Here is a 143,017-nt window from a genome sequence, read left to right on the forward strand (position 1 = left end):
ACGATGTAGGACAAGATATCTTTGACTCAATAAACTGCCTTTTTGATACACCTGATTCCACTCTGTCCAGCGTCGTTGTTTTGCATTCCCTCTCCAGTATGTAAACACCAACAATATACAAAACAACAATGTAATTTAATCTATTGACTGGCCAGAGATCAGGGCATTCATCAGCAAAGACGCAGTGCAAGCTGATAGTATTTTGGACAACCAAATTGAACTCAAAATGATTGATGAAATCGGTGTGTCAGCTGTATGGTGATTTGTGATTCATAATTTACATTTTACCGGTACTACCAGTAGTAGTAGGCCAACCGATAACACCACAACGGAATGCATTTGATGTGATGATGCGCCGCCAAGAACAGCTAGCATGTCCAACAAAGTACATCGCCAGGGGCACGCATACACTTCATGCAGATCGGCAGGTGGGGGCTTTTCGTGGCAGCCAGACGAGAGAATCGAAGGAGGATGCAATGTGCATCCAAGTTACTGGGCTCGAATTTAGTCACTCTTGATCTATATAGATTGATGCTTCTAATTGTGCATGTTATAAACTAAATACTTTTGGGGATGATTAAAAGTTATACTCTATGGCTGGATTTTTTTCCAATGCTACATTCATTTGGCAGATGTGATTGACCCTCTTTCTACAAGGCCTAGTCTATGAGAGGCCTAATCATATTTGTATGAATATTTTGTTAATGCCTAGGCTATAGAGATGCATTCAGGTAATTAACTCCTTATTATGCATCAACATTTTAATTTGATAACAATTATTTATTTTCTATCATTCTTGAATTTGTTAGGCTATACAATTAAGTAGATCAAATGAACTGATAATACATTCATACATAACTTTTTTATTTTTGTATAATTTTTGAATATGGTAGAATATTGCATTCTATTATACATCCTATGTCAATAATGTTAATGACTGTTAATTTGTGTATTCATAATAATAATCTGAAAAATTGAATATATCTCCTATTGTTCATAGGGGGGGGGGGGGGGGGGCAACATCCAGTGAAAATGCAGAGCACCAAATTCAAATAAATTACTATAAATAATTAAACTTTGATGAAATCACACATTCAATATACCAAATTAAAGCTACACTTGTTGTGAATCCAGCCAACGTGTCAGATTTAAAAAATGTTTTACAGCGAAAGCAAACGATGCTATTATCTGAGGATAGCACTCCAGTAAACAAAGAGAGAAAAGCATATTTCAACCCTGCAGGCGCGACCCAAAATGCAGAAATACAAATATAATTCATGCCTTACCTTTGACGAGCTTCTTCTGTTGGCACTCCATTATGTCCCATAAACATCACAAATGGTCCTTTTGTTCGATTAATTCCGTCGATATATATCCAAAATGTTCATTTATTTGGCGCATTTGATCCAGAAAAGCACCGGTTCCAACTTGCCCAACGTGACTACAAAATATCTCAAAAGTTACCTGTAAGCATTGTCCAAACATTTCAAACTACTTTTGTAATACAACTTTAGGTATTTTTTAATGTAAATAATCAATAAAATTGAAGACGGGATATACTGTGTTCAATGCCGGAGGAAAACAAAGTGGAGCGTGCTTTCAGGTCATGCGCCTCTAACAAAGAGTACACTTCCGTCGAGCCTCATTCTGAACAGTGTTACTTCTTCATTTCTCAAAGGAAAAACCTCAACCAATTGAACCCATTGAAAAGAGAGTGACCTCAAAAAAAACAATCGGAACGCTTTGTCCTCAGGGTTTCGCCTGACAAATAAGTTCTGTTATACTCACAGACATGATTCAAACAGTTTTCGAAACTTCAGAGTGATTTCCATCCAAATCTACTAATAATATGCATATATTAGCTTCTGGGTCTGAGTAGCAGGCTGTTTACTTTGGACACGCTTTTCATCCGGACATGAAAATACTGCCCCCTGTCCCAAAGAAGTTAATGATAAGGGAATTATATGCTTAAAGGTAATGATTAGAATATTCCACCCTGAACCCATATAATTGTATGACATTTATTAGAATCATGAAACTACACTGCTCAAAACAATAAAGGGAACACTTTACACCACACAATGTAACTCCAAGTCAATCACACTTCTGTGAAATCAAACTGTCCACTTAGGAGGCAACACTGATTGACAATACATTTCACATGCTGTTGTGCAAATGGAATAGACAACAGGTGGAAATTATAGGCAATTAGCAAGACACCCCCAATAAAGGAGTAGTTCTGCAGGTGGTGACCAGACCACTTCTCAGTTCCTATGCTTCCTGGCTGATGTTTTGGTCACTTTTGAATGCTGGCGGTGCTTTCACTCTAGTGGTAGCATGAGACGGAGTCTACAACCCACACAAGTGGCTCAGGTAGTGCAGCTCATCCAGGATGGCACATCAATGTGAGCTGTGGCAAGAAGGTTTGCTGTGTCTGTCAGCGTAGTGTCCAGAGCATGGAGGCGCTACCAGGAGACAGGCCAGTACATCAGGAGACGTGGAGGAGGCCGTAGGAGGGCAACAATCCAGCAGCAGGACCGCTACCTCCGCCTTTGTGCAAGGAGGAGCAGCCCAACACCGTGCAGGACGTTTGGCATTTGCCAGAGAACACCAAGATTGGCAAATTCGCCACTGGCGTCCTGTGCTCTTCACAGATGAAAGCAGGTTCACACTTAGCACATGTGACAAACGTGACAGAGTCTGGAGACGCCGTGGAGAACGTTCTGCTGCCTGCAACATCCTCCAGCATGACCGGTTTGGCGGTGGGTCAGTTATGGTGTGTGGTGGCATTTCTTTGTTGGACCGCACAGCCCTCCATGTGGTCGCCAGAGGTAGCCTGACTGCCATTAGGAACCGAGATGAGATGCTCAGACCCCTTGTGAGACCATATGCTGGTGCGGTTGGCCCTGGGTTCCTCCTAATGCAAGACAATGCTAGACCTCATGTGGCTGGAGTGGGTCAGCAGTTCCTGCAAGAGGAAGACATTGATGCTATAGATTGGCCCGCCCGTTCCCCAGACCTGAATCCAATTGAGCACATCTGGGACATCATGTCTCGCTCCATCCACCAACGCCACGTTGCACTACAGACTGTCCAGGAGTTGGCGGATGCTTTAGTCCAGGTCTGGGAGGATATCCCTCAGGAGACCACCCTCCACCTCATCAGGAGCATGCCCAGGCGTTGTAGGGAGGTCATACAGGCACGTGGAGGCCACACACACTACTGAGCCTCATTTTGACTTGTTTTAAGGACATTACATAAAAGTTGGATCAGCCTGTAGTGTGGTTTTCCACTTTAATTTTGAGTTTGACTCCAAATCCAGACCTCCATGGGTTGATACATTTGATTTCCATTGATAATTTTTGTGTGATTTTGTTGTCAGCACATTCAACTATGTAAAGAAAAAAGTATTTAATAAGAATATTTCATTCATTCAGATCTAGGATGTGTTATTTTAGTGTTCCCTTTATTTTTTTTGAGCAGTGTATAATCTGATGATGTGTGTAGTTTTAGTCCGGATTAGAACAAGGACCTTTTGTTCCTTTTTAGTACGTAAGCAGGGTGCACATGGGAAACAGATGATAAGAGGAGCTATCGACAGACAAGTTGTATTACTGTGTTCCTTACAGGACATTCTGTCTCCACCTGTGGAGGGGAGAAACTGTTAGGCTTGCAGAAAATGATGAAACATGTTGCAGATTAAAGAAACAATGTATCTGTGTAGTGGAAAAACACAGACTGTCTGAGCAAGGCGTAGTTTACGATTTGAACTTGTTTGTGTGTTATAAAGACTGGGTTTGTATTGTGGACTTCAGAACGTTCTCGTGAATAAACTGTACTAGCCTTTTGCATAAGCTGAGTCTTTGCCTAATTATTATTAAACCCATGGTTTTACAAACCCCGGGGATTGGTCAAAGCTATTGATTGTTAGTGATTATCATTGTGATTCAAAATTCTCATGACAGGATAAACAGTGAATCAATTTTGTCTGGCCTAAGGCTGTAATTTAACAAAATGTGGAAGAGGGAAGGGGTCTGAATAATTTCAGAATGCACTGTAGCGAACATAATATTCTGGGCTGTCTAACTTGACTAACTAACTTAGCCTGTTTTCTCTCCTCAGATATAGAGAGATGTTGAACCCTGTCTGCAGATGAAGAGGTCCCAATGAATGTCTCGAGATTAAAGGTACATCCTTGTACACCATGGATAATGCAAATTATGTGAATAAAAAAACAGTTTAAAAGTCACACAATGTATAAACCTATTACAATTGGGTGTGCAGGCTTCTGTTCCAGCACAGTACTAACACACCTGATTCAATGTATCAAACTTAATTAGTTAATAATCCAGTGTTGTTGTACTGGAACAGAAGCATGTTCACCCAGTAAATCAGAGATCAATGGAGCGAGGTTAACCACATCTGGTATTGACTGTTTTTTAGTTTTTTTACCTAAAATTATGTTTTAGTAATAATAGCCTACTTGTTACTAAAATGTCTAACCTTTACATATGAGTTACTTGTAGACTTTGAAATATGAAAGTGTTGATTCTTTGAAGTTAAGTGTTTAAACTTGTTTTAATTGTTAACTTAACTATTATTCAAGATTGACTAGTGTTGATGTTGATTAATCACAGATCACAATCCTACAATAAGAAGGGAAGGGAATCTGTCTCTAATTTGTCTGTGTTTTTGTGTTGTATTCTCAAATTAATATTACATTTTTGTTCAGTCATAAGCTCTCAATAAGTTTTATTTGGTTGTCATAATTTTTCTGGATATCAGCCATGTGAACCCATTATGCAGCTGATAATGGCATGCCACGCCAATGTAGCCATAGGCCTATAGCAGTGGTTCCCAACTCCAGCCCTCCAGTTCCCCCAACAGCACACGTTTGTTGTAGCCCTGGACAAACATACCTGATTCAACTCAGAGGGCCTGATGATTAGTTGACAAGTAGAATCAGGTGTGTTTGTCCACAGCTACAATAAAACTGTACTGTTGGGGGGTACTCGAGGACCGGAGTTGGGAACCACAGGCCTACATTATGATGACATTAGCCTTATGGGCATTTGCAATGCAACTCTTGACATTGTGCATCTGAAACAGAGAATAGCTCACACACTGTTAATATCTTGTTCAGCTATATGTTCTCAATTTAAAAACCATACCAGTAGACAATGTATATGAGCCTAATCATATTACTCGATTTTGTACATGCCTTGTGCTGACATGACATTTTGTTGGTGCAAATCCATCCCTTGTAATCTATGTGGTGAAATGTTTGAAAGCAGGAGATGGGATCCATAGCTTAAAACAAACACAGCTACTGAGTTCACTGCCAGATACTTTTATCCAAGAAGGTCTAAGTGGCACTTGGAGATGCCACTGTGATAATGAAGAGAGTTTGCCTAAGACTACCACAACAATTACTTTGTCTATGCTAAATGTGTTTAAAATAGTTTTTTTTTTTTTTTAAGAGTTGAGCTATAAGAAATAAGTTTTATTCAAAGGGCCTTGGCAAAGCAGCAATAACAAAATACTTTTAATTTCACCTGTACAACAATATAGCCCTGTTAAAGTACAGTATATTTATAATATCATAAACAGTCTTTTATATGTTCCCAATTACATTTTAAATATTCATATGGTTTAAGGAGGCACTGTTGTCATGACAACAAGGCAAAGGCGCGCTACTCAAATGGCACAACAGAATCGTTCAGATTTACCAAAGCACAGCATATGACAACCATCCCCTATAATTGAGGGATGTCTCCTTTTCATATCTGGAAAATGACAAAGTGGTAGAAACTGATGCTGTTGCAGCATTGCTCATCTTCACAGTGGGAATCCAGTCGACATGGCTGTCTTGACAGAGGTCAGCTGGTGAACCTACAGTACATTAACATCAGGTGTGCTTTTCATTTGTTTGAATATCACTTCTTCAGGTCACCTATACAATCAGGGCTCTTAATTGTTTGGTTGTGTTGAATTCATTCAGGTGTTTTAGTGTCATATAAAGATTACATCTATTGTTAGGCTTGAACAACTAATAGTCAACATAGCAGGTTGTTCTATCCCATTGAGGCCTTTGTCCTATGCTGTAATGTCCATACATTGTCCCTCCTCTTATGAATGAAGTTCTCAACAAATGATCATTGGGTTATCATATGAATATATATGATAACCACTGGAATGAATGTTCTCCAGGCTATATGGACGTCATATTGCACCATTTGCTTCTCCCCGTTTTATTTTAATGGTTAGAAGGGATCCAGCTTTTGTCAAATGAACGTCTATCGTGGAAAATTACATAATTAGTCATGCTATACCATGTTTTACTGTTTAAAGAATTGTCTCGTTATATGCTAGTGTTTTTTCTAACCTGATACAAACTTGTCTTTCTGGGATTTAGGCTGCGTTTCAAACTTCCTAAAAGACCTCCACTTACCCTCGCTTTATGTCCTTGGGGGAATCCTCATCACTATCATGACACAAGGCGAGACCCAGATGCAAACACAGGAGGCAGATGGTTGGAGTCTTATGTTTATTAATTAAAAAGGTGTAGGCAAAAGAATGGTCGTGGACAGGCAAAAGGTCAAAACCAGATCAGAGTCCAGGAGGTACAGAGTGGCAGACAGGCTTGTGGTCAAGGTAGGCAGAATGGTAAGGCAGGCGTGTACAAAGTCCAGAAACAGGCAAGGGTCAAAACCGGGAGGACTACAAAAATGAGAAATGCAAAAAGCAGGAGAACAGGAAAGACGCTGGTTGACTTGGAAACATGCAAGACGAACTGGCACAGAGAGACAAGAAATACAGTGATAAATACACTGGGGGAAACGAGCGGCACCTGGAGAGTATGGAGACAATCACAAGGACAGGTGAAACAGATCAGGGTGTGACAGTCACCATTGGTCTAAACTATTAGCCAAACAAGGGAAATTCGCAACGTATGCTCCTCAACCCTTTTTTTTGATCGAGTTTGCGAGTGTACAGTTATGTTCACTTCGGGGTTCTGAAACGCCCCATAATTCAATTCGCGATGATTGTACTTCCACTAAGAAAAGTCAGCCAAAACGTAAAACCTAAACATCAATATGGAGAAGTCAACATACAAGTGTAAGTAAAAACAAATGTAAATAAGTTAGAAATTGTGCTACTAATGCACATGACGGCACAAACACGTCTCGTAAAAGTAATGATGTTTTTGTTTGGTTATCTTTTGGAAATTGTATAAATAAAACATTTTCCTGGTTTACGGTCGGATATACAGTGGGGCAAAAAAATATTTAGTCAGCCACCAATTGTGCAAGTTCTTCCACTTAAAAAGATGAGAGAGGCCTGTAATTTTCATCATAGGTACACTTCAACTATGACAGACAAAATTAGAAAAAAAAATCCAGAAAATCACATTGTAGGATTTTTTAATGAATTTATTAGCAAATTATGGTGGAAAATAAGTATTTGGTCACCTACAAACAAGCAAGATTTCTGGCTCTCACAGACCTGTAACTTCTTCTTTAGGAGGCTCCTCTGTCCTCCACTCGTTACCTGTATTAATGGCACCTGTTTGAACTTGTTATCAGTATAAAAGACACCTGTCCACAACCTCAAACAGTCACACTCCAAACTCCACTATGGCCAAGACCAAAGAGCTGTCAAAGGACACCAGAAACAAAATTGTAGACCTGCACCAGGCTGGGAAGACTGAACCTGCAATAGGTAAGCAGCTTGGTTTGAAGAAATCAACTGTGGGAGCAATTATTAGGAAATGGAAGACATACAAGACCACTGATAATCTCCCTCGATCTGGGGCTCCATACAAGATCTCACCCCGTGGGGTCAAAATGATCACAAGAACGGTGAGCAAAAATCCCAGAACCACACGGGGGGACCTAGTGAATGACCTGCAGAGAGCTGGGACCAAAGTAACAAAGCCTACCATCAGTAACACACTACGCCCCCAGGGACTCAAATCCTGCAGTACCAGACGTGTCCCCCTGCTTAAGCCAGTACATGTCCAGGCCCGTCTGAAGTTTGCTAGAGAGCATTTGGATGATCCAGAAGAAGATTGGGAGAATGTCATATGGTCAGATGAATCCAAAATATAACTTTTTGGTAAAAACTCAACTCGTCTTGTTTGGAGGACAAAGAATGCTGAGTTGCATCCAAAGAACACCATACCTACTGTGAAGCATGTGGGTGGAAACATCATGTGGGTGGAAACACGACAGATCCGTGTAAAGGAAAGAATGAATGGGGCCATGTATCGTGAGATTTTGAGTGAAAACCTCCTTCCATCAGCAAGGGCATTGAAGATGAAATGTGGCTGGGTCTTTCAGCATGACAATGATCCCAAACACACCGCCCGGGCAACGAAGGAGTGGCTTCGTAAGAAGCATTTCAAGGTCCTGGAGTGGCCTAGCCAGTCTCCAGATCTCAACCCCATAGAAAATCTTTGGAGGGAGTTGAAAGTCCATGTTGCCCATCAACAGCCCCAAAACATCACTGCTGTAGAGGAGATCTGCATGGAGGAATGGGCCAAAATACCAGCAACAGTGTGTGAAAACCTTGTGAAGACATAATTGACTGTAGCGCATATAAAGCACCCACAAGCTACCGGTGGCTGAAAACACACAAACGGGTGATGAATTTCCAGGCAAGGGCGGTCCATTTAAAATGAATTCCTTCCTCCCTCACCCTGCAAGTGTAAACTCGTCAGACGTCATGATGCATCATCAGAAGTGTCCACTTAATTTGAAGGCTGAAGGGAGAGGGTGTGTCTTTGCAGTGCTTGTAATGCAGCTATAGTGTTTGTTGTGAATGCAGTTAGACGGTTGAGCCCTCAGGCTGTCAACCTTGTGCTATCTTAAGTCTACACCGTGTGTAAAAGGTAATTCGTTGTGTATCTGCTGACTGCCACGTATACAGAAAGGGGTTGTATTTTCTCAATAAAAGCAGAGACCCGGCTATGTTTGTTAAGCTTTCAACTCTGAGCCATTCTTGGTGATGGTTGATACGCTTCATTTTTGCAAATCGTATAATAAAGTGTTGTTTGAAAGAATCTGCAGTCTCTCTTCCCTTTTGATTAGATATTCCACAACACGTCTTATTTTACATTTTCGTAGCATGTTAGGAGAATTAGGTTAAGGTTATGAAAAGGGTTAGGGTTAGTTAAAATGAACAAAAATAACTTTTGACAATTTGACCAAAGCTGGATTCCTTTTAGCCAGGACCCCTTTTTCAGAGACGTTTCCTTTGCACAGGAAAAATGTGGCCTTTGATAACATTTCATGGAATTCTACTACACATTATATGACTGGAGAAATTAGCTGAATCTCTTTTAATACGATGGTAGACTATGCCACTAAATTAAGCGCTTAGTGATAATTTAGGCTATTAATATCTAATCTATTCATAACATTAGGAATAGTAGGCTTACAATTGTCTGCAAATGCAATGATAGAGGCATGCAATCCATTCTTATAAAGGTGCATTTTTTATGGTGAAAAATAGCTTCCCCAAAACTTTAAACTCACACGACACATGCTAATTGCTAAACTACAAGCTATCTTGCTAATTTTGGCTAACCTGGTGTACAAAAGGCTGTGAAGTATTTGTAGGTAATCATATCAGTAATGTTAATTCATCATATGAGAGTTGTAGCTCCACCCACCGGTCAAGTGGAGCAGAGCATGCTGGGCGATCTCCAGCTCAGAGAAGAAGATTAGCTCGAGAGAAGTCCAGTGAGACAAAGTTCTAGCCATCCTTGTGTTTTCCCATCAGTTATCTTTCATTTTGTTAGCCAAGGTCAGTGTGCGTCCTTGTTGATATTTAAGTACATATTTCATATCTTTCAGGTGTTTATGTCTGAAAATGCACTGCGACATTAATGTCATATTTATGGTTATGCTAATTGTAGTTTCTACTGCTAGCTATTGTGAGCTGGCTAGCTCTGTAATGGCTATCTTATAATTTCGGACATTTAATCCAGTATTTGTTTAGGATAATGTCCCCCGGTGCGTCGTTTATATGCCCTGTAATTGTATATGTGTATGCTACATCATTATATGGCTATTACATTGTATTTCACTGTTTAGAGGTATTCAAGTTCATTGTGCAGTTGTAGCCCTGTACTGAAGATGATGGTACTATGCTTTGTAGTACACGTGCAGCAGCACCCCTTAGATCTAAAATTAGTAGAGTCTCGTTGTATTGCGCTGTATGGTCCTGTATAACATTGTCATCATAGTCATGTACTAGCCATGCATATTGTTTATAAGAGATGTGGAAATTATATTCTGTCATTCACTATTGTATCTTTATTTCTCTCTTGCAGACCACACACACACACTTTGGTTGAAGCAAGTTGCAAGACCACTAAGTGCCTTAGCCCACCCATACTACATACACTGTGCGGTGCTGTGTTGTGCATGTGCATCTTCAGCGTTATTAAACCACCTCAACTGGAATCCTACCTGTCTATCATCTGTGCCCTTACCAGCACATGGGAGCGAACACATGAAGTAAAACCTAACCTAAAGAATACACAGTCCATCAAGTCCTCACTTACACCTGGTTAGCATAACAGCTTAACTAAACTCGAAATCGATCAGACTTGACTTACCAGTGATGACATGATCGTAGCAGACCTGTTATTGACAGCTGTCTGGGTTCAGGTCTTGACGGGCAAATACGTTTCTTCACTTTTCTGACCATTCTTGAGTCTTATCTTGGTTTCACCAATGGTGTTTCATGATTGCGGGGAATCTGTAAGCATATTTTTTCCGTTGTCTGTCCTTCCCTGTTAGAGCAGCCAAATACTTTACAGAAAATTACCGTGGTGACGAATCAACTAGTTTTAGGCACTGTTATCATGCAGTTTGGGGTAGCCACTTGGCTGTTATTTTCAGAAATATTAATGCGGGGGCCTTCCAACATGGCCGCCAGGAGGCGTCGTACGTCAACTGCAAGCCCTCTAATGTCACTCTAGTAGCTAAAGATCCTAAAAGCACATTATCAGAGTGGTGTGTGGGGAGGGGATGGGGAGCCCGGGAGGAGGATGGTACCACAGATAGAACAATGAAACAGCTGTATCACTGGATGTATACATCTAAAGCACCCTGTTGGCATTTCCACTCACCACCAGATATGGTGATGAGAGAGAGCTCAGTGCCAAGCAGTGTGAGAAGATGGAGCGAGATGGCACATTTTATCATCGATAGAACGCTTGAATTTAGTTATTGCACATGCGCACATAGTAGACATTCCCTAACGGAAATATGCAAATAATGCTCGAACGCGCCAATAGGATCTTGCTAACTCGTGCATGGCTCTGCCCACTTCCTTGCCTCTTCTACCCACTATGATTTATTTGCTCCGCTGTGATCTATCATCAGATAATTATAAAACATATTTTTTCAATTAACCTCATTGTTCTATCTGTGGTGGTACCAACGATCTTTATAACTAAAAGAGCATTTAGAACTGGCCTCATCTGCATATTTCCGTTAGGGAACGCCTACTGAAATGTGCGTAATAACTCAATTCACCTTTGCACTCCTGAACAACGCGGTTTTTTAAAACTTGCAAAATGTAAAGTCTACAAATTTTAGTCCACTCTTTACATAACATATTTTAGTTTTGGAAATAGAAAACTATTGACATCAAATGTTTGATCGAATTTGCAGAATGTCAGCCAAAATCCATTTCGTTCCATCATTTTTTGGCGGCAGCGGTACAGTACGACATACCGGAAGTACTGCCAAGCCCTCATCCAGTGAAGGTTGCCAGTTCGAGTGAAGAGAGTAGAGCACGTGGATCGGCGGAGAGAGGTGAGAATATGACTGTATAGTTTTATTCAACAGTCACTTTTATTGCATTGTTTTTATCTACCTGATAAGCTGTAGATAGCTGAGCTGACTTAGCTATAAATTAGCTTCGATGCAACCAAGAGGGTTTTTACATTGTGCTGGACTGTAAAAACGATTGGTTGCATCGAGGTTAGCTACTGTGTCTGTCTGCAACGTTAGCTAGTTAAAGTTAACTATAGCTAGCTAGCATTTTATCGATAAATCCATTTCAAGTTGTCATAATGACATGCATGAACATAATAATGTAGCTAGCTGTCTATGCTTATTATTAGCCAGGGTAAGTTAGCCATAAAAGCAACATGGTCGCTTTAGCCAGGCCTGCCAGTCAATACGATTTCCTTGCCATAGACGTCTTAAATGGTCTCAGCTTCTAATCAAACTAGGTACGTATTTTAGCTAACTCCTAATATTTCAATCTGCACTGTTAAATTGTAGTTTGGTCGTAAATTGATGTAGAAATCATTATCAGACATCTGGCAGATTAATTTTATAGCAATGGCTTCCTCTATGTGCACAGTCATTGACGACCAGGAAGTGCCAGCTCTGACCTTGATGGTATAGTTAGGGCTGTCAAAGCCATACTATAAATGATCTCTGCTGACGTGTAGTGTTGGCAACCATAGGAAATATCATGCATAATGTAGTCCTGAGAGAGACATCTCAGTACAATTATTATTAGCTAACATAAACTGATTTACCTGGACATGATGAAGAAGATGGGGATTACTGTGTTTTAACTCCTCATGATTCCAAAAAGCGTGTCTGTATATTTGGTATAGGGGTCCTGGTTCTCTGAAGCCTCTAATCCCCAAGCCGACTAGGTGAAAAATGTGTAGATGTACCCTTGAGCAAGGCACTTTTTAAAATATTTTTTTATTTTTTTTTATTTAACGTGTAAGTTGCTTTGCATAATAATGACTAAAATGTCTTAAGTGTGCTATACTTGTGACACTCATGGTGGGTGGGTGTATTGGGGTGTAAAACTGTTTCTGATGGGTGTGTGTATTGGGGTGTAGAACTGTTTCTGATGGGTGTGTTCTCTCTTGCCAACCACAAGGAAACGGTGGGAGAAATGTATGTATAGTTAACTGGTTCTGACTTGGCTATGCCCCACTCAGAGGCAGATTAAAAATGAATAATTCTCAGTTGATGCCGTGAGTTTCTTAGCCTTGCCCCAGATCTGTTTGTGCTGTATGGACTTTGATGCTGTGACTATCAGTTTGTCAGGTTTGGTTATTTGTGTGTGTGTGTGTGTTTTGTCTCCAGTGTGAGAGAAGGCCAAGGTCTAGTGTTGAGTCTTAGCAAGGTTAGGGAGAGAGGGGAAGAGATAGAAAAGTTCTGCCTGCTGTCTGTGTGTGATCATTTCTTGTGTTGCGTCACCTCATGTTGGTTGGTAGCAGAAGTATCTCTGTGTCAGTTTGTGGCTTTGATTGTAACTTCCTGCCTGAAGCAACCTGCGCTGCTTGACACAACTAAACTCTGTATTTACACAACAAATATTCCTGGGCCTGACGCGTATCACTGGTTCAGTGAATGACTGATCTGTTTTGTGTCTACAGTACAGCCCTATTCTCCATGAAGGGTTTATTCATTCCCTCCATCTTAACGTGTTAAATGATGGAAATTCTGTATTGCCTATTGCTTACACCAATCCAATGATTTTAAACCATGAGAGGGAGTGAAGAGGTACAGACTAGAATTCTTCATGGATCCACCTGTACTCGAATACCCAGACCCAATACAGGACTCGGGTGGCTCTGGATCCAGAATTCTAAAGAATGTTGTGGTTCTGGGTTGCATCTGATATGATTGTCATAGATCTAGGTTATATGTCATTTTAGCTGACTTGTCCGGAAGGGCCTTTGCAGATCTGGGAATACTGCAGTAGAGAGAGAGATTAATTAATTTAATAATTTATGCAATTGCTCTTGCTTTACGCGAGAGTGGAGCATGGTAGCTTGTTGTTGGCCAATCATGAATTATCAAATTGGAAATTGGCGCCATAGAGCCTCGTTCCATGTGTGGCAAAAGTAAGGAGATATCTAATCAACGGAAAATGGAATTAAAATTACAGAATTAAAAGGCGAAGGACAGTCATTGTAGCCTAAGAGCCAACAGGCAGGCTACTTAATGTTCAGAATGGAGTTATTTGTAACTGTAGGATCAGAAAGTGCAGGCACTGCAGCCTCAGTTAGCCCAGCTAGCTAACGTTAGCTACTTTAACTTCTTAGGGCTGCAATCCCGTTAATTAACGGGGTCGATATGACAACAGCCAGTGAAAGTGCAGGGCGCCAAATTCAGGTCACCACCAACTCACAGAAAAACAGCAATTTTTCCAGCCAAAGAGAAGCCACAAAAAGTGCAAATGGAGATAAAATGAATCACTAACCTTTGACAATCTTCATCAGATGACACTCATAGGACTTCATGTTACACAATACATGTATGTTTTGTTTGATAAAGTTCATATTTATATAAAACAAAATCTCAGTATACATTGGCGCGTTACGTTCACTAGTTCCAAAAACATCCGGTGGTATTGCAGAGCCACGTCATTTTACAGAAATACTCATAGTATTCGATGAAAATACAATTGTTAGACATGGAAATATACATATACCTCTCCTTAATGCAACCGCTGTGTCAGATTTTTATTTTTTTTTACTTTACGGAAAAAGCAAACCATGCAATAATCTGAGACGGCGCTCAGAAAAGAAAAAAATTGTCCGCCATGTTGGAGTCAACAGAAATCAGAAATAACATTATAAATATTCCTTTACCTTTGATGATCTTCATCAGAATGCGCTCCCAGGAATCCTAGTTCCACAATAAATGTTTGTTTTGTTCGATAATGTCCATTATTTATGTCCAAGTAGCTACTTTTGTTAGCGCGTTTAGTACACAAATCCAAACGCTCGTGCAGGTCCAGCCGAACGTCGGACAAAAAGTTATATTACAGGTCTTAGAAATATATCAAACTAAGTATAGAATCAATCTTTAGGATGTTATCATAAATCTTAAATAACGTTCCAACCGGAGAATTCCATTATCTGTAGAAAAGCCATGGAACGCAGGTCGCTATCATGTGAAATGCGCATGACCAGGACCTGGCTCTCTGCCAGACCACTGACTCAAACAGCTCCCATCCGGCCCCACATCACAGTGGAAGCCTCGTTCAAGTTTCTAAAGACTGTTGACATCTAGTGGAAGTCTTGAAGTGCAACAACCAATATCCCACTGTGTATTCAATAGGGACTGGGTTGAAAATCAACCAACCTCAGATTTCCCACTTCCTGTTTGGATTTCTTCTCAGGTTTTTGCCTGTTATACTCACAGACATCATTCAAACAGTTTTAGAAACTTCGGAATGGTCTAGCTGTCCTCAGGTCTGTTTGGAATGGGTCTTTTTTTAATATATATATATATTTTGATTTTATTTATACATATCGGGTCCGGGTGAGAAAGCCCCGGGTCCTTATTGGAACGGCTCCAACTTTCTTTTTGGACCCGTGACCACCTCTAATGCAAACTTCAGGGAGAAGGGAGAGGAACGGAATGAGGATATAGGCTCAAATGACTTTAGACTAACCTTCCCTGTTTCTTTCAGTGCCCTTCTCACCCTCTGTCTTCTACCTCCCTCTCATTGCCTCTTTCCTCCAGATTTACCATGGCAGCAACTATTAATCAAGTGAGGTCGTCGCTTTCCAAAATGGTGAGCATCTCTCAAGTACACGCACCCAATATTGGCCTCAGACCCCAACAAACACATCATTTCTCTATTTTCTCTCCCCCACTTTCTTTTGTGTGTGTAGTTTAAGAGTGAGCGGTACAGCCCCTTCACTCTCCAGTCAGACGGAGAGAGCCACGTGGAGGTGAAGCTGTCTGATGACATAGTTGACCACGCCCCCTCTGAGCAGGCAGGCCAACCAGGGGGCTCACCCTCCTACAGGCCCCGCCCCAAGCGGAACTACCACATGTGTTACCTGGCCCTTGGAATCCTCTTTATCTTCATCATCGGTGCATAGTCTTCTTCACTCTCTCTTTTGTCTTTGTCACACTCGCCCTCGCTCCCTGGGCGAATTCGTCTTGCATTGCCCGGTGGGCAGAGTTTGTGTGTTTTAGACCATTCCATTGGTCCTAAAGTAAAATCTACACCCACCCAGAGAACTGGGTGAAGCAAAACAAACCTCTCTTTAACCAATACCTGCCTCGTCTCTGTTTCAGGTTATCTAATTGGCTATGTGAGCCACCGTTCTCCCCTCCAGGAGCCAATCCCTTGTGATTCTGAACAGGAAGAGGGTGTGGCTAAGAAGGCTATCGTAGAATACTCTCTATCCTGGACCAACATCACCAGCCTGCTGGCACGGAGACTGACTCCTGACGCCTTCAACAGCAGACTGAGGTAGACACACGCCTGAAAAGACTAATTAACTAAACTGTCCTGCCTCTCTCTCTGTTTGTCTTTCTGTCGGTTTCTGTCTTTCTGTCGGTTTCTGTCTCTCTCTGACTTTCTCTCTCTCTCTTTCTGTCTCTGTGCAGTGATGTTGAACAGACGAATCACACAGCAGGGAGCACTGGAGACAACATTCTGGGAAATCATGTGTTGGACAGCTTTAAGAGTCTGGAGATGGAGCCCTGGACTGACACACACTATGTCCAACTACAGATGCCCAACAGGTACTCGTACACACACATACTCTGTCTTGCACACGCAAAATTCCACTTAGCTTCTAACGATCTCCCCTCCAATCCCCTTTCCCCACAGTGAGAAGCCAAACCGTGTACTGATTGGCCAAGATGAGGTGTGCCAGCCTAAGGGCTATCTGGCCTATAGCGCCACAGGAAAAGCAAAGGTCAGCCAATCAATGTCCACATTGACTGATGATATTTTGGCCCAATATAATAAGGTTAAATGCTTTTAAAGGGACATGTTGTAACATATTTTCTGCCACTTAATGTTCACAATCACAGTTGTTGCCTGAATCTCACAAGGGGTAATTGTTTTGTGTGTCTGCAGGGCAAGGCAGTGAATGGTAACTATGGGAGTCAGGAGGACTTGGCACTGCTACAGACTCTGAAGGTTGAGCTGAACGGCACCGTGATTCTACTGAGAGCTTCAGGACAGATCAGCCTGGCACAGCAGGTATGGTGTGTGTGCGTGTGCGCGATACAATATGTAACAGTGGATTTTGGTGTTCTTACCTGCGTTTGTGTTTCAGGTGGCTAATGTAGCTGCATTGGGGGTATCTGCTGTGTTGATTTACCCTGAACACAAGACTGAAACTACTGAACTATATGGGCATGTGAGTACACACACACACACCACTCCAGGGTGAATCTTATTGATGATTACTGAGCCTGATCCAGAGGTGCCCTTTAGTTCTGATGTTGTAGCTCTGATTATGTGACGTTTTCCTGTAGGTCCATCTAGGTTCTGGAGACCCCTATACTCCAGGGTTCCCCTCCTTCAACCACACCCAGTTCCCTCCCACCCAGTCCTCTGGTCTGCCCAATGTACTGGCCCAAAGCATTACTGCTCAGACTGCTGTCAAGATACTAAAGTAAGACCTCTCTTTCTCTCTCTCTCTGTCTCTCTCAACTGTGTGTCTGTCTCTCTCTCTGTCTCTCTCAACTGTGTGTCTGTCTCAACTGTGTGTCTGTCTCTCTCAACTGTGTGTCTGTCTCTCTCAACTGTGTGTCTGTCTCTCTCAACTGTGTGTCTGTCTCTCTCAACTGTGTGTCTGTCTCTCCCCAGACGTATAGGTGGGCCTGATGCTCCTCCCAGTTTTAAAGGAAAACTGGACAATGTGAAGTACACCCTGGGAGGGGCCAGTAGTGAGGATGTCACAGTGGAGGTGAACAACGTGCTGCAGGACACCGAGATACACAACGTCTTTGGAGTCATCAAGGGCTTCATTGAGCCAGGTACGTGTGTGACCCCAGCAGGAATCGAGCCTAGGACCATGGTGTGGTTAACACGATGATCTTTCCAACCGAGGCACACAGTCTTTTTGAGTGGTCTATCTATGAACACTATAGTTTTAGGAGCAATGTTTCATCTCTATGCACTAGTGACAGGGTTTTGTGTTAATTTTCTTGTGTGTAGATCGGTACGTGGTACTGGGGGCTCAGAGGGATGCGTGGGGTCCAGGCTACGCTAAAGCCACTGTCGGGACCACACTGCTACTGGAGCTGGCTAGAGCTGTGTCTGAGATGGTGCACACAGGTAACACACACACACACCAATCAATGCATTTTAACACACACACACACCAATCAATGCATTTTAACACACATACACACACACACACCAATCAATGCATTTTAACACACACACACACCAATCAATGCATTTTAACACACACACACATACACACACACACACACACACACCAATCAATGCATTTTAACACACACACACCAATCAATGCATTTTAACACACACACACCAATCAATGCATTTTAACACACACACACCAATCAATGCATTTTAACACACACACACCAATCAATGCATTTTAACACACACACACCAATCAATGCATTTTAACACACACACACCAATCAATGCATTTTAACACACACACACACACACCAATCAATGTATTTTAACGCACGCACGCACACACACACACCAATCAATGCATTTTAACGCACACACACCAATCAATGCATTTTAACACACACGCACACACACACACACACACCAATCGATGCATTTTAACACACACGCACACACACACACCAATCAATGCATTTTAACACACACGCACACACACACACCAATCGATGCATTTTAACACACACGCACACACACACACCAATCAATGCATTTGAACACACACACGCACACACACACACCAATCAATGCATTTGAACACACACACGCACACACACACACACCAATCAATGCATTTTAACACACACGCACACACACACACACCAATCGATGCATTTTAACACACACGCACACACACACCAATCGATGCATTTTAACACACACGCACACACACACACCAATCAATGCATTTGAACACACACACGCACACACACACACCAATCAATGCATTTGAACACACACACGCACACACACACACCAATCAATGCATTTTAACACACGCACACACACACACCAATCAATGCATTTTAACACACGCACACACACACACCAATCAATGCATTTGAACACACGCACACACACACACACCAATCAATGCATTTTAACACACACACACACGCACACACACACACACCAATCAATGCATTTTAACACACGCACACACACACACCAATCAATGCATTTTAACACACGCACACACACACACCAATCAATGCATTTTAACACACACGCGCACACACACACCAATCAATGCATTTTAACACACACGCGCACACACACACCAATCAATGCATTTTAACACACACGCGCACACACACACCAATCAATGCATTTTAACACACACGCGCACGCACACACCAATCAATGCATTTTAACACACACGCGCACGCACACACCAATCAATGCATTTTAACACACACGCACACACCAATCAATGCATTTTAACACACACGCGCACGCACACACCAATCAATGCATTTTAACACACACGCGCACGCACACACCAATCAATGCATTTTAACACACACGCGCACGCACACACCAATCAATGCATTTTAACACACACGCGCACGCACACACCAATCAATGCATTTTAACACACACGCACACACCAATCAATGCATTTTAACACACACGCGCACGCACACACCAATCAATGCATTTTAACACACACGCGCACGCACACACCAATCAATGCATTTTAACACACACGCGCACACACACACCAATCAATGCATTTTAACACACACGCGCACACACACACCAATCAATGCATTTTAACACACACACACATTCTGACATCTGTGTGTAGATGGTTTCCGTCCCAGGAGGAGTCTGGTGTTTGCCAGTTGGAGTGCAGGAGAGTACGGCAGTGTTGGAGCTACAGAGTGGCTGGAGGTGAGAACTGCACAAACGCACTATGTGTAGAAAGTTCCTCAGGATAAAGTAGTGTTTCCGCTAACGGCATTTGATGAGAAAAATATGTCGCTGGACGGCACTGATTGGACCAGCCTCTAAAGTAGCAGTGTATGATATTTAGCCGTGTGTGTTCCTCTCCAGGGATACCTCTCCTCTCTGGACAGAAAAGTTGTCACCTACATCAGCCTGGACGGAGTAGTCACGGGTGAGTGTATACACACACACACACACACACCACCAAAATACTTCATAAAGTATTTTTTTAATATACGTGTGTGGATGTGATCCTCAGGAAATTATGCTGTGAACGCATCTGCCAGTCCCCTGCTCCACAGCCTTCTGGAAAGAACCATGAAGGAGGTGAAGAATCCCATTGGTTTTGGAGAGTCTGGGAAGTCTCTGTATGATCATGTGGCTGGAGTCAACTTTGAGAAGGCAGTGTGAGTACACCTCACCTATCACTCCAATGATATATCACACCAAACATGTGTACAGTAGGTCTAATGTGTGGTATGTGTGATATCAGGTTTAAGCCCATGCAGATGGAAGACTCTGCGTATCCGTTCCTGGCCTTCTCTGGAATCCCCTCTCTCTCCTTCCGCTTCGTCTCTCAGGAGGTGAGAGGCACATTGTCAGGGTTGGGTGTGTCTACAGATGGTTTGATAACCATCTCTAATACAGGGGTGGGTAACCTAGATAGATCTAACATTGTGTGTCTATGTTGTAGGTCTACCCTCACTACGGCACCTCTTTTGACAACAAGGAATACCTTGGTTTCGCCACCGCCCATCACCTTGGTTCCATAGCCACTGGGGCGGGATTGGTCGCAGGTCAGCTGGCGTTACGACTGGTCCACGATCACGTGCTGTATCTGGACGTGCTACGCTACAGGAAGGTTCTCAGTCAATCGGTGGTCAACATCAACCAGCGCCTCAAACAAGTCACCCGGGTTTGTTTTCATGGTTGATTTTGTTGACATTGTAGTTGTTGTTTTTTAGCACAGCCCTAATTATGTTGTGTTACAGGATGGTTCTGCCGAGGGTCTGTCAGCTCGTTGGCTCACCATGGCCCTCGGCTCCTACAGTAGAGCTGCTACTGACCTCAACACCGAACTACTCAACACCGACCTCACGGACACACTGGCCTGCCACAACATCAACGACCGCATCATGAGGGTGAGATATACATATACACACAAGCAACCCCGTGTCATCTAAACCGATCAAGGCCATACGGCTCCCGTTTTATAGTGAACAGAAGTCAATTAGTGGTTCTGTCTTGATTCATAAACTAACATTGGATTCTCCTCTCTCTCTGCCCAGGTGGAACACAACCTCCTCTCACCGTTTGTCTCCCCCAAGGAGGTTCCGTTCCGCCACCTGCTGTTTGGCCATGGTTCCCACACCATGGCAGCCATGTTGGAGGGGGAGGACAGGGAGGCACTGCGGACCCAGCTGGCCCTGGCCACCTGGACGCTACAGGGCTGTGCCAACGCTCTCTCTGGAGACGTCTGGGACAGCGACAACCAGATCTAACGCGGTCTAACTGTGTGTGTGTGTGTCAGGGGCTTCAGCCTCATCCTTGTTCACTTTAAAACCCAGGATTAGATAACGAGGGATTTGTCAGGGGTGATTATGTCATAACGGTGACCCGGAAGTACTGTTTTCAAGTTGGTCCTTCCAGTGTCAGTCACTGGGTTGTCACTATTTATCACAGCCACAAAGTCATTTGTCTTGTAAAAATTCATGAAAAGAACATTTGCTTTTTAGTCTTAATTTTAAGGTTAGGATTAGGCATAATGTTAGCAATGTGGTTAGGTTTAATATCAGATGTTAAGAAGAGAAATTATAGAAATAGGTGGGGTTTACCCGTTTACCCTTTGTGACCGTTGTAACGAGTGAAGACCCAGTCACTAGACTTCCTGAAGAATGTTGACACTGGTGACATCACTGTCTGATCCCTCTTCCCCCCCCCCAAAAAAACTAAAGCCTTGCTCACTACTACAGAGACGACGACCTCTAACCCCTTGGAGCCTATTTATATTTTATTTATCAGTGGCAGAGATCACTATAAATGTTATCAGTTTGATAAAGATATTGTTTATATTTATGAAGTTATCGGAAGCAGTGCCTTCCAGATTTATGGCAGTTTCATGTCGTTAATTTGGGTTAAGAGTTTTATTTATTTATCAGTGCCAGTGCTCACTATAAATGTTTAAATGTCGTTTCGTTTTTTATAGAAGTTATCGGGAGCTATGCCTTCCAGACTTATGACTGGTAGGCGTTCGTTTGGCTTTTGATAAAGTTATCGTTTAATTTGATAAAGTTATCGGGAGCTGTGCCTTCCAGACTTATGACTGGTAGGCGTTCGTTTGGCTTTTGATAAAGTTATCGTTTAATTTGATAAAGTTATCGGGAGCTGTGCCTTCCAGACTTATGACGGGTAGGCCTTCGTTTGGCTTTTGATAAAGTTATCGGGAGCTGTGCCTTCCAGACTTATGACGGGTAGGCCTTCGTTTGGCTTTTGATAAAGTTATCGTTTAATTTGATAAAGTTATCGGGAGCTGTGCCTTCCAGACTTATGGCGGTTATACTGTCTCCTACTACGGCAGCATCTGCTGAAGCAACAGAGTCACGTAAACAGACAGTCTGACCACCCAAGGTCCCATGACAGTTTAAATATTCAGTTTGCCTTGCCGTTTAATATTGAGGCCGACACGGAAGCGCTTTAATACGGATGAAACATTCTGAAAACCTGTCCAGCTACAGATGGTCAGACTTTCTCTGTATACACAACTCTGTTAACAGAAATACACCACCTCCTGCTACCACGCTACTATGGAAACAGAAACCCGCAGCAACAGGGTATCGCGTCAGAAACGTTGGGTCCCGACAGCGGCGGTTGTCATGACTGTCACATTTCATTTTGATTGGCTGAAATGCATGCACTTAAATTCCGAGTGTTCAATTTGGCATGTTTTAAACATGTCAGAACTAGCTACTTGGGCCACATCTGAGATTTCATCCTGTTTTAGAAAGCCTTAAAAGACTGGTTCAAAGTAGTAAACTGAATAGGGTGTCATTTCAGATGCAACATCAAGGAAAACAGGCTCAAATCTCTTTGAGCTGAACTTATTAAACAAGCTTTATATGGTTTATATAGAGTTGTATATCCTGAAATAATATCATTCAGGCAGCAAAAGAGCCATTTCTGTTAACCAGTTATTTTGGAGCAGTTTATATTTCTGATCTGAACCATTATCGGGAGCAGTGTCTTTCATAATGACAAGCATTGATGGTAGTTTTTGCCTACCAGTGTGTGTTTGTATGTATCGGGGGCAGTGACTCCCATATTTCACTGAAGGGTGGAGTAACTTATCGGGAACAGTGTTTCCCAGAGTTTTATAACTATATTTTTCTTTGTGTTCACAGTCTAGTATGTGTGTCCTTTCTGTGTGTGACCTGCTATTGGTCTTGTTCCCCTCTGAACTACTTGTAATGGATAAGTCCTACCTACTGGTGGAGGTTGCTGAGGGGGGGCCGGCTCATAATAATGGCTGGAGCGACTGGAATGGCATCAAACACATAGAAACCATGTGTTTGATACCATTCCGCTTCAGCCATTACCACAAGCCCGTCCTCCCCAATTAAAGTCCCACCAACCTCCTGTGCGTCCTATGGCATGTTACTGTATTTTCCCTTAGAAATGCAATCCCTACAACAGGTATTCCCATTCAGGCCAATACGATTCTATTCCTGTGTATTTTCCCATGCAGTGAATTATCAGACACTGAAACTCCTGTTGTAGCTGTCTGCTAAATATTCTTGTTCTTTTGATTATTGATCACGCTGTCAATCAGGTAACTAGTAACATTTATGTTAGACTTGTCAGTGCTAGTCTGTACTCATACATGTTCATCTGACAGAGTATGGGTGCTTTTTAGAGGTTTTTGTACTATTGAGTTCTAATTTTCTGTTGCGCTTCAATAAACCTTTTGGCTTAGCAATACTGGACTGTGTGTGTGGTTATTGATAATTAATTGTGGTTGTTAGCTAACTATCAAATCACGAATTGCCTAGCTGCTTTTAGCAACGCTAGTATTTACACACTAGTGTTGCTTGGAATTGGCAACAACAAAAATGTATCGCCCGCCTGTAGTTAAATAAAATTATATTTCAATTTAGCCTGTCGATTGTGTGTAAACTTGGTCCTCATGCAGTAGGGAATTTGAGAAGAAAAAAGGCATCTAATGGAACATAAAATATTTCTAAACCTGGGTATGTTGTAGACCCATGCAGTTATTTTCTGTTTACCTCGTCAAAAAAATCCCGACAAATTCTTGTTTTTTTGTGCAGATAGGGCGCACATGCAGGTATTTTCTTTTGACGAAGTAAACGGAGAGGAAGTGGGTCTACAACAGACCCACATTTGGAAAGGAATTTACATTCTGTTAGATTTTTTTTTTTTTTAAATCTATTTACCCCCTGCAAAAGGACCAACTTTACAGACAATCAGCAGAGTAAAATGAAATATTTCATTTCTGGCTATGTTCAAACGAATTCCTAGCAATACTAGTATGTTCATCATGGCAACGCGTAAATACTAGCGTTGCTAAAAGCAGCTAATCTACCCGATCGATCATTTGTGCGGCGCGCTGGCCGCTGCAATGTTTGTGGCCTGGAACGTACCGTCGCTGACGCGGTGACGCAACGCCAGTAATCCCAGCAACACGCTACCAGGAATTAACGGAGAGAAGAGAGAACCGACAGGAATCAACTGGGTGTTTCTGTTACCAAGGTGAAAACAACCGATTAAGGCGAGTTTTGGCAATGTTGAGAACATAGGGATACTCTTTCTCCATCTCTCTCTGAGCGCCGCCATTAACTATACCTTTATCTTGATTCAGATCTTTGTCACTAATTAGGGTACCTTTAATAGGCTAATCAGTGTCTGTATGGTCCACTGATGCGACATTATGTTTAACATTTCAATCGATTAGTTGAAAAGCCGAAGTGTACATGTTAGATTCGATGCGCATCTCTGTTATTTAGCCCAGGGTCATTTATGGTATTTAACAAGAGAGAAGGTAGAGTACTGTATTTTCCCTATAGCAACAGAAGTCTGCACTGCAGTGCTGTTTGATAAGAGGAATACAGGCTATATTTAGCTTTCGATATTCAGAGTGCCCTCAATAAGACAGAGACAGAGAGTAAGCACTATTTCTCCACTCATTTAGTGTGTGGGTGCTTGTGGTGGTTTGTTGTGTGTGTTCACACCTCACAGGTGTTGAGCTGAATGAGTCCAAGAAGGGAGAATAATTGGCACCATCTTCAATTTCTCAGTCTCCCTCTTACCCTCTGATATGCACAGTATCCACTTGTCACTCACTGGTCCTGTCAGCTGCCATCACTCAGGATGGTAATAGCTCACTGAGTTGTCATGGTTACCTGGTCTCTGCATCAACTGCATCTCCTCTCTCCTCTCTCTCCAGGAATGTTGTCTTATTCAACAGTACACATAGGATGTTAAGAGTCAGAGGGAGAGTAGTAGGGAGGAGTAGAAAAGATAGAGGGTAAGGAGGTGTCGAGAGGAGAGAGGGTAGGGAGGAGGAGAGAGGGTAGGGAGAAGGAGAGAGGAGAGAGCGTAGGGAGGAGGAGAGAGGGTAGGGAGGAGGAGAGAGGGTAGGGAGGTGTAGAGAGGAGAGAGCGTAGGGAGGAGGAGAGAGGGTAGGGAGGTGTAGAGAGGAGAGAGGGTAGGGAGGTGTCGAGAGGAGAGAGGGTAGGGAGGAGGAGAGAGGGTAGGGAGGTGTAGAAAGGAGAGAGCGTAGGGAGGTGTAGAGGTGTGCTGTGCAGGGGTGAGTCAGTATAGAGGGAGAAAGGGAGAGTATATAGATAGATAGTTTAGCTTGGCTGTTAGAAACGGATGAGAGTGGAGTCTCCTGGTGTGTGTGAGGGGCGATCAACACTGGGCAGACTTGGAGCAGAGTGACGCAGAGAGGAACTTAGACTTAACACTGCTCTAATACACACACATACACACACACGGCTGAAGCCAGGAGAAAATCATAGAGGACCGGGAGAGAGGGAGAGATTGTAGGACGAGTGTGGGGTGAGCAGCAGCCATGGCAGAGAACTCTATGTACCAGCGTCTGTCCTACGAGAGAGAAGAGGAGGAAGAGGAAAAGAAGGAAGAGAGGAAGGAGGGATTAATGAAGGAGAGAGGGGAAGAAGAGATGGTAAAGTATTTTATATACTGTGTTAGAGACTGGTTGATTTAGTTGTTAGTTTATTGACTGTGTGTGTGTGTGCGTGTGTGCGTGTGTGTGTGTGTGTAGATGACGGAGGAGGGGACAGAGTGGTTGGTAGATCTGTTAACAGACGTTCAGCTGCAGCAGTACTTCCTGCGTATTCGTGATGAGCTGAACGTGACGCGGCTGTCACACTTTGACTACGTCAAGAATGAAGACCTGGAGAAGATCGGCATGGGGCGCCCAGGTATGTAAAGTATATCCTATTTTAAAATTCAAGGAAAGTTCAAAGTCTATTCCTCCAGAAATGGTAATAACAGTCACAACGAGGTCATAACACGGTCACAACGAGGTCATAGCACGGTCACAATGAGGTCATAACACAGTCACAACGAGGTCATAACACGGTCGCAGCAATGTCATAACATGGTCACAACGAGGTCATAATATGCCTTATCGCATCTCCTCTACACCCTGTTCTGTTCTCTGTCCTTTAGCCAGGGGATGGGGTGGCAGTTTGTAATGTATTCTCTGTGTGTTGCAGGACAGAGGAGGCTGACGGTGTGTAATGTATTCTCTGTGTGTTGCAGGACAGAGGAGGCTGACGGTGTGTAATGTATTCTCTGTGTGTTGCAGGACAGAGGAGGCTGACGGTGTGTAATGTATTCTCTGTGTGTTGCAGGACAGAGGAGGCTGACGGTGTGTAATGTATTCTCTGTGTGTTGCAGGACAGAGGAGGCTGACGGTGTGTAATGTATTCTCTGTGTGTTGCAGGACAGAGGAGGCTGACGGTGTGTAATGTATACTCTGTGTGTTGCAGGACAGAGGAGGCTGACGGTGTGTAATGTATTCTCTGTGTGTTGCAGGACAGAGGAGGCTTTGGGAGGCAGTCAAGAGAAGGAGAGCTCTCTATAAACGCAAGTCCTGGATGAGCAAGGTACAGCACACAGTGAGTTTGAATCCCTCTTAGCTGTACTGTGTATGTATGTACAGTGGGGCAAAAAAGTATTTAGTCAGCCACCAATTGTGCAAGTTCTCCCACTTAAAAAGATGAGAGAGGCCTGTAATTTTCATCATAGGTACACTTCAACTATGACAGACACAATGAGGAAAAAAAATCCAGAAAATCACATTGTAGGATTTTAATGAATTTATTTGCAAATTATGGTGGAAAATAAGTATTTGGTCAATAACAAAAGTTTATCTCAATACTTTGTTATATACCCTTTGTTGGCAATGACAGAGGTCAAACGTTTTCTGTAAGTCTTCACAAGGTTTTCACACACTGTTGCTGGTATTTTGGCCCATTCCTCCATGCAGATCTCCTCTAGAGCAGTGATGTTTTGGGGCTGTTGCTGGGAAACACGGACTTTCAACTCCCTTCAAAGATGTTCTATGTGGTTGAGATCTGGAGACTGGCTAGGCCACTCCAGGACCTTGAAATGCTTCTTACGAAGCCACTCCTTCGTTGCCCAGGCAGTGTGTTTGGGATCATTGTCATGCTGAAAGACTCAGCCACGTTTCATCTTCAATGCCCTTGCTGATGGAAGGAGGTTTTCACTCAAAATCTCACGATACATGGCCCCATTCTTTCTTTTACACGGATCAGTCGTCCTGGTCCCTTTGCAGAAAAACAGCCCCAAAGCATGATGTTTCCACCCCTATGCTTCACAGTAGGTATGGTGTTCTTTGGATGCAACTCAGCATTCTTTGTCCTCCAAACACTACGAGTTGAGTTTTTACCAAAAAGTTATATTTTGGTTTCATCTGACCATATGACATTTTCACAATCTTCTTCTGGATCATCCAAATGCTCTCTAGCAAACTTCAGACGGGCCTGGACATGTACTGGCTTAAGCAGGGGGACACGTCTGGCACTGTAGGATTTGAGTCCCTGGCGGCGTAGTGTGTTACTGATGGTAGGCTTTGTTACTTTGGTCCCAGCTCTCTGCAGGTCATTCACTAGGTCCCCCCGTGTGGTTCTGGGATTTTTGCTCACCGTTCTTGTGATCATTTTGACCCCATGGGGTGAGATCTTGCGTGGAGCCCCAGATCGAGGGAGATTATCAGTGGTCTTGTATGTCTTCCATTTCCTAATAATTGCTCCCACAGTTGATTTCTTCAAACCAAGCTGCTTACCTATTGCAGATTCAGTCTTCCCAGCCTGGTGCAGGTCTACAATTTTGTTTCTGGAGTACTTTGACAGCTCTTTGGTCTTGGCCATAGTGGAGTTTGGAGTGTGACTGTTTGAGGTTATGGACAGGTGTCTTTTATACTGATACTGATAACAAGTTCAAACAGGTGCCATTAATACAGGTAACGAGTGGAGGACAGAGGAGCCCCCTAAAGAAGAAGTTACAGGTCTGTGAGAGCCAGAAATATTGCTTGTTTGTAGGTGACCAAATACTTATTTTCCACCATAATTTGCAAATAAATTCATAAAAAATCCTACAATGTGATTTTCTGGATTTTTTTTCTCATTTTGTCTGTCAGAGTTTAAGTGTACCTATGATGAAAATTACATCATCTTTTTAAGTGGGAGAACTTGCACAATTGGTGGCTGACTAAATACTTTTTTGCCCCACTGTATGTATGTATGTATGTACGTACGTACAGTGGGGTATTTAGTCAGCCACCAATTGTGCAAGTTCTCCCACTTAAAAACCTTTAAACAGCTTGGAAAATTCCAGAAAATGATGTGGCTTTAGAAACTTCTTGCTCTAGAAACTTGGCTTTAGAAACTTCTGATAGGCTAATTGACATAATTTGAGTCAATTGGAGGTGTACCTGTGGATGTATTTCAAGGCCTACCTTCAAACTCAGTGCCTCTATGCTTCTGTTAGCCTAATTGACATTATTTGAGTCAATTGGAGGTGTACCTGTGGATGTATTTCAAGGCCTACCTTCAAAATAAATCAGCCAGCGGCCTCCCGGGTGGCGCAGTGGTTCAGGGCGCTGTACTGCTGTACTGGGAGGTCCGTGGGGTGACGCACAATTGGCCTAGCGTCGTCCGGGTTAGGGAGGGTTTGGCCGGTAGGAATATCCTTGTCTCATCGCGCACCAGTGACTACTGTGGCGGGCCGGGCGCAGTGCGCGCTAACCAAGGTTGCCAGGTGCACGGTGTTTCCTCCGACACATTGGTGCGGCTGGCTTCCGGGTTGGATGCGCGCTGTGTTAAAAAGTAGTGCGGCTTGGTTGGGTTGTGTATCGGAGGACGCATGACTTTCAACCTTCGTCTCTCCCGAGCCCGTACGGGAGTTGTAGCGATGAGGCAAGATAGTAGCTACTAAAACAATTGGATACCACGAAATTGGGGAGAAAAAAGGGTCAAATTAAAAATAAATTAAAAATGTATTTGGCTAAGGTGTATGTAAACTTCAGACTTCAACTGTATGTATGTATATATAGTCACTCTGAGCAGTAGTCTCTGTGTTTGGGCCAGCAGGTGTTTCCAGGGAAACGAACTGACTCTGACTTGGACCCCCAGCAGCTCCGGGGGGCGTTGCCCAACTTGAAAACTCCAGGTGTGTTTGATGTATTACTTACTCAAGGTTAGTTTTATAATTGATAAGATTCTGACCTACTCATGCTTATTTGTGAACTACAGTATAAACAATATTGTTGTACGGCGTTATAATTGGAGTATGCTAACTCGCATAATTCTATTATATTAACTCTTATTATATCTGGTGTTTGAAGGGTTAACACCGTCCAGCGATGGGATGGGGGCAGCCCTGACCTGTCTGATCCGAGAGGCAGAGCTACAGCTGTGTGAACGACTGGGAGACGGAACCTTCGGAGTCGTCAGGAGAGGAGAGTGGACTGGAACCACTGGACAAATGGTATGTCTGTGTGTGTGTGTGTGTGTGTGTGTGTGTGTGTGTGTGTGTGTGTGTGTGTGTGTGTGCGCACGCGCCCAGGAAACCAGAAAATATAAATATTTGAACAACAATAGGGGATGATTTCATCCCTCTCCCTCTGTCCCTCCCTCCTTCCCTCTCCCTCCCTCCGTTCCGTCTGTCCCTCCGTCCCTCCCTCTCCCTCCGTGCCTCCCTTTCCCTCCGTTCCGTCCCTCCCTCCCTCTCCCTCCATCCTTCCCTGTCTGTCTGTCCCTCCCTCCGTCTCTCGCTCGCTCGCTCGCTCCGTCCCTCTCCCTCCGTCCTTCCCTGTCTGTCCGTCCCTCCCTCCGTCTCTCGCTCGCTCCGTCCCTCCCTCTCCCTCCCTGTCTGTCTGTCCCTCCCTCCGTCTCTCGCTCGCTCGCTCGCTCGCTCCGTCCCTCCCTCCCTCTCCCTCCGTCCTTCCCTGTCTGTCCGTCCCTCCCTCCGTCTCTCGTTCGCTCCGTCCCTCCCTCCCTCCCTCCCTCTCCCTCCGTCCCTCCCTCTCCCTCCGTCCCTCCCTCTCTCTCCCTCCGTCCCTCCGTCCGTCCCTCCCTCTCCTTCCGTCCCTCCCTCCCTCCCTCTCCCTCCGTCTCTTGCTCTGTCCCTCCCTCCCTCCCTCCCTCCCTCCCTCCCTCCCTCTTCCTTCCTCCCTCCCTCTTTCCTTCCTCCATCCCTCTCCCTCCGTCCCTCCCTCCCTCCTCTCCGTCCCTCCCTCCCTCCCTCCCTCCCTCCCTCCCTCCCTCCCTCCCCCCCCTTCTCCCTCTGCCCCTCCCTCTCCGTCCCTCCCTCCCCCTCCCTCCCTATTCCTTCCTCCCTCTCCCTCCCTCTCCCTCTGTCCCTCCCTCCCTCCCTATCCATCCCTCCCCCTCCCTCCCTCTTCCTCCCTCACTCACCCTCTGTCCCTCTCTCTCCAGCTGTCAGTAGCAGTGAAGTGTCTGAAGACAGACAGTGTGTTGGACACTGAGGGGTTGGATGATTTCATCAGAGAGGTGAACGCCATGCACTCCCTCAACCACCAGAACCTCATACGGCTCTATGGAGTGGTGCTCACACACCCCATGAAGATGGTGAGACACACACACACACACACACACACGCGCGCACACGGGCACACACATATATATATATACACACACACAAACACACATACACACACATACACACACAGATACACAAACACTCCATTAAGATGGTGAGACACACACAAGAACATAAGAAGAAACACACACACACACATACATACATACATACACACACAGATACACATACACACATACATATACACACACACATACTTACACACACACACAGACGCACACACACACTTACCATACATGGTATTACTTAATGTATCTCTAACATGTGTGTAGGTGACGGAGCTGGCTCCTCTTGGTTCTCTGTTGGATCGTCTCAGGAAGCGACAGGGACACATCCTCATCTCCTCTCTGTGTGGCTACGCTGTACAGGTCAGTGTGTGTACGAGTGTGAAATTACTACATGATTAGCTAGTGCTCACTTGTAGCTCCCTTCAGTAACCACGAGCACAACCGTTCCTTGATTTTAACTGGCGGCTTTATTCTGTAGTTTTAGTCAGAATTATCACCTTCCGTGAGAACTATAAAGTAAATGAAAAATACAGTTAAGCACACTCTTACAACCTTATCTTACGAGTGACTTATTAGCTTGGTATAACTCTGAAGTGCTTACATACATAACAGTTTAACCGGCGTTATAACGGGTTCAGATTAAACACATGAATAAAGGAAAAAATACCTCATTGGCTGCTTATTACAGAAGGGAGGAAATCAAACTTCACACTTATTATTCCTGGCATGAATTCACACTTCATCCTAACATACACTCTTCAACCTTTATGAACTACACCTGATGACATGAAAACTTAGCTAACGCAGCGCAGGATTGCCTTCCCTCCAAAAGTGTGTTGCTACAATAAGAATCCCCGTTACAACAGTATTTGCTACGTAGTTCCGCTTGTCTTATCATTTCACAGCGGACACGTAAACAATTCAAACAAAAGACAATGACATAACCTGTAAGTCTAACTGTCAGTTACACTCACTAGCTAGTTAGTTCACATCTGCTAAGTGTGTGTGTGTGTGTGTGTGTGTGTGTAGGTGGCGTGTGGCATGGCATATCTAGAACAGAGGCGATTCCTCCACAGAGACCTGGCGGCGAGGAACGTCCTGCTGTCAACCAATGAGATGGTGAAGATTGGTGACTTTGGCCTGATGAGAGCACTGCCATCACACCAGGATACATATGTTATGGAGGAGAGCCACAAGGTGCCCTTTGCATGGTGAGTTGGTGACTGTGTGTGTGTGTGTGTGTGTGTGCATTCTCACTGCATGATCCTGTACTAAACAATATGATCTCGTTCTATCCTTACCCCCCCATCTCTATATATGTGTCTCTCTCTCATTGCCTCTCTCTCTTTCAGTCTCTCTCTTTGTCTCTCTCTCTTTGTCTCTATCATTGTCTCTCTCTTTCTCTCATTGTCTAACTCTCTCTCTCTCATTGTCTAACTCTCTCTCTTATTGCCTCTCTCTCTCTGTCTCTCTCTTTGTCTCTCTCTCTTTGTCTCTATCATTGTCTCTCTCTTTCTCTCATTGTCTAACTCTCTCTCATTGTCTAACTCTCTCTCATTGTCTAACACTCCCTCTCATTGTCTCTCTCTCTCATTGTCTAACTCTCTCATTGTCTAACACTCTCATTGTCTAACTCTCTCATTGCCTAACTCTCTGTCTGTCTCTCTCATTGCCTAACTCTCTGTCTAACTCTCTCATTGCCTAACTCTCTGTCTAACTCTCTCATTGCCTAACTCTCTGTCTGTCTCTCTCTCTCTCTCTCTCTCTCTCTCTCTAGGTGTGCTCCAGAGTCATTGAGGAGCAGGAGTTTCTCTCATGCTTCAGACACTTGGATGTTTGGAGTCACTCTGTGGGAGATGTTTACACACGGACAGGAGCCATGGCTAGGACTCAATGGCAGCCAGGTACAGACACACACAATGAGTGTCTGTCGGTAGTGCTTGATAAGTTTGTGTGTGTTTAGATTCTCCATAAGGTGGATGTGGAGGGGGAGAGGCTGGTGAAGCCAGAAGACTGTCCCCAGGATGTTTACAACGTGATGCTGCAGACCTGGAGCCCTCAGCCTGATGACAGACCAACATTCACCGCCCTCAGAGACTTTCTATTGGAGGTAGGGACCAGACTAGGGATGCGCAGGTTGACTCATAACCCGCAGTTATATCCGCGGTGCAGGCAGGCAGGCTTAGGGTTGGGTGACCACATCTCCCAGATTGTGCGGGACAGTCACATATTTTGGCCCTTTGTCCCGCAACAAAACAATCTTATCTCGTATATTTATCAACAAACTCAAACACCACTAATTTTGAAAATACAGTTGATTTGTAATGTATTTCAGTCACATTCCAACCTGTTTCTTGCTGTCGCGTTGCGCTTATGATTTAAAAAAATATATATATATATACCATACCGTTCAAAAGTTTGGGGTCACTTAGAAATGTCCTTGTTTTTGAAGGAAAAGCACAGTTTTTGTCCATTAAAATAACATCAAATTGATCAGAAATACAGTGTAGACATTTCTAATGTTGTAAATAACTATTGTAGCTGGAAACGGCAGATTTTTTATGGGATATCTACATAGGTGTACAGAGGCCCATTATCAGCAACTATCACTCCTGTGTTCCAATGGCATGTTATGATAGCTAATACAAGTTTATAATTTGAAAAGGCTAATTGATCATTAGAAAACCCTTTTGCAATTATGTTATTACAGCTGAAAACCGTTGTCCTGATTAAAGAAGCAACAAAACTGGCCTTATTTAGACTAGTTGAGTATCTGGAGCATCAGCATTTCTGGGTTCGATTACAGGCTCAAAATGGCCAGAAACAAAGAACTTTCTTCTGAAACTCGTCAGTCTATTCTTGTTCTGAGAAATGAAGGCTATTCCATGCGCGACATTGCCAAGAAACTGAAGATCTTGTACAACGTCAACAGTGAAGAGGCGACTCAGGGATGCTAGCCTTCTAGGCAGAGTTCCTCTGTCCAGTGTCTGTGTTCTTTTGCCCTTCTTAATCTTAAATTTGTATTGGCCAGTCAAATATATGTCTTTTTCTTTGCAACTCTGCCTAGAAGGCCAGCATCACAGAGTCGCCTCTTCACTGTTGACGTTGAAACTGGTGTTTTGTGGGTACTATTTAATGAAGCTGCCAATTGAGGACTTGTGAGGCGTCTGTTTCTCAAACTAGTGTATAATGTATTTGTCCTCTTGTTCAGTTGTGCACCAGGGCATCCTACTCCACTTTCTATTCTGGTTAGAGCCAGTTTGCGCTGTTCTGTGAATGGAGTAGTACACAGCGTTGTATGAGATCTCTCTCTCTCTCTCTAGATTCATGAGGTGGTCACCTGGAATGCATTTAAATTAACAGATATGCCTTGTTAAAAGTAAATGTGTGGAATTTCTTTCATTTTTAATGCGTTTGAGCCAATCACTTGTGTTGTAACATGGTAGGGGTGGTATACAGAAGATAGCTCTATCTGGTAAAATACCAAGTCCATATTATGTCAAGAACAGCTCAAATAAGCAAAGAGAAACGACAAGTGGTACTGGAGCTTCAAGTCGAGGTCTAACCCCAAGCCATAAGACTCCTGAACAGCTAATCAAATGGCTACCCAGACCCCTCTTTTACGCTGCTGCTACTCTCTGTTTATTATCTATGCATAGTCACTTTAACTCTACCTACATGTACATATTACTTCAATTACCTCAACTACCTCAACCCTGCACATTGACTCTGTACCAGTATCCCCGGTATATAGCCTCGCTTGTTATATATAGCCTTGTTTGTTATCCAAATGAGCTTCAATGCCATACAGCACTCCTTCCGTGGCCTCCCAACTGCTTTTAAATGCTAATAAAACTAAGTGCATGCTCTTCAACCGATTCTACCCTCCTGCCCGACTAGCATCACTACTCTGGACGGTTCTTACCTAGAATATGTGGACAACTACAAATACCTAGGTGTCTGGTTAGTCTGTAAACTCTCCTTCCAGACTCACATTAAGCATCTCCAATCCAAAATTAAATCTAGAATCGGCTTCCTGTTTCTCAACAAAGCCTCCCTCATTCATGCCGACAAACATACACTCGTAAAACTGACTCCTTGACTCCGGCGATGTAATTTACAAAATAGCCCGAAACACTATCACAATGCCATCCATTTTATCACCAAATCCCATATACTACCCACCACTGTGACCTGTATGCTCTCATTGGCTGGCCCTCACTACATATCCGTCACCAAACCCACTGGCTCCAGGTCATCTACAAGTCTTTGCTAGGTAAAGCTCCGTCTTATCTCAGCTCACTGGTCACCATAGCAACACCCACCCGTAGCAGGCGCTCCAGCAGGTATATTGCACTGGTCACCCCCAAAGCCAACACTTCCTTTGGCCGCCTTTCCTTACAGTTATTTGCTGCCAATGACTGGAACAAATTGCAAAAATCTCTGAGGCTGGAGTTAATTCACTCAATTCCGTTTTAACAAAAGGCTCCCATCCTAACTGTTTTACAATCCCTGAGACCAACCAGAAATGTTTCCTTGGCCAAATATTCCAAAATGTTCCAAAAAACAGCCACACATGTGGTCTCTAGTTTCTGCATCACCACATTTTGCGTGAGGCAAAAGAGTAGGCTAGGTGCGCTTCAATTATCCTGTTGGGTGCAGTGCTGCTGGAACGCACCAGAGCATCGCTCTGCCAGTTCGCACTCTGGTGCTCATTCAAACCTGAATCAATGTCTTGCAAGATCACATAATGATTCATTAGTATACTACATTACAGACTCAAATATAATAGCATAGTAGCCTATACCATTACTGTTATACCAAGAACACCACATTAGTCATTTCTCATGAAATTTTAGGAATGGTTAGCTTATAGTAAAACAGAAATTCTCATGCCGGCAAAACTCAACGGCGTGCGCCACTAGGCAGAAATATGCTTGGAATTAAATAAAATACAGGAAGGATATTTACTGAACAAAAATATAAACTGAGTTACAGTTCATAAACGGAAATCAGTAAATTGAAACAAATTCATTAGTCCCTAATCTATGGATTTCACATGACTGGACAGGGGTGCAGCCATGGGTGGGCCTTGGAGGGCATAGGCCCACCCACTTGGCAGCCAGGCCCAACCACTGGGGAGCCAGGCCCAGCCAATCAGAATGGCTTTATTACAGACATAAATACTCCTCAGCACCCCCCAACCTCCCTCAAAGGATCCCGCAGGTGAGAAGCCGGATGTGAAGGTCCGGGGGTGGCGTGGTTACACGTGGTTTGTGGTTGTGAGGCCGGTTGGACTTACTGCCAAATTCTCTAAAACGATGTTGGCAGCAGCTTATGGTAGATCAATTAACATTCAGTTCTCTGGCAACAGCTGTGGTGGGCATTCCATGCTCCCTCATAACTTGAGACATCTGTGTCATTGTGTTGTGTGACTAAACTGCACATTTTAAAGTGGTATTTTATTGTCCCGAGCACAAGGTGCACCTGTGTAATCAGTTTGAATGGATTAGCTTGGAAAAGGAGAAATGCTCACCAACAGGGGTGGAAACAAATTTGTGCACAAAAATTGAGTGAAATAAGATTTTTGTCCGTCTGGTAAATATCTGTGATTTTAATTTCAACTCATGAAACATGGAACCAACACTTTATATGTTGCGTTTATATTTTACTTCAGTGTAGTGTATTAACACCATCTGCTCTAATCTGCTCACAAAAAAAGTAATTGAAGACAGTATAAATGCATATTCACATGAAACTGATTGAGATTAAATGATTGGCATGCAGATGGAGTTTGGACGTTTCACTGGTAAAAATGTGAATAATTATCATTCACGATGGACACGGATGATGGCCTATTTTGAAATGAAGTAAGCCTAATTTATAGAGCTCTGCTACCCGACCCGAGCCCGATGAACCCTAACCTTTTACATTGGGTTAGGGCAGGTAGGGCCTGTTTTTTATCAATAACTAGGGTAACTCCAGGTGGCAGGTAACCTAGTGCTTAGAGTGTTGGGCCAGTAACCCGAAAGGTTGTTAGATCGAGTCCCGAGCCGACAAGGTAAAATCAGTCGTTCTGCCCCTGAAAAAGGCAGTTAATCCACTGTTCCTAGGCTGTCATTGTAAATAAGAATGTGTTCTTAACTGACTTGCCTAGTTAAATAAAAAGGGTATGTACAGGGCTCGGTCAATAACTAGGGTACAGGCAGGGCTCAGTTATCACTAAATTGATCACTGACCTTTTAAAGCTGAGCCATTTGCTCGTGCTCTGATGCACAGTATAGTTATATCTGACTTAGATCATAACGTGGTGTCAGAAGTGCTTCAAACAGGAGAGATTATTTCACAGAAAATAATCATGTTCCTTGAGTTTTGTTGGGGTTTAGAGTGACGAAAAGTAGCTAAAAGTTCACTGCTCTCTCATGTCTCGTCATTGAGCAGAGCAGCCCAGCCGGAGCCGTTGCAATGGATACTCAATCAAATCAAATTGAAATGGTCACATACATGTGTTTAGCAGATGTTATTGTTGGTGTAGCGAAATGCTCTCACAGCGCCATGAGCAGAGTGCATGCAGAGCGAGCTGCGAGTAGGGAACACATGACAGACAGAGAGGAGCAGCGAATGGATTTACTAATGGAGGAAGTTATTTTGAGTTTCGAGCAGTGCCGGGCCTGGGTAGGGTAGGGCCTGAACATCGTGGGCCTGGGTAGGGTAGGGCCTGAACATCGTGGGGTAGGGTAGGGCCTGAACATCGTGGGCCTGGGTAGGGTAGGGCCTGAACATTGTGGGCCTGGGTAGGGTAGGGCCTGAACATCGTGGGCCTGGGTAGGGTAGGGCCTGAACATCGTGGGGTAGGGTAGGGCCTGAACATCGTGAGCCTGGGTAGGGTAGGGCCTGAACATCGTAGGCCTGGGTAGGGTAGGGCCTGAACATCGTGGGCCTGGGTAGGGTAGGGCCTGAACATCGTGAGCCTGGGTAGGGTAGGGCCTGAACATCGTAGGCCTGGGTAGGGTAGGGCCTGAACATCGTAGGCCTGGGTAGGCTCGGCAGTAGTGGTGTGTGGGTAAAATCACTGGGGAAGCCAAACCAGAGAAAAAATGGCCAGATTACAACCTAATTGCATTGTTTGCTCTGTAACCCGTTAGTTCATATGCCGTGCGACCGTGATGTATAGGCCGAAGGCCGAGACCATAAGAAGACACAGTGGCAGAATAAATTCCGCCACACCTTTCTTTCATCACAAAACCAGAGAACAAGCACTGTCCAGTGAAGTCCATAAACCACATTCCATGTAACAAACAGTCGAGAAAGTTCATGTTTCCAGCATTTGCGGACTACTAAACAACTATTGATTTAGAACTACGAGAGTTATCGGAAGTCACAAAGAAAACAGGAGCTGCCTCCACTAGTCCTGCCCCATTTCAATTTCAACATTTCAACATCATCAAATCACCTCTGCTTAGTCTAATACAGTGACAACTAAAAGATCATATAAATCATTTGGTCCAATCAATGTAAGCTAAATATGATTTGGCTGTCCATGGTTCTGATTTTGTGTGTGTGTGTTGTGTGTGTGTGTGTGTGTGTGTGTGTGTGTGTGTGTTCAAGTAGAAAAAATATGTTGACACCCTACTTGTAGAGAAACGCCAATTCCATCATCTTCTCTTTCATGTTGAGGAAATGGTCTTTGACTCCGTCATACAGTACGCTTTTAGTTTCTGTGGTCATAGGCTACCTGGCTAAAATGCTTGTTCACTAGCCTATCTTCCTTTCATGGGCAATGGTGAGCCAGCTAGCCAGCTTCCATCCTCTCTGGTCAGGGGCACAATGTATGAATTTATGGTTGAGTCAGAATCCCCATTATAATCATTGGCCAGTACGGAGAATTAGATAAAACCACAAGTCCAAATCCCTATCTTCATCCATGGCTCATTTAGGAAAGGGATCATTTTGGTTAGCTAGTCATCGGAGGACAACAATACAACGAGATGTAACAATTCAAGTTTTTTCTGTAAATGATGTTTTGCTCTCAATGTGATTGGTGTGACGAATCCAAACTTGCTTCCCTTGACACTTTTTGGTTGTTGCACCAGGACCAATCACAGTTGAGCTCACTCAGTTTAGCTCAATGCTGATTGGCTATTAAGTTATACTTTTTTATCAAGGGAGGCCAAATGCTCGCTGGGTTCCCTTGCATTCAATGCTACAGGCGGCAACAATGTCATACTTTTTTGACCAGACAGCATCAGATAGATGGGCGACACATACAGAGACGTGCTGTTTTGCTCGCTCGGCTGCTTTCTCCGGTGAGATACATCCAGCCTCTTGCGAATTGAAAGAAAATTATGAAACAGAGAGATGAAATATACATTATTTTATGTTTATTTTATTTTATTGGTAAATGTTTTGGGGCAGCCTGTCTTCCCTTGGCATCCATGAATACACACCACTGGGGCTCGGCCTCAAAAGTCATGCCCGTGCAGGGCTCTACTAACTTGTTGTTGAAGGGGATTAATAGAGGGTGCTGCCAAGTGATTTAATTTTATGGAGGCTACACTGTCCTGAGAATGTCCCGCAAAATAATCCCGCATTTAGGTATTTTAAACGTGGACACCCTAGTTTAGTGTCGGGTTGAATAAAGAGAAAACTAGTCGTTAAAAAAAACATAAATGTTTCTCTCTTGTGCAATTCATATCTATGGGCTACATTATTATTATTATTTTTTTTATATTTTTTTTTTGCATTTTCCAATTAAGAACATTCAAAACAAAAGTGAAAAGATATTAGACAACGATAGGACAAAGTGACAGTAACAGACGAGCGTAACAAAAATAAAAATGAATTATAATTATATAAACAAACATACAATAAGAAAAAATAACGAGACATTGGATCACCTGCCGTAGGCTACGTATTATACGTTACGTGGGAAACATTATGTGAGGATTATATATAGATTCAATCAATGAGATGTGGGGGGAGATTCTCCATATAGTCAATAAAAGGTTGCCAAATTCTGTAAAATGTCTTTAACTTATTCCTCAGGCAGTAAGTGATTTTCTCCAAAGGGATACAACTATTAACTTCCGATAGCCACATTGCAACTGGCAGGGAGGAATCCAATTTCCATTTCAAGGCAATACATTTCTTGGCAATCGCTAGAAATATTTCTGTTAGCTTTATAGTATGGCTTTGCCTAAGATTGGTGTTAGTAAAGTTACCCAGTAGACAGACCTCTGGGTCTAAAGGGAATGCAGGGCTACATTATTTTCATCCCGAGTTAGCTTGCAGCCTAAACTTTAGGGCCTAACTGTAGGGCGCCAAATACACCCCAATCGCCAAATGCTTTTGGGAACTTGGCTAGAAAAGGTTAACGTCGATCCACTGAGGCGAAAATGACAATGTCGGAGTTTAATTCAATAAGAGAAAAGCTGCGAAATAGAGAGTTGAAAATAAATAGAAGGAGGACCAGAACAGTAGTCTAATGTTTGGGAAAGATTAGGTGAAGTAGTAAAAGAAGATGATAGCTATACAAATTCAACAGTCACAGGACGGGGACTTCAAAATGACTGTTCAGATGGGTTCAATTGAACAGTAGCCTGACTGTAGGTCAATAACCTTTCACATAGTCTAATATAATATTAACTCCTGCAGAATTAAGCATTTCTTGCACTAAAATTATGCATCAAATGTAAAACAGGAGTTGAGAAATCTTGAGAGAATGAATGTTAGGGACTGTGTGTACAGGTGTTATCTTTATCGGCATCATAAAAGCTGATCATATTTCAACCACATAAAATATGCATCCAAACCGAACTGAAATCTTATCAGAAACATGTTAGGTAGTTTTCGCAGCTTTTAATTTCCTTAAAACCGGTCAAACTGATGTTGTGAAAATGTTGCAATAATCAGTTTTATTGCATTTTCTCCCCGGCCCTTAAACCTTGTGCGAGAACTAGATTGGTATTCATTCTATCGATTTAAGACATTCTATAACCTAATTATCCTACTCCTGTCTATAGTTTACAAAAATAAATAAAATCATTCAAAACTAGGCTACTGCACCAAAAAGCATGATTTGGTCAAAAATGATAGGAAGGGCCTGCGATTTTGGGTAGGCTGTGTGGCAAATACCAAATAGATGTTTGTCGAGTTGCGACTGTCAGTGAAAAGTAGAAAGGCCCAGCCAGGCATATCGCATTATTTCAAAATACAAAAACATAGTTTGGAAAGCAAATGGCTATTGCTGTAAAGAGAAGACAAAAAAATAAATAAATCTGTTTTTTAGTTAGGCCTATCAAAATTCTCAAATTAATTGAGCGAACGGTATAGCTTATTTTATTGGCACCAGCCGAGAGCACTGGCCGGATCGCTGGTGCGCGCATATTCACTCTTTGTCATTGTTGGGTCAGTGCCACTTAAACTGTTTTTGTTTGGACAAGGTTAGAGGGACATCATATTGTAATTGTATCCCCTTCTCGTTAGCCGATTTAATAGATCAGACAACATCGGTTTTATTCATTTGTTTGTCAGTGTTGGCAGAGAAGACTACCCTGTAATTTTTGTCATATTAAAAAAGATTGTGTCCAGTCATAAAAAGTGTAGTAGAGTTGCATGAAATGTGTTTATAAAAGGCCACATTTTTCCTGTGCAAAGAAAGGAGAAGAAACGTCTCTGATATAGCCTATAGCTTAGGTCACTCTTCGCCACTACGTGCTCAGACATGCATTTTTGGCAAACAATGATTGAGTTACATTATTAGCCTAAATTAGGAAAATCCTATCTACTTATCACATTAGGAATAGTAGGCTTGTATAAGTCTGCAGATGTGATGATGCATGGGATGTGATGATGCATGGGATGTGATGATGCATGGGATGTGATGATGCATGGGATGTGATGATGCATGAAATGTGATGATGCATGGGATGTGATGATGCATGAAATGTGATGATGCTTGGAATGTGATGATGCTTGGGATGTGATGATGCATGGGATGTGATGATGCATGAAATGTGATGATGCTTGGAATGTGATGATGCATGGGATGTGATGATGCATGGGATGTGATGATGCATGGGATGTGATGATGCATGAAATGTGATGATGCTTGGGATGTGATGATGCATGGGATGTGATGATGCATGGGATGTGATGATGCATGAAATGTGATGATGCTTGGGATGTGATGATGCATGGGATGTGATGATGCATGGGATGTGATGATGCATGAAATGTGATGATGCTTGGAATGTGATGATGCTTGGAATGTGATGATGCATGGGATGTGATGATGCATGAAATGTGATGATGCTTGGGATGTGATGATGCATGGGATGTGATGATGCTTGGAATGTGATGATGCATGGGATGTGATGATGCATGAAATGTGATGATGCATGGAATGTTTTATTGTACAGTGCATTTTTATGGTCATTTGCTTCCCCAAACTTGAAACTCACGCGCCTCCTATGGCTAACAAGTAGTGAAGCCACATGTGTCTAATTGTAGGCAAGTTGACTAACAAACAATCTACCAAAATGTCTGAAATGATAAGCAGAAACATAGGTCTATCTATAGACAGGCTTGTCCCAAATATTACTTCACCATCTCTGACTGTACAGAGCATTTTCTATTTTAGCGGGTCGGGTGCTGGCCTCAGATTTTCACTATCACATATAGTCAGGCAATTGTGGGTGCAGGTGAACAAACAGGTGAACCCGTGCATCACTAGAATACACATTCATGGCATGGTTCACCAAGTGTCCAGCAGAGAGCACTGTAGGTACACAAGTGATTGCAAGACTGCAGGTGCAAAGGGAAAATGTATGTTGGTTTTATAAATCTTGGGGCAGATTTCCCAGACACAGATTAAGCCTAGTCCTGTAGAATTATTTCATGTAGAATCATGCTTTTTAGTCCAGGATTCGGATCAATCTGTGTCTGGGAAAACGGCGCATGACATTCTCCGCCTAGTAGTCATGATGGTGTGTGTGTGTGTGTGTGTGTGTGTGTGTGTGTGTGTGTGTGTGTGTGTGTGTGTGTGTGTGTGTGTAGATCATGCCTACAGACATGAGATCACTGCAGGACTTTGAAGAACCAGACAAACTTCAGATCAACATGAATGACATCATCACCGTCGTCGAGGGCAGGTCAGTGTGTGTGGGTGTGTGTAAGAAGAATGATTCATCATTCAGAAAGGCAGATAGATATCTAATATGAAGAACATATCCTTCTCTGTAATGTGCAATAGGGAATCATATCGGCGTGTGTTCATGTGTGTCTCTGTGTCTCCAGAGCAGAGCTCTATTGGTGGAGAGGTCAGAACAGAAGGACGTTGCGAGTGGGACAGTTTCCTCGCCACGTGGTCACGTCGGTCAGCGGCCTGTCGGCCCAAGACATCAGCAGACCCCTCACACACTCCTTCATTCACACTGGACATGGAGACACTGACCCACACAGGAGCTGGGGGCACGCTGACCGCATAGACAGGTACACACACACACACACAGAGACCTGGCTGAAAGCTGCAGGTACAGTGTCTGACAACTGGAGTAAAGCAGAGCCCCGTTAGCAGTGCTATTGCTCTTTAGCTTGTCAGGCACAATAAAACCAATGGAAAAGTCCCCAAATACTTTTTATAAAGAACACCTGAAGTACTGTGTTTAAACTCTACTATATCCCTGGTCTTTACCCCTCTCCAGCCTGTACTTGGGAAATCCTATGGACCCCCCTGATGTTATGGGAATGGATCCTTCCACTGCCCGGCCCACCAAACTACCCAGCCGCACCAGGAGTGAGTAGGCTACACAAACTAACACACAGTTATTCTCTCCTTACAAATATCTTACTACCTTTTCATTCATTCATAAAGTCTCTCCCTCTTTCTGTTTTGTCTCTCAGAGAAGCCTCCTCCTCGTCCTCCCCAGCCTGCTGTCCTGATCAACAGTATGTCTCCCACGCTGAGTGTGTATTTACCTGTATATGTTGAGCTGTCTATGACTCTCTGATTGATGATATCTGTGTGTGAGTGTGTGTGTGTGTGTGTGTGTGTGTGTGTGTGTGTGTGTGTGTGTGTGTGTGTGTGTGTGTGTGTGTGTGTGTGTGTGTGTAGAGCCGTTCTATGACTCTGTGTTAGATGATGATGATGAATATGAAGGTGCTTCGTCGGGGCTGAAGAGGCTGGGCGCGGCTATAGGCCTTAAACTCCGCCCGGGGGAGGGGTCAGGTGTGAGGTCAGCCAAAAGCGAAGTCTCGCTCATCGACTTTACCGATGACAGCTTCAGCTCGGCCACGCCCTCCCCTCTCACTGAGACACGCATACCTGACCAGGACACACTCCAGGTACACACACACACACACACACACACACTCACACACATACACACACACACTCAGTAGGCAAAATAACCTTATTCTCTCCCTCCAGGACCTTCCTTCCATCCTGGACTGGCCCCTCCCTCTTCCTGCCTACGACGAGGTTGCCACTGAGGCCGAGGGTCAATTGGCAGACCAGGAGGTTCGATCTATCACTGGATTGCCAGAGGGGATGTTGGCTCCGCCCAACACTGATGCAGAGAGGAGGGGATTAACTCAGTCAGCTGATCTGTTCCAGGAGCTGCAGAGAGAGGTACGACACAGACACACACAGACACACACACACCACAGGTTAGTCATTTGAGTCTGGAGTTTTAACGTCGTTTTTCTCTCTTCCTGCTGACCTGCAGGTGATGGTGAAGCTGCGTGTTCCCATGACAACCGGCCGTTCCCTCCCCTCCTCCCCCCTTCCCCTCTCCTTGGCCCCTCACAGACAGATCTACCTTCCTCCCCCCTCCTCTTCCTCCTATGAGGACAGACCCATGCTACCTCCACGCTCCCCCATCCCACCCCTCCGCTCCTCCAAACGCGTTTCCCTATGTGAGAGGGAAAACACCCCCCCTCAGATCCCTCCCAGAGACCACGCCTTCTCTCAGCCCTCCTCACGCTCCTCCTCCCCCTTCCTTTAGTGCTTCCCCTCTCTGTCTCCCCTCTCTCCTCCTCCCTTTGTCTCCCCCTCCTCCCCTCTCCTTCTCTCCTCGTCAGAGGACTGGACTATACGGGGTTGTTGGTCCTCTCGACTCTCTAATCTCCTCCTCCCCCTCTTCCTCTCCTCCCTCCTCCTCCCTCTATTCCTCCATGCTTATGGCTGCCCCTCCCCCAGTTCCTCGTTGGATCCCCTCTCTGAGGGACGTGGCCTGTCAATACTTATTGACAACTCTCAGAGTTCTGAACGCCCCGCCTACTTAGAGAGGTATGGAGCCACCAAAATGGCCACCGTCCGACCCATGGTGCAACAGCAGCCAGGTGGGGGTGGGGCCAGGCCTAACTCCTCTTACAACAACAACAACCACAGGACTCAACATTTAACTACAGCTCCCAGCAGGCAACGGGAGAACGGCCTCATTCAGGTTAGAGATGTTCAGAACAATGAGGCTGCATTCAAGTGCTGTTTGTGTTTACTTGTTTATTGTGTCAGAAATGCATTCAAGTGCAAGACTTCTGAACCTATGAGATGCTTAAACATTGTGTGTGTTTGTGTGTGTGTGTGTGTGTGTGTGTAGAATGCAGATGTTATAGAGAGAGAGAGATGTTAGAGAGAATACAGATGTTAGAGAGTGTGTTTGTGTGTGTGTAAACACACAAGCACACACACACACACACACACAAACACACTCTCTAACATCTGTATTCTCTCTAACATCTCTCTCTCTCTATAACATCTGCATTCTCTCTAACATCTCTGTGCAGGTATTCTCTCTATCTCTCTCTCTATAACATCTGTCTCTCTAACATCTGTCTCTCTATAACATCTGCATTCTCTCTAACATCTCTCTCTATAACATCTGCATTCTCTCTAACATCTCTCTCTATAACATCTGCATTCTCTCTAACATCTCTCTCTATAACATCTGTATTCTCTCTAACATCTCTCTCTATAACATCTGTGTTCTCTCTAACATCTCTCTCTCTCTATAACATCTGTGTTCTCTCTAACATCTCTCTCTATAACATCTGCATTCTCTCTAACATCTCTCTCTATAACATCTGTATTCTCTCTAACAACATCTCTCTCTCTCTATAACATCTGTGTTCTCTCTAACATCTCTCTCTCTCTATAACATCTGTATTCTCTTTAAGATATCTCTTTCCCTCTCTCTCTCTCTCTCTCTCTCTCTCTCTCAATTCAATTCAATTTGCTTTATTGGCATGACGTAACAATGTACATATTGCCAAAGCTTATTTTGGATACAATTTTACAATATAAGAAAATATTTTTAAAAATGAGAATCAAAATTGTCAACGGGACAACAGTAACAACAATAACCAAGTGTCAAAATGACCATACATTCAACAATAACAATAAGCATAGAGTACATGTGCAGGTTGATTGGTCTGTCAGACACTGTCCCTCATCTTATGGCAGGCAGCAATATAGTGCGCTGCCAACCCACAGCTCTCTGCGTCCTATTCTCATCAGAGAGGTCTTTGAATAAGGGTTTCAAATTTAGGGAAATTACACTCTCTAATTGTTTTCTATTTTTTGACATTTTGTCAGGAAATGCAGCTCCGTTTCAGGTTCTGCTGTTGTGCAGTGGCTGCACAGCCTTTCCTCTACAGGGTGCCAGGTTTTCCTGTGTCTACCCTTCTCAATGGCAAGGCTGTGCTCACTGAGCCTGTACTTTGTCAAGGTTTTTCTAAGGTTTTGATCAGTAACCATGGTCAAATATTTAGCCACAGTGTACTGTCGATATAGGGCCAGATAGCACTGCAATTTGCTTTGTGCTTGTGTTTGTGTTTCCCAATAAGCAATATAGTTTTGTTTTGACTGTGTTGTAATTTGGTTTATCCTGATTGATTGGATGTTCTGGTCCTGAGGCTTCAGTGCGTTAGTAGAACAGGTTTGTGAACTCAGCCCCAGGACCAGCTGGATGAGGAGACTCTTTTCTTTGCTCAGCTCTTGGCATTGCATGGCTTGGTAATGATATGAGAGGGGGTCACTGTATTTGAGATGTTTCCAAAACTTAATTGCTATTTTTTTAGTTTTTGTTATTAGTGGATATTGGCCTAATTCTGCCCTACATGCATTGTTTGTAGTTTTCCTCTGAACATGTAGGAGAATCTTACAGAACTCTGCTTACAGGGTTTCAATGGGGTGTTTGTCCCATTTGATGAAATCTTGTTTTGCAAGTAGACAACACACCTCACTGCCATAAAGTGTAATTGGTTCAATGACATATTCAATTAGTTCTAGCCAAATTTTAATAGGTATTTGAATTTGAATTGGCTTTTTAATGGCGTGGAATGCCCTGCGTGCTCTCTCTCTCTCTCTAACATCGGTATTCTCTCTATAACATCTGTGTTCTCTCTAACATCTCTCTCTCTCTCCCTCTATAACATCTGTATTCTCTCTAACATCTGTGTTCTCTCTAACATCTCTCTCTCTCTATAACATCTGTGTTCTCTCTAACATCTCTCTCTGTCCCTCTATAACATCTGTGTTCTCTCTAACATCTCTCTCTCTATATATATAACTTCTGTGTTCTCTAACATCTCTCTCTATATAACATATGTGTTCTCTCTAACATCTCTCTCTCTCCCTCTATAACATCTGTGTTCTCTCTAACATCTCTCTCTATATATATATATATATAACTTCTGTGTTCTCTAACATCTCTCTCTCTATAACATCTGTGTTCTCTAACATCTCTCTCTATCTATAACATCTATATATATATATATATGTTCTGTGTTCTCTAACAACTCTCTCTCTAAAATATCTGTGTTATCTCTAACATCTCTCTCTCTCTCTATAACATCTGTGTTCTCTCTAACATCTCTCTCTCTATAACATATGTGTTCTCTCTAACATCTCTCTCTCTATAACATCTGTGTTCTCTCTAACATCTCTCTCTCTCTATAACATCTGTGTTCTCTAACATCTCTCTCTCTAACATCTGTATTCTCTCTAACATATCTCTCTCTCCCTCTATATAACATCTCTCTCTATATATATATATATATAACTTCTGTGTTCTCTAACATCTCTCTCTCTATAACATCTGTGTTCTCTCTAACAACTCTCTCTCTAAAATATCTGTGTTATCTCTAACATCTCTCTCTCTCTCTATAACATCTGTGTTCTCTCTAACATCTCTCTCTCTATAACATATCTGTTCTCTCTATCTCTCTCTATAACATCTGTATCTCTCTCTCTATAACATCTGTGTTCTCTAACATCTCTCTCTCTAACATCTGTATTCTCTCTAACATATCTCTCTCTCTATATATATATATATATATATATATATATATATATATATATATATATATATATATATAACATCTGTGTTCTCTCTAACATCTGTCTCTCTCTCTCTCTCTATAACATCTGTATCTCTCTCTCTATAACATCTGTATCTCTCTCTCTATAACATCTGTATATCTCTCTCTATAACATCTGTATCTCTCTCTCTCTATAACATCTGTATCTCTCTGTTGTAGGTAGAACAGTTGTTCCAGCTGGGTCTGCGTTCTAGAACAGAGTGCCAGGAGGTTCTAGAGCGTTGCCAGTGGAACCTAGAACAGGCAAGCACCATGCTACTGGACTCTTGTGGAAAAGTAGGCTGAGACAGACTCCAGGACTACTGACCTACAGACTTAAAACTACTGATCTTTAACCCTACAGACCTACTGTTCTAAAAACTACAAACCTTTACCTATTACTACAGACCTTTATCTACAGACCTGAAACAACAAACCTTTATCTATTACTACAGACCTTTATCTACAGACCTGAAACAACAAACCTTTACCTATTACTACAGACCTTTAACTACAGACCTGAAACAGACATTCCCTTGCTGGAGACTATAGCACCTGGTTGAGTCCTACGGAGGGAAACACTGGACGAACACAATACTGCATGTTCAGTAGTTAAGTTATTATATTTTATATTATATAGATACAGTGCCTTCAGAAACTATTCACACCCCTTGACCTTTTCCCAATTTTTTTGTGGTAAAGCCTGAATTTAACATGGATTAAACTGAGATTTTGTGTCACTGGCCTATACACAATACTCCATAATGTCAAAGTGGAATTATGTTTTCAGAACTTTTTACAAATTAATTAAAAATGAAAAGCTGATGTGTCGAGTCAATAAGTATTCAACCCCTTTGTTACGGAATTCCTAAATAAGTTCAGGAGTAAAAATGTATTTACTTAACAAGTCGCATAATAAGTTGCATGGACTCACTCTGTGTTCAATAATAGTGGTTAACATGATCATCTCTGTACCCCACACAGATAATTATCTGTAAAGTCCCTCAGTCGAACAGTGAATTTCAAACACAGAATCAACCACAAAGACCAGGGAGGTTCTCCAATGCCTTGCAAAGAAAGGCAGCTATTGGTAGATAGGTTAAAAAAAAGCAGACATTGAATATCCGTTTCAGCATGGTGCAGTTATTAATGACACTTTGGATGGTGTATCAATACACCCAGTCACTACAAAGATACAGGTGTCCTCCCTAACTCAGTTGCCGGAGATGAAGGAAACCTCTCAGGAATTTCACCATGAGGCCAATGGTGACTTTAAAACAGTTACATAGTTGAATGGCTCTGATAGGAGAAAACTGAGGATGGATCAACAACATTGTAGTTACTCTACAATACTAACCTAAATGACAGAGTGAAAAGAAGGAAGCCTGTACAGAATAAAAATATTCCAAAACATGCGTTCTGTTTGCAATAAGGAACTAAAGGAAAACTGCAAAAATGTGGCAAAGAAATTAACTTTATGTGCTGAATACAAAGCGTTATGTTTGGGTCAAATCCAACCCAACACATCACTGAGTACCACTCTTCATATTTTCAAGCATGGTGGTGGCTGCATCATGTTATGGGTATGCTTGTCATCGGCAAGGACTAGAGAGTTTTTTTAGGATAAAAATATCAAATTTGATTTGATTTGAATAAAGCTAACAACAGGCAAAATCCTAAAGGAAACCTGGTTCAGTCTGCTTTCCAACAGACACTGGGAGACTAATTCACCTTTCAGCAGGACAATAACCTAAAACACAAGGCCAAATATACACTGAGTGTACAAAACATTATTAGCACCTGCTCTTTCCATGACATAGACTGACCTGGTGAATCCAGGTGAAAGCAATGATCTCTTATTGATATCACTTGTTAAATCCACTTTAATCAGTGTAGATGAAGGGGATGAGAGGATTAAAGAAGGATTTTTAAGGCTTGAGACATGGGTTGTGACATTCAGAGGGTGAATGGGCAAGATGAAAGAGTGAAGTGTCTTTGTACGGAGTATGGTAGTAAGTGCCAGGCACAGCGATTCGTGTCAAGAACTGCAACGCTGCTATGTTTTTCACTCTCAACAACCAATTTGACAGAGTTTGAAGAATTTTTGAAGGAATAATGTGCAATCCAGGTGTGCTCTTCGAGACTTATCCAGAAAGACTGACAGCTGTAATCCAGAAAGACTGACAGCTGTAATCCAGAAAGACTGACAGCTGTAATCCAGAAAGACTGACAGCTGTAATCCAGAAAGACTGACAGCTGTAATCCAGAAAGACTGACAGCTGTAATCCAGAAAGATTGACAGCTGTAATCCAGAAAGATTGACAGCTGTAATCGCTGCCCAAAGGGATTCTGACATGGCCTGTGAATACTTATGTAAATTAGATATTTCTATATTTCATTTTGTATACATTTGCAAAAAATTCTCCGAACATGTTTTAATTTTGTCATGATGGGGTATTGTGTGTGTAGATGGGTGAGAGATTTTTTTTTCTTCATAAATGTTGTATTCAGGCTGTAAAAACAACGTGGAATAAGTCAAGGGGTATGAACACTTTCTGACGACACTGTTCATCATTGTTACTTATATTTCCTCGCCGGATCAAATGTGAACTATGAATATTTATTGTTTGGCTATTTAAGGATTATTTATGTTACTTTAATTACTTCATATCTTGTGTGTGCTTGTGTGCGTACATATATGTGTGTGTGTGTGTGTGTGTGTGTGTGTGTGTGTGTGTGTGTGTTGATAGATACTGTAGATGCTCATGCTGTTAATGATATGTATATCAGGGATATACAATGATACTTTCTGTTTTATTTCATGACTACTACAACACTACAGACAGTGAGTCCAGATGAAGTGTCCTGCACAGATATGTGTCATTGTAAAGTATGATAATAGTGTTGTATATTAAATACAAAGTACTATTGCAAAGTAAAAATGGTATAATACGTATTAAGTATTTAAGTGTAAAGTTGAGTAAAACATTGTGTATACAGTATAGTGTTTTATGGTGTGGGACATACAGAAGATGTAACATGATGATAACTGTGTGTGTGTGTGTGTGTGTGTGTGTGTGTGTGTGTGTGTGTGTGTGTGTGTGTGTGTGTGTGTGTGTGTGTGTGTGTGTGTGTGTGTGTGTGTGTGTGTGTGTGTGTGTGTGTGTGTGTGTGTGTGTGTGAATAGTGATAATAACAATGACGTTAATCATGAAACATTCTGGAGCAGCTGAACACCATATTACAGACCTATCAATCTACATGGAGGTTCAGTTATTGAGTGAGAGAGAGTGTTAATTCATGTGTGTGTTAGCTCTTGCTCAGTGGTAGTGCTATAAACTGACAGTCAAGTGGTTGTAGGGTAATGTTGACTACAGGAGAACAGATCTGTAACCCAACATGTCTGATATTTTATAATAAACAGGTTTTTGGATCAACTCTGTATTCTATTCTGGTTTCCCCGCTTGTCTTGGGACATGTGACAGAACAAAGAAACAAGACATAATGGACAAAGAGGGAGAGAGAGAAAGAGAGGCAGGATAATGAGGGAGAGAGAGAAAGAGAGGCAGGATAATGAGGGAGAGAGAGAAAGAGAGGCAGGATAATGAGGGAGAGAGAGAGAGAGGCAGGATAATGAGGGAGAGATAGAGAGGCAGGATAATGAGAGAGAGAAAGAGAGGCAGGATAATGAGGGAGAGAGAGAGAGAGGCAGGATAATGAGGGAGAGAGAGAAAGAGAGGCAGGATAATGAGGGAGAGAGAGAAAGAGAGGCAGGATAATGAGGGGGAAGAGAAAGAGAGGCAGGATAATGAGGGAGAGAGAGAAAGAGGCAGGATAATGAGGGAGAGAGAGAAAGAGAGGCAGGATAATGAGGGAGAGAGAGAAAGAGAGGCAGGATAATGAGGGAGAGAGAGAAAGAGAGGCAGGATAATGAGGGAGAGAGAGAAAGAGAGGCAGGATAATGAGGGAGAGAAAGAGAGGCAGGATAATGAGGCAGGATAAGAGGGAGATAATGAGAAAGAGAGGCAGGATAATGAGGAGAGAGAGAAAGAGAGGCAGGATAATGAGGGAGAGAGAGAGAGAAAGAGAGGCAGGATAATGAGGGGAGAGAGAAAGAGAGGCAGGATAATGAGGGAAAGAGAGGCAGGATAATGAGGGAGAGAGAGAAAGAGAGGCAGGATAATGAGGGAGAGAGAGAAAGAGAGGCAGGATAATGAGGGAGAGAAGAAAGAGAGGCAGGATAATAGGCAGGATAATGAGGGAGAAAGAGAGGCAGGAGAGAAAGAGAGGCAGGATAATGAGGGAGAGAGAGAAAGAGAGGCAGGATAATGAGGGAGAGAGAGAAAGAGAGAGGATAAAGAGGGAGAGAGAGTATCAGGATTCACCTAGGGGTCATGATTTGGGGCTGTACAAATGTTTGATGTATTACAATAATTGATTATGCTTATGTTATATTAATAGAAGGGGATGGGTTATAAGACCCCTCCCTCCTTACATTTATAGGGTCCTAGACTACAAATTTGGCTGCCTCTCCTTCCAGTTCTCTGCTGCCAATGACTGGAACGAACTACAAAAATCTCTGAAACTGGAAACACTTATCTCCCTCACTATCTTTAAGCACCAGCTGTCAGAGCAGCTCACATATTACTGCACCTGTACATAGCACATCTATAATTTAGGCCAAACAACTACCCCTCCCCCTACTGTATGTATTTATTTATTTATTTTGCTCCTTTGCACCCCATTATTTCTATCTCTACCTTGCACATTCTTCCACTGCAAATCTAGTGTTTTACTTGCTATATTGTATTTACTTCGCCACCATGGCCTTTTTTTTGCCTTTACTTCCCTTATCTCACCTCATTTGCTCACATTGTATATAGACTTGTTTTTCTACTGTATTATTGACTGTATGTTTGTTTTACTCCATGTGTAACTCTGTGTTGTTGTACAGGTCGAACTAATTTGCTTTATCTTGGCCAGGTCGCAATTGTAAATGAGAACTTGTTCTCAACTTGCCTACCTGGTTAAATAAAGGTGAAATAAAACAAATTTAAAAAAGATTAACAATATATATATTCATTATATAGTTTTAGAATTGTTCCACAGCTGTTTGCTCTTTCTCTCTCTTATAATGTGTGACAGAGACAGAACTCTGCAGGGGAGTGTGGAAGATAAGAGACTACTCAGACATTCCACAATAAATCAGGGGACATTTATTGCCTAGCTTTTAGATAAACACTGAAACTCTATGTTTGTATAGCTATGGATGCAGGGTTTTGTTCTCAGGAGTAAAAAGGTCATGACGTAGTCAGTGACATCATTAAGGTGGGACTTCGGTTTAATAAAACACCTTGAGACCTTTTGTTTGATGCAGAACTTACTCAACAACATTTGTGCTGTGTTCCTGTTTGTCAACTTATGTCTGCAATTGAATTAATAAAGGCTTTGGAATGATTTTATTAAAGATATTGTCATAATGCTAATTTCACCAATGAGCCAATGATGATTGACAAGGAGGAAAGGAACAAACCTAACAAGAGGATGTATAGAGAAAGAGAGAGGATAATGAGGGAGAGTGATAGAGAGGATAAAGAGAGAAAGAGAGAGGATAATGAGGGAGAGTGATAGAGAGGAGAAAGAGAGAGGATAATGAGGGAGAGATAGAGAGGATAAAGAGAGAAAGAGAGAGGATAATGAGGGAGAGTGATAGAGAGGATAGAGAGAGAAAGAGAGAGGATAATGAGGGAGAGTGAGAGAGGATAGAGAGAGAAAGAGAGGATAATGAGGGAGAGGATAGAGAGGATAAAGAGAGAAAGAGAGATAATGAGGGAGAGTGATAGAGAGAGAGAGGATAATGAGGGAGAGTGAGAGAGGATAGAAGAGAGAGAGGATAATGAGGGAGAGTGATAGAGAGAGAAAGAGAGAGGATAATGAGGGAGAGATGAGAGGATAATGAGGGAGAGAGAGAGGATAGAGAGAGAAAGAGAGAGGATAATGAGGGAGAGTGATAGAGAGGATAAAGAGAGAAAGAGAGAGGATAATGAGGGAGAGATGATAGAGAGAGAAAGAGAGAGGATAATGAGGGAGAGTGATAGAGAGGAGAGAGAAAGAGAGAGGATAATGAGGGAGAGTGATAGAGAGGATAAAGAGAGAAAGAGAGAGAATAATGAGGGAGAGTGATAGAGAGGATAAAGAAAGATGAGACTGTTACTCATCCTTGAACTGGACAGAAATCAATGGGATCAGGTGGTTAGAGAAGAGATGGGGAAGGGGAGAGAAGAGAGGGGGAGGGGAGAGGAGAGACAACAGAGGGGGTAGGGGAGAGGAGAGAGAAGAGGGGGGAGAGGAGAGAGAAGAGGGGGAGAGGAGAGAGAAGAGAGGGGTAGGGGGAGAGGAGAGAGAAGAGGGGGAGAGGAGAGAGAAGAGAGAAGATAGGGGTAGGGGAGAGGAGAGAGAAGAAGAGAGGGTAGGGGAGAGGTGAGAGAAAAGATGGGGGAGTGGAGAGGTGAGACAAGAGAGTGGATAGGGGAGAGGAGAGAGAAGAGGGGGAGAAGAGAGGGGGTAGGGGAGAGGTGAGAGAAGAGAGGGGGAGAGGTGAGACAAGAGAGGGGGTAGGGGAGAGGAGAGAGAAGAGGGGAGAAGAGAGGGGGTAGGGGAGAGGTGAGAGAAGAGAGGGGAGGGGTGAGACAAGAGAGGGGGTAGGGGGAGAGGAGAGAGAAGAGGGGGAGAAGAGAGGGGGTAGGGGAGAGGTGAGAGAAGAGAGGGGGAGAGGTGAGACAAGAGAGGGGGTAGGGAGAGGAGAGAGAAGAGGGGGAGAAGAGAGGGGGTAGGGGAGAGGTGAGAGAAGAGAGGGGGAGGGGTGAGACAAGAGAGGGGTAGGGGAGAGGAGAGAGAAGAGGGGGAGAAGAGAGGGGGTAGGGGAGAGGTGAGAGAAGAGAGGGGGAGAGGTGAGACAAGAGAGGGGGTAGGGGAGAGGAGAGAGAAGAGAGGGGGAAGGGGGAAGGTGAGAGGAGAGAGAGAGAGGGGGAAGGGGGAAGGTGAGAGAAGAAGAGATTGGGAAGGAGAGAGGGGGTAGGAGAGTAGAAGAAGTGATGAGTGGAGGAGGGGAGGGGTAGATGTGAGGAGTGGAGGAGGAAAGAAGGAGAGAGAGGGGAAGAGTTAATGGGGCTGACAGACACACAGACACACACATGAAATGCAACTCAGGGCTGAGGAACACACACACAGAGTGATGAGTAACAGACAGAATAGTCATTCAGCAGTGAGATTAACGACTGAACTCTTCTGTCCTCATCAAACACCTGCTCTCTCCCTCTGTCTTTGTCTTTCTATTTCCTTCTGTCTCTCTTTCTCTCTCCCTTTCACTATACCTCCCTCTCATCTCTCACTTCCTCTTTGTACTTACTATTCCTTGTCAGTAGGACAGTCTAGCCAGCAGGGACAGTCCAGTCAGCAGGGACAGTCCAATCAGCAGAGACAGTCCAATCAGCAGAGACAGTCCAGTCAGCAGGGACAGTCCAGTCAATAGGGACAGTCCAGTCAACAGGGACAGCCCAGTCAGCAGGGACAGTCCAGTCAACAGGGACAGTCCAGTCAGCAGGGACAGTCCAGTCAGCAGGGACATTCCAGTCAACAGGGACAGTCCAGTCAATAGGGACAGTCCAGTCAACAGGGACAGCCCAGTCAACAGGGACAGTCCAATCAGCAGAGACAGTCCAGTCAGCAGGGACAGTCCAGTCAACAGGGACAGTCCAGTCAGCAGGGACAGTCCAGTCAGCAGGGACAGTCCAGTCAACAGGGACAGTCCAGTCAGCAGGGACAGTCCAGTCAGCAGGGACAGTCCAGTCAACAGGGACAGTCCAGTCAGCAGGGACAGGCCAGTCAGCAGGGACAGTCCAGTCAGCAGGGACAGTCCAGTCAATAGGGACAGTCCAGTCAATAGGGACAGTCCAGTCAACAGGGACAGTCCAGTCAGCAGGGACAGTCCAGTCAGCAGGGACAGTCCAGTCAATAGGGACAGTCCAGCAGGGACAGTCCAGTCAATCAGGGACAGTCCAGTCAGGGACAGTCCAGGGACAGTCAGTCAACAGGGACAGTCCAGTCAGCAGGGACAGTCCAGTCCAGTCCAGTCAGGACAGGGACAGTCCAGTCCAGTCAGGGACAGTCCAGTCAGCAGGGACAGTCCAGTCAGCAGGGACAGTCCAGTCAACAGGGACAGTCCAGTCAACAGGGACAGTCCAGTCAGTCAGGGACAGTCCAGTCAGCAGGGACAGTCCAGTCAGCAGGGACAGTCCAGTCAGCAGGGACAGTCCAGTCACAGGGACAGTCCAGTCAACAGGGACAGTCCAGTCAGGGACAGTCCAGTCAGCAGGGACAGCAGGGACAGTCCAGTCAGCAGGGACAGTCCAGTCAATAGGGACAGTCCAGTCAACAGGGACAGTCCAGTCAACAGGGACAGTCCAGTCAACAGGGACAGTCCAGTCAGCAGGGACAGTCCAGTCAATAGGGACAGTCCAGTCAACAGGGACAGTCCAGTCAACAGGGACAGTCCAGTCAGCAGGGACAGTCCAGTCAACAGGGACAGTCCAGTCAACAGGGACAGTGTTTCAGTTCTCAGTGCGTGTCACTGTGTTTGATTGTGATAGATGTGTGTGAATGGATAATTAATCAATCAAATTTCAATCAAATGTATTTATAAAGCCATTTTTATGTCAGCAGATGTCACAAAGTGCTGTACAGAAACCCAGCCTAAAACCCCAAACAGCAAGCAATGCAGATGTAGAAGCACGGTGGCTCGGAAAAACTCCCTAGAAAGGCAGAAATCTAGGAACATAACTAGAGAGGAACCAGTCCTCTTCTGGCTGGTGCTGGGTGGAGATTATAAGAGTACATGGCCATTAAGGCCAGATCGTTCTTCAAGATGTTCAAACATTCATAGATGACCATCAGGGACAAATAATAATCACAGTGGCTGTAGAGGGTGCAGCAGGTCAACACCTCAGGAGTAAATGTCAGTTGGCTTTTCATAGCCGAGCATTCAGAGGTCGAGACAGCAGGTGTGGGAGAGAGAGAGATAGAGACAGAGGCCAATGTTGTCTGTACACAAAACTGCACAGAATTCTTAATACTCACAATATTATAGCGAGTATAGGGAACAAGGAGATCTGATCGAGCTTAGGAAGGTTCTGATCAGATTGTTGTGTTTAGAGGTTCATTCAATATGTATCGGGATCATAGACATTACACACAGATTAGACAGACCAGTGGTTAAGTTGAGCAGGAGCTACCCCCGGGTGGTTAAGTTGAGCAGGAGCTACCCCCGGGTGGTTAAGTTGAGCAGGAGCTAACCGGAGTCAGGCTACTGCATATTGGGTCAAAGGGAGAGAACAAAGCGGACCTGAACTCCAGCACCTTACAGGTCCAAATACAAAAGTAGGATAGAAGAAGGATTAACCAAGGTTAGGTTTGAGCTGGGGTGTGGACATGAAGCTAGGGTTAGGGTTTTGTGTGTGTGTGTGTGTGTGTCCCTCTTCCTTAGGTGATAGCACACTCATCTATGTGAGTATTTTTTCTCTTTGGGATTAGCATCATATGTTGGTTAGGCTGTGTATCTTATTTATTTATTTTTGCCTCGTCTGAATAAATGAACGATATATATATAAAACATGTCGCTGTTCTGCCTGAATTCGACCCAAAACCAACCAGGAAGTCTGCAGCGTTGAGAGCGGTCGTATGAAACCAACCAGGAAGTCTGCAGCGTTGAGAGCGGTCGTATGAAACCAACCAGGAAGTCTATGAAACCGTATGAAACCAGGAAGTCTGCAGCGTTGAAACCAACCAGGAAGAGAGCGAAGTCTGCAGCGTTGAGATGAAACCAACCAGGAAGTCTGCAGCGTTGAGAGCGGTCGTATGAAACCAACCAGGAAGTCTGCAGCGTTGAGAGCGGTCGTATGAAACCAACCAGGAAGTCTGCAGCGTTGAGAGCGGTCGTATGAAACCAACCAGGAAGTCTGCAGCGTTGAGAGCGGTCGTATGAAACCAACCAGGAAGTCTGCAGCGTTGAGAGCGGTCGTATGAAACCAACCAGGAAGTCTGCAGCGTTGAGAGCGGTCGTATGAAACCAACCAGGAAGTCTGCAGCGTTGAAGCGGTCGTATGAAACCAACCAGGAAGTCTGCAGCGTTGAGAGCGGTCGTATGAAAGATGAAACCAACCAGGAAGTCTGCAGCGTTGAGAGCGGTCGTATGAAACCAACCAGGAAGTCTGCAGCGTTGAGAGCGGTCGTATGAAACCAACCAGGAAGTCTGCAGCGTTGAGAGCGGTCGTATGAAACCAACCAGGAAGTCTGCAGCGTTGAGAGCGGTCGTATGAAACCAACCAGGAAGTCTGCAGCGTTGAGAGCGGTCGTATGAAACCAACCAGGAAGTCTTGAGAGCAGCGTTGAGAGCGGTCGTATGAAACCAACCAGGAAGTCTGCAGCGTTGAGAGCGGTCGTATGAAACCAACCAGGAAGTCTGCAGCGTTGAGAGCGGTCGTATGAAACCAACCAGGAAGTCTGCAGCGTTGAGAGCGGTCGTATGAAACCAACCAGGAAGTCTGCAGCGTTGAGAGCGGTCGTATGAAACCAACCAGGAAGTCTGCAGCGTTGAGAGCGGTCGTATGAAACCAACCAGGAAGTCTGCAGCGTTGAGAGCGGTGAAACCAACCAGGAAGTCTATGAAACCGTATGAAACCAGAACCAGGAAGTCTGCAGCGTTGAGAGCGGTCGTATGAAACCAACCAGGAAGTCTGCAGCGTTGAGAGCGGTCGTATGAAACCAACCAGGAAGTCTGCAGCGTTGAGAGCGGTCGTATGAAACCAACCAGGAAGTCTGCAGCGTTGAGAGCGGTCGTATGAAACCAACCAGGAAGTCTGCAGCGTTGAGAGCGGTCGTATGAAACCAACCAGGAAGTCTGCAGCGTTGAGAGCGGTCGTATGAAACCAACCAGGAAGTCTGCAGCGTTGAGAGCGGTCGTATGAAACCAACCCGTTCATCAAGCAAAGCTCTCAACCATACTAGCTCGCTCTTAAAATCTATTCAGTTCAACTCGCCATAAATTCTGCATCTGAACTGTGTATAAGCTGATACTAGTAGATCTGTGGCTATGAGCAACTTCAAAGCAGTCTCTCAGACAGACGGGTTGCCTCCCGCAATGTTCCAATATTCCAATTTACAATCTCCACAGGAGGCTGCTGGGGGGAACGTGTCATAATAATGTCCGGAACAGAACAAATGGAATGGCATCAACACCTGCAAACCATGTGTTTGATGTATCTGACACCAATCCACTGATTCCGTTCCAGTCATTACCACGAGCTCGTCCTCCCCCACCTACTTCCTGTGACATATGCATACAACGTTAGTTAGGTATAGAGGAAAGGGTAGAGTTGGGTCATCAGACTTTCTTACATCACTGCCTTATCCGCTTGTGGCCATAGTGTAAACTTTCCCCTGATACAAAGTGACTAGTTTGCGTAAACTACCTTCCCTAAAACCACTGCAAAGGTTTTGCCTGCAAACTTTGGTTTTGAATTGCGATGTTTGGAGGTGTTTGCCTCATGATTTATTGGGAGAGTTATCTGTCTGAAGAGGATCCTCCACAGATTTTTGTTTTTTAATTACCAAGAGAATCCGTCATTAATTCCAGACCCTAGTAACTGTTGCTGCCGTAGGTCTAGGATTTCTTATTGAGTTGGAATGGAGAATTAGCATGCCACATAAGAGACAAGAATTAGACTGTTTGTAATTGTGTTTGAATGGTAGTGAAGTATTAGCCTGTTCGTGTAGGGGTTGAATGGAGAATTAGCATGGTAGCCATGAGACAAGCATTAGCCTGTTTGTATTAGATTTGAATATAGAAGTAGCATGCTAGCAATGAGACAAATAACAATTTGCTTTGTGGTTGAATTAATAATTAGCATGCTAGCATGTCAGCGATAGGGAATCAGCACACCAGCCCCTTACAAACAGAAAAATACAAGATAAGATTTAATTCATAAACACATTAGTTATGCCACAGCAAAGTAATTACACCAAGCAACAGAAACAGCACAAGCTTGTGTTTTTATTTGCTATTAGCTTCATAAATTAATTGTGTCTTTCAGCTATGCAGGAACATATCGTAGAGACACAGTGTTTTTTGGCAGAGAACATATTATTTGATTAGGTTTTTAATTATATTTTGTTGCCAAAAGAGTCTGCATATTCAGTGAATTTAGTTAATATACGGATTATTGATGGGTTCTCTGACCCTGTTTCCATGCCTCATGCAGAAGCACTGTTTTAAAATATAGGGATTTGATACAGTGTTAAACATTTAATAAAAATATCACTTGAAGCAATATTTTGTGCAATTATATTTGAATATTTTTCTCCCAGAGAGAAGAAGAGAAGTCTGTACAGCTTCTTACAGAAGAGAGAAGAGGAAATGAGAAGAGAAGAAAGGAGAGGAGAGAAGGGAAGGGAAGAGGAGAGAATGAAAGGAGGGAAAGAGGAAAGGTTTTCTATCCCTATCTCTCATCTTTGAATGTGAGTGTGATGTCATCATTATATTAGGCTCTACATTATATTAGGTTTTAGTGCAGTATTTCACTAGCCTAACCCACAAACTTTATTAAAAACCTAACTCAAGAGTGTGGTGATGAAATAAAGCAGTTAAACGTTGAACGGTGGTCGATTGCTATCACTAGAAATCCCAATTCAGGGAAATGACAAAGTATGCAAACAATTTATTGGTCATCACTATAATAACTTAGACCTACCTACGACTTACAGCCTTAATTAAATACATTGTCCCTGGGTCACATTATTATTGTCCCTAGGTCACATTATTATTGTCCCTAGGTCACAGCCATTTTAAAAGTTATATATAGAAAGTACCAATCAAAAGTTTGGACACACCTACTCATTCCAGGGGTTATCTTTATTTTCACTACTTTCTACATTATAGAGTAATAGTGAAGAGATCAAATCTATGAAGTAACACATATGGAATTATGTAGTAACCAAAAAAAGTTTTAAACAAATCAAAATATATTTTATATTTGAAATTATATTTGAAGTAGCCAACCTTTGCCTTGATGACAGCTTTGCACACTCTTGGCATTCTCTCAATCAGCTTCATGAGGTAGTCACCTGGAATGCATTTCAATTAACAGGTGTGCCTTGTTAAAAGTTAATTTGTGGAATTTCTTTCCTTTTTAATGCCTTTGAGACAATCAGTTGTGTTGTGATAAGGTAGGGGTGGTATACAGAAGATTTGGCAAAAGACCAAGTCCAAATTATGGCAAGAACAGCTCAAATAAGCAAAGAGAAACAGTCCATAATTACTTTAAGACATGAAAGTCAGTCAATGTGGAAAATTTCAAGAACTTTTTCATTTTCTTCAAGTGCATAATCAAAAACCATCAAGCGCTATGATGAAACTGGCTCTCATGAGGACCGCCACAGGAAAGGAAGACCCAGAGTTACCTCTGCTGCAAAGGGTAAGTTCAATATAGTTAACTGCACCTCAGAAATTGCAGCCCAAATAAATGCTTCACAGAGTTCAAGTAACAGACACATCTCAACCTCAACAGTTCAGAGGACACTGCATGAATCAAGCCTTCATGGTTGAATTACTGCAAAGAAACCACTACTAAAGGACACCAATAAGAAGAAGAGACTTGCTTGGGTCAAGAAACATGAGCAATGGATATTAGACCAGTGGAAATCTGTCCTTTGGTCTGATGAGTCCAAATTTGAGATTTTTGGTTCCAACTGCCGTGATCTCCACATGTGTGGTTCCCACCGTGAAGCATGGAGGAGGAGGTATGATGGTGTGGGAGTGCTCTGCAGGTGACACTGTCTGTGATTCATTTAGAATTCAAGGCACACTTAACCAGCATGGCTACCACGGCATTCTGCAGCGATACGCCATCCCATCTGGTTTGTGCTTAGTGGGACTATCTTTTGTTTTTCAACAGGACAATGACTCAACACACCTCCAGGCTGTGTAAGGGCTATTTGACCAAGAAGGAGAGTGATTGAGTGCTGCATCAGATGACCTGGCCTCCACAATCACCTGACCTCAACCCAATTGAGATGGTTGGGGATGAGTTGGACCACAGAGTGAATGAAAAGCAGCCAACAAGTGCTCAGCATATGTGGGAACTCCTTCAAGACTGTTGGAAAAGCATTCCAGGTGAAGCTGGTTGAGAGAATGCCAATAGTGTGCAAAGCTGTCATCAAGGCAAAGGGTGGCTACTTTGAAGAATCTCAAATATAAAATATATTTTGATGTGTTTAACACATTTTTGGTTACTACATATGTGTTATTTCATAGTTTTGATGTCTTCACTATTATTCTACAATGTATAAAATAGTACAAACAAAGAAAAATCATTGAATGAGTAGGTGTGTCCAAAATGATGACTGATACTGTATTTGCCTCAATTACTTCGTACCCCTGCACATCAACTCAGTACTGATACCCTGTATATCTTTACTCATTGTGTATTTATTTTACCGTTAGTCTACACCTGCTGTTTATGAAGCAGGTGACAAATGAAATGTGATTTGAATGAATTTGACACAGATACACAGGTCACAGCATGTGCATGGAGCTGTGTGTGGGGAGAGGGGGAAGGTGAACTCATTTCATACCAAATTCATTTGAAAATAATAATTATTAGTTGCTTAATACTTCATGTAGGGATATGCTTTTTTTTCAGAAACAGAGAGGTTTGAATAAAGAGAGAGAGGCAGAGAGACAGGTGTTTTTTCTGATCTCCTGCACACACACACAGCTCTTCTCTGCAAGTACCCACTGTCACACACAGTGGAAATGGACTATCTATCTAATCTCCCTCCCTCCCTTTTTCTCTCAGTCAACATGGATACTAGCCTACTGTATCATACTAAAATATTGCTCTGACCACAAGAGGGAGGTAGAGGATCACCGTGTGTGTGTGTGGGGGGTATGGCAGGTCATTTGGGGGGTATGACTTTGTCACCAGCCGGAGTCACACGCAGTCAGAGATAAATATAGGAGCGCAATTCACACAGGCACACACATGCTCAGACACGCAAGGACGAGATAGATTTGTATCACTCTTCTACTCTCTCTCCACTCCGTCTCTTCAGCGATTCCCTGCTTCGTGCAATCTCAGAGGTCACAGATCAGAGGTCAGGTCACCATGGTAACAATGAGCTGGATGCTGCTGTTGTGTGTGCTGGCAGAGGGGTATAGGTCAGAGGTCGGAGTTCAGGAGGGGTGCGGCCATTGGATGGGAGGTGTTCCTGGGACTCCTGGTCTGGACGGGCAGGATGGGAGAGATGGGAGAGAGGGACGCCAGGGAGAGACAGGAGACACTGGACTTCCAGGTAGAACACATCAGGGAATCAACAGTCAACATATAGATTCTCAAACTTTCTCTCACTCACTCTCTCCGTCCATCTCATGCTCTTTCTCCTGTCCTCACTAGGTGTGCGAGGTGAGAGGGGAGAGGTGGGGGAAGTTGGGGGGGACGGATTCCAGGGACGACGGGGTTTCCCGGGGGCCCCAGGGCTGCAGGGGCAGAGGGGCGAGAGTTCCTTCCTGTATCGCTCTGCCTTCAGCGTGGGACTAACCACACCCACTACCACGACAGACACACCCCTTCACTTCACCAAGATATTCTACAACGAACAGGTACTGTGTGTTTGTGTGATGTCAGAGCAAATATCAAATATCGATTCTTCTTTCCAGCTTCACTATATCCAGTTTTTCTGTCTGTCTGTCTGTCTGTCTGTCTGTCTGTCTGTCTGTCTGTCTGTCCGTGCAGCATCACTATGATGACATCTCAGGGAAGTTCCGCTGTTTTATCCCCGGAGTGTACTACTTCACCTTCCACCTCACTGTACAGGTAACACACAAACAAATCCTGTAATGGTAAGTTACTGTACAAAAAGGTACAATATCTTACTGTAAATTTCAAAAAGACTTTGGTTTAAACAGTACATTACTGTAAACTTTGTTTAAAGTCAGGGGTGTAAGGTGGACTGTACAGTAGCGGTGTGTGTGTTGTTTAGGGTCAGGGGTGTAAGGTGGGGCTGTACCGTAACGGCCGTGTCATGTCGCTGACTCTGGACCAGTTCCTGACCTCTGACCTGGACCAGTCCTCTGGAGGGGCGGTCCTAAACCTCTCATCTGGAGACCAGGTATGGCTGCAGGTGAGTCATACGCTGCCAATTCAAAGAAACAATGAAGGGGTCTTTTTTCCTTTAGTTCCTTTAGTTCCTTTAATTCTTTATTATTTAGAGTTCTAAAGTCTGGTTGAAAAAGTCAATATGGCTGAATCAGGCAAACATAACTATTTTACCAAACTGGTGAATTTCCTATGGCTGCTATTAGATGTTGTATGTTTGCATTAGAATTTGACCTTTTACTCCTCACCACAAGTCACTAACTTATTACTTCATTAATAGCTAATATAATATCCCTCTGTCTACAGGTGTATGGTGCGGAACAGGAAGAAGTTGGAATTTACGCTGACATCAACAACGACTCCACCTTTACTGGCTTTCTGATTCAGCCGCGCCTACCTAGCAGCCCATTGGACAACCGCCGACGCTGACTTCCTGCTTTAGCTGTGCCTACCAGGCAGCCGATTGGACAATCTGCTCCACCATACCTACTTACAGCAGCAGCTGCTTATTTTCCATCACATCCCTTTTCCCCCCAGCTCTCTCCTTATCCCCCACCTCTCTCCTTATCCCCCACCTCTACCTATCCCCCACCTCTCTCCTATCCCCCACCTCTCTCCTTAACCCTCACCTCTACCTATCCCCCACTTCTCTCCCTATCCCCCACCTCTCTCCTTATCCCCCACCTCTCTCCTGATCCCCCACCTCTCTCCCTATCCCCCACCTCTCTCCTGATCCCCCACCTCTCTCCCTATCCCCCACCTCTCTCCCTATCCCCCACCTCTCTCCTGATCCCCCACCTCTCTCCCTATCCCCCACCTCTCTCCCTATCCCCCACCTCTCTCCTGATCCCCCACCTCTCTCCCTATCCCCCACCTCTCTCCCTATCCCCCACCTCTCCCTATCCCCCACCTCTCTCCCAATCCCCCACCTCTACCTATCCCCCACCTCTCTCCCAATCCCCCACCTCCACCTATCCCCCACCTCTACCTATCCCCCACCTCTACCTATCCCCCACCTCTACCTATCCCCCACCTCTCTCCTTATCCCCCACCTCTCTCCTTATCCCCCACCTCTCTCCCTATCCCCCACCTCTACCTATCCCCCACCTCTACCTATCCCCCACCTCTCTCCTTATCCCCCACCACTCTCCCTATCCCCCACCTCTCCCTATCCCCCACCTCTCCCTATCCCCCACCTCTCTACCTATCCCCTACCTCTCTCCCTATCCCCCACCTCTCTCCCTATCCCCCACCTCTCTCCTTATCCCCCCCACTCCCTCTCTCCCTATCCCCCACCTCTCTACCTATCCCCCCCTCTCTCCCTATCCCCCACCTCTCCCTATCCCCCACTGCCTCTCTCCCTATCCCCCACCTCTCTCCCAATCCCCCACCTCTACCTATCCCCTACTTCTCTCCCTATCCCCCACCTCTACCTATCCCCCACCTCTACCTATCCCCTACTTCTCTCCCTATCCCACACCTCTACCTATCCTCCACCTCTACCTATCCCCTACTTCTCTCCCTATCCCACACCTCTACCTATCCTCCACCTCTACCTATCGCCCACCTCTACCTATCCCCCAGCTCTCTACCTATCCCCCACCTCTACCTATCCCCCAGCTCTCTACCTATCCCCCACCTCTACCTATCCCCCAGCTCTCTACCTATCCCCCACCTCTACCTATCCCCCACCTCTACCTATCCCCTACCTCTCTCACTAACCCCCACCTCTCTCCCTATCCCTCACCTCTCTCCCTATCCCCCACCTCTACCTATCTCCCACTTCTCTCCCTATCCACCACCTCTCTCCCTATCCTCCATCTCTCTCCCTATCCCCCACCTCTCCATATCCCCTACCTAACCCCCACCTCTCTACCTATCCTCCACCTCTCTATCTAGCCCCCACCTCTCTCGCTAACCCCCACCTCTAAACATCCCACATCTCTCTCCCCATCCCCCACCTCTACCGATCCCCCTCCTCTCTCCTTATCCCCCAGCTCTATACCTATCCCCCACCTCTCTCCCCCATATCCCCCACCTCTACCTATCCCCCAGCTCTATATCTATCCCCCACCTCTCCCCCTATCCCCACCTCTCCCCCTATCCCCACCTCTCCCCCTATCCCCCACCTCTACCTATCCCCCACTTCTACCTATCCCCCACCTCTCTCCCTAACCCCCACCTCTACCTATTCCCCCACCCACCTCTCTCCCTAACCCCCACCTCTACCTATTCCCCACCTCTACCTATCCCCCACCTCTCTCCCTAACCCCCACCTCTACCTATTCCCCACCTCTACCTATCCCCACCTCTCCCCTATCCCCACCTCTCCCCCTATCCCCACCTCTACCTATCCCCCACTTCTACCTATCCCCCACTCTCCCTAACCCCCACCTCTACCTATCCCCCACCTCTCCCTATCAACCTAACCCCCACTTCTACCTATCCCCCACCCTCTCCCTATCCCCCACCTCTCCCTATCCCCCACCTCTCTACCTATCCCCCACCTCTACTATCCCCCACCTCTCCCTATCCCCACCTCTCTACCTATCCCCACCTCTACTATCCCACACCTCTACCTATCCCCCACCTCTCTACCTATCACTCACCTCTACTATCCCCCACCTCTCCCTATCCCCACCTCTCTACCTATCCCCCACCTCTACTATCCCCCACCACCACCTATCCCCCACCTCTACTATCCCACACCTCTACCTATCCCCCACCTCTCTACCTATCACTCACCTCTACTATCCCCCACCTCTCCCTATCCCCACCTCTCTACCTATCCCCCACCTCTACTATCCCACACCTCTACCTATCCCCCACCTCTCTACCTATCACTCACCTCTACTATCCCCCACCTCTCTACCTATCACTCACCTCTACTATCCCCCACTTCTACCTATCCCCCACCTCTACTATCCCCCACCTCTCCCTATCCCCACCTCTCTACCTATCCCCCACCTCTACTATCCCACACCTCTACCTATCCCCCACCTCTCTACCTATCACTCACCTCTACTATCCCCCACCTCTCCCTATCCCCACCTCTCTACCTATCCCCCACCTCTACTATCCCCCACCACCACCTATCCCCCACCTCTACTATCCCACACCTCTACCTATCCCCCACCTCTCTACCTATCACTCACCTCTACTATCCCCCACCTCTCCCTATCCCCACCTCTCTACCTATCCCCCACCTCTACTATCCCACACCTCTACCTATCCCCCACCTCTCTACCTATCACTCACCTCTACTATCCCCCACCTCTACCTATCACTCACCTCTACTATCCCCCACTTCTACCTATCCCCCACCTCTACTATCCCCCACCTCTCCCTATCCCCACCTCTCTACCTATCCCCCACCTCTACTATCCCACACCTCTACCTCTACCCCACCTCTACTATCCCACACCTCTACCTATCCCCCACCTCTACTATCCCACACCTCTACCTATCCCCCACCTCTCTACCTATCACTCACCTCTACTATCCCCCACCACCACCTATCCCCCACCTCTACCATATCTACCTATCCCCTGTTCTCTGAGATAAGCTGTATTAAATACTAAAAGTAAAACTCCTCTCTCTCTCTCTATTTCCCCCCCTCTCTTTCTCACTCTGTTTCCTTTCTCTTTCCCTCCCTTCCCCCGTATGTCCAATCCACACACTCTCCTCTCCTCCTGTCCCTGAGTGTGTACAGCTGGCCTCCAGCCAAAAGGGCCAGTGTGTGTGTGTAGCTGTAATCTATATTTATAATCATCTTAGTTCTGTAATGATAAAGGTCACCTGCCACAGGCTGTCACATACACATGAACACGCACACACAAAAAGAGAAGCTGTGTGAGTGGGTTTACTCTGGGCTCACAGCTGTTGTTACTGAGTCAGAGTGCTCTTGGATCAATAAAGTTATATTGATGTTTCAAACTGGGTTTTTTCTTGTCTTTCTGTGAGTTGGGGAGCGAGGTGGGTTAGTTGGGGGAGGGGTCAGGTGCATGGCAGGAAAGGGGAGAGGGATATTTTTAAAGCTCATTTTAACTTCTCCCCCTTCTCTTTGTTCATTCACTCTGCACCCTTCTCCCCAAAGTGTGCACTTATCCACTCCTGTTGTATTTAAAATGAGTCAACATTAATATGTTTAAAGTACCATAATGGTTTATATGTGTATAGGGGGACCCCTATAGCCTATAGGGGTCAGTAGATAATATGACCACTGTTAGCCTATAGGGGTCAGTAGATAATATTACTACTGTTAGCCTATAGGGGTCAGTAGTAGATAATATTACTACTGTTAGCCTATATGGGTCAGTAGTAGATAATATTACCACTGCTAGCCTATAGGGGTCAGTAGTAGATAATATTACTACTGTTAGCCTATAGGGGTCAGTAGTAGATAATATTACTACTGTTAGTAATGGATTACTGCAACTCGCTGTTGGCTGGGCTCCCTGCCTGTGCCATTAAACCCCTACAACTCATCCAGAACGCCGCAGCCCGTCTGGTGTTCAACCTTCCCAAGTTCTCTCACGTCACCCCGCTCCTCCGCTCTCTCCACTGGCTTCCAGTTGAAGCTCGCATCCGCTACAAGACCATGGTGCTTGCCTACGGAGCTGTGAGGGGAACGGCACCTCAGTACCTCCAGGCTCTGATCAGGCCCTACACCCAAACAAGGGCACTGCGTTCATCCACCTCTGGCCTGCTCGCCTCCCTACCACTGAGGAAGTACAGTTCCCGCTCAGCCCAGTCAAAACTGTTCGCTGCTCTGGCCCCCCAATGGTGGAACAAACTCCCTCACGACGCCAGGACAGCGGAGTCAATCACCACCTTCCGGAGACACCTGAAACCCCACCTCTTTAAGGAATACCTAGGATAGGATAAAGTAATCCTTCTCACCCCCCTTAAAAGACCTAGATGCACTATTGTAAAGTGGCTGTTCCACTGGATGTCATAAGGTGAAAGCACCAATTTGTAAGTCGCTCTGGATAAGAGCGTCTGCTAAATGACTTAAATGTAAATGTAAATGTCAGTAGATAATATTACTACTGTTAGCCTATAGGGGTCAGTAGATAATATTACTACTGTTAGCCTATAGGGGTCAGTAGATAATATTGCTACTGTTAGCCTATAGGGGTCAGTAGATAATATGACCACTGTTAGCCTATAGGGGTCAGTAGATAATATTACTACTGTTAGCCTATAGGGCTCAGTAGATAATATTACTACTGTTAGCCTATAGGGGTCAGTAGATAATATTACTACTGTTAGCCTATAGGGCTCAGTAGATAATATTACTACTGTTAGCCTATAGGGCTCAGTAGATAATATTACTACTGTTAGCCTATAGGGGTCAGTAGATAATATTACTACTGTTAGCCTATAGGGGTCAGTAGATAATATTACTACTGTTAGCCTATAGGGGTCAGTAGATAATATTACTACTGTTAGCCTATAGGGGTCAGTAGATAATATTACTACTGTTAGCCTATAGGGGTCAGTAGATGTTATCACTGTTAGCCTATAGGGGTCAGTAGATATTACCACTGTTAGCCTATAGGGGTCAGTAGTAGATAATATTACTACTGTTAGCCTATAGGGGTCAGTAGATATTATCACTGTTAGCCTATAAGGGTCAGTAGATATTACCACTGTTAGCCTATAGGGGTCAGTAGATATTACTACTGTTAGCCTATAGGGGTCAGTAGTAGATAATATTACCACTGTTAGCCTATAGGGGTCAGTAGTAGATAATATTACTACTGTTAGCCTATAGGGGTCAGTAGTAGATAATATTACCACTGTTAGCCTATAGGGGTCAGTAGATATTATCACTGTTAGCCTATAAGGGTCAGTAGATATTACCACTGTTAGCCTATAGGGGTCAGTAGTAGATAATATTACTACTGTTAGCCTATAGGGGTCAGTAGTAGATAATATTACCACTGTTAGCCTATAGGGGTCAGTAGTAGATAATATTACTACTGTTAGCCTATAGGGGTCAGTAGTAGATAATATTACCACTGTTAGCCTATAGGGGTCAGTAGTAGATAATATTACTACTGTTAGCCTATAGGGGTCAGTAGATAATATTACTACTGTTAGCCTATAGGGGTCAGTAGATAATATTACTACTGTTAGCCTATAGGGGTCAGTAGATAATATTACCACTGTTAGCCTATAGGGGTCAGTAGTAGATCATATTACTACTGTTAGCCTATAGGGGTCAGTAGTAGATAATATTACCACTGTTAGCCTATAGGGGTCAGTAGTAGATAATATTACTACTGTTAGCCTATAGGGGTCAGTAGTAGATAATATTACCACTGTTAGCCTATAGGGGTCAGTAGTAGATAATATTACTACTGTTAGCCTATAGGGGTCAGTAGTAGATAATATTACTACTGTTAGCCTATAGTCATCAGTAGATAATATGACCACTGTTAGCCTATAGGGGTCAGTAGATAATATTACTACTGTTAGCCTATAGTCATCAGTAGATAATATGACCACTGTTAGCCTATAGGGGTCAGTAGATAATATTACCACTGCTAGCCTATAGGGGTCAGTAGATAATATTACTACTGTTAGCCTATAGTCATCAGTAGATAATATGACCACTGTTAGCCTATAGGGGTCAGTAGATAATATTACCACTGCTAGCCTATAGGGGTCAGTAGATAATACTACCACTGTTAGCCTATAGGGGTCAGTAGATAATATTACTACTGTTAGCCTATAGTCATCAGTAGATAATATGACCACTGTTAGCCTATAGGGGTCAGTAGATAATATTACTACTGTTAGCCTATAGGGGTCAGTAGATAATATTACCACTGTTAGCCTATAGGGGTCAGTAGATAATACTACCACTGTTAGCCTATAGGGGTCAGTAGATAATATTACTACTGTTAGCCTATAGTCATCAGTAGATAATATGACCACTGTTAGCCTATAGGGGTCAGTAGATAATATTACCACTGCTAGCCTATAGGGGTCAGTAGATAATACTACCACTGTTAGCCTATAGGGGTCAGTAGTAGATAATATTACCACTGCTAGCCTATAGGGGTCAGTAGATAATATTACCACTGCTAGCCTATAGGGGTCAGTAGATAATATTACCACTGCTAGCCTATAGGGGTCAGTAGATAATACTACCACTGTTAGCCTATAGGGGTCAGTAGTAGATAATATTACCACTGCTAGCCTATAGGGGTCAGTAGATAATATTACCACTGCTAGCCTATAGGGGTCAGTAGATAATATTACCACTGCTAGCCTATAGGGGTCAGTAGTAGATAATATTACTACTGTTAGCCTATAGGGGTCAGTAGTAGATAATATTACCCCTGTTAGCCTATAGGGGTCAGTAGTAGATAATATTACCACTGCTAGCCTATAGGGGTCAGTATAGAACATGGACACAAAGAGTCAAATACATGTCTTTCAAAGCTTTTATTTAAAACATTCAAAGTGTAAAAAAACTTTACATAATACATCATAAACAAAACAAACACAAAAAGAATGTGAAGTTTGTAGCTTCAGAAGTGAAGCAGAGCTGCAAGAATGTATTAAATATTCCAGTGAGAATGAGGGGGTCAATTAATCAATGAATAAAAGCTATCAAACTGACAGATAAAACAGCTAGTGGAGAGAAACTCCTCCTGCTTCTACTGCTAACAGCACATTACTATGTGTGTGTGTGTGTGCCTGTTCGTCCATACGTGACATGTGTGTGTGTGCATGTGTGTGTGTGTCAGACTTCATTCAGTCTTTTATTGTTTTGTATTAAATATAGTGTTCCATGTCATCTGCTCCTGTTTTTGACTGGTGTGTTGGTTAGTTTTGTTGTTGTAGTCTTTAGGGCATATGCAGTGTGTGTCTATGTATGTAATCAAATCAAATCCAATTTTATTTGTCACATACACATGTGTGTGTGTGTGTGTGTGTGTGTGTGTGTGTGTGTGTGTGTGTATGCATGCATGTATGTGTATATGTGTGTATTTATTTTTGGCGGTAGTCAGCAGCGTATGCTCTGTGGTTATCCTGTTCAGGGTACTGGTCTCCGTATCCTCTCAGCATGTCCTGGAAGCTGGGCATTCCCTGCTGGGTTGAGGGGTAGGACCCGTATGACAGCCCCTGCGAGGGAGGGGGGTAAGCCCCGTAGGTCTCCTCCTGGCCACTCTGGTATGGCTCTGAATCTGCCTCGCTTTCTCTCTCTGGCTCCCCCTGGTTGTAGCTATGGTCCCGGCTGTGCTGTGGCTCCCCCTGGTGTACAGCTTGGGCGTTGGCGTCTGGCAGCAGATCCTCCCGGGGTTCATAGCGACGCAGGCGGCAGTTGGTGTCGTACTCCGGGTCACAGTCGGGGTCAGAAGGCTCCAGAACTCCGTTCCGTGATCCATCGGCATTGAGATGCGGCTCATAGGGCTCGGCGGGGTAGGCGGTGTTACGGTGGACGCCAGAACGCGGCTCTGCGCGGGCTATTGGATAGCACTCCTGGTCGTAGCCGATGAAGCATTCATAGCCCTCCTTGGTCCTTCCCCGGGGGCCCAGCGGGTGGCGATCCTCCTGTGTGGGCTCCTCATAGCGGGGAGGGGGGGCGGGGGCCTGCTGTGGCGGGGAGGGGGGGACATGTCTGTGCATGGAGGCTGCAGCTTCACGGTACATTTCTAAGGGATCGTTAGCATTAGCCTGCCTGTACATGGTGTATGGGTCGTTAGCTTGATCAGTAGCGATAGCTCGGCGGTACATGGCATATGGGTCAATAGCTGGAGCGCTGGGAGAACTGGCTTGGCGGTACATGGCATATGGGTCACTAGCTTGAGCTCTGAGAGCACTGCCTTGGCGGTACATGGCATATGGGTCACTAGCTTGAGCTCTGAGAGCACTGCCTTGGCGGTACATGGCATATGGGTCACTAGCTTGAGCGCTGGGAGCACTGCCATGGCGGTACATGGCATATGGGTCACTAGCTTGAGCGCTGGGAGCACTGCCTTGGCGGTACATAGCATATGGGTCACTAGCTTGAGCACTGCGAGCACTGCCTTGGCGGTACATGGCATATGGGTCACTAGCTTGAGCGCTGAGAGCACTGCCTTGGCGGAACATGGAATATGGGTCACCAGCTTGAGAGCTTGGAGCACTGCCTTGGTGGTTACCATTAGCATTAGCATCCCTGTACATAGCGAATGGGTCGCTGCGTTGCTCGGGAGCTGGGGGCGCAGCACGCATTGCGGCGGGTTCATCTTTGTGTTCTTCCTTGAACTCCTCTGGTGCCGTGGCGTACTTGGTTGCAGTGAGAGGGTTACAACCGTCCTCAAACAGAGGGTTGCAGGAACCAGGACCTGCCGGGGCGGGGGAACGGGGTGCCTGGGGACGGAAGGACAGTCATGATCATGATATTACAATTCAATGATAATCGCATATAATAATAATGATGATGGCGATGATAACGAATACCAATCTTACCTGTAGGGATGCAGCGTAGACGCAACGAGGGTCTCTGGGGTCACAGTTGGGGTAACGGAGGAAGAGGCCGGAGGGAGCTTTTTGGACCAGCTGGGGTTTACAGGTGGGGTCTTTCGGGTCACAGCCCAGGTGGGCGTAGGAGGGCAGGGGCCCAGCGGAGGGATTGTGGCCGAAAGCAGCTCTCAGGTGGTACTGGAGACAGTCCACGTCCTCCGCTGAACAGATACGCAGCAGCTCCGCCTTCTGCTCCTGGACGGGAATAAATGTATGTTAATTATAGATAGCGAGATAGACACTATACATTAGTATAGTGGTACAGTAAAAGCAGTAATAGTGTAGTAATACTGTACCTTGGACAGGAAGGGCTGCACAGCGGGGGAGTAGTAGTACCCAGAATGAGGTTCTTTAACAGCCACAGGGGCACGCACATAATTGGGGGCTGGGGCCTTGACCGGGCCAGGGGAAGGTGGGGGCTGGCTCTTGGCAGCATACAGACAATATGGGTCCCTACACAGGACATTAGATTAGATTCAATTCACAAGCATAAAATTATATAACACAGACATCAATTAACATGACTGACCTGTAGGGGTCACAGGCCTTGACAGGGGCGGGCTTAGGAGGGGCCTTGGGGGTTTCAGGTTTTTGCCGGCTAGTGGCCGAGGCCACGCAATTTGGGTCCTCTGAGTCGGCGCAGGCCTTGTAGATGTCCCCTAGGTGGCCCAGGTAGGCCTTATAAGAGCGACGTCCCTCAGCACGGTTCTTATTTTGGAGGTAGGCCAGGTAGACCCTGTCCAGCTCCTGGACCTAAGGGGGGAGAAGGGGATAAAGATATGAGGTTAGAAGTATATGAGGTTCATAAAGATGAAAACCAAAGCTAGGGAAACCCCAAGAACATGAATAGAGATACCTGTGAAGTTCCCAAAGGTTCCCATGTCATTCTCAAACACAATATCCCTTTTCATCTCTAAGCAGACGATACTCCACTGTGAAGGTTTGTGGTTAGTTAGTGTTGGTCCCTTGGGACCATTCCCGGATAACCCCCCAATCTCCTCAGAGTGTACTCACTGCCTCCGTGTTTCCATTGTCTTGGGACCAGGTTCCCAAGAGGCCAACATAGAGAACCCCCCCATCTCCTCAGAGTGTACTCACTGCCTCCGTGTTTCCATTGTCCGTGAAGTATTTGTACCAGCTCCAGAAGTCTGAGTGTTGCTTGTACCAGCTGATGTTTCTACGGTTACGGACAAGCCTCCTTGACGATGCCATGGCAACCGCTGTCTCTTCAGTGGCATCCCCTACTGGTTAGACATCAAGCCTCAAAAACATTGTTGTGTATGTCAAGTATGTTTGTGAGGTAGTTGTGCATTTACCATGTCCATTGAGCTTCTGAAACACCGGCCCTGCCGACAGGAATTCTAAGGAGACAGACACACACTGTCAGAGCTAGATGTTGTCAGCGTCAGCAGTAGAGACCAAAACATGCTGACATATACTACTAAGTACCTTTCACCACTGCAAGTGTAATATACAGGTGGAAAGGTGTGGGAATAAACACACACAGGTTTACAGGGCAGGGGTTATTGGCCGTGCCTGGATGTTCGGTGACTACGGCCCTTTGTAGATTTTATAGGCGAGCATGTAACAGTGGACCCCAACTGGGCTAGCTACCTTACAGAGCTCTGTGTGTGTGTGTGTGTGTGTGTGTGTGTGTGTGTGTGTGTGTGTGTGTGTGAGAGAGAGAGAGAGAAACAGTAGACACAGCTTTGCATGCTCTTTCATCTCCACAGGGGAAAATGGTGCTAGCAGTTTTTAGAGGGAAGGACAGCGTGGGGTGGAGGTAGAGAGAGAAGAGATGAAAGGAGGGAGAAAGAGGGATGGAGGAAGAGAAGGAAAGAGAGATGCATGGATGATGGATGGAGGGAGGTGTGTGTGGTGTTGGGGTAAATGTTGCTGTCTCAGTGTATCCGCTGTATTATATTTAATGAGCCAGTAAAAGACCGGAACATCTGTAAACAACAGTCTTTACAGGACAGAGGGAGGGGGGGGGGTGCAGGAGGCGGGACTCTGATGCTGACAGGTAATAATCTTTTACAAGTGCTGGAACGATGAAAGAATTCCCTCTCCTCCCCCTCCTCCATCCCTGTAAATACATGATGGGTTAAGGTTGGGATTATGGGTCTCTTGAGAAACAGTTTTAGAGGAAAGAGGAGATTGACTAAAGATTCCCCTGAGGGGAACTGTCAATCATGTCAACACAGAACCAGAAACAGCTGGTCTGGTGGCAGTTATCCGAGGCAGTTATCCGAGGCAGATATCCGAGGCAGATATCCGAGGCAGATCCATATGGTGAGGTTATAATAGAGGTTATTACAACAGGTAATAATTAGAGGCAGACAGAGACTGTTCTGAGTTTTAGTTAGGGTTAGGACAATGTTTCTGAATCTGTTCTTTGGTTACCCTCAGGACTGGACATTTTAGTTCTAGCCCAGCAATAACAGACCTGATTCAACTAGTCAAGGGCTTGCGAATAGGCAAGGTGAGGAGAGGAGGACTACGGTAGGAGAGGATCAATATTCACAAAGTCCATCCATCAGAAACCACTATGTCTGCTTGAGCATGAATGCATGTGACTCACCAGGCAGCAGTATGGTGGCCAGCAGAGCAGCAGTCAACACACCGGAGAACGACGTTCTGCTCCTTCCAGCCATGGCCTCCTCCTCTCCTACGGACAATTTCAGGTAAATACCCGTAGAAACAGTTTACTGTCAAATAAAGTGTTTCCTATACCCATGCCATTCCAAACCAAGACTAGTGAATGCTGTAGAAGACAGGTAGTACCCTCGTCCTGCTAAATCACATTTAGTTGTCTTGCTTCCCATAAGAAAAAAATATAACAATGTTTCCAGTCTACATCCACCAGTGGGTCTGCTTCCACCCGTCTAAACTGCTTCCTCAGAGGGTCTTCTGTCTGAGTCTCATCAGGGGGTTTAGGCTGCTCTGCTGGTTGATTCTCCTACACAGGCTACAGGTGTTTCAGAGCACTCAAACCTGACCTTAAACTGGACTTAAACCAAACCTTGATGTTGTCTTACCTGTAGTTGTGTGTAGTGGTGTCTCTGTTGGATCTTGAGGAGAGGCTGTATCAGACGAAGCCCACTGGCCGGTTCAGAGGCTGGATGTTTAAGTGTGTATGTGAGGCTCCTGGTGCACCCTGTCCCTCTGGCTCTACTGACAGACTGTGCTCCCTAAAATGGTTAGGTCTGGTTTTAAACAGACCCCTAATAATTAACACACACAAACCTTTCCAGGAGATCGAGGGGCACTGCTACCAGAGCTGCTATTGGCTGCTGCCAGCTCAACCACCTGACCAATCAGAGACTCTGTAATTACAGAGAGAGAGAGAGAGAGAGAGAGAGAGAGAGAGAGAGAGAGAGAGAGAGAGAGAGAGGACAGACAGAGAGACAGAGAGACAGAGAGAGACAGACAGACAGACAGACAGACAGACAGACAGAGAGGAGAGAGAGAGAGAGAGAGAGAGAGAGCTAAAACAACAGAGGGAGACAAGGAAATAGAAGGGAAATAATGAAGGGGGAAAGGAGGGTAAAGGCGCCACATAAGCACTTCCCAGAACCCATTTTGTAGGAGGAAGGCCCAAAACCCTGCCCGCTAGCTGCTGTTAGACAGCTCTGTTGGCACACACTGACAGCTGGTCTGCCCATCAGTCATTTCAGGTGCTAGTTTCCTCATTAGTTCTACTGTTCAGACACATCTGCCCTGAAACTGAGGGTTTACACACACAGGTCCTGCATCCCTACAGTGGCTCTCGAGCAATGTCCCTGTAAGATGCAATAGCCCCCAAACCTAACAGGTGATGGTTTCAGACACACCAAACACTCCAACTAGGCCACAGCCACACAGAGATGGATATAAATATATGCATTTGTCACCAGTGTGTTTTGTATCCAACTTGTTATGGTGCTACAGTGTGCACTACTGAATACAACCCATTTGTCACCTGTGTGTTTTGTATCCAACTTGTTATGGTGCTACAGTGTGCACTACTGAATACAACCCATTTGTCACCTGTGTGTTTTGTATCCAACTTGTTATGGTGCTACAGTGTGCACTACTGAATACAACCTATTTGTCACCGGTGTGTTTTGTATCCAACTTGTTATGGTGCTACAGTGTGCACTACTGAATACAACCCATTTGACACCAGTGTGTTTTGTATCCAACTTGTTATGGTGCTACAGTGTGCACTACTGAATACAACCCATTTGTCACCTGTGTGTTTTGTATCCAACTTGTTATGGTGCTACAGTGTGCACTACTGAATACAACCCATTTGACACCAGTGTGTTTTGTATCCAACTTGTTATGGTGCTACAGTGTGCACTACTGAATACAACCCATTTGACACCAGTGTGTTTTGTATCCAACTTGTTATGGTGCAGTGTGTTTTGTACAGTGTGCACTACTGAATACAACCCATTTGTCACCTGTGTGTTTTGTATCCAACTTGTTATGGTGCTACAGTGTGCACTACTGAATACAACCCATTTGACACCAGTGTGTTTTGTATCCAACTTGTTATGGTGCTACAGTGTGCACTACTGAATTACAACCCATTTGACACCAGTGTGTTTTGTATCCAACTTGTTATGGTGCCCATTTGAATACAACCCATTTGTCACCAGTGTGTTTTGTATCCAACTTGTTATGGTGCTACAGTGTGCACTACTGAATACAACCCATTTGACACCAGTGTGTTTTGTATCCAACTTGTTATGGTGCTACAGTGTGCACTACTGAATTACAACCCATTTGACACCAGTGTGTTTTGTATCCAACTTGTTATGGTGCTACAGTGTGCACTACTGAATACAACCCATTTGACACCAGTGTGTTTTGTATCCAATTGGTGCTGAATACAGTGTTTTGTATACTGATGGTGCTACAGTGCTACAACCCATTTGACACCAGTGTGTTTTGTATCCAACTTGTTATGGTGCTACAGTGTGCACTACTGAATACAACCCATTTGACACCAGTGTGTTTTGTATCCAACTTGTTATGGTGCTACAGTGTGCACTACTGAATACAACCCATTTGTCACCTGTGTGTTTTGTATCCAACTTATGGTGCTACAGTGTGCACTACTGAATACAACCCATTTGACACCGTCTAAGGCCTTAAAAAAACTTTTAGAGCTGCTGTCCAGTAGCCATCAACATACTGGAAATGTTAACTGGGGATGTCCTATATATTTCTTCTAGGTATGAGTGTGCATGTGATATTATGGAGTATGTAATGATTAGTCCACTAACAGGTGTTTCTCAGCGCCTAAAGACCTGCCTGCCGCAGCACATTGAAGCACGACCACTCTAAACCCACACTGATCATTTAGCTCAGCTATGGAATGTATGGGATCCACAGAATTCACACACACATCTGCTTTTTAAAAGAGCCTTTATTTTTTAACAAACACAGTGGCAGTGGGGGGTCTTCTTCATTCACTGCAGGTCCTCATCATCAAACAAATCCTCGAAGTCTGAGAGAAACAGAGAGACCGAGTGAGAAACAGAGACAGAAGACAGACAGACAGACAGAGAAACAGACAGACAGAGAAACAGAGAAACAGAGACAGAGAAACAGAGACAGACAGAAAGGATAGGTCAGCGAGTTTCTGATTTGATTGACAGCTCCTATGTGCTGACACTTAGATGACTGACATGATAGGCATGCTGAAGTTTGAAAACATCCTAAAATAGTTAACATAACAGATCATGCAGTAGTACCATATGTTAGTATTTGGTATGTATTATCTGAGCTCTCAAGACTTCAGGTTCTAGGAGGGGTTTGGTGTTAACAGATGTGAGTGCTGCTTTAGGGGAGCTACAACCACTAAAGGACACAATCACAGACACCACAGAAACACAGGGGAATGTGGGTTTTTTCCTGCTGGGTGTGCGTGTGTGAAACGTGGTGTGTATGTGTGTTCAAAGGGGCAGGCTGGCTAAGTGTCCTGCTGAGTTTCAGTCTAACAGGAACCATAAACCCCTTTATCATCCCCCTCTCCTCCTCCCCCTCTACCTGTCCTCCTCCTCCCCCTCCTCCTGCCCTCCTACTTGTCCTACTCCCCCTCTACCTGTCTTCTCCTCTACCCCTTGTTCTCCTCCCCCTCTACCTGTCCTCCTACTTGTCCTACTCCCCCTCTACCTGTCTTCTCCTCTCCTCCTTGTTCTCCTCCCCCTCCTACCTGTCCCTCTACCTGTCCTCCTACTTGTCCTACTCCTCCCCTCTACCTGTCTTCTCCCTCTTCCTTGTTCCTTCTCCCCTCTACCTGTCCTCCTCCTCCTTGTCCTACTCCCCCCTCTACCTATCCTGCTCCCCTCTCCTCCTTATCCTCCTCCCCATCTCTTCTCCTCCTTGTCCTCCTCCCCCTCTTCTCCTCCTCCCCTCTCTTCTCCTCCTTGTCCTCCTCCCCCTCTCTTCTCCTCCTTGTCCTCCTCCACCTCTCTCCTCCTCCCCCTCTCTATTCTCCTTGTCCTCCTACCTCTCTTCTCCTCCTTGTCCCCTCCCCTCTCTTATTCTCCTTGTCCTCCTCCCCTCTCTTCTCTCCTCCTTGTCCTCCTCCCCCCTTCTCCTCTTCTCCTCCTTGTCCTCCTCCCCCTCTTTTCCTCCTTGTCCTCCTCCCCTCTTCTTCTCCTTGTCCTCCTCCCCATCTCTTCTCCTCCTTGTCCTCCTCCCCATCTCTTCTCCTCCTTGTCCTCCTCCCCCTCTCTTCTCCTCCTCCCCTCTTCTCCTTGTCCTCCTCCCCATCTCTTCCTCCTTGTCCTCCTCCCCCTCTCTTCTCCTCCTTGTCCTCCTCCCCTCTTCTCCTTGTCCTCCTCCCCTGTCTTCTCCTTGTCCTCCTCCCCTCTCTTCTCCTCCTTGTCCTCCTCCCTCTCTTCTCCTTGTCCTACTTCCCCTCTTCTCCTCCTTGTCCTACTCCCCCTCTTCTCCTCCTTGTCCTACTCCCCCTCTCCTCACTTACTTTACATACTTAACCATCTCATCTGCCATTCCTACTCCCCCACTCCTCCCATTCCCCCTTCACCTACTACTACCCCTTACATCTCCTTCTTTAGCGTTCCTTTCCTCTTTTTAATGATCAGTTTCTAGGTCATGTGCTACTGAGACAAACTGTTTGTCCTGTAGCTAACTGCCAGATGAAAAACACATTAGCTACATTGTGTGGTGTGTGTCTGCGTTTGTGTAAATTGAGGTTTACATGGAAAATACGTGTGTTAGTTACTGAGATACGGACCTGTTGGCAAAACAAGCACAAACAGAACTAGGGATGTAACGATTCACCAACACGCATCAGTCCCCGGTTCAAATGTTTAAGGATGCAAGTGTATCGCGGATCCCAAACTGATCCAAATGTAGCATGCAATGGTCAGAAAACCGATTCAAATGTTGTGAATCTCCGGTTCACATATTTGTGTTTGCACATATTATGTTATTTCTACCATCCTAAAATACCTCTATTCTTTTGTAACAACTGAAGCGTCCTCTGTTTCAGTGTGGAACTGCATGGAACTGCTTTGACAGTCATTGATCTACAAGTCATTTTGCATGCCAGACAACAACCCCAGGCAACAACCCCAGGTAACAACCCCAGGTAACAACCCCAGGTAATACCAGTAGCCTAGTCAAACTGCCTGCGCACGCACTGTGCCCTGCTCGCTGACCAACGCCAGGTAGGCGGCCTGTTCTTCAGCATTCAAATGCTTAAACAGTTTGAGTGATATCTGGCTTTATTAGTGGAGTGACAACCGGTGTCATTTGCTAGGTTATCGTTATCTATGTGCTGTTAAAAATAGTGTTTTACCGGAGAGAACAAAAAGAATGGGAGACAGAACTCTGAACGGGGCATAGAACCGATTTGGATTATTCAGGTTCATCAGCAATTGTTTGGATTTACACAATCAGTGTCATTTCACTGTAAGGTCTACCTGTTGTGTAACAAATAACATTTGATTTTCGAAAAATATTATTTGTCTTTAAAAATATATATATATATATACTTGAAGTCGGAAGTTTACATACACTTATGTTGGAGTCATTTTTCAAACACTCCACAAATTTCTTAACAAACTATAGTTTTGGCAAGTCGGTTAGGACATCTACTTTGTGCATGACACAAGTCATTTCTCCAACAATTGTTTACAGATTATTTCACTGTATCACAATTCCAGTGGGTCAGAGGTTTACATACACTAAGTTGACTGTGCCTTTAAACAGCTTGGAACATACCAGAAAATGATGTTATGGCTTTAGAAGCTTCTGATAGGCAAATTGACATCATTTGAGTCAATTGGAGGTGTACCTGTGGATGTATATCAAAGCCTACCTTCGAACTCAGTGCCTCTTTGCTTGACATCATGGGAAAATCAAAAGAAATCAGACAAGACCTCAAAAAAGAAATTGTAGACCTCCACAAGTCTGGTTCATCCTTGGGAGCAATTTCCAAACGCCTGAAGGTACCATGTTCATCTGTACAAACAATAGTATGCAATTATAAACACCATGGGACCACACAGCCATCATACCGCTCAGGAAGGAGACGCGTTCTGTCTCCTAGAGATTAACTTACTTTGGTGCAATTTAAATTGATGTTGGAACAACAGCAAAGGACCTTGTGAAGATGCTGGAGGAAACGGGTACAAAAGTATCTATATCCACAGTAAAACAAGTCCTATATCGACATAACCTGAAAGGCTGCTCAGCAAGGAAGAAGCCACTGCTCCAAACCCGCCATAAAAAAGCCAGACTACGGTTTGCAACTGCACATGGGGACAAAGATCGTACTTTTTGGAGAAATGTCCTCTGGTCTGATGAAACAAAAATAGAACTGTTTGGCCATAATGTTGCAAGCCGAAGAACACCATCCCAACAGTGAAGCACGGGGTGGCAGCATCATGTTGTGTGGGTGCTTTGCTGCAGGAGGGACTGGTGCACTTCACAAAATAGATGGCATCATGAGGAAAGGAAAATTATGTGGATATATTGAAGCAGCATCTCAAGACATCAGTCAGGAAGTTAAAACTTGGTAGCGAATGGGTCTTCCAAATGGACAATGTCCCCAAGCATACTTCCAAAGTTGTGGCAAAATGGCTTAAGGACAACAAAGTCAAGGTATTGGAGTGGCCATCACAAAGCTCTGACCTCAATCCTATAGAAAATTTGTGGACAGAACTGAAAAAGCGTGTGCGAGCAAGGAGGCCTACAAACCTAACTCCGTTACAACAGCTCTGTCAAGAGGAATGGGTCAACATTCACACAACTTATTGTGGGAAAGCTTGTGGAAGACTACCCAAAATGTTTGACCCAAGTTAAACAATGTAAAGCCTATGCTACCAAATACTAATTGAGTGTATGTAAACTTATGGCCCACTGGGAATGTGATGAAAAAAAAAGCTGAAATAAATCATTGTCTACTATTATTCTGACATTTCACATTCTTAAAATAAAGTGGTGATCCAAACTGACCTAAAATAGGGAATTTTTTACCAGGATTAAATGTAAGGAATTGTCAAAAACTGAGTTTAAATTTATTTGGCTAAACGTTTGACTTCAACTGTGTGTAGCTACACATTGGGTGACGAGCACTTTTGCATGACCGAAACGAGAAGATCTCTCCGTCAAAACGTCCAAATGAGATCGGGGTGAAATCCAAAATTGTGCTATATATTCATTGGCTATGTCATAGCGCATTTGTAAATGATAAATATTGATCCATTACTAGCTCAAACACTTAATCTGCAAAAAGGACAAGTTATGGTGATTTCAGAACCAAAGTGGGGACAAAAAACTAATCTGATAGTGGGGTGGTAGATGCCTAGTCTCCCTTATGACTCAGCTCAGGTGCCTACGTAGTACATGCACCATAGACATATATCATTTACACACACACACACACTTTATCAGGGGTAGATTTGAATTTAGAATGGGAAATGAATGTGTTTATGCAAAAAATGTAGTGCATCGTATCATATTATACAGAATCGATTAGTTTCAAACGAACTAAAAGATATCTTTCCTGTATTGTATAGGAGCCCATGTATCTAGATATGTATGGAACCGTCTTGAAAGGGAAAGATGCACATCCCTACACAGAACACTTTTAGTAGACCCCTCTAGTCACATAGATCCTTGACATTTAATTTGATTTAAATTGTACCTTTATTTAACCAGGCAAGTCAGTTAAGAACAAATTCTTATTTTCAATGACGGCCTAGGAACAGTGGGTTAACTGCCTGTTCAGGGGCAGAACGACAGATTAGTACCTTGTCAGCTCGGGGGTTTGAACTTGCATCCTTCCGGTTCCTAGTCCAACGCTCTAACCACTAGGCTACCCTGCCGCCTCTACACAGTCTAGCCCAGTGTCTCCCCCAACCTATTCTCCAGCATTTCCTGCCATTCCACTTATTTGATCTATTCCCGCAGCAATACACCTGATTCAACAGGTGATCAGCACTCTATTAGATTAAATCAGGAATTCTAGTATCGGAATATAACAAATAAGTGTAATGACTAGAGTTACTCAAGAATAGGTTTGAGAAAAACGGGTCTATTCTAGCCTCCTGCCCTGCCTACCGTGTTAGTGTATGTGTATGTGTATGTGTGTGTGTGTGTGTGTATCTCACCGTTGAAGAAGTCTGAGTGCACTGCTTTCTCATTTGCTGCCAGGTCCATGAGCAGACCGCTGCTGCCCCCTGCCTGAAGAACACACACCAGGTACAGTTTCATAATGTTAGCCATTTATCAACGTACATAAAACACATATGAGCTCAACACGAAAAGTACAATAAATCAAAGACAGTTCGTTCAGTCTACAGACAAAAGGGTAACTGTGTAACTAGCTAACGTTAGGTCAAAGACAACTAACGTTATATGTGCTAACGCTACAGTTACACACAATTCTAGCCTCTGACAAAATGCAGATATACGCCTTCTAAACATAGCTAGCTAGCTAACGTTAGTAGTAGCAAGTTCCCAACAACTATGTGTTGAACAAGATGACTGGATAACAGCGGGCGTTTTTTGTATCCGAGTCACTTACTGTAGTTACTGTCGGTGGCTAGATGACCGTTGGCGTTAACATGGTAACGTTAGCTAGCTAGGTCGGTGATTCTTTCGTGTAACCTGATGATTACTAACCTCGTCTAGATCCACATAAGGCCCGGCGCCTTCAGGGAACATCTCGTCCACCGCTGGTTTCATGATAGTTTCTGTCTTTGACGAGTTACCGTAATGAATATTAACGTTAGCTACCAAGCTGTTTTCTGTCAAAGTAAACAAAACAAACCGGACCTTTCTTCTTCTATGATATATGGCGGCCCGAAAACAACCGTTAAAGGTGCATGCCGCCACCTACTGTGCTGAAGTGTGTGGTCAATCACGGTTTACAACATTAGCTCCACATTTCTAAATCCTCCTACCTAAAGCAGTATTTCTGAGAAAATAAAAAAGAGCCCTACTAACTTCTAATAGACCATCCCCCAAATCCCTTCCACCCCCCCCCCCCAAACCCATTCAACCTCAATGACCCTACACTTCAATCTTTCTCAACATACTAACAACAATATAATAACACATGCTCTACTGTTTCATCAACAATACACTCCAGACACAAACCATTCACATGCTTGCCAACCAGATGTAATGACGAGTACAATGTCCTAGGTGTAATCGAGCAAACACCCCCTCTTCCTTCCTAATCTGACTTTTTAATCTTGGTCCACCGACCTTTCTTTCATATAAATGCTGTCCCTTGGGCTCAGAGTCCCATCTCTTCTGCCACACATCTATCAAAATGGCTCTGATCTTACATTTGGCCTCATCACTACCCAGTGGAACATTAATATCAATTATATCTTGTTTCAAAGCTCTTTAACTATCTGGTCTACAACTTCATTCCCTTCCACACCCGAATGTGCTGGGACCCAGCAGAATCTCACTACTACACCCAGTCTCTCAATTCTCTATAATACCATGAATGCCTCCAATAGTAGGTCACTCCTATGAGATTTACCAGATGATAAACTATTCACTGCTGACATGGAATTTGAGCCTACTCACTTCTTCTTCTTTAAGGTTGGTGTATTGCAGCCACCTACTGTACAGGGTAGCGAAACAAAAATAACATCATACAAAATGTAACATACATTAATAAATAATCCCACTCCTTCAGTCACAATTCAAAACACATCCATACACAGGCTCAGGGGCCTGTGAGGACGAAGCATTAATCGACAGGATTCCTTGTAATGCCTCAGCCGCACTCACAATGATGACTATTTTCTCAGATTTTCTCTCTGTTTGCGCTGTGCAGTTGAAAACCAATGCAATAAATGCAACAAAGTCCACCTTAGCATGCAGGATGTCAGTATCCCTCTAGTGTCTCTACACCTACTAACATTATTTCTTCAACTTCACTCCTTTCTTCCACTCTTCTCGCTTCCTCCGAATAGGAGACATTCTGGACAGGCCTTATTCTTGCCACCTCTGTCTCCTTCACCCGAACAGGAAACTTCAGGAATTTGGGTGCATGTTCACTACCACAATTGCAGCATTTAGATTTAGCTGGCATATGATACTCCTCCCGTCTACATACACTTTACACATGCATGGGTTTGGTCACGTAGGCTCTCACAGGGTATCTCAGTGGTGAAAAACGTACTCAAATGTCATACTTGAGAAAAAGTGAATATACCTTAATAGAAAATGACTAATGTAAAAGTCAAAGTCAAAGTAAATGAAATTGCTAAAATATACTTCAAGTATCAAAAGTAAAAGTATTAATAGTCTCAAATTCCTTATATTATGCAAACCAGATGGCATAATTTGTATTGCACGTTTTATTGAAGGATAGCCAGGGGCACACACCAACACTCAGACATTCATTTACAAATGAACTATTTGTGTTTAGGTAGTCCACCAGATCAGAGTCAGTCGGGATAACAAGGGATGTTCTCTTGATAAGTGTATGAATTAGACCATTTTCCTGTCAAAATGTAATGAGTACTTTTGTGTTTCAGGGAAAATGTATGGAGTAAAAAGTACATTATTTTCTTTAGGAATGTAATGAAGTAAAAGTTGTCAAAAATATAAATAGTAAGTACAGATACCCCAAAAAAATTAAGTTATACTTTAAAGTAATTTTACTTAAGTACTTTACACCACTGGTATGTCATAAAACCCAAATACATGTGAGAAGGCAGAGACTCTTCTTCAGAAAACAACAGAATGGATGGGAGTGGGCTTCCTCGCTCCATCCACCATGCGGGTCAGTCGGTGTGCACCAACCACTTGATCCAATTCTTCACGTATATTCTTTGCATTCACCTCATGCGGCACCTCAGAGATAACACTCTTCATAGGCGCCCTGCTTCGAAGATCCACACATCACACATTCCAATCTGATATTTTCTTGAGGCCACTTCTCGTTACTCTCACCAACACCACCTTACCCAATGCATCCGCGATTTTCATAGAGACTACAAACGGATCTCCCAGGTAACTCCATCGATCCAAAAACCTTACTCCGACCATAAAAAAAAACTAGGCTTGGATTTACAAGATTACACTACTATTTTACTTCTCTAATTTCCTTATGTATTCGCCACTGTATTCCAATTCTTCTCATCTCCACTCGACACGCCATCTGATTCAAACAGAACATCTGCTTCCGCCATCTTCCAACAACAAGTTCCCGACAATCAGCCTCCCCATCAAAGTTTCCCCTAGCATAGATCAACGCCACTTCTTCTTATTCTTTGTCACGCCCTGACCTTTGATATCCCTGTTTTTCTATATATTTTGGTTAGGTCAGGTTGTGACTAGGGTGGGTACTCTAGTTTTTGTACATTCTATGTTTTGTATTTCTATGTTGGCCTGATATGGTTCCCAATCAGAGACAGCTGTTGTCATTGTCTCTGATTGGATATCATATTTAGGCAGCCCTTTTCCCCACTTTCTGGTGTGGGATCTTGTCTATGTATAGTTGCCTTAGTGCACATCAGTAGCGTCACGTTTTGTTTGGTTGTTTTGTTCATTGAGTTTCGATGTATTAAAATTATGTGGAACTCTACTCACGCTGCGCCTTGGTCCGATCCTTACGATGAATGTGACATTCTTCTTTAAATTAGCATACACCGCCACCTACTGTACTGGAGTGTGAGGTGGGTCACGGCCTCCCCATTCATCCCTATCAACTACACCCATTAAAACCTCACCACTATTCCACTACTTGGCCCTATCTGATCCTACACCAGCCCGGCAGCCTGAGAGGACGGGACGCTATCGTTCAGCACACCTTGTAACTCTTCTGCAGTAAAATTCTGTACACCCAAGAAACTCTGCAGCTGCCACCACATCTATTTTCTGTGATTTACGTTCCATTTCTGCAGTAAGGTTGATAACCATTGGTTATGAATGCTCTCGAAACCAACCTTACTGAAGAAGCACGTTATTCCTATCACTCTCTATTGGCCTCGGCCTACTCACAGGAAGCCTCTTAGGATCCCTCGCCCTGGACCCATTTCCTCTACTACTCTCTTCACTGCCTCCGCAGTCACAGCAGACTGTCACAGTTGACGTCTTCACGGGTCCACCTGAGACCCAACCCGGGACCTAAGTGGGTCCAAAATTCAAACTTTTCCCTGAGGTCCTAGTCAGGTCCTGTTTGATTGACATCAGGTCTCGGGTCTATGTAACTACAGCTGATAGACCTGAATGGACCCGACCTTGGCTCTGCATAGCCCATAGCATACTTATTTTACGCTGACAATGTGAATATATTGACTTATTGAAGGCCAACAGAGAGGACCTTTAAGTCTGTTCCCGAGGCACATGGTGCAGAGTGCCTGCTCCTTCTGGATGGAAGAAACGCAAAAAATCATCACGAGTCCACTTTGAGTTACTTTCACAGACTCCACAGTCCCCAACCTGTTCTCCACCCAACCTGACACCACATATGGACCAGCCAGAAGGCAAGGATCCATTCATTCCAAACATCTCACTCCCACCGGGCCAGAATCATCTTTGTCATCATAGCGACGATTACCTGCCTCCGCAGGTAATTCATTCTCACTCTTGTCAAGTTCCATTTCTGACCTACCAGAGTAATTTTTTTCTTTCTTTTTGTGCTTGACACCAATCTTCCTCACCACCGCTTGCCTCTACACCAGGGCTCTTCAACCCTGTTCCTGGAGAGCTACCATCCTGTACGTTTTCACTCCAACCCTAATCTAGCCCACCTGATTCTAAGAATTGGCTGGTTGAGTAGCTGAATTAGGTTAGTTACATTTAAAGGGAAACCCTACAGGAGGGTAGCTCTCCAGGAACATGATTGGAGAGCCCTGCTCTACACTCATCTCCTTTTCTCGTAACACCACTTTTCTTTTGGTAACAATATAATGGGCTGTCACAAGGAATCAACCGGTGGTTTGGGTGTAGGTAGAGATTGAAGGTTGGCTAAAATGTAGATAAAACTATGTAAAATATTGGACAAACACCCAGGTGATGAAAGGAGTAACATACCTAGGATTGGAAACTCATAGGTAATTGTAAAATAAATCTATATTTTGTGACAATTCCACATACAAAATCCCTATTACATTTCAAGCCTTGCAAGTATCCAAATTAAAGACAGTAAATTATGACAACGAGATCACATTTCTTGTCAAAATGTATTATTATTGCACATTACATTGATATGACTTTTTAGATTATAGCAGTGTTTGGAATTACGTTTTTTTCTTCTCATCTGTGAGATGCATTCATATATTTAATGATAGGTCCAAATACATATTTATATAACCTTGTTTTTTAAATGCATTTCAATTGACAATATGACTTATCCTTATGTTGCCCTCTTTTCCTCCCTCCCCCTCTCCTTATATTCTCCCCCTATTTTCTCCCTTCCTGCCCCTCTCCCCACCTTCTCGATCTCATTCTCCCTCTACCCTCTCTCTCTCTCTCCTCAATGTTCATGTCCCTCGTTGGTCTCATATCCCAGTGTGTCTCCCAGGTGTTGGTGAGCATAGAAGGCCCGGGCCATTTCATTGATGTGGTTGTAGGCTCCAATAGACCTGAAGTACTCTACGTAGTGCCAGAAGTCTGAGGTGGTGTATGGCCAGTATGGGACTGCCGGGGGCTCATCATATGGAACTACAGACACACAGACAAAAACAAATCACAACACTCACTGACTGACAACCCCAAGGAAGTCTACATAATATAATAATCATGTAGGGCCTATCAGCACATGCTACAGAAGGTCTCTGTGTTTGTGTGTGTCTATTTTACCTCCTTCAGGGGTGAAGGCTCTGGCATCTGTAAAGAGGAGAGGGGGAGAGATGGAGAGAAGTTTAGCATTCTGGAGCATTTCACGTACTCCACACACAAAGAAGGGATTGAGAGTTCGGAAAAATTAGCCCCTCCCTGGGGACTCTGGGATACCTGAAGAAACTTTCTTCCTTCCTCCTCAAATATTATTCCTCACTGGGTTTACACACACACACACACACACACACACACACACACACACACAGTGCTCTTTGTCCACATGCAGTTCTCAAAACAAACCTCTCCTTATGTATGCAGAAAGCGGTAATTCCTGAATCCACCATTAAGTCATAGTTATCTCCAGCTCTGAGTCGGTTAACTTCTAATGCTGTGTACTTATTCTAGCACTTTAATATGGATTAACTACATACAACGACACACAATATGGATTACACATATAGCACTATTTACTAATAGATTTGACATAAAATGCTTCACATCAGTCCCGGCCTAAACCCCCTAAGAGCAAGCAGAAGGTAAAATAACTGAGGGTATCCCAGAGGTTGCTGATGATTAGTAATAGTTTAAGGAAACACTGCTGTGATGGAGACTTCTATTTGCAGCCTCATTTTAATGGAGGCAGAGAGACTCACCAGTGAGCTTACAGGTGATGAGACAGAGGAAGAGAATACTAAGCTGAACCAGCAACTTCATCCTGACTTCTGAAAACACAAACACATTATTATAATTGTTTTAAACTTTATTTTCACAGGGAGTCAACACTGAGACCGAGGGTCTAATTTCCAGGTGAGCCCTGTGGACACAATACACATTGAGATACAATATAGACATTTAAAACTACACAATCATAAATACGCAAAATAAAAAAATACAATCATAAACAACAGTTACATTTCTCAGCTACTAGGTCCTCAATCAACACTCTAAACGGCCCGAGAGGACATTGTAAAAACACATATTATACACATAGCCTAGAGTTCATTGAAGAAAACCCCCCTAAACTACTAACTCTAAACTGTACATATTAATCAGAATCAAAACAACAACACTGGGTTGTAGTGAGAAGAGTCTTGTTATTTTTACCTGTGTGTGTCGTTCCAGAGGTGCTGTCTGTCTCGGGGTCTAGAAGAGTCTAAAGCTCACGGCAGGAATGAAGCAACAGGATCCTGTTATAAGATCACACGTCCCACCCAATACACACATACACACAGCCCTCCCCACATACCCTTGACACAACTACACGTCTTCAGTTTGAGGCCAGAGAACTAACTCATGCTGTCGGCATTATATTCATCCCATGAAGCAACCATCACCATTGTTACATAGCTTGACATTAAATCAATCAAACCACATTATAAACTAACAGGTCTACCACTACAGTCTGCAAAGTCTATAAATATAAAATCATGTGATAGATAGATAGAACTTCGATGGTACAGCTGTAGGATCTTAATTTGAGTCAGTTTGCTACAGCAGGAAAATAATCCTGCAGCAACAGTATATTCAAGTGACTATGTGGATTATAATTAATGGACCATTTTGTAAGGGTTAATACATTTTCCATTAAGGGCAAATCAAGTCTGAAATTTCAAAGTGAAAATGAAAATTCTAAGCAAAAAAAATGTTATCAAATTAAAGATCCTACATCTGTAGGTAGCAGAGGTGGGACCAAGTCATTGTTTTACAAGTTACAAGTAAGTCTCAAGTCTTAGCACTCAAGTCTGAGTCAAGTCTCAAGTGAAGACCGAAAAGTCCCAAGTCAAGTCTCAAGTCCTAAACTTTGAGTTTTGAGTTCTAAACAAGGTGCTCTTCACCAAATGGAATAGCATTTCATATTTTTAACCAGAGTAATAGTTAGTATATTAAATTCACGCAAATCATGACTGCTTTTAAAAATATATACATTTATTACTTTCCAAATAAACTTTATATTTCCATGGAAATACATGGGTAGCCATGATAAAGACACAACAGAGACAACAAAAACAAAATATTGCTCTCTGTCTCTCTCCAGATATACTCTAGACACCTAAAACAATCATGCCATAAAGTTACAATCATTTATTAAAAGGTACTTCAAAACAACTGCTACTGAACTTTAAGTAGGCCTACAATTTTAACACTGGCCTAAATGTCTGAGAAAAAAATACAGATCCCAAAGATGGGAGATAAAACCAGAACATGGAGACTACGTGTGTGTGATACATAAACACTTTCATGTTCTGTCTTATCTCAGGGCCCTGTGATGCAAAATACCAAATTCGATAAAAGTCTGTCAAAAAATAGAGTGGCGGCAGTAGCACCGTCCACCCCAGTTTTTTGTTGACTACAGCGTAGTCTTTATATCCGAAAACAATAACATCTTTCCAAGGGCTTCGTCTGAATTCACCTGCCGACCTTCCTCTGCACTGCCACGCGCAACTTTTTCTTCGCTGGCACAATTTGATTGGCTGCTGTCCGAGACCAGCGGGACAAGAGAGGAAACAGGAAACCTTTTTCTTATGAGAGGCGAGATGGGAGAAGGGGACGAGAGGTAAAGCCATAAGGTACAGTAAAGCTGTATGCCTATGAAGTGTCCCAGGACACGTCATCTGACCGGTAGAACTCTGCAGGCAGTCTACATACCACCTGTACTGCTACACCTGTTCCTCCAGTTCAAGTTTTTCTAGTTTTTATTATCACATGCACAAATACAATGAAATGCCTTTCTTGCTTGCTCTTTCCAACAATGCAGTAATAAATATCAGTAGTACTATAAAATAAAATAAAAGTTAAGTACAACAGAAACACGTGAGAAATAGATGTAAGAAGAACATGAGAAAGTAAGTAAGCTATATACAGGGATTGTCACGCCCTGGTCGAAATATTTTGTGTTTATCTTCATTTATGTGGTCAGGCTAGGGTGTGACATGGGTTTTTGTGGTGTGTTTCGTCTTGGGGGTGTCTAGTATAGTCTATGGCTGCCTGAGGCGGTTCTCAATCAGAGTCAGGTGATTTTCATTGTCTCTGATTGGGAACCATATTTAGGAAGCCATATTCTTTGAGTATTTTGTGGGTGATTGTTCCTGTCTTTGTGTTTGCACCAGATAGGGCTGTTTCGGTTTTCACATTTCATTATTTTGTAGTTTCTTCATGTATAGTTTTTTCCTTCATTAAAATATCATGAATCATCATCACGCTGCATTTTGGTCCGACTCTCCTTCTCCACAAGAAAGCCGTAACAGAATCACCCACCACACCAGGGCCAAGCAGCGTGGTGACAGGCAGCGGCAGCAGGAGCTACGAAGTTTAGAGTATACGACTTGGGAGGAAATAGACAGGTGGGCGGGTGACCCAGAGAGAGTGCCGGAACCCGCCTGGGATTCGCTGGAGCAGTGCGAGGAGGGCTATAGGAGAATGGAGTTGAAGAGAAAAGCACGGCGGTGCAGAAGGAAGCCCGAGAGTCAGCCCCAAAAATGTCTTGGGGTGGGGGGGCTCAGGGAGAGTGTGGCAGAGTCAGGGTTCAGACCTGAGCCAACTCCCCTTGTTTATCGTGAGGAGCAGCGATCAAAGGACTTCTGGACTTGGGAGGAGATATTGGACGGAAAAGGACCCTGGGCACAGCCTGGAGAATATCGCCGCCCCAAAGAAGAACTGGAGGCGAAGAAAGCGGAGAGGCGCTGGTATGAAGAGGCAGCACGGCGACGCGGATGGAAGCCCGAGAGTCAGCCCCATAAATTTATTGGGGGGGGCTCAGGGAGAGTGTGGCAGAGTCAGGGTTCAGACCTGAGCCAACTCCCCCTGTTTATCGTGAGGAGCCAAGGAGGAGACCAGAACCAGAGCCGGTGTTGGAGGGGAGTGAAGCAGAGACTGTGAAGGAGTTAATGGGGAAAGTGGAGGAGAGAGTTATGAGGGAGTTGCTAGTTTGGTGCTTTAAGTACGATATTTGCCCGACGGAGCGTGTCGGGGATTTAATGGCACCTGGGTCAGCGCTCCATACTCATCCTGAGGTGCGTGTTAGTCGGCTGGTGAAAATTGTGCCAGCCTCACGCACTAGGCCTCCTGTGTACCTACCTAGCCTTGCACGTCCTGTGCCAGTCCTGCTCTCAGGCTCTCCAGTACGCCTTCACGGTCCGGTCCATCCTGTGCCACCTTCACACACCAGTCCTCCGGTGGCAGCTCCCCGCACCAGGCTTCCTGTGCGTGTCCTCGGCCCAGTACCACCAGTGCCAGCACCACGCACCAGGCCTTCAGTGCGCCTCGCCTGTTCAGCGCTGCCAGAGCCTTTCTCCTCTCCTGCGCTGCCGGAGCCTCCCGCCTGTTCAGCGCTGTCGGAGCCTTTCTCCCCTCCTGCGCTGCCGGAGTCTCCCGCCTGTTCAGCGCAGCCAGAGCCTTCCTCCTCTACAGCGCTGCCGGAGCCTCCCGCCTGTTCAGCACTGTCGAAGCCTTTCTCCTCTCCTGCGCTGCCGGAGTCTCCCGCCTGTTCAGCGCAGCCAGAGCCTTCCTCCTCTACAGCGCTGCTGGAGTCTCCCGCCTGTTTAGCGCAGCCAGAGCCTTCCTCCTCTCCTGCGCTGCCGGAGTCTCCTGCCTGTTCAGAGCTGCCAGTCGGCATGGAGCAGCCAGAGCTGCCAGTCTGCATGGAGCAGCCAGAGCTGCCAGTCTGCATGGAGCAGCCAGATCCGTCAGTCTGCCAGGATCCGCCAGTCAGCCAGACTCTTCCAGATCTGCCAGTCAGCCAGACTCTTCCAGATCTGCCAGTCAGCCAGACTCTTCCAGATCCGCCAGTCAACCAGACTCTTCCAGATCCGCCAGCCAGCCAGGATCCAACTACCTGCCTGAGCTTCCTCTCGGTGCTGAGCTTCCCCTCAGTGCCGAGCTTCCCCTCAGTCCCGAGCTACCCCTCAGTGCCGAGCTACCCCTCAGTGCCTTGCTACCCCTCAGTGCCTTGCTACCCCTCAGTGCCGAGCTACCCCTCAGTGCCGAGCTACCCCTCAGTCCCGAGCTGCCCCTCAGTGCCGAGCTACCCCTCAGTGCCGAGCTACCCCTCAGTGCCGAGCTACCCCTCAGTGCCGAGCTACCCCTCAGTGCCGAGCTACCCCTCAGTCCCGAGCTGCCCCTCAGTCCAGTGGGGTTCTGGGTGAGGACTACTAGGCCATGGTCGGCGGCGAGGGTGGACTATCCTAGGACGCGAGGAAGAGGGACTAAGACATTGATGGAGTGGGGTCCACGTCCCGCGCCGGAGCCGCCACCATGGACAGACGCCCACCCGGACCCTCCCTATTGTTTTGATGTGCGTCCGGGAGTCCGCACCTTAGGGGGGGTGGTTCTGTCACGCCCTGGTCAAAATATATTGTGTTTATCTTCATTTATTTGGTCAGGCTAGGGTGTGACATGGGTTTTTGTGGTGTGTTTCGTCTTGGGGGTGTCTAGTATAGTCTATGGCTGCCTGAGGCGGTTCTCAATCAGAGTCAGGTGATTTTCGTTGTCTCTGATTGGGAACCATATTTAGGCAGCCATATTCTTTGAGTATTTTGTGGGTGATTGTTCCTGTCTTTGTGTTTGCACCAGATAGGGCTGTTTCGGTTTTCACTTTTCATTATTTTGTAGTTTCTTCATGTATAGTTTTTTCCTTCATTAAAATATCATGAATCATCATCACGCTGCATTTTGGTCCGACTCTCCTTCTTCACAAGAAAGCCGTAACAGGGATTCCAGGGTTAACGTGACTAGGCATTTATAGGGGTAAGGTGACTAGGCATCAGGATATGATAAACAGAGTGGGTGTGTTGTGTGTGTGTGTGAGAAAATGAAGTGTGTGTGTTGGAGTGTCAGTGTGAGTGTGTGTAGAGTGTGCATAGAGCGAGTTTGTGACTGTGCATAGAGTCAATGAAACAATTAAATGGGTCATTGCAGATAGTCTGTGTAGCCATTTTGTTAGCTATTTAGCAGTCTTATGGCTTGGGGATATAAGCTGTTCAGTAGCCTGTTGATGTCAGACTTGTTGCTTCGGTACCACTTGCCGTGCGGAAGCAGACAGAAAAGTCTATGGCTTGGGTGGCTGGAGTCTAACAATTTTAGGGTCCTTCCTTTCACACCGCCTGATATAGAGGTCCTGGATGGCAGGAAGCTCAGCCCAGTGATGTACTGGGTTGCCCGCGCCACCCTCCGTAGCGCCATGCGATCGAGGGTGGTGCATTTACCATACCAAGCAGTAATGTAGCCAGTCAAGATGATCTTAATGGTGCAGCTGTAGATTTGAGGGCCCATCCAAATCATTTCATCCTGATGAAGTAATGATGTTGCGCCTTCTTCACAACTGTTTTACGGTTTGTGGATACAGAGGGAACTTGAAACTCTCAACCTGCTCCACTGCAGCCCTGTCGATGGGGATGGAGGCGTGCTCACCCCTCCATTTCCTGTACTCCACGATCAGCTCCTTGGTCTTATTGACATTGAGGGAGAGGTATGAACCCAGTATGAACCACACTGCCAGGTCACTGACCTCCTCCCTGTAGGCTGTCTCATCGTCGCTGGTGATCAGGCCTACCACCGTCGTGTCGTCAGCAAACTTGATGGTGTTGGAGTCGTGCTTGGAGTCGTGCTTGACCACGCAGTCATGGGTGAACAGGGAGTACAGGAGGGGACTAAGCACACGCCTGTGGGACCCCCGTGTTGAGAGTCAGCGTGGTGGAGGTGATGTTGCCTACCTGGGGTCGACCTGTCAGGAAGGCCAGGATCCAGTTGCAGAGGGAGGTGTTCAGTCCCAGGCTTCTAAGCTTGGTGACGAGCTTGGAGGGGACTATGGTGTTGAACGCTGAACTGTAGTCAATGAACAGCCTTCTCACATAGGTATTGCTTTTATATAGTTATTCCTAGATTTATCTAGGTAGTCCTCTTTTCTTATCTCTTATCCCTTCCCTGTGAACTTGTTTCTATAATGGGGAAATGTGTGTATGTGTGCATGCATTGTGCCTGCGTGTGTCCCTATTTTACCTCCTTCAGGGGTGAAGGCTCTGGCATTTGTAAGAGGGAAAGGTAGAGAGACGGAGAGAGAGAAGTTAAGCATTCTGGAGCATTTTCTGTGTGCCTGCGTGTGTCCCTATTTTACCTCCTTCAGGGGTGAAGGCTCTGGCATTTGTAAGAGGGAGAGGTAGAGAGACGGAGAGAGAGAGAGAGAAGTTTAGCATTCAGGAGCATTTCCTGTGTCTCCATGGTAACTGTGCCCAACTCTCAGGATGCAAAACATACACGCCTCAACAGCCCTATTACCTTCCTCCTACATTGAAAAACAACATCTCAAACCTGCCAGTGTGATTTCAATGGAAAGCTTTGCTCCTAAAGGTCACGAAACACGCAGTCAAAAACATCATATTACACTGTAGATTTACACTGTAAGCTTGGCTTTTTTGCTTACTACATGATTCCATGTGTGTTATTTCAAGGTTTTGATGTCTTCACTATTATTCTACAATGTAGAAAATAGTACAAATAATGAAAAACCCTTGAATGAGTAGGTGTGTCCAAACTTTTGACTGGTACTGTAGATGAGTACCTTAGTCAGAAAATCCCAGGAGTGGTCAGTACACGTCACCTGACCCATGTGGTAAATGGAAAGAAGGAGAAAATCCTGTCGATATTGTTGTTTGAGGAAACTCTACCTGAATATGTGAGGCTTGGATATGTGAGGTATGCATTGAGAAAATGTGTCCAAACTATTACAGTGTGGAAATTGTAAAGGATATGGTCACATTTCAAATGTTTAAAGACTGGAGAAGTATAATATTGAAGAATCTGTGAATGGAAAATGTTGCAACTGTGGTGGGGATCATACTCCGGACTTCCTTGAGTTCCCTGTAAGGGTGAAGGAGGCCGAGGTGTCAAGGATCAGGGCTGCCAGCAGATCTCCTATGTGGAGGTGGTGAAGAGGGTCGAAGGGGCGAGAGGCAACAGTGTTGAAGATATGGTGGTAGATGCATTGCAACCAGTTGATAGTGTTTTAAGTAAATCAGGTGATCTGGATACACTCATTGTGAAGGTGGATTTTGTGGCATTTATAGCCACAATGATTAATTGTACAGCACAAGTGTCTAAGAAGTCAAAGAAGCTGGATGTCATTATATCTGCAGCCGAGAAGTGTTTGGGGTTCCAAGACTTCAAGGCAGAAGCACTACAAGGACTATTGTTGCTAGGAAGTGTCCCACCCTCACAGGAGGATTCTGAGGCTGTGTTGGGATCTGATTAGAATTAGGTTTTTACAGAAAAGCATCTTGATTTTGTTTGGTTAATTCATTTTTTGGGGTAGTTAGTATGATATTTTATTTTTACCCAAATGTTTTTTCCTTTTTTGGGATCCTTATTATCCACCCGCAGTAGGTGGCTGAATGCACATTTAATTGTTGCGTACGCCATTATACCATAGTAGAAGAAGACCACGCCCACAAATTGGGGAGAACAAACAGTATTTTCTATTTACACCCATTATAAAAGTGCCAACTTTGTTGTTGATTTTTTTATACAGAAATAACAAAACATGCTGAAAAGCTGCCGTGTTTTTCAATGTAGATGTAACCAGGTCAAAAATCCCGACCTATGGTTCGCAATGGTCCGGCGTAGGGAAATCGAGCCTGTAAGAGCCCTGTGACATCAGGCTATTCCTTGCGGAAGATTGGGAAATTGTGGGGACCTGGTGTCCATGTAAACTACATGGAAAACATTTCATCACGGGCAGGATTGGATGGATTACTTTCCAAATGTAATCTGTAACAGTTAATAGTTACCGGTCCAGAATTTTAATCAGTAATGTAAATTTGCATTACCCAAACTCAGTAGCGTAATCTGATTACATTCCATTACTTTTAGATTACTTTCCTTTTAAGAGGCATTAGAAGAAGACAAAAATGTATGTTACAAATTGAACGACATCTATTGCAGGATAAATCAATGTTAACGTTTACATAGCTGGCCATATATAAATGTTACATTATGGGTTGGTTATGTAGGCTTCTTCTAACCCATCGTTTTCTACTACATATAATTATATGGTTAAATGATATCTTTACATTAAAAACCAATGTTATACCCCTTGATGTTCAAGAATAGGACTTGGAAATATGGAAGTATAGATTAGCATGACCCCAAAACTAAGCACTTATTAGCCAGCCCTATTCTGTTGTTTTTGATTTTGTTGTCATGGAGGACTGATTGAGCTCTTTGAATCGAGTTGAAAAATAAATGCTGCACTCATGGAATGCCATGCTTTGAGCACTACTGAAAAGTGCAATTTAATTGTGAAAAAGTAATGCCATATGCTGCATTTGCTATAGGCCTATTGTTTACCTTTTTGTTGGTGACACATTGATATCTTGATAATATGTTTAAAGGGCAAATCCACAGATGAAACAATAACAAAACATCCGCCCCGCCTCTGTTTTAGTAAAAAAAACTGGAGAAATGTAACCACTCTCAGATTAATAGATAGAGCTATGGATGCAAGGACTGACCATCCATGATATCAAAATGATTGTTTCAACCATGTTCTGGGGCTATATGGTGTTTATTTACAATGTTTATAAACATTTTTTTAAAAACGAGCAATAAAAGCCCCACTTTTATTCAATAGGCTTGGATCCACACTGTTGCAAGAGCGCATTTTTCACTGGTTGTACACTGGTTTCAAAAACTGGTTGATAGGCAGTTTAAATAATGTCTTGAATTCAACCATTGTTGGGTTCAAATACACATGTATATTTGTGAACAGGCATCCACAACAACCACAATCCGTGTTTCACATGAATTCGCTATGTAGATATCAATAATAAGTGATATCCGTATCGCCGTAGACTACGCCACTGCTGTCATTCTTACCTCCAAGTGTTTAAGCAAGTTAGATAATCTTTGGATGCCGACAGCAGTCGCAGCATTGGAAGACATAGTTTGGACTGTAGCCAACAAAAGTATATTCCTGCTCTTTTTCCGCGATCTATCAAACACATTTGGTGTGTCATCATAGTGGTCTCTGACTTGTGGTCAGACTTGCTCAGGTGAAACCAATTTAAATTTGCGCCTGTTTTCAATGCTGATTTGAATGTCATTGAGAAAACAGAGAAGTGTCAAAGATTTTTTTCGCAAACATCCTTTCTGAATTTAAAGGTTGTTTTTCAATGTAGTTGTAATCTGATTACACAATTTTGCTGGTAATGTAACTGATTACAGTTACCGTTTTTTGTAATCGCTTACATGTAACGGATTACATGTAATTGTTTTACTCCCCAACCCTGATCACGGGTTAGTATTGTCCGTTTGTAACTCCACTCACTACTTGTAGTTGAGTTGGGGGGCGCGGTGAGAGTTATATTATTTAAAATACTCTAGTAGGGCTTTCGAGAGATGGACAGGGACTCCGCTGTCCTGACTTTAGGGGGAAGCTGGTTCTACCATTGGGGTGCCAGGACAGAGAAGAGCTTTGACTGGGCTGAGCGGGACCTGCCCTCCGGTAGGAGTGGGAGGGCCAAGAGACCAGAGGTGGCGGAACGGAGTGTTCGGGTTGGTATATAGGGTTTGAGAAAATCAAATTATATTGGTCACATACACATTTAGCAGATGTTATTGTTGGTGTGGCGAAATGCTCTCAGACACCATGAGCGGAGTGCATTGCATGCAGAGCGAGCTGCGCGTAGGGAATGAATAGGGAGTGCTTCTAGTTCCAACAATGTCTAAGTAATCTAACAATTTCACATTTCACAGTCAATGCAACAGCCATAGCCGTAGAGCATGAAACTGCAGGAGCAAGTCACTGCTTTGATGTTTGTAGTGAATGATGGTGTTGTCCAGGGTCAGGCCAAGGAGTTGTCAACCGTGATGGAGAGGTCTTGGAGCAGGCAGACCTTCCCTGGGAGGAAGAGCAGCACTGTTTTTTTTGAGGTTGAGTTTAAGGTGGTGGACCAACATCCAAGCTGATGTGTCTGCCAGGCACGCAGAGATGTGTGTCACCACCCGAGTGTCAGAAAGGGGAGAAGAAGAGCAGTTAAGTGTCATCCACATAGCAGTGATAGGAGAGACCATGTGAAGATATGACGGAGCCGAGTGACTTGATGTATAGAGAAAAGAGTGCTTAAAACCAAGCCCTGGGGGAAACAGTAGTGTGAGCATGAGAAGTCAGCTTGGGAAAGGCAGAGAGCCTCTGTGACACAGAGAAGAGTGGTCCCAGTTGAGTGAGCCGCCTTGAAGCCTGACTGGTTAGAGTCAAGAAGATTGTTCTGAGAGAGATAACTAGAGTGTTGGTCAGAAACAGCACACTCAAGGGTTTTGGCTGAAAAAAAGAAGGGATACCGACCTGTCTGTCGTTTTTTACTTCATAGGGGTTGAGTGTTGGTTTCTTGAGGAGGGGAGCGACTCTGGCTATCTTGAAGTCAGAGGGGATGCATCCAGTGGTCAGGGATGAGTTGATGAGGTGAGGAATTGGAGATGGTCTGGAGAAGGGATGAGGGGATGGGGTCAAGTGGGCAGGATGTCGGGCGGCCGAACATCACGAGTCGCAGGATTTCATCTGGAGAGAGAGGGGAGAAAGAGCTCAAGACATAGGGTAGTTGTCTGTGAGTAAGACTAGTGGACTCAATTGGCCTTTCTTAAATGTTGTTTTGTAATTGACTAAAACAAGCAGAAAACAAGAAAATTGCATTTAAAAGGTCAGGTTTTTGCTGTGAGCAAATAGGGTAACCAAGGTAAACACGGGTTGTTTTCCACACAGGCGGGCAAGGCCGCAACGTTCTATTCAATACCGACTGGGACTATAGGGAAACCCTTTTGGGTTTCAGGTAGAACCCTTTTGGGTTTCAGGTAGAACCCTTTTGGGTTCCATGTAGGATCCTTTCCATAGCGGGTTCTACATGGAACCCAAAAGGGTTCTACGTGGAACCAAAAGGGGTTCTCCCTGGAACCACAACGGGTTCTCCTATGGGGACAGCCAAAGAACCCTTTTGTAACAATTTTTTTCAGAGTGTAGTTACCGTTACTAAGCTGTGTGTGTGTGCTTGTTTGTTCTCAGGCCACAGTGTCACAGGACGTCTGGTCTGACACTGTGAGGCATCTGAGGTTGACACCGATGGCCTCCAGGTCACCATGGAGGCGGCTGATGACATCCCTTGGCAACGATCGTGTCCGGGAAACGATCCAGGCAACGTCGACGGAACAAACCAAATAAATCAATTCACATACCAATACTTTATTGAGAATCAATGTATTCAACTACAGCAGTCAATTCCAAAATCATATTCCGTTACAAATTGATAAGGAAGTCTGTGCAGGAGTAGACCAGAGAGAAACTTCTGTAGTCTGTAGACAGAACCAAGTATGGATCACCTGGTAAACCTAGACACACACAGAGAGACAGGTGAGGTAGGGGCTAGGGTTGGGGGCTAAGGGTTGGTTTGGGGCTAGGAGCTAGGTGTAGTTGGGACTGGGACCGGTACCACATCTCACCTTTGAAGAAGATCTGGTTATGAGTGTTCATGTTTATGGTTTGACTGATTTCATACAGTCTGTGATGTGAGTGTATGAGTTCTATCGTGGAGTAGTGAGTATGTGGCCTGTTGGCACTTCCCTCTCTCAAATACAGCAGGCAGCTTCTCTGCCTCATACCACCTGCCCAGGTATTACACACCATCTAGAAGTTATTTTGAGTTACTATTACTTTTTTTACTGTGTGTGTGTGTGTGTGTTAATGTGTGATAAATTCCATCTCAATTAACACTGTGTGCATGCAGTTATCTTGGTGACGTTGAAGTCCTGTTGAATTGGGGGTGTGGGGCATCTTCCCAGGTGAACGGTCTGAGCATGTGCAACCGATGAGGTGACCAGGACAACACACAGTACCTAGCCACATAAACACATGATCAGACACAAAACACACAGCAATCTCACACATAATGTTAGTGGTAATTGAGATGGAATTAAGACTACTGTGTAAATAATACATTATATACATACACAGACATAAAGACACACAGTACCTGCAAAGGCTGCATATTTTCTCAGTAGCCACTCAGCTCTCTTGGAGAAATGAAATGTTAACATGATCACACAGCACTCTGCCAAATGTCCATGATCAACCTTTCTCCAATATCTCTCATCTGACATCAACCTGGTGTATCAGACAATTGTATCATATTCATTTATGTGACAATAAAACATATATTACATACACATTTATATATATATATATATATATATGAATATTTAAAAATATAAAGAATATTTGGCAAATGTTTCTATATATTGTTTAACATAATATACTGTACAGGCATATCACATTTCCAGAGTGAGATCTCTGATAGTTTTAAAGTTATGCCCCATTTTATACTCTGAGAAATTTCACAATTGGCCCAGCGTCGTCTGGGTTTGGCTGGGGTAGGCCATCATTGTAAATAATAATTTGTTCTTAACTGGCTTGCCTAGTTAAATAAGGGTTCAATTAAAAAAATACGAAAAACAGCTCTCGTTTTTCTTCATAACACATCCTCCAAATCACCAGCAGAGGGCGACCATTTTTAACCCATTTTCACATTCCCTCTGTTGGTAACGCTTGCAAATTGGTCATAACTCTAAAAGTAGCAGAGATCCCACTCTGGATCTATAGAGTAGGCTATTTTATGATCAACAATATATTGAAACATTAGCCAACATTCATGTTTATATTTTGTTATATTAATAAATAAATGCAAGAAAATGTGTATTGAAATCAATATACTATTCATATTACAGAGCAAATGGTAAAGCTTCATGTGACACCAATTTCTGCCTTGTAGCACCTACATTTGAAACATTATGGAGATTTAAAGGAGTACGGCCAAAATTTCACAAATATGCGCTGTTTAGTAGGGCGAATTGAGTTATTGCACATGCGCACTTCACAGACAAGGCGTTCCCCAACGAAAATATAAAAATAAATGCTTGAACGCGCCAACAGAATCTCACTAGCTCTGCCACCTCCCTGTATGTTGTGCTTACTGATTAATTTGCTATTTGGACACGACAGGCTCTATTCTATCTTGTGTTAGTTATACAAATCATTGACTGAGGTCTGTATGGACATGATACACAGGAAGCCTATGCGTTTTTAATATGTTAACACAACAACAATCCGACATGGGTTACACCACATCATGAAAATATTGGCAGTGTTGAGAACAGTTCTGCAAGCTGTCCAACTCAGGCAGTCCATTCAATTGTGGTCGACCGAGCGTAGAAGCTAGTCTGAAAACTTTAGACATATTTAATCACTTCTAATTCGTAAAAGAGTGTAAAGTGCTTGGCCAAATTATATTACTACTGGACTGGTGACTGTTGAGGTGGGTGATCAGTCAAGTGAGGGGACAATAATGAAACTGAGCACTGATTGGCTACATGTTGAGTTGCTTGTGCCCAGAGCACACGGTCGTTTGGTGAGAGAGACAGATGAGTAGTTACATGGAACTGGAATAATTAGCTAGTTAAAATAATTGTATTTAATCAACAAAGACTTGAATCGGCCAATAATATATTAAATCACTGTTAGCTAATTGATGGAAACATATTCATTAGATAGCTTGGTTAGGTAGCTAACAGTTTTAGATAGCTCAGGATCGCAATCTGGATCGCAATTAATGTTTACTAAAGTTAGCTTAGCTAACTAAGAGATAAAAGTAACAACATTGCTATAAAAGTAGCTGGAAACTGAAATTGAACACATTTTCCTAGCTAAAACATCAGTTGTTCGCTTTCAGGCTGTTGAAAATGACAGCTAGCTAGCTACTTATAGCTTAGCCTTTGGATGCTTGTCCTTTGTTAGCTACTGTGACGACATCAAGGCGATGTTTATACCATGACTTCATAAACGCACGCTGTACTTATTTGGCATTATTTTTCAAGCTCAGAAATTATGTAGCTTTCCAAGTATATAGCTATTAACTTGCCTTTATCTCCAGACTTGATTTTATTGCAAATTATACCACTATACTTTTATCAGTAGAGCTGACTAAACAACACTGTCTGAATCCTAGAAATAAAAGTTTTCTGATTCTCTCTCAAGGGGGACAGAGATTTCCATTGGCATTGAGGCTTGGAAGGAGAATGCTGCGCAGGACCGTCTCCTTCCCCATTGAGGTAATATCTAGAAGTCTGCAGCTAGAATATGTTCATATTCTGCCAACAAATGTTTTTTTTTCAATGTCCTTTTTTATTGCTTTGGCAACATTGGGTTATTTCAGTTTAATGTCAATAAAGCTCACCTGAATACTGTACTAGTATCCTGCTATTGTTTTTGCTTTATAGTAATTTGTTAGCTCTTTGAGAGTTGTGTATGTAGACTGAAAGCCTTTCCTAAGGAAGTTGTGGTTCTAATGTAGGCGGGACAGCTGCAGCAGCTGGGTCTACAGGGCTGTGGCTCCCACGGTGTGACATCATGCTCGGTGCTCGACCTCCCGGCTCTCCTCAACGCTCACCATGGGCAACGGCAATGGGAGGATGAACGGTGGGGCTGGTACCAGGGGCATGCCGAGGAAGGCCAATGGGAGGATGAGGGAGGGCTAGTGGTCACGCCTTCTTCTACTGGTGAGAGTCGACTGGTCGGGCAATCGGCCATTCTTTCCAATTCTGATTCTTCCTCTCTATGGCTCTTGATGTTCCAAACATTCAGCTGGTAGTCAGATTCATTGACACATCAGTGAAGTATTGGTAACTCTTGGTCCTTTCTCTCTTCGTTCCTGTCCCCTGTGTAGGTATGCAAAATGATGAGTTTGTCAGGCTGTTCGTGTCAGAGGAGGAGAGAATCCTCAACTCTGCAGACCTGTGAGTGCCCCAGACAACTCCCATTGCCTGTTGTAGTGCTGTTGTGATAGCAGAGTTGGTGTATTTACTACTTTCTAACGTGTGTTGTAGGAGTGCAGAGGAGAGGAGTGACGTTCTAGCAGAGTTGGTGTATTCCCGAAGCAGACTAAAGCAATTGAACTCAGAGCTGCAGAGAACAGTGGAGTTAGGCGATGACAACAACACACTGCTACGCACTGAGAACGCTGCACTGCGCAACCAAGTCAAAGGGTAACAGTAGCAACCATGCAGACACACTGCACTGCACAACCTGGTCAAATGTAACCATCAATCAAAATGTTCATCATTATTTGTGTGTGTTTGTCAGGATGAAGCAGTCGATCCATGATGCAGAGCAGCTGATGGATGAGCTGGAGGAGATCCGGAGCTTATCAGCTGAGAAGGACGGCGCTACAGGCAACCTAGAGTCCTACATCAAACAACTGGTGGGTTACCATGAAGTGGTGTAGAGCAATAGTAACAAAGAAACCATATATACGGTTAGGAAGTGCCTAGGAAAGATATAGAGTGTTGATAAACTGATGTTGTTTTCATCCCTTGTTCCGGCAGGAGAAAGAGAAGGAGATTTTGGAAGACCAGATTGAGACCATTGGCAGTGAGGTATGATGACCTCTAAGCCTTGACCTTTGACCCTGTCAGAACAGACAAACTGAACATTTCACTGGCCAGCCAACATGGATGCATAATATTAATTTGTTGTCCTCAAAACATCACTGAACTGTTCTGTTCGGTTCTCTCTCTGTGTGTCTCTCTCTCTTGCTATGTCTCTCTCCCTCTCCTTAGATGTCCCGTATTATACCAGATAGAGCCACTGACAAGAAGAAGATCGCTGACCTCAGCAATGCTCTACAGGCCTTACAGGTAGCACACATACATGCTCGGATATCATCTGATACCACCAGATCACAGGAGGGTGATTGATATCCTTCCACCAGATCACAGAGGGGTGATTGATATCCTTCCACCAGATCACGGGGGGGATTGATATCCTTACACCAGGTCACAGGGGTGGGATTGATATCCCTCCACCAGATCACAGGGAGGGGGGTTGTGGTCCTTCCACCAGATCATAAGGGGGGCGATTGTGGTCCTTCCACCAGATCATAAGGGGGGGGCGATTGTGGTCCTTCCACCAGATCACAGGGGGGGATGATTGTGGTCTTTCCACCAGATCACAGGGGGGGATGATTGTGGTCTTTCCACCAGATCACAGGGGGGTGATTGTGGTCCTTCCACCAGATCATGGGAGGGTGATTGTGGTTCTTCCACCAGATCAGAGGGTGGTGATTGTGGTCCTTCCACCAGATCACAGGGCGGTGATTGTGTTCCTGGGAGGCCTCATGCTTTTGTTCCAGCCCAACTATTAAATGTGTGTGTGTGTGTGTGTGAAACAGCTACGGCTAGAGGAGAGCAGACTCGCCCTGGATCAGAGGTATGAGGTCATACATAAGGTATGTGATAACTACATATTGAAAATAATGTTTACATTTCAAATATTCCCTAAATTCCCAATAAATGTTCTTTAGACATGCCACATGACTTGCCAGTTTAAATTAGGTCCATTGCAGTCTATTAGCTGGCTGGCTAGTCCCCAGCATCTCTTTGTGTGTCTCCCCTACAGAAGGACTTTGTTATTGAGCAGCTGGAGCAGTCCCTCACAGAGTACTCCTCCATCGCACAGGTACAACACACACACACATTTTACATATGCCTGATGTAGACCTCATACATCTAACTGATACACACTGTGGGCTTTATGTTGTGTGTTTCTCTGTTCTCAGGATCTGAAGGAGAAGATGAAGGATCTGGAGAGCCAACTGGCAGAGGCCCTAGTGTAACACACACACACTCAATCATAACATCCCTCACACAATCACTCTCTAATTTTGGCACGTTCTTTGTAATACCCTCTCTTTTTTTAATACCCTTTCTCTCTTTCCCCCTGTCTTTCCCTCGCTTTTTCTCTGTCTTTAGTAATGGAGGAGAGGGGCGTTACATGGCGTTAGATGGGACTCTGTCTGCAGCCACTCAGCGCTCCATCTCTCTAGCGGAGGAAATGGGTCTACTGCCACGTAGGATGGTGGGTCGCATACACACAACATATGACCGATCACTCTTTTCACATCTTCCCCCAAAGTGCAGAAGTGCTTGTCTGTAGTGTTGCCTTCACTGTTTGGTGATCAGGTAGTACTACAGGACAGTGTGAGCTTAGGGTTGGGTAGGACTTAGCTGGGAGGCAGGCTGCCTTCACACACACTAGGGAGATGCTCTGTTGCGAAATATATGTGTTCACTTCCTATCCCAGGATGAGTCCTCTGATGAGGAGGTGCAGGAGCAAAGAGATGAGAGGGTAGAGAAAGAGGAGAAGCAGAGAGTGGAGGAGAGGATAGAAAGAGAGGAGAATGAGAAGAAAGATGAGGAGGTCAAGGAGGAGAAACAGCTGTTACAGGAGAAGAGAGGTGTGTGGTCAGATCTGGTGGGAGGTGTCCAGGCAGCAGGAGGTTTCACCCTGGGTTTCCTGGCTCCTCTGGGTGTGCTGGTCTCCATGGTCCCTGGCTGCTACGACCACTGTACTGGACTCAGCTGCACCGATATCCTCTGGTCTACGGCCAGATACCTCATACAGCCATACTGCAACGTGCACCACATAGGCCTTCCTCCTCTGTAACACATACATACATATATATACGCATGCATACCTACCTACATACTACCTACACGCACACATTCAGAAAAACACACACACTAATCAAACCTCAATCGACCAACCCTGATCTTCAACCCTCCCAGGCTGCAATGTTGCTGTTAACTAAATAAAACTGAATACTGCATCATACATGGACAACTGGTTGTATTTTAATAAAGGGAAACAGTAGAGTTGATTTTACAATATTTATTTTTGAGCTTTATGAAGATTAGCTCAATTACATTTTAAAGATTGGACTCAATGTTGTTCATGTTTTTGTTATTTCTCTACACTGTTTTATTTATTTTGAATTAATCTTTATTTAACTAGGCAAGTCAGTTAAGAACAAATTCTTATTTACAATGACGGCCTACCAAAAGGCCTCTGCGTGGATGGGGGCTGGGATTAAAAATATAGGACAAAACACACATCACGACAAGAGAGACATAAAGACGACAACATAGCATGGCAGCGACACAACATGGTACAGCAAGAAAGTATAGATTGTTCTGTACAGTACTAAATAAATGCACTGTCACGTTCCTGTTTGGATTGTAAATATGATTTCTATTCAATACAGAGACATGAACCAGTTTGTCTTTCCACTTCATATAAACGTTTTAATGTGTATTTTCAAACAACGCGAGACCTGAGCAGTGGACTGGAGTCGTGGTCTGACGTCATCCGAAAATGGCTACTTCGTAAAAGGATTTATAAAATACGGTATTATCATTTTACACATTTAAATCCGTCTATATGCTCTGTTTCTACATTTCAGAGGTTTTTAATGTTATGTTTGCACATGTGGTTACCCTCCTGAATGCCCCGTCATTTTAAAATGGACTAACTTCGCTAGTTTACCGCGCTCGTCGTATTTCGAAATAAGAGCGCTTTGTTATTAACAGTAATTTATCCGCGAAATCAACATTTAAGAGAGATTAAATGGTTTCAAACTTCATAAACGTTTATCTTAATGTACATTTATAACTATAGCATAGGAAATGATTCACAATTAAATTGATATATGAGTAATGGTTCAACAGAACGTAGCTGATTTTCGCGGTTAGCTGTAGGGCAGTTAGCTATGGAACTGAGGAACTTTTATTTTCATAATGTTGGCTAAACTATTCGATGAGATGAGTGTTGTGGTTGTAATTGTGTATTCATTTCAATCACTTATTTTTTATCCCAACAGAACACCCGATACACACTTTCAACCAAACATTAACATTATTATAAAGGGTGAGTACGTGTGTTTATGTAAATGTGTTATGTGTATCTTGCTGAGGGAGAGAGAAGGAAAGAACTAGAATGGTAGATGGATAAGCTATTATTATTTGGGGAGAGAAAATATTGACTGTTTAAACAATAATGTTTTGGTAAAAAGATTAGGCATGGACATGGAGAAATGTAACCACTCTCAAATTCATAGTAATATAGATGCAAGGACTGACCATCCAATATATCAACATAGTTTTAATCATGTTTTTAGCTTTTACAGTGTTTGTTTATATTTACAATGTTTACAAACATTGGAGTTAAACAAGCTTATATTTTGGGTTCTGATGAAGTGTGACAGTAAACTAAGCTCATTAGGCATTTCTAAGATATATTCTTCAAGAATCCATGAGGATATATAATTCATTTATACGTCCAGAAATGGATGTAGATTTCCCCTTTAAATACTGTCAGTTTGAGGTTGGACCTGTCCTAGCCTTTCTCAAATATAAACAGCAACAACCTTGCAAGCACACTATCTCCTCTGACATAAAGACCTTTTAGTAAAGGTATTGCACTAAACTATCCGGTTGAAATGAATTCCCCTCCCTGCAGTTTGACCCCAGCGTGAACCCGGAAGCAGTAATGTCACAGCTGGCCCACAGCGAGCACCTGTTGGAGCAGCTGCGTTGGCAGCGGGAAAGCAACGTTCTGTGTGACATTACGGTCGTCGTGGGCGACACGCTGTTCCGAGCGCACCGTAATGTCCTGGCGGCGTTCAGCGGGTTCTTCTCCGCACTGCCTGACAGAGGTCACCTGGTCACAACCCTTAACCCGGAGTTTGTCAGTGAGCAGGCCCTGAACACCCTGCTGAAATACATCTATTCTGGAGAACTACTCACTGACAGGTAGGTACATCACTACACTGATGTGTACGAAGCTAATTTAGCAATAGGTGTGGCAATACTATTCATCAAATCAAAAGGTGTGTAAGCGCCCCTACTACTCCTTTTGTATAATATGACTACACCACCATCATACCATCACAATAACTATGTATCACAGGAGGCTGCTGAGGGCAGGAATGGAGTGAATGGAATGGTATCAAACACATGGAAAGCATGTGTTTGAGTTCGATTACCATTCCTTTTATTCTATTCCAGCCATTACTATGAGCCCGTCCTCCCAAATTAAGGTGCCACCAAACTCCTGTGCTATGTAGGATACGATATTGTTGTTAATCTGTTGTTTATCTGTTTTAGTTATTGATCTCTTGTTTATTTGTGGTTGCCATGATAACAGTGATGGGTCGGAGGCCGTGCTGGGAGCGGCGGTGTTCCTGGGGATGAGGGAGGCAGAGCGTCACCTGATAGACAAGTCTGACAGCCAACGGGAGATGAGGATAGAGTCAGCCTCACCTACCACCTCCCCCCATTGCTTAGCTTCACCCCCCAGCCCAGAGGCGTTCAAGCCCTTGTCCTGCGTTTCTGGAGGGGGCTCGGTAGAGAGGGAGGAGGAAGAAGAGCGGGGAGATCCAGAGTACACCCCTCCCTCCCCAAGCCCCCCAACATCCCCCCGAAGAGGAGCGAGGAAAAGAAAGGGAAGAAAGCCCAAGGCCACACCTCAAAACCAACCCTTGCCTAGCAACCCAACATCACCTAGCCATGACGACACCCAAGATGACACAACAGTCTCCCAGCCTCAGAGGGGCAGGGGGAGGGGAAGGGGAAGGGGAGGGGAGGAGGAATGAGGAGGGATCTGTCGTTGAAGGTGTCAGACCTTCAGATCGTTGAGGAGAATGAGACAGACCTCAGCCCTTCATCATTGAAACCTGTCAAGAGGCAAAGGAGGAGCAGTGGAGAGAGGAGAGGAAAGAAGAGAGGGAGAGGCAGAGGAAGAGGGAAACTGAAGGAGAGCAGATCGAGCAATGGAGAGGGGGATGAGTGGAAGGCTGGGTTGAAGAACCAACAGGTGAAAGAGAAGCCAGTGTGTGCTGAGTGTAACAAAGAGTTCTCTGAGATCAGTAGCCTGAGGAGACACATGAGGATCCATAAAGGAGTGAAACCTTTCCAGTGTCTCTTCTGTTCCCGAGCCTTCACACAGGGAAACCAGCTCAAGACTCACCTCCGTATACACACAGGTAAGAGACACACACATAGCTAGCATACACACGGGTAAGACACACATACACACTCCTCCGCATACACGTACAGGTGTGAGACAACCTAACTGTCTCTCTGCCTTTCTAGGAGAGAAGCCGTTTGCATGTTCTCAGTGTGACAAGGGTTTTGCCCAGAAGTGTCAGTTGGTGGCTCACTGTCGAATGTACCACGGTGAAGAGAAACCTTACACCTGTGAACAATGTGGGCTGCAGTTCGCTACCTCATCTAACTACAAGATACACTGCAGGTAGGACTGTGTGTGTCTGAGTGTGCATGCATGTTTGGAGAGAAGACCTATTTGTGTGTATCTATCTACCTGTGTGTGTGTCCATATAGGAAGCACAGTGGAGAGAAGCCGTATGTGTGTGAACAGTGTGGGAAGGGTTTTGCCCAGGCCAGCACTCTGACCTATCACATGAGGATCCACACAGGAGAGAAACCTTACCAATGTGACGATTGTGGGATGGCCTTCTCCGTCTCATCCTCTCTCATCACACACAAACGCAAACACACAGGTAACACACTGAAGCAAAGAGAAACATTACCAGTTAAATTAGTATTGATGGTGTGTGTGTGATCATGTGTCCCTGTATTTTCTGACGTGTGTGTGTGATCATGTGTCCCTGTATTCTCTGACGTGTGTGTGTGATCTTGTGTCCCTGTATTCTCTGACGTGTGTGTGAGATCATGTGTCCCTGTTTTATCTGACGTGTGTGTGTGAGATCATGTGTCCCTGTATTCTCTGACGTGTGTGTGTGTGTGATCACATGTCCCTGTATTCTCTGACGTGTGTGTGTGATCATATGTCCCTGTATTCTCTGACGTGTGTGTGTGATCATGTGTCCCTGTTTTCTCTGACATGTGTGTGTGAGATCATGTGTCCCTGTATTCTCTGACGTGTGTGTGTGTGTGTGATCACATGTCCCTGTATTCTCTGACGTGTGTGTGTGTGAGATCATATGTCCCTGTATTCTCTGACGTGTGTGTTGTGTGTGATCACATGTCCCTGTATTCTCTGACGTGTGTGTGTGTGAGATCATATGTCCCTGTATTCTCTGACGTGTGTGTGTGAGATCATGTGTCCCTGTATTCTCTGACGTGTGCGCGCGTCTGTGTTTCTGTGTGTTTTCCAGGTGAAGCTCCACACGAGTGTCTGGTGTGTCAGAAGGCCTTCATTACCAAACGAGAACTCAACAAACACTCCCGCATCCACAACGGTGAGTCTACCGAACACACACACACGCGAGAACCAACCACTTTGAATACTTAAATCTATCCAAGGGAAAAGATGACAAGCAAGCTGTCTGTTAGTTGTGTAGATCTACTGTGTTCTAGAAGGGCACCTGTCCTGGAGTGGAGAGTAAACACAAGATGGAGAGAGTCACTTGGAAGAGGAGAGAGAGAGAGAGATGTAGGTAAAGAATAGAGGATGGAGAAGAAGGGACCATATAGAAGTGTAGTGGGAAGAAGGTAGAAGATGGAAGCGATGGATAGACTGATAAAGGAGTTTATATGGAGATTATAGATTATTATAGATATAGATTAAAGACTCCTGGGCCTAGTTGTAGAGAATGGGGAAAGATTTGGGTGTGTGTGTTTGCTGTATGTGTGTGTAGGTGGAGACTCAACTGTTAAGCAGCGTGTGACATGTGAGCTGTGTGGAAACACCTACGCTGGCCTGAGCAGCCTGAAGAAACACCAAGAGAGACAACACTTAGGTGAGATGTGTGTGTGTGTGTGTGCCAACTTATCCTTTTGGCCATCTATGTTAACCTGTGTGTGTGTTCTCCAGTTCCAATGGCGGTTCCAGAATGGGTTCTCCTCCACAACATTCCTATCGACCACCAGGGGCTAATCTCCCGCGATGCGCCCAGCCCCATGCACGAGGAGCCAGGCAACCCTGACCCCGAGGAGCCAGGCAACCCTGACCCCGAGGAGCCAGGCAACCCTGACCCCGAGGAGCCAGGCAACCCTGACCCCGAGGAGCCAGGCAACCCTGACCCCGAGGAGCCAGACAACCCTGACCTCGAGGAGCCAGGCAACCATGACCCCGAGGAGCCAGACAACCCTGAACCAACGACCCCTAACTTGAGCCCAAACCCTCTCAGTGTACTAGTAGAACAGTTGCGTACATCTTCCTCCAACTTCTCTTCCTCACTCTCCCACTGTGATCCAGCCTACCCTGTCGAAGACATGGAGCAGATCATCATCATTAGAACTTTGGACAATGACCCCTGCCCTGACCCCTGACTCAACCACCTCTGACCCCCTCACCCAGATCCTAACATAACTCTCAGGCTTGGAGTGGATCGAACCTTTTTGAATGGATCAACGGGACCTACAGGATCCAATATGAATCAGCTGTAGTGTCAGATGTAGAACTGTGAATAGTGTGGATGTTGACAAATCATATATGTAATTACATTTACATTTTAGTAAGGTAGCAGACGCTCTCATCCACAGCGACTTACAGTAGTGAGTGCATAACTTTTTGTAATTCACTCCATCTTTTAATGAAATGAACTCATTCAGATCTAAACATTTATTTTATTGTATGTTTGAAATGTTTATTCCTAGAGATAATCACTGAGGACCTACCCACAGAACAGCCAGGCTCACCATCTCCTGGCTTTGCATTTCTCTACACATCCTGAATCGTCCTCTGTTCAATGTTCTGGTTTTAATCCCACGTCTCAGTAACATGGGGTTTAATGTTTTATGGAATCTAGAGGTAGTATTGAGATGGATGGATATTTATGAAAAGTCAAGGTTTTTAATTCAACAGCTCTATTCTTTATTCACACACCTTGATTTTTTCCCCCCAAAATTGGTGTTACAAAGTGGGATTAAAATGGATTTAATTGTAATTTTGTGTCAATGATCTACACAACATACTCTGTAATGTCAAATTGGAAAAAACATTCTAAGATGAGTAAAAAAATATATATATGTGAAAAATACCACACTTACAGTTGAAGTCGGACGTTTACATACACTTAGGTTGGAGTCATTTTTCAACCGCTCCACAAATTTCTTGTTAACAAACAATAGTTTTGGCAAGTCGGTTAGGACATTTGCTTTGTGCATGACACAAGTAATTTTTCCAACAATTGTTTACAGACATAATTCACCGCATCACTTATAATTTACTGTATCACAATTCCAGTGGGTCAGAAGTTTATATACACAAAGTTGACTGTGCTGTTAAGCAGCTTGGAAAATTTCAGAAAATTATGTTATGGTTTTAGAAGCTTCTAATAGGCTAATTTACATAATTTGAGTCAATTGGAGGTGTACCTGTGGATGTATTTCAAGGCCTACCTTCATACTCAGTGCCTCTTTGATTGACATCATGGAACAAATCTAAAGAAATCAGCCAAGACCTCATAAAACATTTTGTAGACCTCTACAAGTCTGGTTACCAAATGCCTGTTCATCTGTACAAACATTAGTATAAACACCATGGGACCACGCAACTGTCATACCGCTCAGGAAGGAGATGCGTTCTGTCTCTGAGAGATGAACGTACTTTGGTGCAAAAAGTGCAAATCAATCCCAGAACGACAGCAAAGGACCTTGTGAAGATGCTGGAGGAAACGGGTACAAAAGTATCTATATCCACAGTAAAACGAGTCCTATATTGACATAACCTGAAAGGCCGCTCAGCAAGGAAGAAGCCACTGCACCAAAACTTCCATAAAAAAGCCAGACTATAGTTTGCAACTGCACATGGGGACAAAGATCGCACTTTTTGGAGAAATGTCCTCTGGTGTGATGAAACAAAAATAGAACTGTTTGGCCATAATGACCATCATTGTTTGTAGGAAAAAGGGGGAGGCTTGCAAGCTGAAGAACACCATCCCAACCGTGAAGCACAGGGTTGGCAGCATCATGTTGTGAGGGTGCTTTGCTGCAGGAGGGACTGGTGCACTTCACAAAGTAGATGGCATCATGAGGAAAGGAAAAGTATGTGGATATATTGAAGCAACGTCTCAAGACATCAGTCAGGAAGTTAATGCTTGGTCGCAAATGGGTCTTCCAAATGGACAATGACCCCAAGTATACATTTACATTACATTTAAGTCATTTAGCAGACGCTCTTATCCAGAGCGACTTACAAATATACTTCCAAAGTTGTGGCAAAATGGCTTAAGGATAACAAAGTCAAGGTATTGGAGTGGCCATCACAAAGCCCTGACCTATAGCAAATTTGTGGGCAGAACAGAGCAAGGAGGCCTACAAACCTAACTCAATTACACCAGCTTTGTCAGGAGGAATGAGCCAAAATTCACCCAACTTACTGTGGGAAGCTTGTGGAAGGCTACAAGAAACATTTGACCCAAGTTAAACAATTGTAAAGGCAATGTTACCAAATACTAATTGAGTGTATGTAAACTTTGACCCACTGGGAATGTGATGAAATAAATAAAAGCTGAAATAAATAATTCTCTATTATTCTGGCATTTCACATTCTTAAAAAAGTGGTGATCTTAACTGACCTAATCAAATCAAATTTATTTATATAGCCCTTCGTACATCAGCTGATATCTCAAAGTGCTGTACAGAAACCCAGCCTAAAACCCCAAACAGCAAACAATGCAGGTGTAAAAGCACTGGGAATTGTTACTGATTAAATGTCAGGAATTGTAAAAAAAAAAAAGTTTAAATGTATTTGGCTAAGGTGTATGTAAACTTCCGACTTCAACTGTATATAACTTGATTAGATAAGTATTACAACCCCTGAGTCAATACATATTAGAATCCCCTTTAGCAGTGATTACAGCTGTGAATCTTTCTGGGTAAGTCTCTATGAGCTTTGCACACTTGAATAGTACAATATTTGCACATTATTTTCAAAATTCTTCAAGCTCTGACAAGTTGGTTGTTGATCATTGCTAGCAATGTCATAGACTTACAAGACGATTTAAGTGAAAACTGTAACTAGGCCACTCAGGAACATTGTCTCGGTAAGCAACTCCAGTGTAAACTCAGCAAAAAAAGAAACGTCCCTTTTTCAGGACCCTGTCTTTCAAAGATAATTCGTAAAAATCCAAATAACTTCACAGATCTTCATTGTAAAGGGTTTCATAAACACTGTTTCCCATGCTTGTTCAATGAACCATAAACAATTAATGAACATTCACCTGTGGAACGGTCATTAAGGCACTAACAGCTTACAGACGGTAGGCAATTAAGGTCACAGTTATGAAAACTTAGGACACTAAAGAGGCCTTTCTACTGACTCTGAAAAACACCAAAAGAAAGATGCCCGGGGTCCCTGCTCATCTGCGTGAACGTTCGGCATACTGAGGACTGCAAATGTGGCCAAGACAATAAATTGCAATGTTCGTACTGTGAGACGCCTAAGACAGCCTACAGGGAGACAGGACGGACAGCTGTGTAACCACGTGTAACACCTGCACAGGATCGGTACATCCGAACATCACACCTGCGGGACAGGTACAGGATGGCAACAACAACTGCCCGAGTTACACCAGGAATGCACAATCCCTCCATCAGTGCTCAGACTGTCAGCAATAGGCTGAGAGGCTGGACTGAGGGCTTGTAGGCCTGTTTGAAGGCAGGTCCTCACCAGACATCACCGGCAACAACTTCACCTATGGGCACAAACCCACCATCGCTGGACCAGACAGGACTGGTAAAAGTGCTCTTCAATGACAAGTTGCGGTTTTGTCTCACGAGGGGTGATGGTCGATTTCACGTTTATCGTCGAAGGAATGAGTGTTACACCGAGGCCTGTACTCTGGAGCGGGATCGATTTGGAGGTGGAGAGTCCGTCATGGTCTGGGGCGCTGTGTCACAGAATCATCGGACTGAGCTTGTTGTCATTGCAGGCAATCTCAACGCTGTGCATTACAGAGAAGACATTCTCCTCCCTCGTGATACCCTTCCTGCAGGCTCATCCTGACATTACCCTCCAGTATGACAATGCCACCAGCCATACTGCTCGTTCTGTGCGTGATTTCCTGCAAGACAAGAATGTCAGTGTTCTGCCATGGCCAGCGAAGAGCCCGGATCTCAATCCCATTGAGCACGTCTGTGACCTGTTGGATCAGAGGGTGAGGGCTAGGGCCATTCCCCCAAGAAATGTCCAGGAGCTTGCAAGTGCCTTGGTGGAAGAATGGGGTAACATCTCACAGCAAGAACTGGCAAATCTGGTGCAGTCCATGAGGAGGAGATGCACTGCAGTACTTAATACAGCTGGTGGCCACACATGATACTGACGGTAACTTTTGATTTTGACCCCCCCCCCTTCGTTCAGGGACACATTATTCCATTTATGTTAGTCACATGTCTGGAACTTGTTCAGTTTATGTCTCAGTTGTTGAATCTTGTTATGTTCAAACAAATAGTTACACATTTAGTTTGCTGAAAATAAACGCAGTTGACGGTGAGAGGACGTTTCTTTCTTTGCTGAGTTTATATTTGGGCTTGTGTTTCAGGTTATTGTCCGTAATTTCGATTAAGACAATGAGCACGCTAGGTCGCATGTAGCGAATTCAGAGCATGCGCTGTTTTTACAGTGCTCTCCCTGTACCCCAAGTTAGAACCGTAGGATAAATAAAGGGGGCATATACTGCAGACAATGAAAGCACTTAAAATATTAGATGATTAGAACAGGATAGAACAGCGGCGTCTGGTAAGACAAGGGGCGGCGGACTATGTATTTTTGTAAATAACAGCTGGTGCACGATGTCTAAGGAAGTCTCGAGCTATTGCTCGCCTGAGGAAGAGTATCTCATGATTAGCTGTAGACCACACTACCTACCGAGAGAGGTTTCATCTGTATTCTTCGTAGCTGTTTACATACCACCACAGTCAGAGGCTGGCACTAAGACTGCATTGAATGAGTTATATTCCGCCATAAGCAAACAAGAAAACGCTCACCCAGAAGCGGTGCTCCTAGTAGCCGGGGACTTTACTGCAGGGAAACTTAAATCTGTTTTGCCAAATTTCTATCAGCATGTTAAATATGTAACCAGAGGAAAAATAACTCTATACTCCACACACAGAGACACATACAAAGGACTCCTTCGCCCTCCATTCGGCAAATCTGACCATAATTCTATCCACCTGATTCCTGCTAATAAGCAAAAATGAAAGCAGGAAGCACCAGTGACTAGATCAATAAAAAAAGTGGTCAGATGAAGCAGATGCTAAGCTACAGGACTGTTTTGCTAGCACAGACTAGAATATGTTCCGGGATTCCTCCGATGGAACTGAGGAGTACACCACATCAGTCATTGGCTTCATCTGTAAGTGCATCGATGATGTCGTCCCCACAGTGACCGTACGTACATACCCCAACCATAAGCCGTTGATTACAGGCAGCATCCGCACTGAGCTAAAGGCTAGAGCTGCCGTTTTCAAGGAGCGGGACTCTAACCCGGAAGCTTATACGAAATCCCGCTTTGCCCTCCGACGAACCATCAAACAGGCAAAGCGTCAATACAGGACTAAGATCGAATCGTACTAGACCGGTTCTGACGCTTGTCTAATCTGGCAGGGCATGCAAACCATTACAGACTACAAAGGGAAGCACAGCCAAGAGCTGCCCAGTGACACGAGCCTACCAGACGAGCTAAAGTACTTCTATGCTCGCTTCGAGGCAAGTAACACTGAAACATGCATGAGAGCACCAGCTGTTCCAGAAGACTGTGTGATCACGCTCTCCGCAGCCGATGTCAGTAAGACCTTTAAACAACATTCACGAGGCCGCAGGGCCAGACGATTACCAGGATGTATACTGCGAGCATATGCGGACCAATTGGCAAGTGTCTTCACTGACATTTTCAACCTCTCCCTGTCCGAGTCTGTAATACCAACATGTTTTAAGCAGACCACCATAGTACCTGTGCCCAAGAACACTAAGGTAACCTGCCTAAATGACTACTGACCCGTAGTACTCACGCCTGTAACCATGAAGTGCTTTGAAAGGCTGGTCATGGCTCACTTCAACACCATCATCCCAGAAACCCTAGCACACCATGACAGTTGTGTAGAGGGCAGATCAAAACATATTCCACCTCAGGAGACTGAAAAGATTTGGCATGGGTCTTCAGATCCTCAAAAGGTTCCGGAGCATTCTGACTGGTTGCATCACTGCCTGGTATGGCAACAGCTCGGCCTCCGGCTGCAAGGCACTACAGAGGGTAGTGCGAACGGCCTAGTACATCACTGGGGCCAAGCTTCCTGCCATCTAGGACCTCTATACCAAGCGGTGTCAGAGGTAGGCCCTAAAAATTGTCAGACTCCAGTCACCCTAGTCATAGACTGTTCTCTCTGCTACCGCACGGCAAGCGGTACCGGAGCGCCAAGTCTAGGTCCTAGAGGCTTCTAAACAGCTTCTACCCCCGAGCCATAAGACTCCTGAACAACTAGTCAAACTATTTGCATTGCCCCCCCCCCCCCCCCCTTACATCACTGCTACTCTCTGTTGTCACCAATGCATAGTCACATTAATAACTCTACCTACAGTACATGTACATACTACCTCAACTAACAGGTGCTCCCTGCACATTGACTCTGTATCGGTAAACCGCTGTATATAGTCTTGCTTTTGTTATTTTACTGCTGTTCTTTAAGTACTTGTTACTTTTATCTCTTATTCTTATCTGTATTTTTTTTAAACTGCCTTGTTGGTTAGGGGCTCATAAGTAAGCATTTCACTGTAAGGTCTACACCTGTTGTATTCGACACATGTGACTAATAAAATTTGATTTGATTACATTGCTCTAAAATAGGTTACAGGCTACAGTAGAACAGTCAAAACAGTTGGCGAAATGAAGAGGGGTAAAATAGACCAAATTATTAGGGTGAGGCACATGGACTAACATCTTACTACACAACATACACGTAGTATTATTTTCTTAGCTACAGTATACATATCTCCCTGGCATATTGCATCATTTATGAAGCAGCATACAAGTCATTTTTGCACTCGGCTCATTTGAACAGGAAGGTGGCGTGGCGATCCTCCGAGTTAACAGTAGTTTGGGCGCGGCACAAATCATGCTTCATTGACAGCATGGCCGATGTTGAACGTTATTTATTTTAAACTTGGAAAAGAGCCCCCTAATCCCAGATTTGGGACCACACAGCCACTGTCACTGATTCCTGGAATATATATTCTTTCTCTTTTCTTCAAACAGTCATCTTTATTCAATATTGATTAATTATTGCAATATAGAAACCCGTCATTATTGTCCCTACCCTTTACAGACCATGCTGTCCCTTATATATCTGATACCAAGTTTGCTCAATCATAGCTGGTTCAGATTTTAATTTGTAAACATTTTGAAAAACATAACTCCACTTTGACATTATTGGGTATTGTGTGTAGGCCAGTGACACAAAATCTCAGTTTAATGTATTTTAAAATCAGGCTGTAACACAACAAAATGTTGAAAAAGTCAACGGGTGTGAATACTTTCTGAAGGCACTGTAGATGCACCACTATGCTTAGGTTTGACCCTTTTAACATTTTACATTAGTGTGGATTGAAGAAAGTTAACGTTTTAAAAAAATGTTTTTTTATCATCAGATATTTAATAAATCTAATGAATGTTGGGTGCGCGTTTCTTCGCTTGCATTTTTGATTTTACAAGCGCGAGGGCGCGCCTGTGTTGCCATAGGAATGTAAACATTTCCTTGTCCTCTGGCCTTGACTGGTGTTTTGGCATTCATAGCTAGCCTAAAGTTTCGCTACTATGGGAAGTATTACAGATGTTTACTCCTCTGTCTGCAAAGAACTAAAACTACGAACTAATCGATACATTTTAGAAGTCCTGCAAGAGACGGAGGGGAAGACGGGGTAGGTTCGCAGCATCATGGCACGCTGCAGTTCATTTTCTAGCCGCAAAAGCAACTTCTTATACTGACATTCACGTTTCTCACGAACGAGCTTAACCAAACCCTGCCTGCCTGTCTGCATTCCGTAGAGACATCACACTCAAACTGACTGGGAACGACAGGCTGAGAAAGGTAGAACAAGTGACCAACAAAGATGCTCTCGCTCTGTCCAGAACCCTCCGAGACAACGACTCAGTGACAGGTAGATAGACATGTGTACTGTTGAGACCATGAATAGCCTGCATTCTAACAAAATCCTCAAGTGGGATCCTCTTCTCCTTCATCACTGGTCTGCGAAGTCAGAGGATAGGACAGGTGAACGCATTGTAGACATGCAAGCACAGGGATATGCTTTCTCCTGTCGGGTTCTTAGATCCACGGCCGGCGCCAGAACGAATCAGTTGGACTTGACTGGTGATTTTCATAGCTGCGCACGTTTGTTGAGGAACCTCCCACGTGTGCACGCACTTACGCGTTCACATTTTTTTGTTACGGGTGTCAATAGTAAAGACCAGGCAGTTCGTGAGTTGCAACGTTGGGGAAGCTTACAATTTATGTCAATTGTGATTATTTGTTATATGCGCATTTTCGTGGAACATTTTCATTTCAATAATAACGTTTTTGTTCTCAAAATCATTGTCACTTGGTTAATCATAAAAATCTTAAGTAAAATGATAAAAATCTAAAAGTTCAAATTCAGCTATGGCGAGAGCACTAGCCTCTGCCATATGGACACATTGGTACACTGTGATCTATTGGTGACTAAAGAAATGAGAGCATAGAACTCCGTTATAACCTATAAGCCAATGCAATTATGCAGTAGGCCTATAACTTCCGTGTCAACTAAGTAAAATACATACGCCTAAAGCAGTAAAAAATACAAAATAAATCCTGATGAAAATTCTGGTTATTTCAATCAAATTAATCTCTCTACTCCACCTGTCTGCCTCACTTTATATCCATCTTGACTTGAACAATTGCAAGTGTAGTGCAACATTGTATCAAATCATCACTGGGTCCTGCCGAAGCTGTCACTAGTGAATTTATTAGATTAGATTTTTCAAACAGGAACTATCATTTGCAATGTATGTTAAGAAAAACAGACCTCGTTGACTTGTGTGAGGCGAAGAAAAAATGTCTGAGAAGCTCATTGTATTAGTGGTGTACGTAGTGAGTTTTAAGACAATCAGAAATCAGACAATGCCAAATGGGCATTTTCCTACATATGCATGCATTCGCATCCTGGAGAGAGACGCACCGTATCTTCGTCATCTTATTTTTGATGCAACATTTTAAGTTATACTCAAGACACATTATCTTCACACATATTTTAGACGCGTATCACTGACAGCCGCAACTCAATCAGCTATACCTACTGCCACGCGCACTACCCAAACAGCGGGTTTCCCAAATACACTTGTAATTGGAAACAATCCACAGCTAGTTATTTTTTGAAGAAGCTAATGATCCTCTGTGGCTAAGTCATGCTCTCTGGTGAAGTATTTTGAATGATTATTTAGACTGGTGATCGAGGGTGTCAAATGCAACACTAAGTAAGGTCTAGGAGCTATTAAAATGTAATTTACCAACTTCACGAGTGCAGTCTCAGTGCTATGATGGGATCTATATTATTTGTCTCCAGGAAGTCAGTGAGTTGCTGTGCAACATCTTTTTCAAAACAAATTGAGTGGAATGGGAGATTCGATATAGGCCTTTTACATTTTCCGGGTCAAGGTTTTGCTTTTTCAAGAGAGGCTTTATTACTGCCACTTTTAGTGAGTTTTGTACACATCCAGTGGATAGGGAGACATTTATTATGTTCAACATAGGAAGGCCAAGCACAGGAAGCAGCTATTTCAGTAGTTTAGTTGGAATAGGATCCAATATCCAGCTTGAGGGATTAGAGGCCATGACTATTTTCAAATCAAATCAAATTTTATTTGTCACATACACATGGTTAGCAGATGTTAATGCGAGTGTAGCGAAATGCTTGTGCTTCTAGTTCCGACAATGCAGTAATAACCAACAAGTAATCTAACTAACAATTCCAAAACTACTGTCTTATACACAGTGTAAGGGGATAAAGAATATGTACATAAAGATATATGAATGAGTGATGGTACAGAGCAGCATAGGCAAGATACAGTAGATGGTATCGAGTACAGTATATACATATGAGATGAGTATGTAAACAAAGTGGCATAGTTAAAGTGGCTAGTGATACATGTATTACATAAGGATGCAGTCGATGATATAGAGTACAGTATATACGTATGCATATCAAATCAAATTTATTTTATATAGCCCTTCGTACATCAGCTGATATCTCAAAGTGCTGTACAGAAACCCAGCCTAAAACCCCAAACAGCAAGCAATGCAGGTGTAGGAGCACGGTGGCTAGGAAAAACTCCCTAGAAAGGCCAAAACCTAGGAAGAAACCTAGAGAGGAACCAGGCTATGTGGGGTGGCCAGTCCTCTTCTGGCTGTGCCGGGTGGAGATTATAACAGAACATGGCCAAGATGTTCAAATGTTCATAAATGACCAGCATGGTCGAATAATAATAAGGCAGAACAGTTGAAACTGGAGCAGCAGCACAGTCAGGTGGACTGGGGACAGCAAGGAGTCATCATGTCAGGTAGTCCTGGGGCACGGTCCTAGGGCTCAGGTCCTCCGAGAGAGAGAAAGAAAGAGAGAATTAAAGAGAGCATATGTGGGGTGGCCAGTCCTCTTACATTTACATTTAAGTCATTTCGGGTGGAGATTATAACAGAACATGGCCAAGATGTTCAAATGTTCATAAATGACCAGCATGGTCGAATAATAGTAAGGCAGAACAGTTGAAACTGGAACAGCAGCATGGCCAGGTGGACTGGGGACAGCAAGGAGTCATCATGTCAGGTAGTCCTGGGGCATGGTCCTAGGGCTCAGGTCAGTTGAAACTGGAGCAGCAGCATGGCCAGGTGGACTGGGGACAGCAAGGAGTCATCATGTCAGGTAGTCCTGGGGCATGGTCCTAGAGCTCAGGTCCTCCGAGAGAGAGAAAGAAAGAGAGAAGGAGAGAATTAGAGAACGCACACTTAGATTCACACAGGACACCGAATAGGACAGGAGAAGTACTCCAGATATAACAAACTGACCCCAGCCCCCCGACACAAACTACTGCAGCATAAATACTGGAGGCTGAGACAGGAGATATGAGATGAATAATGTAGGGTATGTAACATTATATTAGGTAGCATTGTTTAAAGTGGCTAGTGATATATTTTACATAATTTCCCATCAATTCCCATTATTAAAGTGGCTGGAGTTGAGTCAGTGTCAGTGTGTTGGCAGCAGCCACTCAATGTTAGTGGTGGCTGTTTAACAGTCTTGATGGCCTTGAGATAGAAGCTGTTTTTCAGTCTCTCGGTCCCAGCTTTGATGCACCTGTACTGACCTCGCCTTCTGGATGATAGCGGGGTGAACAGGCAGTGGTTTGGGTGGTTGTTGTCCTTGATGATCTTTATGGCCTTCCTGTGACATCGGGTGGTGTAGGTGTCCTGGAGGGCAGGTAGTTTGCCCCCGGTGATGCGTTGTGCAGACCTCACTACCCTCTGGAGAGCCTTACGGTTGTGGACGGAGCAGTTGCCGTACCAGGCGGTGATACAGCCCGCCAGGATGCTCTCGATTGTGCATCTGTAGAAGTTTGTGAGTGCTTTTGGTGACAAGCCGAATTTCTTCAGCCTCCTGAGGTTGAAGAGGCGCTGCTGCGCCTTCTTCACGATGCTGTCTGTGTGAGTGGACCAATTCAGTTTGTCTGTGATGTGTATGCCGAGGAACTTAAAACTTACTACCCTCTCCACTACTGTTCCATCGATGTGGATAGGGGGGTGTTCCCTCTGCTGTTTCCTGAAGTCCACAATAATCTCCTTAGTTTTGTTGACGTTGAGTGTGAGGTTATTTTCCTGACACCACACTCCGAGGGCCCTCACCTCCTCCCTGTAGGCCGTCTCGTCGTTGTTGGTAATCAAGCATACCACTGTTGTGTCGTCCGCAAACTTGATGATTGAGTTGGAGGCGTGCGTGGCCACGCAGTCGTGGGTGAACAGGGAGTACAGGAGAGGGCTCAGAACGCACCCTTGTGGGGCCCCAGTGTTGAGGATCAGCGGGGTGGAGATGTTGTTGCCTACCCTCACCACCTGGGGGCGGCCCGTCAGGAAGTCCAGTACCCAGTTGCACAGGGCGAGGTCGAGACCCAGGGTCTCGAGCTTGATGATGAGCTTGGAGGGTACTATGGTGTTGAATGCCGAGCTGTAGTCAATGAACAGCATTCTCACATAGGTATTCCTCTTGTCCAGATGGGTTAGGGCAGTGTGCAGTGTGGTTGAGATTGCATCGTCTGTGGACCTATTTGGGCGGTAAGCAAATTGGAGTGGGTCTAGGGTGTCAGGTAGGGTGGAGGTGATATGGTCCTTGACTAGTCTCTCAAAGCACTTCATGATGACGGAAGTGAGTGCTACGGGGCGGTAGTCGTTTAGCTCAGTTACCTTGGCTTTCTTGGGAACAGGAACAATGGTGGCCCTCTTGAAGCATGTGGGAACAGCAGACTGGTATAGGGATTGATTGAATATGTCCGTAAACACACCGGCCAGCTGGTCTGCGCATGCTCTGAGGGCGCGGCTGGGGATGCCGTCTGGGCCTGCAGCCTTGCGAGGGTTAACACGTTTAAATGTTTTACTCACCTCGGCTGCAGTGAAGGAGAGTCCGCATGTTTTCGTTGCAGGCCGTGTCAGTGGCACTGTATTGTCCTCAAAGCGGGCAAAAAAGTTATTTAGTCTGCCTGGGAGCAAGACATCCTGGTCCGTGACTGGGCTGGTTTTCTTCTTGTAGTCCGTGATTGACTGTAGACCCTGCCACATACCTCTTGTGTCTGAGCCGTTGAATTGAGATTCTACTTTGTCTCTATACTGACGCTTAGCTTGTTTGATAGCCTTGCGGAGGGAATAGCTGCACTGTTTGTATTCGGTCATGTTGCCAGTCACCTTGCCCTGATTAAAAGCAGTGGTTCGCGCTTTCAGTTTCACGCGAATGCTGCCATCAATCCACGGTTTCTGGTTAGGGAATGTTTTAATCGTTGCTATGGGAACGACATCTTCAACGCACGTTCTAATGAACTCACACACCGAATCAGCGTATTCGTCAATGGTGTTATCTGACGCAATACGAAACATATCCCAGTCCACGTGATGGAAGCAGTCTTGGAGTGTGGAATCAGCTTGGTCGGACCAGCGTTGGACAGACCTCAGCGTGGGAGCTTCTTGTTTTAGTTTCTGTCTGTAGGCAGGGATCAACAAAATGGAGTCGTGGTCAGCTTTTCCGAAAGGAGGGCGGGGCAGGGCCTTATATGCGTCGCGGAAGTTGGAGTAACAATGATCCAATGTTTTTCCAGCCCTGGTTGCGCAATCAATATGCTGATACAATTTAGGGAGTCTTGTTTTCAGATTAGCCTTGTTAAAATCCCCAGCTACAATGAATGCAGCCTCAGGATGTATGGATTCCAGTTTGCAAAGAGTCAAATAAAGTTCGTTCAGAGCCATCGATGTGTCTGCTTGGGGGGGAATATATACGGCTGTGATTATAATCGAAGAGAATTCTCTTGGTAGATAATGCGGTCGACATTTGATTGTGAGGAATTCTAAATCAGGTGAACAGAAGGATTTGAGTTCATGTATGTTTCTTTGATCACACCACGTCTCGTTAGCCATAAGGCATACGCCCCCGCCCCTCTTCTTACCAGAAAGATGTTTGTTTCTGTCGGCGCGATGCGTGGAGAAACCCGCTGGCTGCACCGCCTCCAATAGTGTCTCTCCAGTGAGCCATGTTTCCGTGAAGCAAAGAACGTTACAGTCTCTGATGTCCCTCTGGAATGCTTTCCTTGCTCGGATTTCATCAACCTTGTTGTCAAGAGACTGGACATTGGCGAGAAGAATGCTAGGGAGTGGTGCACGATGTGCCCGTCTAACGGAGTCTGACCAGAAGACCGCCTCGTTTCCCTCTTTTACGGAGTCGTTTTTTTTGGGGGTCGCCGGCTGGGATCCATTCCGTTGTCCTGGTTGAAAGGCAGAACACAGGATCCGCGTCGCGAAAATCATATTCTTGGTCGTACTGATGGTGAGTTGACGCTGATCTTATATTCAGTAGTTCTTCTCGGCTGTATGTAATGAAACCTAAGATGACCTGGGGTACTAATGTAAGAAATAACACGTAAAAAAACAAAAAACTGCATAGTTTCCTAGGAACGCGAAGCGAGGCAGCCATCTCTGTCCACGCCGGAAGTCGTAGTCGTATTTTCATGAATGTGTCAAGAGATACAGGATTAAAAAACGTAAGTGTCTCCATTGATCCTAGGTCCCTGCAGTTCTTTGCAGACTCAGGACAACTGAGCTTTGGAGAAATACGCAGATTCAAAGAGGAGTCCGTAATTTGCTTTCTAATGATCATGATATTTTTATCAAAGAAGTTCATGAATTCATCACTGCTGAAGTGAAAGCCATCCTCTCTTGTTGAATGCTGCTTTTTAGTAAGCTTTGCGACAGTATCAAAAATAAATGTAGGATTGTTCTTATTCTCCTCCATTAGGTTGGAAAAATAGGATGATCGAGCAGCAGTGAGAGGCTCTTTGATATTGCGTGGTACTGTCTTATCAAGCTAGTCAGAAGACTTCCAGTTTGGTGGAGCGCCATTTCCGTTCCAATTTTATGGAAGCTTTCTTCAGGGCTCGGGTATTTTCTGCATACCAGGCAGCAAATTTCTTGTTACAAATGTTTTTCTGTTTTTAGGGGTGCAACTGCATCCAGGGTATTACGCAAGGTTAAATTTAGATCCTCAGGTGGTTAACCGATTTTTGTTGACCAAGAATTTATAGCACGGCTTTTGATGATCCTTATTTGGGGTCTGAGCAGATTAGTTGTTGCGATTGCAAACGTCATAAAATGGTGGTTTGATAGTCCAGGATTATGAGGAAAAATATTTAGATCCACAATATTTATTCCACTGGGCAAAATTAGATCCAAGGTATGACTGTGGTAGTGAGTAGGTCTGGAGACATGTTGGACAAAACCCACTGAGACAATGATGGCTCCGAAAGCCTTTTGGAGTGGGTTTGTGGACTTTTCCATGTCAATATTGAAGTCACCAAAAATGTGAATATCATCTGCCATGACTACAAGGTCCGATAGGAATTCAGGGAACTCAGTGATGAACGCTCTATATGTGTAACGATATTCTTCGTCCTCCTCTGACGAGGAGTAAGAAATGTCGGACCAATGCGCAGCGTGGTATGTGTCCATGTTAATATTTAATAAATCAACTGAACACTGAAAATACAAAATAACCAAGTGAAAGTCAGAAACGAAAACGAAACAGTTCTGTATGGTGCAGATGTAACAGTATAACTTTATACCGTCCCCTCGCCCCGACCTGGGCACGAACCAGGGACGCTCTGCACACAGACAACAGTCACCCTCGAAGCATCGTTACCCATCGCTCCACAAAAGCCACGGCCCTTGCAGAGCAAGGGGAACCACTACTTCAAGGTCTCAGAGCAAGTGACGTCACCGATTGAAACGCCACTAGCGCGCACCACCGCTAACTAGCTAGCCATTTCACATCGGCTACATAAGTATGATTCTCAATCAGAGACAACAAACGACACCTGCCTCTGATTGAGAACCATACCAGGCCAAACACATAAACACAACCTAAAAAAAAGAACATAGACTACCCATCCCAACTCACGCCCTGACCAAACTAAAACAAAGACATAACAAAGGAACTAAGGTCAGAACGTGACAGTATCCCCCCCAAAGGTGCGGACTCCGGCCGCAAAACCTGAACCTATAGGGGAGGGTCTGGGTGGGCGTCTGTCCGCGGTGGCGGCTCTGGCGCGGGACGTGGACCCCACTCCATCATAGTCTCTGCCCACTTAAGTGGCGCCCCTGGCGCGGCGTCCCCTGCCGCCGACCCCGAACTGGGGACCCCTGCAGCGGGTCCTGAATGGACGGGAGATTCCGGCAGCACCGGACAGGCGTGAGACTCCGGCAGCGCCGGAGTGAAGGGCGATTCCGGAAGCGCCGGAGGGAAGGGCGGCTCTGGCTGCTCCTGACTGACGGGCGGCTCTGGCAGCTCCTGACTGACGGGCGGCTCTGGCAGCTCCTGACTGACGGGCGGCTCTGGCAGCTCCTGACTGACGGGCGGCTCTGGCAGCTCCTGACTGACGGGCGGCTCTGGCAGCTCCTGACTGACGGGCGGCTCTGGCAGCTCCTGACAGACGGGCGGCTCTGGCAACTCAGGACAGACGGACAAACCTGGAGGGAGGAGACGGAGAGACAACCTGGTGCGTGGGGCTGTCACAGGACCCACGAGGCTGAGGAGACCTACAGGAGGCCTGGTGCTTGGAGAAGGCACCGGATGGACCGGGCTGTGGGGGAGCACTGGAGCCCTGGTGCGCAGCCTTGGCACCACTTCTCCAGGCTGGATGATCCCTTTACCCCGGACCCTCCAGAGTGCAGGCATAGGTTGAACCGTGCTGTGGGTGAGCACTGGAGATCTGGTGCATACCACTCGCACCTCTCCCTTAGGCTCAATATCCACATTCGCATGGACGGAGCGCAGGCATAGGACGCACTGCACCCTCCCAGCACCCTGGAGACACAGCACGCAGCGCTGGCGCATGATGGGGGACTGGCCTATAGCCCACCGGGCTGTGAGCGAGTACTGGCGACACCGTGCGCTTGACCGCATAACACGGTGCCTGACCAGTACTGCGCTTCTTTCGGTAAGGACGAGGAGTGGGCTCAGGTCTCCAACCTGACTCTGCCACACTCCCCGTGTGCCCCCAATTTTTTGGGGGGTGGGGCTGCCGTGCTGCATCCTCATATTGCTGCTGCTCAGCTTTCGCTGCCTCCAGTTCTTCCTTGGGGCGGCGATATTCCCTAGCCTGTGCCCAGGGTCCTTTTCCGTCCAAAATCTCCTCCCATGTCCATGAGTCCAGAGATTGCTGCTGCTCGATACCACGCTGCTTGGTCCTTGGTTGGTGGGTGATTCTGTAACAATATTCTTCGTCCTCCTCTGACGAGGAGTAAGAAATGTCGGACCAATGCACAGCGTGGTATGTGTCCATGTTAATATTTAATAAATCAACTGAACACTGAAAATACAAAATAACCAAGTGAAAGACAGAAACGAAAACGAAACATTTCTGTATGGTGCAGACACACAACAGAAAATAATCACCCACAAAACACAGGTGGGAAAAGGCTACCTAAGTATGATTCTCAATCAGAGACAACGAAAGACACCTGCCTCTGATTGAGAACCAAACCAGGCCAAACACATAAACACAACCTAGAAAAAAGAACATAGACTACCCATCCCAACTTACGCCATGACCAAACTAAAACAAAGACATAACAAAGGAACTAAGGTCAGAACATGACAATATGGCCCAGGAGGCTTGTAAACAGTAGCTATAACAAGTGATTGAGTAGGCTGCATAGAGTAACCAGGAGTGGCCTCATTTAACACAGTAAATTCATCAGGCATGAGCCATGTTTCAGGCAGGCCAATCAAATGAAGATTATGATCAGTGATTCGTTAATTGACTATGACTGCCTTGGAAGTGAGGGATCTAACATTAAGTAACCCTATTTTTAGATGTAAGCTTTCACAATCTCTTTCAATAATGACAGGAATTGAGGAGGTCTTTATTCCAGTGAGATTGCAAAGGCGAACTCCGCCATGTTTAGTTTTGCTCAACCTAGATTGAGGCACAGACACGGTCTCAATGAGGATAGCTGAGCTGACTACACTGACTCTGCTACTGACAGTGCACTGTACAACCGCAAACTTTCCTTTCCAATCCACAAGAGGCTGAAACCAGAAATCTGTATACTGTATAATGATGAGATGCTCATGTCTCCACCCTGACAATGGGAGACTTTGTGCCAAAGGTGGAAAGGCAGGCAACAAGCTTAGGTCTACATATTATTTCCATTTAAAAAAATAAAGAAAAATGTTTCTATTTAACTAGGCAAGTCAGTTAAGAACAAATTCTTATTTACAATGACGGTCTATCCTGGCCAAACCCTCCCCTAACCCGGACGATGCTGGGCCAATTGTGTGCCGCCCTATGGGACTCCCGATCACGGACGGTTGTGATACAGCCCGGGATCAAACCTTAGACCGCTGCGCCACTCTGGGATTATTCTGGACAGATTTTGACAAGAGTGAACCCTCGCGCTTGGCCTCTTCCTCTTTGCTGAATCTATGTCACTGGAGAAAGCATCCGAGCAAAACAGCACTCCTCTATATGTACCCTAAGTATCTGATGCTGTCTGGACAGAAATAGTATGCCATGCCACACTCTTTTGGTCCAGACAGCATCAGATACATGGTCTACACATACTGAGACAGAGGGGAGCTGTTTCACTGTCCAGACAGCATCATATACGTGGTCTACACATACTGAGACAGAGGGGAGCTGTTTCACTGTCCAGACAGCATCATATACGTGGTCTACACATACTGAGACAGAGGGGAGCTGTTTCACTGTCCAGATAGCATCAGATACATGGTCTACACATACTGAGACAGAGGGGAGCTGTTTCACTGTCCAGATAGCATCAGATACATGGTCTACACATACTGAGACAGAGGGGAGCTGTTTCACTGTCCAGATAGCATCAGATACATGGTCTACACATACTGAGACAGAGCTGTTTCACTGGGAGCTGTTTCAGCTGTCCAGATAGCATCAGATACATGGTCTACACATACTGAGACAGAGGGGAGCTGTTTCACTGTCCAGATAGCATCAGATACATGGTCTACACATACTGAGACAGAGGGGAGCTGTTTCACTGTCCAGACAGCATCAGATACGTGGTCTACACATACTGAGACAGAGGGGAGCTGTTTCACTGTCCATACAGCATCATATACGTGGTCTACACATACTGAGACAGAGGGGAGCTGTTTCACTGTCCAGATAGCATCATATACATGGTCTACACATACTGAGACAGAGGGGAGCTGTTTCACTGTCCAGACAGCATCAGATACATGGTCTACACATACTGAGACAGAGGGGAGCTGTTTCACTGTCCAGACAGCATCAGATACGTGGTCTACAAATACTGAGACAGAGGGGAGCTGTTTCACTGTCCAGACAGCATCAGATACGTGGTCTACAAATACTGAGACAGAGGGGAGCTGTTTCACTGTCCAGACAGCATCAGATACGTGGTCTACACATACTGAGACAGAGGGGAGCTGTTTCACTCGCTTGGATTCTTTAACTGAATTAATGTCTTTCTGTCAGTGCGCGTCTCTGTGAAATAAATTATTAATATTAAAATGTTTTATTTGGATGGGAAAGAGGTACGGTAGGGCGCGCCAGGCCCCCAAAGGCCCACCCATAACGCTGACCCTGCTTAGATCAGTGAAGATGAAGGAGAGGAGAGAACTTTCCTTGTAGATATTGAGATGCACTCTTATGTCAATGTGTCTTGTTGTTCATCCAGGTGTGTTGTTGATTGACAGGTCTGGATTTGAGGTACAACTGCATCACAGATGAGGGGGCGGGACACCTCGCTGACCTCCTCAAGGTAACCTGGTCACATATAATGGAGGTCGATTAGAACACTGGTCCCATTTCCTAAAATCCAGACATGCTGTTGTTAAGTGTGTATTAAGCTGTGTGTTGTTGTGTGTTATATTGTGTCAGGAGAACGTGTGTCTGCGCTCTCTGGACCTGACGTGTAACGACATTCAGACAGACGGAGCTGAATACATTGCAAAGAGTTTGACTGTATGTACAGTTGAAGTCTGAAGTTTACATACACTTAGGTTGGAGTCATTAAAACTCGTTTTTCATCCACTCCACAAATTTCTTGTTAACAAACTATATCTACTTTGTGCATGACACAAGTCATTTTTCCAACAATTGTTAACAGATAGATTATTTCACTTATAATTGTATCCCACTGTATCCCAATTCCATTGGGTTAGAAGTTTACATACACTAAGTTGACTGTGCCTTTAAACATCTTGGAAAATTCCAGAAAATGATGTCATGGATTTAGAAGCTTCTGTTTGGCTAAATTACATAATTTGAGTCAATTGGAGATGTACCTGTGGATGTATATCAAGGCCTACCTTCAAACTCAGTGCCTCTTTGCTTGACATCAAGCCTGCGGCGGCAGGGTAGCCTAGTGGTTAGAGCGTTGGACCGAAAGGTTGCAAGTTCGAATCCCCGATCTGATAAGGTACAAATCTGTCATTCTGCCCCTGAACAGGCAGTTAACCCACTGTTCCTAGGCCTTCATTGAAAATAAGAATTTGTTCTTAACCTGCCTAGTAAAATAAAATAAAGGTAAAATTTAAAAATCATGGGAAAATCAAAAGAAATCAGCCAAGACCTCAAAAAAGAAATTGTAGACCTCCACAAGTCTGGTTCATCCTTGGGAGCAATTTCCAAATGCCTGAAGGTACCACGTTCATCTGTAAAAACAGTAGTGCCATGGGACCACGCAGCCGTCATACCGCTCAGGAAGGAGACGCGTTTTGTCTCCTAGAGATGAAAGTACTTTGGTGCGAAAAGTGCAAATCAATCCCAGAACAGCAAACGACTTTGTGAAGATGCTGGAGGAAACAGGTACAAAAGTATCTATATCCACAGTAAAACGAGTCCTATATCGACATAACCTGAAAGGCCACTCAGCAAGGAGGATGCCACTGCTCCAAACCCGCCATAAAAAAAAGCCAGACTACGGTTTGCAACTGCACATGGGGACAAAGATCGTACTTTTTGGAGAAATGTCCTCTGGTCTGATGAAACAAAAATAGAACTGTTTGGCCATAATGACCATCGTTGTGTTTGGAGGGAAAGGGGGAGGCTTGCAAGCCAAAGAACACCATCCCAACCGTGAAGCACGGGGGTGGCAGCGTCATGTTGTGGGGGTGCTTTGCTGCAGGAGGGACTGGTGCACTTCACAAAATAGATTGCATCATGAGGGAGGAAAATTATGTGGATATATTGAAGCAACATCTCAAGACATCAGTCAGGAAGTTAAAACTTGGTCGCAAATGGGTCTTCCAATTGGGAAATGACCCCAAGCATACTTCCAAAGTTGTGGCAAAATGGCTTAAAGACAACAAAGTCAAGGTATTGGAGTGGTCACAAAGCCCCGACCCTAATCCTATAGCAAATTTGTCGGCAGAACTGAAAAAGTGTGTGCAAGCAAGGAGGCCTACAAACCTGACTCAGTTACACCAGCTCTGTCAGGAGGAATGGGCCAACATTCACACAACTTATTGTGGGAAGCTTGTGGAAGGCTACCTGAAACATTTGACCCAAGTTAAACAATTTAAAGGCAATCCTACCAAATACTAATTGAGTGTATGTAAACTTCTGACCCACTGGGAATGTGATGAAAGAAACAAAAGCTGAATTAAATCATTTTCTCTACTATTATTCTGACATTTCACATTCTTAAAATAAAGTGGTGATCTTAATTGTTACTAGGATTAAATGTCAGGAATTGTAAAAAACACACAAAAAAAACAGAGTTTAAATGTATTTGGCTAAGGTGTATGTAAACTTCCGACTTCAACTGTATATATACATTATTTATAAACACACTATGCAGTAGCTATATAGACCACATAATAGAACATACAGGAAGTCTTCAATACATGATTTCTCCATTTGTATACACCATGTAAAGTGTGTGTGTTTTTCACTATCTCCAGTCTAATGATGCCCTCCTGTCTCTGAGGCTGACTGGTAATAAGATAGGGAACGGAGGAGCCATGCACTTCGCCAGCATGCTGCAGGTCAACTCTACACTACAGGAGCTGGACGTGGCTGACTCTGACCTGGTAACACATGCTCACATACACATACTGCCTGTGTCCGAGTTGGGATGTAGGGTTTGAGCAGAGCCTGAAGGTAGGGGGCAGCAGCTCCTCTTGCTGCTCCATAGGCAAGTACCATGGTCTTGTGGTGGATGCGAGCCAGTGGAGTGTGTGGATGAGTGTGGTGACATGGGAGAAGTTGGGAAGGTTGAACACCAGGTGGGCTGCAGTGTACTGGATAAGTTGCAGGGGTTTGACGGTACAAGCGCGAAGCCCAGCCAACAACAAGTGCCAGGTTTAGAACCACTTCCTGTGTGAGGTAGGGTCGTACTCTACGGATGTTGTAGAGCATGAACCTGCAGGAGCGAGTCACTGCTTTGATGTTTGCAGAGAACTACAGGGTGTTGTCCAGGGTCAGGCCAAGGTTATTGGCGCTCTGGGAGGGGGACACCGTCGAGTTGTCAACCATGATGGAGGTCTTGGAGCGGGCAGGCTTTCCCCGGGAGGAAGTGCAGCTCCACCTTGTCGAGGTTAAGCTTAAGGTGGTGGGCCGACGTCCAAGCTTAGATATCTGCCCAAAACTAAAACAATCCATATGTTCAAATCTAAAGGCCTGATTAACATAACATCATTACCGCAGCCACATCCTGCGTCCCCAGTGCCGACACATTCACAAATCAAAAGATGGTTTAGTATTTACTTTAAAAGCTCTGATGAAGGCCAAGAGAACAAGCAACTCTTTTAAATGAGAAAACAGAAATCCACGAAAAAAAGTAAGATTTTAAGGAGAACAAAACATATTTAGCCTGCATTTGAACACCACCGCAGAAGCTTCGCTATTCGTCATCTTCCCAATTAAGTAGCTTCGTTTTGTTGTTTGGTTACTTGAAGAGAACCAGGGCCTATCACTCGCAGACCACATCTTCCTGTGCATTGTGGAAACGTGTGCATTGAATTTTACTAGATGAAGAGCTGAAATTAGTATAACATCCTGGCATTTAAACCATACACGAATTTTGAAAATTCACATACTATAAAACATTCTATTTTCGCATACTGAGAATTTGTCAAGCGCGATTGTGTTGTTTCCCGCTATTTGTTGATTTCAGTAGTGCATCCCCATATGTAATAAATGAGCTGTTGTCAGAGCCAAAATGAGTATGACACCCGGGCATTTAAAGTATATTCAATTTTTAAAAACACTTTGGCGTACTATTAAACATAATTTTCTCTCATGCTCAAACGGCCTACTATTTAGGATGCAAGTTTGGGTATTCGGCCATGGCCACTGTCTCGCGCTCTCTCTCTGCATAGGGGACTCAGAGTGTGATAGCGTTTGCCATCGTCTTGAACAACAACAAGAGCCTCCGATCTGTCAACATCAGCAGACCTCTACTCTTCAGCCACCAGGTACACTGCACACAACGTGTACTAAGATGTGGTCTTCAGAAAGACTACCATGTCAGAACATATGTGCATCTTTTGTGTGGCTCTGTCTCTTTCTGAGCAAATAAAAGCTGCAAACTTGAATGGCTACTATGCAATACGTTTAGTAAAGCCACGTTTCGACAGCTACGCTGCCTTCATCAGGTTCTCTCTGTCATAGGAGGAGACAGCGGTCCATCTGTCAGGTATGTTGGTAGTTAATCAGTGTCTGAGGGAGCTGCACCTGGGAAAGATGGGCATGACTGACTATGGAGTGGAGAGACTCACTGATGCCCTGAGAACCAACTACACCCTCAAATACCTGGACTTACGCTGGTACACACACACCGTACACTGACACACGCACCATGCACAGAAATGTCATACACTCAAAGCCCATACACATACTTACATACACCATAAGCACGCTCATAGTTACTCACGCCATACACCCCTCCTCTCTGTCTGTCCTTTGCTCAGTAACCGTGTGACTCGTGACGGGGCGCGGTGTCTAGCAAAGGTCCTGAAGAACAATGGAACCTTGGAGATTCTGGACCTGGCGTCCAATCGCATCGAAGACGATGGTGCCTTCTACCTCAGCCAGGCTATCGCCTTGCCCGCCTGCAACCTCAAAGCGTGAGACACACACACACACACACCTCACCTTTAACCCACCCCCAACCCTTGAGTGTTACTTATTGGACAAGTTCAGTTAGTGCTTACATTTTTCACTTTGTTTCAAAACTTTTCCTACATTTTTGTTCCTACTGAACACAACCCAGGATTTATCCAACTCTCTCTTCTCCCTCTCTCTCTTACTGTCTCTCCAGGTTGTCTATCCCCAATAATAACATAGCTACTGTTGGTCTGGTGTCTCTGTCTCAGGCCATGCAGGCTAACAACACTCTCACACACATCTACATTTGGGGGAACAGACTGGAGGAGCCAGTCTGTCAGGTAACACGCACGCACGCAAGCATACGCACACACACACAGATCCATCGGCCAATTTCTTCGGCCACTATACCTATTTTGCCAATTGGACTGAACCCTTTTGCTACACGGAAACCTAGTACTCCATCACGACTGGTCTATTCGACGTAACTGCACGATTAGGCTATAACAGACTTCCTCTGTCGTGACGTCCCTCTAAGGCCCTTCTGCTAGCTTGCTAGCCCCGGCCTGCTAGCTGTCTGAATCGTCGTGTCTCCAGCCAGCCTAACTACTCACTGGACCCTTATGATCACTCGGCTACGCACGCCTCTCCCTAATGTCAATATGCTTTGTCCATTGCTGTTCTGGTTAGTGATTATTGTCTTATTTCACTGTAGAGCCTCTAGCCCTGCTCAATATGGCTTAGCCAAACCTTTAGTTCCACCTCCCACACATGCGGTGACATCAACAATGCCTAGGTTTACCTCCAATGTATTCACATCCTGTCGTGGAAATGTCCTGTATTACCAAATCATGAGAGAGCAAACCACCCACAAGTCAGAGTTATCATAAAGTCCATCTTTAATTATATGAGCTTCATCACTACCCTGTGACTCTCAGATCAATTCAGTGTCTGTAAATTCATTCTCTGAGAGTGCTTACAAAACAGTCCTTAGTATCATTTATAGCCAAGACACACCCATCAAAATTCACATGACCAATAACAGATCTTAGGAACATTATACAAATAACCTTTTACCAGAAAAAGGAGTATCCCATAATTTATAGCATTAGCTATAAATTATCATTCAGTTTGATCTCCTAAACCAAAGCTCTTATCTCATTCTTGATACCACTTAGAACCAAAAACATTACCTCATCCAATGGCATATATAAAATACACCCCCTCCTGGACAAGCTTACAGAGAGATGTGACTGGCACACAGACATTGTGGAGCCACCTTACTGGTTCCCCATTAATCACACCATCCCTTCACATGGTTTAGGAATAGTTTACAGACACATTCACAGATAAGACTAACCCGACCTCTCCCCTCTCTGGGCCCAAGTAACTTTCCCCACATAAGCATGCGTATGAAAATTAATAAAAAATCTTATTTATAAATGTTACCTAAAGAATTCTGATTCTGCCACGACAATCCCACCGTACCTTTGTCTGTACATTTAGCCTTGAATCTATTCTATCGTGCCCAGAAACCTGCTCCTTTTACTCTCTGTTCCGAACGTACTGGACGACCAGTTCTTATAGCCTTTAGCTGTATCATTATCCTACTCCTCCTCTGTTCCTTCGGTGATGTAGAGGTTAATCCAGGCCCTGCAGTGCCTAGCTCCACAACTATTCCCCAGGTGCTCTCATTTGTTGACTTCTGTTACTGTAAAAGCCTTGGTTTCATGCATGTTAACATTAGAAGCCTCCTCCCTAATATTGTTTTATTCACTGCTTTAGCACACTCTGCCAACCCGGATGTCCTAGCCGTGTCTGAATCCTGGCTTGGGAAGGCCACCAAAAGCCCTGAAATTTCCATCCCTAACTATAACATTTTCCGACAAGATAGAACTGCCAAAGGGGGCTGAGTTGCAATCTACTGCATTGATAGCCTGCAGAGTTCTGTCTTTACTATCCAGGTCTGTACCCAAACAATTCGAGCTTCTACTGTTAAAAATCCACCTTTCCAGAAACAAGTCTCTCACCGTTGCCGCTTGCTATAGACCACCCTCTGCCCCCAGCTGTGCCCTGGACACCATATGTTAATTGAATGCCCCCCATCTATCTTCAGAGTTCGTGCTGCTAGGTGACCTAAACTGGGACATGCTTAACACCCCAGCCATCCTACAATCTATGCTTGATGTCCTCAATCTCACACAAATGATCAATGAACCTACGGGGGCACCCTCATAGAACACGGGAACCCTCATAGATATCATCCTAACCAGCTTGCCCTCCAAATACACCTCTGCTGTTTTCAACCAAGATCTCAGCAATCACTGCCTCATTGCCTGCATCCGTAATGGGTCTGCGGTCAGATGATCACCCCTCATCACAGTCAAACGCTCCCTAAAACTCTTCAGCGAGCAGGCCTTTCAAATCGACCTGGCCCGGGGATCCTGGAAGGATATTGACCTCATCCCATCAGTAGAGGATGCCTGGTTATTCTTTAAAAGTGCCTTCCTCACCATTTTAAACAAGTATGCCCCGTTCAAAAAATGTAGAACCAGGAACAGATATATCCCTTCGTTCACTCCAGACCTAACTGCCCTTGGTGAGCACAAAGACATCCTGTGGCGTACTGCATTATCATCGAATAGCCCCCGTGATATGCAGCTTTTCAGGGAAGTTAGGAACCAATATACATACACAGGCAGTTAGGAAAGCTAAGGCTAGCTGTTTCAAACAGAAATTTGCATCCTGTAGCACAAACTCAAAAAAGTTCTGGGACATAGTAAAGTCCATGGAGAATAAGAGCACCTCCTCCCAGCTGCCCACTGCACTGAGGCTAGGAAACATTGTCACCACCGATAAGTCCACTATAATGGAGAATTTCAATAAGCATTTTCTACGGCTGGCCATGCTTTCCACCTGGCTACCCCTACCCTGGTCAACGGCCCTGCACCCCCCACAGCAACTCAACAAGCCTCCCCATTTCTCCTTCACCCAAATCCAGATAGCTGATGTTCTGAAAGAGCTGCAAAATCTGGACCCCTTCAAATCAGCCGGGCTAGACAATCTGAACCCTCTCTTTCTAAAATGATCTGCCGAAATTGTTGCAACCCCTATTACTAGCCTGTTCAACCTCTCTTTCGTATCGTCTGAGATTCCCAAAGATTGGAAAGCTGCCGCGATCATCCCCCTCTTCAAAGGGGGAGACACTCTAGACCCAAACTGCTACAGACCTATATCTATACTACCCTGCTCTTCTAAGGTCTTTGAAAGCCAAGTTAACAAACAGATTACAGACCATTTTAAATCCCACCGTACCTTCTCCGCTCAGCAATCTGGTTTCAGAATGGGTCATGGGTGCACCTCAGCCACGCTCAAGGTCCTAAACGATATCATATCCGCCATCGATAAGAGACATTACTGTGCAGCCGTATTCATCAACCTGGCCAAGGCTTTAGACTCTGTCAATCACCACATTCTTATCGGCAGACTCAACAGCCTTGGTTTCTCAAATGACTGCCTCGCCTGGTTCACCAACTACTTCTCTGATAGAGTTCAGTGTGTCAAATCGGAGGGACTGTGGCAGTCTGTATTGGGGTGCCACAGGTTCAATTCTCAGACCGACTCTCTTCTCTGTATACATCAATGATGTCGCTCTTGCTGCTGGTGATTCTCAGATCCACCTCTGCGCAGACAACACCATTCTGTATACTTCTGGCCCTTCTTTGGACACTGTGTTAATTAACCTCCAGGCGAGCTTCAATGCCATACAACTCTCCTTCCGTGGCCTCCAACTGCTCTTAAATGCAAGTAAAACTAAATGCATGCTCTTCAACCGATCTCTGCCTGCCCGTCCAGCATCACTACTCAGGACGGTTCTGACTTAGAATACGTGGACAGCTACAAATACCTAGGTGTCTGGCTACTGTAAACTCTTCTTCCAGACTCACATTAAGCATCTCCAATCCAAAATTAAACGAGAATCGGCTTCCTATTTCGCAACAAAGCCTCCCTCACTCATGCTGCCAAACATACCTTCGTAAAACTGACCATTCTACCGATCCTCGACTTCGGCGATGTCATCTACAAAATAGCCTCCAACACTCTACCCAACAAATTGGATGCAGTCTATCACAGTGCCATCCATTTTGTCACCAAAACCCCATGTACTACCCACCACAGCGACCTGTACTCTCTCTTTGGCTGGCCCTCGCTTCATACTCGTCGTGAAACCCATTGGCTCCAGGTCATCTACAAGTCTCTGGTAGGTAAAGCCCCGCCTTATCTCAGCTCACTGGTCACCATAGCAGTACCCACTCGTAGCACGCGCTCCAGCAGGTATATCTCACTGGTCACCCCCAAAGCCAATTCCTTATTTGGCCGCCTTTCCTTCCAGTTCTCTGCTGCCAATGACTGGAACGAACTGCAAAAATCACTGAAGCTAGAGACTCATATCTCCCTCACTAGATTTAAGCACAAGCTGTCAGAGCAGCTAACAGATCACTGCACCTGTACATAGCCCATCTGTAAATAGCCCATCCAACTACCTCATCCCAATACTGTATTTATTTATCTTGCTCCTTTGCACCCCAGTATCTCAACTTGTACATTCGTCTTCTCTCACATCTATTCACTCCAGTGTTTAATTGGTATATTGTAATTACTTCGCCGCTATTTATTGCCTTACCTCCCTTATCTTACCTCATTTGCACACACTGTGTATAGACCTTTTCTACTGTATTATTGACTGTATGTT

The 143,017-nt window shown here is 44.5% G+C and overlaps 9 protein-coding genes, 1 long non-coding RNA gene and 1 pseudogene across 11 annotated transcripts in view; 7 read left to right on the top strand and 4 right to left on the bottom strand.

The window, feature by feature from the left end:
* Positions 1 to 11,728: 11,728 nt before the first annotated feature.
* LOC115104968 (transferrin receptor protein 1-like) lies at positions 11,729 to 23,919 on the top strand. The gene is made up of 18 exons (XM_029626425.2): positions 11,729 to 11,834; positions 15,534 to 15,585; positions 15,686 to 15,890; positions 16,098 to 16,275; positions 16,413 to 16,550; positions 16,639 to 16,726; positions 16,891 to 17,016; positions 17,093 to 17,176; positions 17,295 to 17,434; positions 17,629 to 17,798; positions 17,980 to 18,099; positions 19,805 to 19,890; positions 20,053 to 20,116; positions 20,204 to 20,351; positions 20,438 to 20,528; positions 20,639 to 20,860; positions 20,937 to 21,086; positions 21,234 to 23,919. The coding sequence occupies exons 2-18, from the start codon at positions 15,541 to 15,543 to the stop codon at positions 21,444 to 21,446; spliced, it is 2,268 nt and encodes a 755-aa protein (XP_029482285.2). The 5' UTR covers positions 11,729 to 11,834; positions 15,534 to 15,540; the 3' UTR covers positions 21,447 to 23,919.
* Positions 23,920 to 25,667: 1,748 nt separating this feature from the next.
* Positions 25,668 to 51,940, top strand: LOC115104500 (activated CDC42 kinase 1-like; annotated as a pseudogene).
* Positions 51,941 to 59,455: 7,515 nt separating this feature from the next.
* On the top strand, positions 59,456 to 63,260 carry LOC135563878 (uncharacterized). The gene is made up of 3 exons (XR_010460619.1): positions 59,456 to 61,073; positions 61,935 to 62,029; positions 62,123 to 63,260. It is a non-coding gene; the product is annotated as an uncharacterized LOC135563878 (long non-coding RNA).
* A 311-nt stretch (positions 63,261 to 63,571) lies between these two features.
* Positions 63,572 to 65,975, top strand: adipoqa (adiponectin, C1Q and collagen domain containing, a). Its single transcript, XM_029625918.2, has 5 exons — positions 63,572 to 63,908; positions 64,010 to 64,215; positions 64,349 to 64,429; positions 64,596 to 64,736; positions 65,018 to 65,975. Exons 1-5 carry the CDS (start codon positions 63,722 to 63,724, stop codon positions 65,138 to 65,140), a joined length of 738 nt encoding a protein of 245 aa, XP_029481778.1. The 5' UTR covers positions 63,572 to 63,721; the 3' UTR covers positions 65,141 to 65,975.
* A 6,182-nt stretch (positions 65,976 to 72,157) lies between these two features.
* Positions 72,158 to 77,627, bottom strand: LOC115104969 (uncharacterized). Of its 2 annotated transcripts, none has more exons than XM_029626427.2 (7): positions 76,821 to 77,627; positions 75,556 to 75,600; positions 75,338 to 75,480; positions 74,769 to 74,992; positions 74,536 to 74,692; positions 74,186 to 74,434; positions 72,158 to 74,086 (listed from the first exon to the last, which is right to left on the bottom strand). In XM_029626427.2, the coding sequence occupies exons 1-7, from the start codon at positions 76,891 to 76,893 to the stop codon at positions 72,722 to 72,724; spliced, it is 2,256 nt and encodes a 751-aa protein (XP_029482287.2). In that variant the 5' UTR covers positions 76,894 to 77,627; the 3' UTR covers positions 72,158 to 72,721. The 2 variants fall into 2 exon arrangements, with proteins under 2 accessions (XP_029482287.2, XP_029482286.2); XM_029626426.2 differs by having other exon boundaries at positions 75,338 to 75,483.
* A 2,015-nt stretch (positions 77,628 to 79,642) lies between these two features.
* Positions 79,643 to 85,582, bottom strand: cops9 (COP9 signalosome subunit 9). The gene is made up of 3 exons (XM_029625921.2): positions 85,397 to 85,582; positions 84,883 to 84,955; positions 79,643 to 79,739 (listed from the first exon to the last, which is right to left on the bottom strand). The coding sequence occupies exons 1-3, from the start codon at positions 85,457 to 85,459 to the stop codon at positions 79,702 to 79,704; spliced, it is 174 nt and encodes a 57-aa protein (XP_029481781.1). The 5' UTR covers positions 85,460 to 85,582; the 3' UTR covers positions 79,643 to 79,701.
* A 4,317-nt stretch (positions 85,583 to 89,899) lies between these two features.
* LOC115104566 (otospiralin-like) lies at positions 89,900 to 100,480 on the bottom strand. The gene is made up of 5 exons (XM_029625922.2): positions 100,391 to 100,480; positions 91,631 to 91,679; positions 91,180 to 91,248; positions 90,548 to 90,574; positions 89,900 to 90,409 (listed from the first exon to the last, which is right to left on the bottom strand). The coding sequence occupies exons 1-5, from the start codon at positions 100,454 to 100,456 to the stop codon at positions 90,222 to 90,224; spliced, it is 399 nt and encodes a 132-aa protein (XP_029481782.1). The 5' UTR covers positions 100,457 to 100,480; the 3' UTR covers positions 89,900 to 90,221.
* Positions 100,481 to 102,565: 2,085 nt separating this feature from the next.
* Positions 102,566 to 103,548, bottom strand: LOC135563695 (apolipoprotein D-like). The gene is made up of 5 exons (XM_065006793.1): positions 103,534 to 103,548; positions 103,294 to 103,396; positions 103,060 to 103,178; positions 102,805 to 102,926; positions 102,566 to 102,713 (listed from the first exon to the last, which is right to left on the bottom strand). Exons 1-5 carry the CDS (start codon positions 103,546 to 103,548, stop codon positions 102,566 to 102,568), a joined length of 507 nt encoding a protein of 168 aa, XP_064862865.1.
* Positions 103,549 to 105,583: 2,035 nt separating this feature from the next.
* Positions 105,584 to 108,349, top strand: LOC115104567 (myosin-11-like). The gene is made up of 10 exons (XM_029625923.2): positions 105,584 to 105,664; positions 105,907 to 106,111; positions 106,279 to 106,348; positions 106,439 to 106,597; positions 106,695 to 106,812; positions 106,937 to 106,987; positions 107,171 to 107,248; positions 107,782 to 107,838; positions 108,009 to 108,068; positions 108,169 to 108,349. The coding sequence occupies exons 1-10, from the start codon at positions 105,632 to 105,634 to the stop codon at positions 108,223 to 108,225; spliced, it is 888 nt and encodes a 295-aa protein (XP_029481783.2). The 5' UTR covers positions 105,584 to 105,631; the 3' UTR covers positions 108,226 to 108,349.
* A 1,353-nt stretch (positions 108,350 to 109,702) lies between these two features.
* On the top strand, positions 109,703 to 115,413 carry LOC115104970 (myoneurin-like). Its single transcript, XM_029626428.2, is given in 10 exon segments — positions 109,703 to 109,796; positions 110,269 to 110,315; positions 110,907 to 111,199; positions 111,594 to 112,018; positions 112,021 to 112,431; positions 112,541 to 112,700; positions 112,790 to 112,968; positions 113,587 to 113,670; positions 114,070 to 114,171; positions 114,246 to 115,413. Coding segments are annotated over 8 exon segments (2,082 nt in total). The 5' UTR covers positions 109,703 to 109,796; positions 110,269 to 110,315; positions 110,907 to 110,936; the 3' UTR covers positions 114,704 to 115,413.
* A 6,711-nt stretch (positions 115,414 to 122,124) lies between these two features.
* lrrc34 (leucine rich repeat containing 34) overlaps positions 122,125 to 143,017 on the top strand; it is a 21,405-nt gene continuing 512 nt past the window's right edge. Inside the window, exons 1-9 of the mRNA XM_029625925.2 lie at positions 122,125 to 122,288; positions 122,416 to 122,528; positions 133,908 to 133,972; positions 134,092 to 134,175; positions 136,119 to 136,247; positions 137,538 to 137,633; positions 137,830 to 137,984; positions 138,129 to 138,284; positions 138,479 to 138,605. Of these exons, the coding sequence (XP_029481785.2) occupies positions 122,185 to 122,288; positions 122,416 to 122,528; positions 133,908 to 133,972; positions 134,092 to 134,175; positions 136,119 to 136,247; positions 137,538 to 137,633; positions 137,830 to 137,984; positions 138,129 to 138,284; positions 138,479 to 138,605 (1,029 nt within the window). The 5' untranslated portion in view covers positions 122,125 to 122,184. The remainder of the gene's footprint in view (positions 122,289 to 122,415; positions 122,529 to 133,907; positions 133,973 to 134,091; positions 134,176 to 136,118; positions 136,248 to 137,537; positions 137,634 to 137,829; positions 137,985 to 138,128; positions 138,285 to 138,478; positions 138,606 to 143,017) is intronic.

This window comes from Oncorhynchus nerka, linkage group LG22 (assembly GCF_034236695.1).
Source record: "Oncorhynchus nerka isolate Pitt River linkage group LG22, Oner_Uvic_2.0, whole genome shotgun sequence".
Classification (NCBI taxonomy): domain Eukaryota; kingdom Metazoa; phylum Chordata; class Actinopteri; order Salmoniformes; family Salmonidae; genus Oncorhynchus; species Oncorhynchus nerka.

Coding starts and splice junctions, on each gene's coding strand:
- LOC115104968 (XM_029626425.2), top strand. CDS start 15,541: ATGGCAGCAACTATTAATCAAGTGAGGTCGTCGCTTTCCAAAATG. Junction 15,586..15,685: donor GGTCGTCGCTTTCCAAAATG/GTGAGCATCTCT, acceptor TTGTGTGTGTAG/TTTAAGAGTGAGCGGTACAG. Junction 17,177..17,294: donor CTACTGAACTATATGGGCAT/GTGAGTACACAC, acceptor GTTTTCCTGTAG/GTCCATCTAGGTTCTGGAGA.
- adipoqa (XM_029625918.2), top strand. CDS start 63,722: ATGGTAACAATGAGCTGGATGCTGCTGTTGTGTGTGCTGGCAGAGGGG. Junction 63,909..64,009: donor AGGAGACACTGGACTTCCAG/GTAGAACACATC, acceptor TGTCCTCACTAG/GTGTGCGAGGTGAGAGGGGA. Junction 64,430..64,595: donor CCTTCCACCTCACTGTACAG/GTAACACACAAA, acceptor TGTGTTGTTTAG/GGTCAGGGGTGTAAGGTGGG.
- LOC115104969 (XM_029626426.2), bottom strand. CDS start 76,893: ATGGCTGGAAGGAGCAGAACGTCGTTCTCCGGTGTGTTGACTGCTGCT. Junction 75,601..76,820: donor GGCCACCATACTGCTGCCTG/GTGAGTCACATG, acceptor CTGTCTCCTTAG/AATTCCTGTCGGCAGGGCCG. Junction 74,693..74,768: donor AAGGCCTGTGACCCCTACAG/GTCAGTCATGTT, acceptor TGTCCTGTGTAG/GGACCCATATTGTCTGTATG.
- cops9 (XM_029625921.2), bottom strand. CDS start 85,459: ATGAAACCAGCGGTGGACGAGATGTTCCCTGAAGGCGCCGGGCCTTAT. Junction 84,956..85,396: donor CTTATGTGGATCTAGACGAG/GTTAGTAATCAT, acceptor TGTGTTCTTCAG/GCAGGGGGCAGCAGCGGTCT. Junction 79,740..84,882: donor GCACTCAGACTTCTTCAACG/GTGAGATACACA, acceptor TGTTTCTCTCAG/ACTTCGAGGATTTGTTTGAT.
- LOC115104566 (XM_029625922.2), bottom strand. CDS start 100,456: ATGTCTTCCAATGCTGCGACTGCTGTCGGCATCCAAAGATTATCTAAC. Junction 91,680..100,390: donor ACTTGCTTAAACACTTGGAG/GTAAGAATGACA, acceptor CGTGAGCTTTAG/ACTCTTCTAGACCCCGAGAC. Junction 90,410..90,547: donor AGCCTTCACCCCTGAAGGAG/GTAAAATAGACA, acceptor GTGTGTCTGTAG/TTCCATATGATGAGCCCCCG.
- LOC135563695 (XM_065006793.1), bottom strand. Junction 103,179..103,293: donor ACAGGACTTCAACGTCACCA/AGATAACTGCAT, acceptor TAGATGGTGTGT/AATACCTGGGCAGGTGGTAT. Junction 102,927..103,059: donor ATACACTCACATCACAGACT/GTATGAAATCAG, acceptor CCCCAACCCTAG/CCCCTACCTCACCTGTCTCT.
- LOC115104567 (XM_029625923.2), top strand. CDS start 105,632: ATGCTGCGCAGGACCGTCTCCTTCCCCATTGAG. Junction 106,349..106,438: donor ATCCTCAACTCTGCAGACCT/GTGAGTGCCCCA, acceptor CGTGTGTTGTAG/GAGTGCAGAGGAGAGGAGTG. Junction 107,839..108,008: donor GGTATGAGGTCATACATAAG/GTATGTGATAAC, acceptor TCTCCCCTACAG/AAGGACTTTGTTATTGAGCA.